This window comes from Drosophila miranda, chromosome XL, assembly GCF_003369915.1.
Source record: "Drosophila miranda strain MSH22 chromosome XL, D.miranda_PacBio2.1, whole genome shotgun sequence".
In the NCBI taxonomy this organism is placed as follows: Eukaryota; Metazoa; Arthropoda; class Insecta; order Diptera; family Drosophilidae; genus Drosophila; species Drosophila miranda.
Window position 1 is genome coordinate 3,294,754 of NC_046673.1, and position 144,179 is coordinate 3,438,932.

The window sequence follows — 144,179 nt, forward strand, 5'->3', positions numbered from 1 at the left end:
AGTCTTCACGCGTCTTCAAAGCTTACTTTAGTATAGAAAGCTCTACGTATACGCTTTGTCTCCTTTTATTTTTAATCACGACCTCTGGCACAGGAAACCCCGTAATTTTGTTAGTGAAAAAAAGGAATTATGGCTTTATGCCATGCCCGGAGTCCAGCGACCGACAGTCTCCAAGGCGACGCTGCCAATTACTAGACTAATCTGATAATCTTCTCATGTTTAAAAGAGATTTCGCGGACTTACTTCCATTTTCCACGTCTGATTAAAATAATGGAATTTCTGTGGAAGTGTCAAACGAGGCCAACAAATTAAAAGTGAATAATAACACATTCCCATATACTTTTTCCCACATAATATTTATAATAAGTAATATTAATATTTATTTATTTAATGTAATATACATATATTAAATATTATGTATGTATATTTAATTTAACCAATTTTCATATAATTTCATTAGCTTTGATCCGAAAACTGAAAATATTAATGATCTGGAAATAAGCGAAAGTTCACTTTTTTGGTATTTTTCGGTATATTTATGGTAATGTTTACCTTTACTATTTTCTCCTATAAAAATATGATTCTTGATAAAAGTTTTTCCTCAAAGCCTCTCCTAAAAACCAACTTAGTTGTTTTTACGGAAATATGAAGGGATTTTTAAGAGAACGTAAGGTGATAAAGTAAAAAAAAAAACACTTGGAAAAATCGTACGTTCGCGACCGGTACTGAATTCCATTTAAAAAACACCAAAAGAGATAACTTAACTTAACATACAAACCTATACTAACCCTCCTTTAAAATAAATGAACTGCTTTAGAAGCTTCTGTTCCATTTCGCAGAATTTTCAATTTTACTAGATTAAGCCAAAGTCCATTTCTATTTCGCGTACGTTCGCAACCACATGTTTATTGCCATCATTAAGACCATCAAATTGGAGCTAATCGCAAAAAAAAACATGGAGTACATTTTGGTTTGCTATCTTTTCTGAATGTCAGAAGCGATCGTTGGCGATCCGCGGAAATGCGCATATATTGTATAATGGAAGAACGATTAGTGCGAGTATTGCAGCTTGTTAGATATTCTTCGATTCTTAGAAGAGGGATTCTTTAAGAGTGTCCTCTATTTAACAAGTTAATAAGTCAAAATTTTGTTCCATTTGTCCATGACGTGGACTGTAACTCTCTGGCCTGCATTAAGCAGAGAAAGCGTCATCGTGGCCCTAGGGATCATCTTCCGACTCGTCTCCTGGTTTCCCTATCTCGCGGTTCTAAGCAACAGTGTTCTCTGAATATAAATAATAATTCAAGGGCTAAAGTCCCATGAGCACACGCCTCGATCCAGTCAAATACGACACAAACAGAGCCAATCCTCTAAAAACTGGTATGACCTGCAGCGACAGGGTATCCATCGATGGTTCAAGGCTGTGTTGCCGTGCACACATACATACACGTATCTCTGACATGGTTCCTCGTCTTCACCGTCTTCTTCTTTTCCTTCATTTTCATCTTTGTTCAGTCATTTTATTTGCCGTTTTCTTTATTTCCCATTTCTGCTGCTGCTGTTGCTGTTGCTTTTTGTTTTATTACTATTATTTTTCTTTTTACAGCTGCTATTTGTTGCTTTTTGAGATGGGGTCGGTCGGTGTCGCTGAATTTTGTTGGCCAGTTGCTGGGCGCATTCACCGGCCGCTTAGTGGCCACAAATTTGGCTGACTTGCCAGTCGCCACAGGAATGAACTAGGCATGGAGATGCCCCAGTCTCAGGGGACAGGGATCGGGCGGGGGAAGCCAGAACCTCTAAATAACAGTTTTGACCCGCTAATTCAGGACCGCAATATGCATTGTTTGTGGCAGACACTGGGTGGCAGTCAGGCAGTAGAGAGACAATCCGACAAGTGGATTGCTGTGTGAGATGGTTCCGGATAAACACACGGACGTAAGATGATTGCTGTAGGGACTTTAAATGGGGGGAGAGCGGCTTACCTGGATCTCCCAGTGGGCTCTCAAACTGGCAGAGATTGCCTCAGAGTACCGCCCTTTGGTGCACACTGTACAGGTGATGCTAGATTGGGTAGTCCCGATGGGTAATGGATAACGGACAAATCAAAGATAGCCAAAAGCTGGCATATTCTGCGGGGGGTGGCTGGAAATATTTATTTTATCTCTTGCATAAGGCAGACTGCCAGACGGCTATGTCTGAAATAGACAAAAGCTTCAATCACTTGCGGTTTTCAACGGGACACACAGATGCGACTCGTACAAGCTGATGGCCATACAACCAGGCATTTGTGGTAGCAAAGATGGAACCATTACGACCCCGATAACCATTAAAGAAGGAAAATGAAATGGAAAACCTTTTATGTTACATTAAATTTGACTGCGTGGTGGCGAGTGGCAGAGTGGGGCAGAAGAGGTCTCTAACTCCGACTCCGTTTGAGTACGTTGCGTTGCGTCCTTGTCAGGGCCGTGTCGTGGCTGGGGCTTGTCAAAGTTGTCGCAACATTGTGGCGCTGTCAGTGTCATTGTCGCTGCAAATTATGGCGGCCTGAATGCGTAAATGATGCTTAATTAACATTTACCCGGGCTCCAGCCAAGCGAGAGCCCTGGCATGTCTACAATGTGGCCAGGCCCCCTTTCCCTTGCCCTTTCCCATTCCCATTCCCTTTCCCTTTTCCCTTGCCTGTTAGCGCCTCCAGTGGCTTCCACAGCTGAAATTGCAAGTTATGCGCGTTTACAAGCCGAAAATAGGGGGTAACAACAAGGGGAAATGGAAACAGCCCGCCAGTGAAGAAGGATGAAGCACAGCAGAGCGGGGCCAACGGGAATGTACGGTGATGTACGGGGGGTCACATGCCACTCAAAGGACATTCAGGTGATGCGGAGCGCATCGTGAACAGAAAGACGGAAAGCGACAGCCGCAGAGGTAGAGGCATGTACGAATAACAAAGCCTGCAAACGGACCGAAGCGACCTGGAGACAAAGGCGGGCGCAAATGAAGAAGTTTCTGGCATCGGAACTAATTGCAGCATGCGGCATGTTGACAAAAACCCCTTTTCCCGACCCCAATTAAACCATTAGGCAAAAAACCAAAAAGAAACTCGCAGAAAGTAAGCAGCACTGAAAACAGGAAATCTGCCATCGCACGCATCTGCCATGGAAAGGCGGCCAATGAAAATCACTTTGCTGAATTAGCCCCAGAGCACCACATCAGACCAAAGCGAACCAAAGTAGAGCGGATCTCACGAAGCCCGACCAAGACAGAGCAGGCCAAAGCAGACCAAAGCAGACCAAAGCAGACCAAAGCTGGGCCGGCTGAGCAGGCTGAGCAGGCTGGGCAGACTGGGACATGGTGCCAATGTCAACGTCAACTATGTGGCAAGCCCGACCGATGCTCGTGCTGTAGATGGCCGGACTGCCCGGGGTGTAGGTGTAGGTGGGAGAGGACACGCTTTTAATACAATTAGAGCGCTTAAGTTAAGTGCTCCCAGACTGCGCAGATGGCCAGATGCTGCGAGAGTTCTCTCCGACCCCACGCTCTCAGCCTCCTCGTCGGGGCCAACGGCACTTTAAGTTAATGGCGTAAGCACAAATAATGAGCAGAGAGGAACGTGGAACGAGGGCGGGAACAACAAAGGATTGAACTTTGTTTGGGACTGGCGACAATGGATGTGAACTACAGGTGGGCCATGGAACGGGAACGGGAACGGGAAAGGGAACGAGATGTATTAGTTGCCGTTGGCTTAGGTCACGTTAGGTTACGGTTAGGGTTAGGGTTAGCGTTGGGTGTTCGGGTGTGGTTATGTGAGGTTAAGTTGGGTGCAAATGAGGATACTGGCGGTGCGATTAATAACAAGTAAAGTGAAGGCAATTCAGGGTACCATTAGTGGATACCTTTGAGTACTTTAAACGTTTCGGTGGGTGGTGCTGGTGCGCCCAAAAAAGTATGCTATAGATTCCTCATATCGAGCGTGTTCATCGCGAGGTAAACTGGTCTAGAAAAATGCCAATTCAGAAAAAATGTATCCCTTAAACATTTTTTCTGAAGAATGAGATTTTCGTTTAATGTTGCCAATTACGTTTAAACCTAAGCAAACAACCCAAACATGCATATTTAACTGTTCAACTTCATTTCAACTTCATTCAACTTTTTATTCTTTAATCAATCTGACTACACCTCACTGATTCCAATGGCTTACAGGGTAGCACGCACACCTACTCAAACTCTTTTGTAGCTTTGCATGACATTTACACTGTAACGAGGGGCGGGCATTGTCATCGCCATCGCCCAGCCCTTCTCCATGGGCTCCCCCCAATCCACCAACACCACCATCATCGCCGTCGACGACGCTTTCGTTGTCGTCGGCGTCTGCTCCTGGCATAGTGTTAATTGAAAATTAATGGCGCGATGGCGAAAAAACTAAACATGAACATTTTCGCTGACTCGTAACGCCTTGGAATGGCCGGCAGTTGGCGCGCGTCCCGTCCTCCAGTTAACAACATAACAGTAGAAAGAGATGGGAAGGCGATGGGAAGGGTGTAGTGGAGTGCCCGTGCCCGTGTCCCCCGCCTGAAGTGCTAAGCAAATCAATATTTCCATAATTAAATGCGGATGACGCGGGCTAAAGAGTCGTGGCTGAGAAAGTTGTGTGAGGGGCGGAAATAGCAGGCAAAATGGAATAAATATATTGTATATATTGGTATAGTATATGGGTAAGGGATATATACATACATATATACTCGTATATATATTAAATGGAGCAAAAAGAATTTTCAGACCAGCTTTTAATTGTGATTAATTGCGAATTTCTGTACCCTCATCACCATCTGTGCCCCGTCCCTTTCGTCCCATTGCTCCCGATCCGACTCTGCTCCTCTCCACCCGTCCATTACCCCGTCCTTTCCATGTATATAAGTACATAAATACGTACATATGTGTGTGCCATATTTCAGTACAAAGTGTACCATTCCGAACTATATGAAGTGTTAAATATGCTTACGGATCCATACATGCAGAGCATCAATATCTTAGAGAAGAAAGGAAAAAAACATATGGAGAGATGAAAATCCTGATCACGAAAGTATCGTGTGCGTCGGGTTTCTATTCAAATTCCGATCTGATATTTAGGCCAACTACACGGTAAGAAAAGAAGGAAAAAGAGGGGCAAAACGGCGCAGAAAATGCAACGAATGCCAGGGAAAGTCCACCCCTTCGCCCAATATACCTTGTAACAAAAAGCCGATTTTTTCTTCAATGTATATTGTCCACACACGAGATGAGGTCTGGTTCGTACACACACCCTCAACTTTTGATCTTCTCTGAGCCAGTCGTCGCTCCCCTACGAACTCTCTCACTAACACCTACACAGCAATGGGACAGGCAGTGGACTACAAGAAGCGGTTTATCGTAAAGAAGGCAATGGAAGATAACACTGCAAACAATTTCGTAGTGTACAGCTCAGAATATACTGAAAATAATATTAGGATCGGACATATGTATATATTTTTAGGTCCAAATATGCTTCTCTGCATTGAAAACGTCTGGTAACGCCACACTATGGTCCGAACGACCACTTTTGTTGGCCAAAACCTAATTTTTAAAAGTCACAACTAAAACTTGGTTTTGATCACTCTGCATTAGAAAAAGATGGACCATTAAAGCTGCGTACCAGAATTTTCCATAGATGGCGCCACATTCGCAAAATCAGCTGTGCAACCCAACTGTTTTTATAATAAAGCACGTGAAGGGAAAAAGTGCCAAATTAATAACCATTTTAGATCTCTCAAAAATTGAAAAACGGCAAGAAGTGATTACATTTTTTTGATGAATCTTAATCTGTCGGGTTCTTACTACGTGTTTTGAGTTTTTAACTGTCTCTGGTAGTTGTGATGTCTTCGTAATTGAAGGTTAAAGTGAGGCCTTCAACATGTGCCAACTTGCAATGAAAACTAATTTTTGAAAAGGTGTACAAAGTGAGTCCTACCTAGTCCCACCCTGAAACCTTTTGTGTCTCGTAGATTAATAAATTCTTTTTGAAATGTATATAGTAAGAAATGCCACTTTTCACCACAGTTCTTAGAATTTGCATTAATAGAGCATAACCTCAAATTCGAAAATGCAGAGTTGTTTGCCGTAAGGATTTCAAAAAGGGTAAAATTATCAATTAATTGAAAACGGATCTTAAGGCGACATATCATATGAAATTAATAAAGCTTTTGAAGATACCAGCAAGAAAATTTGTTATCGCTTGGCAACATACCGGAACAAATGCTAGTAAAATTCACAGATGTTTGAACGAAAATATGTGGATTGGCCACAAGCCTTTATTTCACTACTATTATCTTTATGCCCAGAGAATGCTAACTAAGTTCGTAAGGCTGTACAGGACCCAGTCGGAAAGCCGGCACATATCTCTCCTAACGAGGCGTTAACCTTGCTTCTAGACAAGGATCTTATTTTTATTTAAATCAAAATTTTGTTTAGGCGTGCAACGCCGTTTTCTTAAATAAAATAAGCTTAATACTTTTTTTCACTATAACTAATAATTTAAATATGCATTATTAAAAAAAGGGGCGGTGCCACACCCATTTTTTTCTTAAATCCACTTCTTATTGATTATATATATCCAATACAAAAAACTAAATGAAAAAATCTTGTTCTGTTCGGGAGTTATTAATTTTGGCCAACAAAAGTGGTCGTTCGGACCATAGTGCGCCAGTGTGGCGCCTTGAGGGAGGAGCACAAGAAAAGGTTAAACTAAAATAATCATGCTCGAAAATAGCTGGGATGGAGGCAGTATAAAACAAGAGAGAGAATTGGGAAACTATAGGGAATTAATAAATGGTATGAACATCTACAAAAATAAGGAAATAAACTATAAAGGAACGGAAAACCTCTTGAAAGTTAGCAGAAGGTCACGAAAAGCAAATCAAAACCGAAAATCAAGCAAGAAAGGATCGTGAAGAGACGCAGAGAGAGCAGAGCCCATGGAGCAGTCCGAAGCTGACCACCAGAAAGTCAGTCAAAGTCAAGTCGTAAAGCTGAAGCCGCAGCCGTAGCCAAGGAAAATACACCAACAGCAAAAGCAAACACAAATTCTAGCAAACTTTGCTCCCTTGCCTTGGCTGCCTTGGCTGCCTCGACTGCCTTGGCTGGTGTACATATATGTGTGTGTATGTGTATGTGCATGTACATATGTGCTAGCCTACTTAACACAATATTTGTCCTGGCAATTACACGCGCCTCGTCCTGCGATGTACAAAATTTGCTGCCAAGCCGAATTTGATTGTCAAATGAGTGGGGCACGGGAGACGGCTGCAAGAGGTGCTAAGGATCTGGTGGGGTACAACTTTGAGTCAGATGGACCGTCCTACTGGTGCACTTGAGAGCATACAAATAATTCCATTACTTAACATTTGAGTCGCAAATACGAGTAAACCACGCAACAGCAGGACAGGCGTAGAAGCCTGTACGCAAGGGCTGTACATGGGGGTTAGTGCAAAGCCAAGGACAAGTTTATCTGCCCCTGAGTGGGGGGTCTGGGGTTGAGTGTGTTTGGCTATAAATGTCTCCTGTGACCACTGGCGCAACAATGGAAAAGCTGCTGCTTAAGTGATACAAAATGCAAATACTTTGGATACATCATCAACGTAGCTTTTCACGGGGGTTGGATGTGGATGTGGATGCGGATGCGGATGGCCTGGGCTTAAGCTTTAGCTTCGGCTTGCGCTTGGGCTTGGGCTGTTAGACAGTCCGTCCCATCAGTATCAGCAAAGTCACTTGACGAGTTTCCGGCTTAAGGTTATTTGCACAAGCTCCCGCTCCCGCTTCCACTCCCGCTTCCGCTCCCACATCTCCGCGCGTCTGTTGCCTCATGTGCTTCTCTGGTGGCTGATATCCACACGTCGATTGTTGTCACTGCTCCTCCATCCAGCACCACTCCTCGCCACCCCTCCGGCCATCCCCACTTCAGTTGAATGTAAAAATGGCGTCCATGTGACAAATATATGGCGGCATCTTGTCGCAGCTTAAGACGAACTGTAAACACAAACAGGGCCAGGACGAAATTTGCTTCCAGCCATGGGAGGGTGCTGCTGCTCCCCCACAACAGGGGTGGTTGTTGCCTTCCTGAAATGTTAAATTATGCGTGGCAGGAGCCGGGAGCACCATCAACAGACAGGAGGGGCTCTCCTCTCTTCTCCTTTCCCCTCCATTCTATCTGTCTGTCTTTCTCTGGTTGTTATTGCCGCGGCGCGTCTCGTTCACTATTTTCCTGTTGTTTCACTTGTCGTTCGTCAGTTTGTGAACTCGTAAAAAACAAAAAATAATAAAAAAAAATATATATACACGACTATAAGCTGAACCAGCAGCCAAAAGCAAGCAAAACAAACAAAAAACTGGAAAATAGAAAATCAAAAACTCATCTGCATGCCGGATCGTTTAAATCAACTGGCAGCTCGAGACCCCAAATGCTTTGCCCAGTCACGTCCATGTCCACCCATCGAGGCTTTCGAGGGGTGTGATGTGCTTCTTTTTTGTCCGACTATAAACGGAACGAGGTGACGAACGATCGTGACCATAATAAATTGCCAAAACTGCCTTTGTCCTCGCCGATTTCAATGCCGGGGAGCAGTTACGTACTGGCCCAAAACCGTGATTTGCCAGTGAATGATATGATGGTTTAAAGTGGCCGACTATGTTGGGTCTCGCACTATTTTTCGACTCAATTTTTGATGTGACGGCTTGGAGACTCACAGTTCACAGTTTCACACGTTTACCGTGGAATATAATTAGATTCGATTTTAGATCGCAAGCTTTACCCAGAGCACGGGCGGGCACACTCTGAAGAGTCATGTCAAAATTCTAGGTATTACTTCCAGATTCTGCCATCTTGAAATGCGGTGCGAAGAGGCTGCAGGTCGTAATCTTTATAATAGTTCTCAATTCAATTAGCTAAGGGACTCGCTTTTCTCAACTCCAATTGGTTTTCCCTCAGATGATTTTCATTTCTTTCCTCAGACTTATTTCTTATGAATGTCTGTTCATTTATCTTTTTGTTCTATTCTATTTTGGTCTGCTCCTTTGGTCGAGTATTGCACAGCAGCCATCACTCGTGTGCCTACATATTTAGAGAGTAGACACTGTGTCGGGCAGTCTAGGCCTGCCATTAATGATGCTCCAGCACCCCTTCTTTTAAGGGAAGCTTCGTTCCCCTCTTCCTTTTGGTGTGGATGCCCGCGGCTCTTTTGACGCCTCGTTCTTGGTCCTGCCCAACGTCAATTCAATACGTTTAAAAGTTCATTTGCTGTTTAGCTTGGTCATTATGTGCCTAGACCCATAACCATCTTCTCCAGCTACGTCCCAACCTCCTGCCGCTTCTGTTCTCCCTCCTGCCTCCTGCCTCCTGCCTTCTGCCTCATGTCCAGTCATTCGTTCTGGACTCGTCTTGCCCTCATCTAGTCCGGAGTTGAGTTGGGTTCGGGCCTGATTCGGGTCGGGGCCTAGGCCTGGGCCTGGGCTTGGGTAGGGCCATAAATGGGCACTCAATGTGTTTGTCTAACTTGCCATTTGCGATGATAATAATGTTGTATGGCCGTTACATTGCTGTTATGGCCGGACGACGTCCATTGTTGTTCGGTAGGCCTATTGTTGTTGCTTCCGTCGATTCTTCGTTGTTGCTGTTGCTGTTGCTGTTGCTGTGGCTGCTGCTGTCGAAGTATTTCCAAATCGTTTGGCTCGACGTTTTGATTTCGTTATCAGTTTTTATGTTTATAAGTATTGGACATACACTCCCAACTCCCTTGCTTCCGCTGCTGTTGTTACGAATATCATCCGTATACCCTTTAAGAGGGTATTAAGGGTACTGCCTAGTGATCAGCTCAGAGAAGGAAGGAATCATTTCCGACCTGACAGAGCCCCAATCCTACTCACACTCCTACTCCTACTCCTGCAGTATTTAATAGCTTTCACAGACAAATCCATAATATCCCTGTCCGTCAGTCTGTTTCAGCGCAAACATTAATATTTAGATATACATATGTACTCGTATGTACTTACCGCTGACTTTGAGTAATCCCTCAGTGCATCACTTTGTTGCCGTAGGAACGATTGATCGAAAATCGAATCCTGTGTCAGAAATGGCATACTTACATTATTTGAGATAGTTGAAAGAAGGTTATTCGAATCGGATCATATGTAGTATATACGTATCATAGGGCGATGTGGTGCGAGGGTGTGTGAAACTTCGGTCCTCAAAATCTTGCGCTTTTTTCTGGATTTGGTGGAAATGTTGCTGTCTCTGTCGCTTGTTGTTGCTGGCTTTTATTTTTGCGTTGTTTGGTCAATTGGAAAACATTTCGTTGCAGACTTTTGGTCTCCGTCTTGCTCGCCAAACTGGCGACGAACACGGACCTGGACCCCCCTCGACCTTCAAGGAATGGCAGCGACGGGGACGGTGCTGGAAACAGGGGGTGGCTGCTGCTGCTGATGGCATTGCCCGGCATAATGGCGTCGTTATTATTTTGGCATTAAAAAGAATTAATACGCTTCAATAGTTCTCGTTGTCGTCGCAAAGAGTCTCGAGACGCCTCTCAACGTGAATAGATCGTTAGGCAGCGTGCCAGGCATTCCACAAGTCACTCCCCCCCTCAATCACCCTCAACGTCCTTTATCGAGGCTTCTGGTAGTTTTCCATTCTACTTTGGGCTTTTCACTTTGCTTTGTCACGCATTGGAGAGCAATTTTTGGCATCTCGAAGCATGCAAATGAAAAAGAAGCAGAACAGAACAAGTACAAGTGCTATAGTCGACCTTTCGCTACTCAGGAACTACATACATGTATGTATCTGAGGAAGCTTTCAAGAAGAGTGGTGTAAGTTTGCGTCCCAAGTAGTAGTATTGCTTTCATCTGTCTAGCTGCAAGGTATTTTCCAGATAAATTGATATATATTGGGCTAGATCCAGGTACGGATCTTCTCAAGGCCTTCCTTCTGCCGTTGAAAATAGAATATGCCCACAATGTACTCTATGATTGTCGGGTAAGAAAACCAGACGAAGGATTGGCAAAGGGCAAGGGACTTGCCAAAGGGATAGAAAAAGGTCGAAAGCGGGGACCTTCCAATACGAGTTTTGGAGCAACCGTGCGTGGCCCCAACGAGATTCCCTATTTTCCTATCCTTCACCAGGCGAAGGCTGCACTTATTCCTCTGGATAAATACATTGACTAATGTTTTTATATCTTTATTTACTCCTTATTGCTCTTCAAAAACGAATCTTTCTCTGGTCAATGTCACAGATAGTTTGACTAAACAATTTCATAGTATTTTTGATTGATATTTCATAATAATTAAATAATATTAAAAGGCTCTCAGAACATACTATACTCACTATACATTCCCAGGTAGTAGTAGTATTCCCATACCAAAATCTTATTAAAACGCCATTCAAACTCAGAGTATATAAAATGTTCGCCATACTGAAATGTTATGTTTTGTTTACAAACGGACTACTTTTTTAAGGAAATCGAAAAGGATAACTCTTTCTACACAAAACACAAAAAATATGGCAATTCCAGTGTCAAAATACAATTTTATGACGCGAAATCCCCTATTATTTCTTCCTCATTCAAAAATACTGGGATCAACAACAAACTGATGCTGCTATGAGTCTCGCCTGTCCCATTAATGATCGTAAGTGGTTCTTAATTAACTTTAATTTGCCAAATGAACGCTCTGCTGAAGCCAAGGCAAAATTATGAATGAATTGCAGAACTCCAAAATGATTATTTTTTCCAAAGTTTTTGCATAGAGCGGGAAATATGCAAATATGCTTCAAGTCTCCATTTCAGTAGCTGAATGATGTTTTGAACAATGTAGGTCATTGTTTATAGTTTGGAAGTAGATTAATGGCAATGATTATTCTAATACTGACTGCGTCAACTTCTGATTATGCAGACTGCATATCAAGTGCAAATTTTGTATCTGTTCGAATAAGTTCTTCCTTGCCACCATGGTATGTATGTTAGGTTTATTTTTTCATATTTTTCATCTGAGGTTTTGCTTCTTTTTTTCATATAACATAATTATCTTACATCGTGAAACTCAGGAAAAGTCGTAAAAAGGTATTTTTGTTCTTTCTTTTAGGAACATTAGGCCCCATATCTATCAGAAAAAGTCGTTTGGGTTCGAAGCGTAAATATGGTGTTGTATAGTTTATCAAACTTTTATACAATAGTTCCGTCAATCCGTTTCAGAGAAAAGTCGCTAGTCACATTGATTAACTCTTGGTTCTTAGAGATTTATGCAATGAAAAAGGAGATTAATGTCAGATGATATACATATATGTATGTATGTATGTAAGCACATAGATACATAGATATATGGATTCGCATACTCGTATATGGAATGTGTAATGGCATCGGTGGGGCTATAAAACGAACGTTATGATGTTGTCCGACATTTGCACAAATTGCAATTAGAAATGATATAGTATCTGGTGCTGCTGCTGGAACTGCTGCTGGTAATTATGAGGCAGCAGAGGTGGAGTGGGCTGCTGCTACTGCGAATGAGTTGAATTGGAATTTGCATCAATGCAAATTCGATTTGGAATCGGTGAGGGCCAGGCAGGCAGCGGCAGCCAGCCAGGCACCAGTCAGAGAGCGAGGGAGAGGCAGAGAGGCAGAGCCAGAATTCCGATTCCAATTTAGTTGCACGCAAATATTTATTTAATTTCTATGCAAACTCATGCACAGATACAGATGCAGATACTGATTGGAATGTAGATACAAATACAGATACATATGTAAAGTGGCAGATAGAGATACATGCATAAATACAGGTGCTGTCACTGCAAATCTATTAGGTTCAGATGCAGGTTTGGCTACAGCCGAAACTACACCAGAGATACAAACGAATATTTCCATTTTGGCATTGCATCGGTTTGCATTTCTTTTGGCTTCCTCCGATTCCTCTCTGGCAACGACTCCTTTTTCCCTGCCTTTATGCGTTTTATATTTGCTTTCAATTTTCTTCAATAAAGCCTTAAAAAATAAATGCATACGTCTACTCCCTACTCCCGTCTATGTTCAACAGAAGTTGTTTTGCATACTTTCAACATTCTTTGAGCCAGAAATTCATATGCTTATGAAAGACAATCTCGCATTACAGCCACTTTCACCAAAGGCATAATTGACTCTGCTTTGGAGTCATTGAGTCTAGCTGAAAAGCCATTAGTTTGAAAGCCTTGACTCCCGTCCCGCAGACGGAGACCAACAAAGATCTGGGTTAAGTCAACAGAAAAACAGAGCCCTCTTCCACCTGTGCATGAAAGAGTAATGCAACGATTGAGCTTTTTTTATGAATTGGAAATATATGCAAAAGTTGAACACATTTCTGAGAAAACCAATCCACCAATCAGTTGCATTGTGTTTTCCACTAATGGTTTGTTAATTGTTTTAATTAATGGCTTCCAAGTTGAACTGTGTATTTTTAATACTTCAAAAATAATGCATTTTAAACGACTCCAAAATCCTTTGGCCACTTGCGTTATGCATCAACGCTCAACGATTTGCTGTTTACCCATTAGACCAACTTCCAGCTCAATCCCCGCACAATCCGAACACAAATGACGTTGACTGAAGTTCTCTCTGTGTTTTTCTTGTTTCCTTTTTTCTTTTTTGCTTATTTTTGGTTGCACTTTTTTTCCCCCGAAAATCATAAATTTCCCAGCAAGCGGAAGGAGGAGCAGGAGCTTTGTGCATTTTGTTGCGGTTTCTGGAAAATTTTGTCGCAAAAAAACTTCGGCACACGAAAGAGTGAAAGAGAAGGACAGCAAGAAAAGGAGAGAAAAAGAAAGATGTACGTACATAGCAAGAGATAGCCAGAGAATCGCTGGCTAATGAACACGACATTGACATCGACGGGGAAAGAAGAGGGAATTTTTAGTGGTAAAGGGAGTTCAGTGAATTTTGCAATTATGAAATGCAGAACGAGAGAGCGAGAGAAAGAGAAGTTTTTGGTTTTGGTTTGGGTTTAGTTGTGTTGTGTTGGTGTACAGATATCTCTGTGCGTTCTCTCTTGTTTCTTTTAGCTTAATTTGGTGGGTTTACATACAATACATACATACGAGTGTGTGTGTATGTAAGTACGTATGGCTGAGTTTGCTGTGTGTGTAGAATACCAAATTTAGAACAAGCGTAACATTTGCAATTAAATCTAGGAGTACAGAAGCAGCGTACGCCACGCCCCAAAACCACCATGGCTATATGCATAATAAATGAGGTCAGTCATCTCCGCCCTCTCCACTGTTTTTCTTTCGCATTTTGGGCATGCTATGACATTTTATGCTGCATTAAAGCAACAAAAACCAGAGCAACAAGAGACAGTCAGGTGGACGTGGACAGCGGAAGAGCTGTCCGCATATTGCGTATACGCCACTCAATGCTCAACATTGACATTAAAAACAAAGCTGAACATAAACAAAATATTACAAAAATTGCACAAGAAAGGTCAAAATGGATGCTGTGAATACCCTATAAAATCCAATCGACAAAAGGCAACTAACGAAAGAAGTTGGAGAATGAATTACACTGCTGGAATTATCGTATCATAAATATTTATATACAAATTTAGGGAGGAAAATTCAAATAAATCTTTTGAAGCGAAAGAAATATGAAGATTATACTGGGGCGGATGATAGATGAAGAGTACGAGAGTGTGCACAGAAAGCTGTGCGTAAAACGTAGTAGGAAATTTCACAAAAACCTCGCTTACACAAGTCTCATACCACTCCTAGTACGCCCATTGCAACAACAAGAACAACCAGAGACAAACAAACAGAGGAACAAGAAAATGACAGAAGGTTTCGATTATACAACACTGTCATGGGGGGACGGGATCAGGGTGGTGGGTCCGTGTGTGTGCGTTGGGCACTGGCTCGGTCCGTCACTGCAGCTGGAGGCGTGGTCAGTGCAGTGACACTGCGCCCATTCCGTTGACCCGCATTCATGACGTGAGCCATGAATGGGATGCTGGGGATGTGAAAAAAGGACTCACGTCGCAGGACCATGGCAAATGGAAAATGACAAAAGACATACGCAGCGTAATGCATTCCCATTCTTTTAGACTTTAGACTAAAGATCCCAGAACCTCCTCCTGTCAGCCCATCCACCCATGTCATGGTCCATGGCAAGGATTCACTGTTCTTGTTACTGCAGTTGTTGCCACTGTGTGTCTGGCTGTGTGACTAGTGGCTCCAGTTCTGCTGCTGTAACTGTCAATCATTTGTTTAATTTCTTTACGATCCATTGTCCTCCATTCCATGGAATTTCAGGCAGTTGCTACATTCTTTGGCCACACAAATTCCGCATTCGTCTCTTATAGTTAATTCATCCCATATTCTGTTCATTATACCCGATACTCAAACAGAATAGGGATATACACGTTGTGTGTAGATTTGTGTGACACCCAGATGAAAGCGTTTCCGAATCCATAGGGGAGCGAGGCTGGTGTTGGTGTGAGAGAACAGATAAAAGATATTTTAAAATGGCAATCAAATAAAACAGGCAAGTAGTAACATTAGAACACAACTAGTGGTCGGAGCTCCTCTCTTTCTCTCTAAGTTTTTCGCATCTCTTATGAAAAGTTCGAGAACACATGAAACTGTTTGCAGTCTGAGTTGGCTGTCCTACCAAAACTCCCCCGCAATAACCAATAAATCCTTTCGTCCCTTCTGAGAAATTGAGAGAAAAAGCATGTGGGAGTCAAGGGCTGCGATACCAATTCCAGCGCTTACGTGTAATTACTTATTGAATACATTTTATAATTTACATAAATCATAAGCTAAGTATGAGTATTTCTTTCTCTCTGGTCCTAAGATTCTGGTCCACCAGGTGTCGGTGGGTCCAAAGAATCAAAGACTATTGGTGCTCTGGCCGCATCGACCTTCACCAAGCAAAGAGGTGGATCAACCAATAGAAGAATCTTTTATACAAAAATACTGTGTGCAGCAAGAGGCTAATACTTGATACGAATTTTTCTATTTCAGTCTTTCAGTAGGTGCGCAAATATTAGCTGCATTATTCAGACTCGCTGAGAGTGTATCCTTGAAGTAAAAAATTATGGGGGCATATATGTGTAGTAGTTTAAGTTGCTTGATGGCAACGAGTAACATTTATTTAATAAGTATGTTGGACTTAAAATTATAACAGCTCCAAGTTTTACAAGTATGTTTGTGACTAATTATATGCGTGTACGTCTGATGCGTGGCTGAACTGACAACTGACTGATCTCTCTCTCTTGCTATCGGCTCTCTCAGAGCCGATTACTGCTCTATCCCGACGACACGACGAAAACACGACCGCTTCGTGTCTCTCTCTTTCCTTCGTTTCCTACATTCGGCTGTCCTGACGGACCATTCGCCTCGGATGGGTCTAGCCAAGGTTTCATATATTCTGAAACTGTAGAGGTATTATAGGGACCCTCAGTATCCCCAATCTTCTCGACTTCGTACCTTCCATGATTCTTTACCCTAACCACCTTATACGGCCCTAGATACTTTCCTTTTAGCTTTAATCCAGTACCATACTGAGTACGCTTGATAGCTACTAGCTCATTAACCTCATACTGTCTATCTAGTTTCCTTTTTAAGTCAAAACTCTTCTTGTTTTCCTGCTGTAACCGTGCAATGTTTTCAACTACTTCCTTTCTAATTTTTTCGCGGTCCTTGTTCAACTCTTCGATAAGTGATTTTTCCAATATTTCTTTTATTTTTGGATCCATTCCTATACGCATGTCTAGCCCAGTCAATATCTTGAAAGGTGTTACCTTGGTACTTCGCGGCTCAACACTGTTGATCATTTGCTGTACTTTTCCTAGATGCTTATACCAACTACCGGAATTACCCTGACACAATTTCGACAACATAGGCACCACTATCTTGTGCATCCTTTCGACTTGACCATTCCCACGTGGAACGCCTGTGGCAATCATTAAATGCTGTATTTTCTCCCTCTCACAATATTCACGAAACAAATTGGACATAAACGCTGCACCCCTATCCGTCACTATTCTGTTCGGATTACCAAAACTAGTCCCCTGAATTTCAAAACACTTAACGACCTCTTCAACGCCTGTACTACGAGTAGAATATAACCAAACAAACTTAGAAAATCCATCAACGACAACCAGTATATAATTGTACTGTTTTTTAGTCATTTCCATTGGTCCAACGTGATCAATGTAATACGTTTGTAACGGCCTATCACCCTTGTCTATTGGTTGCAAATAACCCTCACGTTTATCTGTCTTTTCATTGACAATGATACACTCGACACAACTATTTATTACGCGCCATACTTTTTCTTTTAACTTCGGAATATAATACGACTTTTCAATGATATCTTGTGTCTTTTTAACTGAAAAATGTCCTTGCTTATGTGCTATTGATATAATCTCATTTTCCAACTGAGCTGGTACTACGAAGAGCTCCTTATCCGGATCCTTAAACAAAATCTGATTCTGAATATAATAATCCTCATATTCCTAGTCCTCCACAATACTTTTAACAGCCTTAACCCAATCGTCGGTTAGCTGAGCTTCTTTCAAACGATGAGCTATACTTTTGGTCACCATAAAACAAGATACACGACTCAACGCGTCAACGTGCCTCATCTTCGTTCCTGAGCGATGTTCTATAACATAATTAAAATCTTGTAGGTACATGGCCCAACGTGCTACTCTCAAAGGAACGTCTTTCTTTTTAATCGTCATTGTAAATGCATTACAATCTGTGACAATTTTGAACTTTATACCCAAAACGTATACACGCCATTTCGCTAAAGCTTCGATAATTGCCAGAACCTCAAGGTCATAAGCAGGATATTTCTCTTCACATGGCTTAGTCCTACGGCTCATATATTGAACTGGATGGAATTGGCTGTCTTCCAAACTCTTTTGCAGTAACACGGCTCCATACCCCCATTTTGATGCATCAGTATGGATTTCTGTCTCCAACTTCGGGTTGTACATTTCTAAAACAGGTCTACTAATCAATGCTACCTTTAGTTGTTCAAACGCAACCTGATGTATCTCCTTAAATTAAAATTTAACATCCTTCCGCAGCAGATCTGTCAATGGTTTTGCAATAACAGCATAACCCTCAATAAACTTTCGGAAATAAGAAGTCAATCCTATGAAACGCTGCACTGTTTTTTTATCAACTGGCACTGGGAACTTTTCGACTGCCCTCGTCTTCTCATCACTTGGTCTTATCGTATTCTTTTCTATTATATACCCCAGAAAATTAACCTTTTGTCGTAACAGCTGACACTTTCTCCAATTTATACGTAGCCCATTCATTTCCGCTATCTTCAGTACTTTTCTCAACTTTAACAAACTCTCTTCTATATCTTGACTACAAATAATAACGTCATCCATATAGACTGCTGCTTCATTATTCTTTACCAAATCTCTTTACCACAGCCATTATAAATCTGGTAAACACCGCTGGAGAATTTGAAATTCCAAATGGTACATATAAAAATTCGAACTGACCATTCTGAGTCACAAAAGACGTATATTTTTGAGACTCGACTTCTACAGGCACATGGAAAAAACCATTCGTTAAATCCAACGTGGTGAAATACTTTGCACCCTGCAGTTTCTCCAACACTGTATCCATATGTGACATTGGAAAGTTATCGCGAACTATTTTCTCATTCAGCTTTCGGTAATCACAGCATAGTCTCTTGCTACCGTTCTTTTTGGGTACCAACACTACTGGTGATGCATACTCCGATGTACTTGGCTTTATAATCTTCTGAGCCAGCCACTCTTTCACTTGCTTGTCCACGATTTCCTGTTCACACAACGGTAATCGTCTCGGATGCTGGAAAACTGGTATCTCATCCACTAATACAATTTTCATTTTTATCGGCGCTTCTACATTTCTCTGAGGTTGGTACTTTCCTACCATACCCCTAACCTCTCTAGCATGTGCTTCACTGAGATGACCAACATCAATTGAAAACTCCTTCTCAACTTCGTCAATACTTGACATGCAAATGCCTTTATATTCATTAAACAATTCCACGCATGAGGACGATGCTACCTGATCAAGTTTCTTATCTTTATCCTCGCCACAAACTCTACGAACAAATCTTGTTCCTGTCTTAGAAACTTGCATGTCCACATGATCCAGAATAGTCCTTCCTAAAATGGCTTCAAAACCAATATCCTCGTCTGGAATGACATGAAATTCTACCTCCATTTCAATCTCATCGATTTTCACTGGTATCGAAAAGCTACCAAAAGTTACAACTTGACTATCTCCAATACCTGTTAAACATTTCTCCTGGCCGATCAGTTCAAGATTTCCAAATTTCAAAAATACCCTCCTGCGAATTAAACACAAATCTGCTCCAGTATCAATCAAACCTTGGAATACCAAATTCGCGTACTTAATATCCTTTAATTCCAAACCTGATGGAGTGAAAATACCTGACGGCTAATCAACGACTTCCTTATCTCGAATAATGTTTGTATTCGATATCTTTTCTTGTCTGGTTTCGACCTTGACATTACAGCTTGCAGCACGGTGTCCTGGTTGGCCACATTTGAAACAACAAAAATCATTTTTGGGACAATCTTTCCTCAAATGCGATTTGTCTCCACACTTAAAACATTTCCTAAAATTCTCTGCCATCGACCCTTTCACCGAACTCTCACTTTTATTACTCATCGGCCAATTCTTACTCATCGGCTTGGATCCGTCTCTAGCTTTCTGGTAAACATCGATCTGAAATTTAAGCTCCTTTAAGTTTCTAGCTTGGTACAACATTGCCTTACTTGCCCTAGCGTCTGGTATACCATCCACAAAATATTCGATTAAACTCTCATCATCTAGTTTAATTGGCTTGGCTATCTCCATTAACGCATACAAAAACTCATGCAACGACTCTCCTTTTTTCTGCTGGCGCTTTTGCAACATTCTATGTACTTCTACGGACGACAGTTTAACACTAAACTTATCCAACAGAGCTGCCTTCAACGAATTCCAGTTACGAATATCACGCAAACTACGAGCGAAAGATTTTGCTGCACCAACTAACAACTGCTTGGCATAAATGAATAATTGTAATTGACTCAATTGAACAGTAGCTGCGCATTCTTCTAATTCCTCTATCCATTGATTGATGTCGGGGTTATTAGAACCAGAAAATTGTGACACACTACCTTCCACGTCTTTTAGCGTAAACCAAGTACCTGGTTGAACTGCTACGGTATCATCGACTGCTGTTACTACGGACTCATTCTCTGACTCTTCTTCATCCTCAACTGGAAAGCCGTGATGTATTAATAGTCTATATTGCAAATCGCGCTTTCGTCCCGTCGTCTGCAACGCAAGCTCTCTTAACTTCTCTCGCAAATCTGCGACTCTCAGTGTCATTATCTCTTCAACTTGCATCGTGACGATTTAAATACAAAATAATTGATATTAGCTTATATCTAAGAAAATGTAATTAAATCAACTTAAACAACCTTATTACTCCTTATTAACATCGACTCCCAAAACGCCTTTAAAGTCGTCACTGTTAACGATCGCTTCTCTGTTAACGCTCACCTTACTATGGGTTTACCCTTGTTAACTCTCGCTTCTGCGCAGAACTTTCCAGACTCCAAATTTGACGCACACACACCACCACATCCAGATCTCGCTTGCCTGTCGATGTCGCTCTTGCCGTCCTCTCTTTGTTGCCTTGCCTTGCTCTCGCTGTTCGCCGTTAACTCGTTGTCGCTTCCCGAATCGTCGCTGCTTCTGCAGTTACAAAATGGTCGTCTCCTTGCTGCTTGTCTCTCCTTGTAGTTGTAGTCTCCGTCCGACGCAGTGCAACACAACAACAATCAATGTTCTTTGATTCTTGCTGTTTGCTGCCGTCGTTTTGTCGCTTCTGCTTCCTTTGGAACGAACGCACTCAGATTGTCGTCTCTGTGCCGCTTGTCTCCTTGTAGCTCTAGCCTCTCAGACGCAATGCACAACAACAACAACGACGATTTTGATTCTTGCTGTGTTTGCTGCCGTCTGCCGTCGTTTTGTCGCTTCTGCTCTCTTTGGAACGAGCGCGCTCAGATTGTCGTCTCTGTGCCGCTTGTCTCCTTGTAGCTCTAGCCTCTCAGACGCAATGCACAACAACAACAACGCAGGTTTTGATTCTTGCTGTGTTTGCTGCCGTCTGCCGTCGTTTTGTCGCTTCTGCTCTCTTTGGAACGAACGCGCTCAGATTGTCGTCTCTGTGCCGCTTGTCTCCTTGTAGCTCTAGCCTCTCAGACGCAATGCACAACAACAACAACGAAGGTTTTGATTCTTGCTGTGTTTGCTGCCGTCTGCCGTCGTTTTGTCGCTCCAGCTCTCTTGAATGTCTGCTCACACTAATGCGCCTTCTTCGACAAGTGTCTCTCTCGCACTTATAGGCCAAACTGCAATTCAATTTCGCACCGCGACCGATCTCTTGTGTCACCAGTCTCGTCCCTCTAGTACCAGGCAACTAGTTCCGCACTAGCTACCATTCTCACCTCCCTGGTTCCAGATCGATTACCCGCAATGTATTTCAGCGGAGAATTTAACACATGCATGTCCTAGGGCGGAACCACCCCTGGTTCCCGCTCGATTACCCTTCGATTACCTGTAGCTAGCTCTGACCTAGTTACCAGTAACTAGTTCCTAACTGACTACTGGTAGTAGTCAATCTGGCAGTCTGGAATAATACAAAAATAAAAACACAATGTCTTTCAATATAACGAATAATTTTTAATTATATGATGCTTAGCCTACTCCTGGTTTTTGGCAAGATACTTCTTTTTAAACACCCTTTTCTTCATCCTTTGCATTGCCTTCCGTACAGTGTTTTCGGGGGGCTCATCGCCAGGAGGACCCCATCGACGTTATATGCCAGAACAATGTCCTCACTCAAAATAAAGTTCAAGCCGCTCAAAACGCCAGCTGGCTGGAGAATTGATTTCATTGCTGTTATCTGCAAGTGAAACATTAAAATATAAAGATAAGACAGAGAAAAAAGTTGTACAATTTACAGTTTAGATTTACTTACATAAATATCCCTATTTAATTTTATTTTTTCCTCCAGTTCATTCCACGAGCGCAACTACAGTAAAATATCACGATTAACTTACCATTTCGGTGCTTATTGCATGGCGTGGCTCGGTAAAAACTAGCTGAGTGGGCACTGTAACTCCAGGGAATTGCGGTTATTTGCCGACTTCGAAAACAAAACGAAGGCGGCTTCGTTTTTCGGTTCTTTTTCGACTGGTCCGCGTTCGCTTCCCGCGTAACTAGATGCAGAACTAGTACATTGTAGTCGACGAAGACCTGGTCCGCGTTCACTTCCCGCGTAACTAGTTACAGAACTAGTACATTGTAGTCGACGAAGACCTGGTCCGCGTTCGCTTCCCGCGTAACTATTTGCGTAGCTAGTTGCGCGGTAAACAGCGAGAATTAGTTCGAGAGGGGTCAATTGACCCCTTTGGTTCTACAGGGGTGTTCGCCAAAATTTCCAAATACACGCACAAATCTCACTTGCAAATGTTGTTGTCTTGGGCTTATCCCGGACGAGCCCCCAATTTGTAGTAGTTTAAGTTGCTTGATGGCAACGAGTAACATTTATTTAATAAGTATGTTGGACTTAAAATTATAACAGCTCCAAGTTTTACAAGTATGTTTGTGACTAATTATATGCGTGTACGTCTGATGCGTGGCTGAACTGACAACTGGCTGATCTCTCTCTCTTGCTATCGGCTCTCTCAGAGCCGATTACTGCTCTATCCCGACGACACGACGAAAACACGACCGCTTCGTGTCTCTCTCTTTCCTTCGTTTCCTACATATGTCCTTCCTAAAATCAAGAACAACGTTATCACCATCAACGCTCATTTAAGCTTTTACAAGGGTCTTCCCGGATAGCGAAGGTACTGTGGAGGATTCGTGTGGGATTCAGTGCACTCAGAATGCTCAGAAGCTGATCCGTTTCGGACATGAACTCCATGGAATTGATGACCCCAAAGGCAGCCTTCTGCAGGTGCGGTAAGAAGCTCTTGTAGTAGTTGTGGGCATCGCCATATTTGCGGCCAGAGAGCTTCGGTTGGCCCGAGTCGTTGGGGAACTTGATTCGACGTTCCGCCTCTATGTCTTTCTTGGCATCGAGATAACCTTGTTCAGAACGCTTGGTGCTGACCATGCATGCGGGAGAACTTGTCCACGTCGGTACAGCGAGAATCCTTTTTTTGTTCGACTTCCCGTAACGCTTGATGGAGGCCACCGAGCAGCAGGAACAGAGTTCGAGGACTTATAGGGTGTCGTTCTGCTGCACAATCTCGATGATGGGCAACGACACCTCATGGCGAAGGCAGAAGTTGCACAGCTCCTTAGCGTTTGACGGGTGCTCACTGAGGTCCGACATTATGGGCTGTAGCATGTCACCTGCAACGGTAGTTTTGTGGCAATACTACTCGAGCTGGTCGTGGCTGAATACGAGGCGCACCCTACGCCCTGGCTCCGGCTGTATTATCGGTAGTAGGAGTGGAGAGTCTACATCTTTTCACCGTTACGTGCTCGCCTTTGACCGTTGGACCAAAAAAGAAGAGGAGGCGGAGAAAATTACCACCAACCGCAATGTCTAGCAGACCATATTGTCAGCCGAGACAGGGTATATTTTTCGGATGATCAATTGATTTCGTATGAGTCAATTCGTATTCCCCCACAGTGATCTCTGCATGGCTCATAAATAAAATTATTGAAATTACAAATTTTATATTTGTTTAAATTAGTAAGTCACAATCTAACTCCGACATTTGCCCTAATTATTTTCTCCAAAATCTCACGAGCTTCTCGTTGGGCTTAGGGCCTCTCCAATCCATCAAAAATAAAAAAAATAATGAATCATTGTCTAACAATTTGTATGTATTATATCGCTCGTTTAGGCTTTCATGTTTGCGACTAAAAGGTTTCGTTCACTTAGGTACTTAATTCGTTTCATTCATGTCCAAAAGACCTTTCGGCGATGGGAAAGCGAACCGAAAGGCTTTAAGAGAGAGCACACACTAATGGTCATACATGAGCACACATAAAACATAGGACCGTCTTTTCTTCTTTTTGGGAATATTTTTGAGTTGACCCCCATAAAATATATTTTAATTTAGGTACTCCAGCTTTCGTTATCAATAGCTTTTCATTTACTTTGGAAACAAAATGTTCAGACCTGGGTTTTAATGTTTTTCTCTGGATGTGCCGCTCTCTATAGGGGCTGGTGTTGAGATACAAAGACGTCAAAGCTTTCCAGCCTTATGGTGGTCAATAGTGGGGTTGGTTCCAGGCCGATCTTTGGGAAATTGGCACCCTTCTCAGCACAGTGGATACGTCACCGAAGAATCTGTATTCCTGGTCTTCCATCCCCACTGGTCCAACTTTTGCGGCTTATTTGTGATCTTCCCTACGATGGATCACTACGTTCTTACTCTTCTAACATTGACTTCTAGCTATTTTGAGTGATACGTCTGTACGGTTTCCAGAGAGAGATCTGTTTGCCCCAGAAATCAAGGCTTGCCGGAATAATCATTGTTTTCTTCATGTGCCAAAATGGCAGTGGGAGAAAAAGAGCGATTGGAACGTCAGCCAAGACAAACTAGAAACTAAATCGGCTGCCCACGATAGAACTGCCACGAACTGCATCCAGTCGATGTCGTGCAAAAAGCTCAGCTTGGGAAATACTCGCGTAGCATCCTTTTAGGCTGAGTTTCTTTATTTTACTTGTTTTTTTTGTTTAAAAAATCGCACTACAGGGCAAATGCGAAACAAGAGACTTTATAAAATATTTCTGCGGGAAATGGATATGTGTAACGCCCAGAAGGAAGCATCTTCTTGATCAGCAACAATAGACGAGTCGATAAAGCCATGTCTGTCTGTTTTCTTAAGGCTCTTAAGGCTCTGTCGCTGAGTACAAAAAACATTTGCGGCCTCAACACACACACAAATATATTACCGACGAAATAGATGATGGCGGATCTTTACCGCTCTAAGGCCTTATTCTTATTCCGCCATGTCTTCGCACTTTTCTTTACCGCTCACCCTCCCGTTTAGGCCATTTTTATTGAACCTCGCTTTCAAAACCGCTATCATTTTCGATGATGAACTGACCTGTCTCTGCTTTATCTGCGCCTCATTCTACTCTTTGCTTGGGCGCCTCCGCCAACGCTTAACCCATTAAGGGCCGAATCTAAATACCCATGAAAGAATTGAAGAATTTTAGCGGAAATTATGACCAAAGGAAAGATATCCCGATATCAGAAAGGATTGGAATTTTCAAACAGCATAATTTTTCGGTATTTAACTAAAAAATACACCTGTGAAATTGTAGGTTGTTTAGTGGTCCGAAAAATTAAAACCGTACACCCGTTAGACAGAAAATTACCAACAACGATTTGTTAACACTCCTGTCTGCAAATTAAATCTAAATAAAATTGGTGTTTAAATACCAAAGTTTTTGTTTGTACCGAAAATGCTGTTATATTGGTACTATATGGCAAGACACTGTACTCTCACTGGTCTCTCACAGGTCATAAATGGGTTCCTAAAGAAAAAGATGCATTTAACGAGGTGTACAATTGATTTTTCGCTTATAACATCGATGTTCATGACTCCATGTATGTATTTCTACTCTGTCAGCAGATTCTAGTGCTTCTTTGAATAATCGTCCTTCTCCGTGATTCCCTTATTCTGTTATTCTGGGACTGTTTTACTTGTTTAAAAAGTCTTAGAGCTATGCCCCCCCTCAGTGTATTGTCTGTCATCCAGACGTGTTCTGCGAATTGGCGTGATGATCCCAGCAGAACGGGCTCATTCGATGAAAGCATCTATTCTGTTTAACTCAGTTCCAATCAGACCTGATTCATTTTATAATTCAAGTCTGAGGGCACCTTAACGGTAGAAGTAAGTCGACCATTATGTTATTCAAATACCAAATGTTTAAATGTATATTCGTATCTATTAAATGTACATACATACATATTTATGTACTTGTGACTGTATATTTGTATGTATGACTTCTCAAGTTTCCACTTCAGCGAGCCATTTTAATTAGGAAAATCAACACGATGAAGGCTGTCAAGATGCAAAAGAGGAATCGGCGTCAGAAGTTGAAATGGAGATTTCAATTGAAATGAGGACCGATTGCCGGAAGTGGCCACTCAGTACAATTCAACGATTTTGTGTACTTGTGTCGGATGTCGGCCCGATGGCTTTAAGGATTGCATTTCCCCCTTATGGGAGCAGAGGGCCAGCGGCATGCTTTTCAGTTTCACTGGGCGGCACTTAAAGTGGGGCGAAGATGCGGTTGCCATTCGTTATATCCGAAAACATATACATATGAGGGTACCCCACATTCCACATCCGGCTTGTTCAATTTGCGGCAACATGAAAAAGGCAAGGCTCCAACTGGAGATCTCTTCCACCCTGTACCCTCCATCCGGTCCGGTCCCAATAGTCGGTCAATTTGATTTCTCGCTCGGCGAGAGCGTGGCTGGCGATGAAATTAGCAACGCTCCCCGTTTTGCATAATAACTCTTGGTCAGCACGGATGAACGGGGAGCGGATGGGCGGGAGATGGAGGCAGGAGACTCGGGCTGGAGATGGGGACCGTGATTCAATTAAATCGTTCGACGTTTTCAAACCAAATAAAAATCAAAATTAAATTCATGCCGAGAGTTGTGCGGACACATTCAAGAGAACATTGGAATGGCTGGCAGTGGCTGCAAATGGGCGGGCGAAACAAGTGATATTGGACAGGGATTCGGATGCGGATGTGGATATGGACGGAACATTCGATTGGCATTTCAATTTGATTTGACGGCCATGGTCCGCACGGATATCGGCGTTTTAATGTGCAAATCGTTTGAATTCTTTGAATCAATTAATTTTCTGGTAGCGCTTTAGTGAGTTATTTTGATTTATTGTTTTTTTTTATACATATATATATTTTTGTATTTTCTGTTAGGCTATGCTATGGCCATGGCTTAAACTTTTATGAAAGCTCTGCACATTAATACAAATTCATTCAACGAAAAAGCGCCAAAGATTGAATCGCAAATCGACAAGAGTCCTATCTCAGTCCAGTTAAATTCCCAGAAGGGCATTGGCACAATGGCTTATTCAATTAGGGGTAGATATGGGATATACTGCAGACTCGTACAGTATGATAGTATGATTGTATGGTTATGGACCTGCTCCACATATCATCATGGTGGGTTCCCAGTGGGCCAAAGCAAATTGATTTCAATTATGGTCCCCATTCATATTCATGCGTCCATAAATTCAGCAACATTTTGTTGCACTCTCGCGTCCATCCATCAATCAGTTAGTTCATCAAGCAATCAATCAACGGTGCAACGTGCCAAGTCTATCGCACTAATTTCATCAATTCAAACTGCAGGTGCAAGGCACATATTTGGTTCTATGCCACTCTGTCGATTCTGTTGCTCTAAGAGTAAATGGGAGACGTTATACATATGTACATACATATGTGCGAGTATATACTAGGATGGTCCCTTTTCCACTTTAAGTATTATTTATTGAAATACCTATTTAAAACAATTTGGGCACGTTCCTCATTCAACGTATTGATATTCAGATTTTATTGTTTGGCCATTTTAAAATACAATGACTGAGCTCGAAAACTGTAAACTTATTCGCTCCTCCCCATCACGTATCGATGTATTCCATTATTGCGCTTACCCCTTCTCCCCATTCAACCTAGAAACTCAGATTCGATACGGATCCATCGCAGTCCCTACCACGAGTAGTGGTACGAATGTCTGCCACGAATCTGTCAATGTTAATGCAGTTTTTTGTTTGCTAAATGATCTATATCCCAACTCGGATTGAAGCTTACAGCCCTTTCGACCATCTCCTTTCTGTTCGCGTCCCTGTCCCTGTCTCCGTCCCTGTCCTTGCCCACATTCCATTCCCTTCAACCATCCATCTGGAGTGGCAATGACTGAATGGCATGTTAAGCCTGGCCAAATGTCAATTTCGTTTTAGTCCGCCTTGGGGCCTGCATAAATTGTATCCATTCCGCCGATTTCACTGATTTGTGGTTCGGTATAGAAAGAGCTTTGGAAGTGGAAATCGAAATTATGGGAAAAAGCCAAAATTGGATAATACTGACCGAAATGTACATATGTAAAATTATAGCGATAGTTGGGCTCGTTTTGGTTTTGTAGCCACAAACCCATTGGAGGGTACCATTGGTGGGCTACCGCTGATGGAGCTCCTGGTGTCTGTGTGTGTGTCTGACGTAATTTGATTTTAATAATGAAAGAGGAGGCGACCGACAAGAGTTCGTTTGCCTGTTTGCGGTTAATCAACTGTCCATCGCATAAATATTTTGATTGCCACAAAATGCCACTGGCCAAAACCAGCGTCAGGTTAGAGCCATTATGCCTTTGACAGGCATGCCCCCGTAGTATGGGAAGGCCAAAATGGGAAGAGCCACCATTTGCCGCAAAAATGACAATTAAAAATAATTTGAAATGCAGACACCCCAAAGCGCCAGGAGCCAGCCAGAGGCTGGAGGCGCCCAGAGCCCATCAGAATCATAGACATGGACAGGACCACAGATGAGGATGGAGCTCGAGAGCAGCAGCACCAGCAGCAGCGCATTTCATTAAAATTTCAAGTCGACTCAACTTTCGAGCCCACAGGAGGACAGCACTTGACAACAAGAGCCACAAGCACCACCACCACCACCAGATCCAGAACCAGCTACAGCACCATCACCAGCAACACCATGTCCTTCACTTACCTACCATACCCCAGGCGTCTCCTCCACACACCACTCTATTCCACTCCACTCCACTCCACTCCACTCCTATCCGCTTCACTCTATTCCCGTCCACGCCCGAAGCCTCAACGAAAGCGCCATTTAAAATTAGTAAAAAGTTAAAGCCACAGCTGAACGAGAAGACAACATGAGCTGCCCTGCAATTAAATGGAAGCAAGCCGGGTTGAACACTCCCGTGTGAAGCAAATTGTGGGTACGCTCTCCCAGCTAAGCTCACCGAATCACAACTAAATTGAACAGAACACAAGTCTTTCTATTAATATCAGTATATGTATACTCGTATATATATACATATACATACATATGTAATAAATGTAATATTTTGTTCAATGATTTCAATTAAATAAAAAGTCGCGGTTTTGGAAAATAAACACCCAACTCCCAAACTTTTATCGCAAAAGAGCCATGAATGGGAAATATAGCCTTTTTGATTAAACATTAGTGGATCAGTAGATCTCTTTTTAATTTATTTTCTCGCAAGCAAATGCTATCGAGAGTATCGCAGTGCATCGCTATAAATACTCGCAAATATTAAATATGACTTACCGAATAGCAGATTAAAATAAAATCTTTCATCTCCCCGTAGATGGCAACTGCAGCAATTTCAGGACTTGTTCCAAATTCGAATCGCTAATCTAAGACAAATATCTACAGGGTAGCTCTCCATGCTGGGTGTAGATGATTGTAGCCGTTTTCCTCAGTTGAAATTCAAAACCTCCAGCCAAGAGCTGGGTGCATTTCCGCCACCTTCCCTTGCCCACATCTCAGGCTCTGGACCGTCCAATCCTGTCTCGCCGTCTCCAAAGCCGTTCCTCCATTCACATCGTAGTCATAAGGATACTTTGGCGGTTGTATACTCCGCTGTGCCCACTGCCCAGCAGGGGTGTTTATGTTCTGGTCTGCGATGAGGCTTGTTCGCCTTTATCGCTGCCAGCAAATCGATTGGGTATCGATGCGGAGGGGCTGGGAAACCGGAAAGAGATAGAAGCTGCCTGGGGAAGACTGTACAACATGAAATATTTCAAATTTCTACAAAAAGCCACTCCCCCAAAGAGAAAACGCATTCGCTTTACTTTTCTTTTGTGTGTATTTTCCTTTTTTTGGTTGCAATTTTTCTTAATATTGAATTTCATTTATATCGGTATATTGCATCTATGGGTAGCATGCATGCTCTCTCGGTTAGTTGCCTTACATACTTAGTTGCCAGCTGTCATTTACCGTTAGCTATTTCTTCAAGGAGCGTTCCCTTGCCATTCGATCCGATCCGATTAGATCCGTTTTACTTAATTTATTTTCCTTCGTTTGGTTTAGTTTCGATCCTTTTGGCCTTTCAGCTGGTTTCTTGTTCTTGTTCTTCTTCTTGTCGTTTTCTATCTGCTTAAACACACATATCAGTTTAAGTTAGGTTTTAATAATAACTTAAGGTTAAATAACAATCACATTTACTTATTTTTTTTTTGTTTTTTCGACCAAAAAAAAATTCTGCCCTGTCCTAACGTTTATATTTGATTTACGAGTAGGTAATCTTATTCATTTATAATATTCATAATATTTTTCTCATTGGCATTCTCTCACATCTTCTACTTTTCATATATTTGTAATCTTTTTGTAATATATTTTTTTTATTTTGTAATTGTCAATAAAACAATTTGAACAAACTTAAACAACGAAAGTGGTTAATCTTTAGTCAGGGATTATGTTCCACCTAAAAAGTGCCATCCGAATGGAATCTGGTCTACTGTATCGGATCCGCTGCATTCGGGGCACACATGCATATTCTCTTATAATTCTCACTACTTACAAAGTACGTGCCACTTGCAGTGCACGGATTTTGTTTCATTCTCCCGTCCCAGCTCGGATACGAGTAGATGTCTCCGCTTGGTATATATATTTTTAAGAAGTTGAGTTTCGATCTATAATTCATCCATAGTACACTCGTAAATGTATATACTAAAGTTTATAGGGTTTATATTATTTATATTGGGCAAATAGTATATTGAAAAGTTTCTCCTTTTACTACGATAATTTACCAATTGCTTAGGTCTATGTCGTTAGCCATTCAATTTGCATTAGCTGCGAGTCGAAGTCCTCTTTTACACACCCACACACGGACTAAAAAATATACATACACATACATATTTTGACTATACGTATTTCTAAGACTAACTTGGCTTTTCTTGTGTTGTTTGTTAAAAGGTTACATACATGAGTATTCTGCCGCAATCATCGGATCGGATGGGCATTGTATAAATGGTTCGTTTCTCTTTGTAAATTGTGTCGGTTGGCCACAAAAGTTCGGCACATTTGATTTCTATCAAGTGGATTGAGATGGGAAACGCAAAAAAAAACCTTATATCTAAATAGCCATAGTCGCGATATACGACTATTCTAGAGTGCTCTGTGTCTAGCCGTTTTGAGACACAGTGTCCAACTCATAGTCGATATTATTTTGGAATACTGCAAAAGCGTTGGAATCGAATTCATCTAGCATGCCTTTCTACCAATACACTGATCACCAGAGATATTGAACCATTATAGCCCTTGACATTCGTGATTCAATTGGTTCAGATTCCGGGAAATATTCCGTGAGTTTTGGGGAAACCGTCTAGTAGGCTGCTTTACGAGTTCTAAGGAACTCTCTCTACGGAATATTCGCTGAAATTTGTAGATTGAAATTGTTCTTCTTGTTAGAAACGAGTCCAATTTCAGCACATGGCTCAATTCAAGACTAAAGCTTTAACCAGGAGGCTACATTTGCAAAGCATGAAAGGCATTGGCATTGGAGGTCTATGTCATGTACTTTCTACTGATAGGCTATGGTACTTCCATAGCGAATTAAAGAGATCTAGCTCTTAGGAAATCTAAGTTCACTTGGAAATGTCAAGTGAGCCCAATTGAAACCAATTCATTATGAGAGCTATTGCTCAGACTAGGCTACCTAACGGATTTTTCAACCGCAAGCTTACACAACGCCGAGCCAACATAGGCTTCTCGTTTACTACGTCAATCCAGGAAAATGAACGAGCATTAACAATGAACAGATTAAAATAGAGGAAAATTAAAAGCACTACTCTATTGAAACTTCTGACCAAACTGATCCCTCTCTTAGTTGTTGGCCCGACACAGAGCACCTTTTGAAGTATGGCAATAGACATACAAATCAAAACTAATTCTGCTACAATTGTGTTTCCTTCATTACTATTTGGCATTTCTGTGTGTAAATGATTAAAACTAATTAATTATGCATTATTACATACATACGAGTACGAGTATCTGTAATTATTCTGTTTCGTTTCGTGCTGTTTTGCTTTGCATATTTATTAGATTCATGCCTTATCGGTTTCCATTTGGATCTGCTGTTTTCATTACATTTTCCGCCACGTTTTTATCGTTTGCTTATATCATAGATCGAATGGATACTTCTGTTTATGTTCTATTTTTCTCTCTTTAGCTATGGTAAGGATAAACATTTAAGTACGCGTTAGCCCTTCCCCTCCCCCCAAAAGGTGAGAAGAGTGGGCTTGGTGTGTTTTTGGGTTTGGGGGCGGGGGAGGGAGAGGGTGGCTCGGCCCAGTGTTTGGCCCAGACGCAAAAAGACAAACAATTAATTATGATTTATTTATATTATTCGCGTGTTATTGTTATTCGTAATATTTGAAAATCAACAAACTTTAAAGTGGAAACTTTCTATTATTTTTTTTGTTTTCTTGTGTATTTTAATTTAAATATTTCACTTTCCCCATTTGGAGCTCGGTTTCACTTTGGTTTTTCTTTGCCACCGTTTGGGATATTATCTTAAGTATTTCTAGTATTCCTTACACCCTAGAGGGAACTATTCGCGCTTTGAGATCTCTAGGAGGCCCGATGCAAAAAAAACGCTCCTCCCTTCTTCTGTTGCTGCTTCTCTCTCACAGGATCTTCGGGAATATTCTCTTCTATCTCTGATCTTACCTGGCCTTTCTTAACTGCCGTTAACATCGACCACAGCCAGGCTATGGAGGCCATTGGTGAGGCCGTTGGAGCCATAGATTACGCCCGTGGTCGGTGACTGTGGCGACGGTGGTGAAGCGGGCGGCGTTAGGGTGGCCGGCTCCTCTGCACCACTATTGTCGGAGGAGACTTTAACCATTCCGTTCCCGTTCCCGTTGCTGATGATAGCCTGGGACTTAAATGCTGTCCCATCTTTCTCCTTCTCAGCTTCTTTCTTTGGCTTTCCATTGGTGGTGTCGGCTTCGGCTAGCGGCGGTGGTGGCGGTGGGGGCAAAGAGTCCAGTTGGTTCGACTCGATGAGAGAGAAATCGTTCAGCTCTTTGATCTCCTCGGTGGATGGTGGGGCCGGCAGACTCATGAGACTGTCGTAAGTGTTCTCGGGCTCGAGATCCATTTCGGTTACGATTTCCGGTTCCTGTTCCGGCTTGGCTTCTTCATTTAGCTCAAACTGGGGCTCCGACGGTTTCTCCGGCTCTGGTTTAGTCTTCATCTCTAGATCAGGTTTGCCCTGCATATCCGATTCGGGTATTTGCCCAGGACTTAGCTTGATCTCCGCATCTATCTTAGGCTCTGTTGTTAGGTCCGGGTCTGTCTTCTGCTCTGGATCTGTCGCTTTCTCTGGTTGATTTTGCTCGTTCGCGTGCTGCTCCTCACTGTCGTACTTAGTCTCAGGCTTTTGGCTATCCAAAACTACAGTCGGGTCATTCTGCTCCCCTCCGATGGGGCCTTGGTCATCCTCGACATGCTCCTTTGGCTTGATAGATGGCAATATTGGCTGGGCTGTGGGTGAACTGGTGGCATATCCAGACTGTTCGATGACATATAGCTCCTGGTTGCCGTAGGAGTAACGCTTGTTGGAATCGGTCGATGAGGTGGAACTGAGATCGGACTGGGAGAGTCCAGTTTGGGCGATAGCCCCCTCTTGGTGTGGCCTGGCAGCATCCTCCAACATCTGCTCCTCCGCCTCTTCGATGAGATGGAGGACCCCGACTCCAACAGTGGGATTGGAAGGGGGTTGTATAGGATTGGCGAAATCGCTGGGTGGGGCATGGATCTGGACCTGCTCGTGGCTAGGCGGAAGGGTCTGCTCGTCCACTATTTGCAGACCGTTGGCCTGCTGAAGTTTGGTGTCGAAGGGCAGCTCGGTTGTCTCGGGAACGGCTCCGGGGATGTCAGCCGCCTGCTTGGAGTCGATGCCGCGCGCCACTTCTACCACAAATACTCCGTCCTTGTCCGTGTGCATCTTCGTCTCTCGCGCGTTTCTCGAGATGTCCTGCGAACGATAGTGGGGATTGAATGGGTGGTGAAATGATAGATGGTGAGCTGGATACCAAAAGCAAGTGCATTAACAACATGCAGTCAGCTACAACAACAACAAGGAAGAGATATGGTGGCGAGAAGCGGTGGGAAACACTGGGAGGTGGAAGACAGAGAGTGAGAGAGAGAGCGACAGAGGTCGGTGAGGTGACAGAGCAGACAAATCGGGTGGCTGCCATGCGGAAAGTGTCGAAAATTGCATTTGCATACGCTTGTGGCATGCTCACAGACACCTTACCAACCACTCAAGGAAACAAGAATACCATAACATCGATTCACACACAGATACTCGTAGATGGATATTTTTGGGGTCCCGGGTTTTGGAGCCTCCCGTGACAAAGGGACGACACTTGCCTGGTGCTTCGGAATCAAAGCTGTCCGGCGTATGACGGCCCGTAGGTCCCCACGATGAGCTGGTACACACGACCAGGACAACACCAGGACTTTGATGGCAAGGACAAACCAGTTTAGATGGAATAAAGAGTACAAGAACACCACATATTTAGGGATAGATACGATTGCTAAATTGGGAAACAGGATAACACTGATCAATTTAAGATAACTGAAGGTCAGGGCTTACAGCAACAAGAATAACCAAACAGGAGGAGACAGGACAGGAGAACAGCAAGTATTCAAGGAATACTAAATGAGAAGAATATTAATACGTTAAAGAAGGAAAGCGTGACACACGGATTTTAAGGTACTCTGAAGAAGGAATAAATATGAACCGAAATAGAGACAAACGGAAAATGGAAAGAACGCCGAAAGATTCCGAGACGAAGGGAAAAGAGGGAAAGACATCCAAGACCTTGTTGAAGGTAAAATATTAAATATTAAATTAAAAGAAATTGGAACAGACAGGCAGAGATAGGGAAGAGCAACTCACACACAACACGGAAGGAAGAGCAGGCAGGAAGGCAATACGCATCGACACACAGCAATCAAAGTACATCGACAAGAGAGCGAGACAACCGGAGTGTATTTGGAAAAGAGACAGCAACACTTAGACACTTAACAGGAGAATGAAACGAACAAACAACACAGACAACAACGACAACCAAAACAATTACAAAGTGCAGACAATACAATATGGACAAAGAGAAAGAGAAAGAAATAGAAAGAGAGTATTGCTAGCTAATGGCGCTATCGGAACTGGAGCTTCGTTGTGATCAATCAATGGTTGAAAAGTGGATATAGACCTGCACTCGGGGTTTCCCTTGATAACTATTTGCAGTTCTACGTACAAGCTAATGACCAATATACTAGCTATAGGTCCACCTCATCCGAATCGTGTAATAGATGGTGTTACATTTATACTATATGTCTACTATATTACCTGAGTACCCTACCCCAACCGATACTCTATCTTCCTTATCGATACTCTTGTGCAATACCCGCTTTTATCGATGTTGAAGTGCGATAACAGCGAGGTAGACGCCAACGCTCTCTCTGTGATTAAAGAAAAAAGTTATTTAAGAGTGTTAAGAAAGTTGTTTAGTCCGCTCCATATATAATACTTTGGTCCACTAACTTCTGTATAACTAAGTTCGTCTCGCAGAAATGCATCCGATGAATATCTTATGTTTTGGGTGTTTTTTTAATATACAACATACCATATATGTATACTATATACCATAAACCAAATCGAACTCTAATCTCGATCTTATAAGAGCTTAATGTAAAATATCTGTATGAAATGAACTAATTAAATCCCATTCACTTAAAATACTCTTCTTCATGTATTCTATTTTGTACTCCACTCCAGTCCACAGAAGACACCATAAACTATTCCAGCTCTTTCATAACTGTGTGCTATCTGTCAATCCTAGACAAGGAAAAGCACAGTGACAGAACAGGCGCAACAGAGACGACAACGACAACGACAACATCTACAACATAGACTGTGAGAAACAGAGACGGAACGCTTGACAGCTGATCAGCGGCTAACGAACTGAACGGACTTACGTGTCGCTCTTCGGTGACAACAATGAGATGATTATCTTTGAGCGTCATCTTGGTGACGGAGCCACTGGGTGCAATGACATTACTCCAGTCACCACCTTCATCGCTGCCCATCGTTCCCCAGATGTCTGGCGTCTCAAATCGAAACTCGAGGTTCTCTAGACCAGAGCCCAGCTGATGGCCCAGACTGGACTTCTCACTGGTCGATGGCCTGGGATACGAACAGGAGGATGTGGTGGCGGTGTTCGATATGGATGCGAAGGCGGATGCGGAGCCAGACGATGCTGAAGATGTGGCAGAGAGTGTTGACTGCAAAAGGCGGAGGCAAGGCACGCTCTCAGTACGGGAGGGTATATGTATACCCATGTACATATGTAAGTACATACGTATTGCAATGAAGATATACAAGAATTTTGTTGCCTCCTCTATTTACAGAGTTTATCAAAGAACGTTGTTAAAAGTTTTCACCTAATATTGAAACTAATTGAAACATTCCACATATATGATCGCTATTTAGCCCTATGAATATCAACGATGATATATTCATGTTCTCAATAGTTATATCGATATAGACGTATAATTTCTTTATATTATTTGCCATTTAAATACATATGTACATACATCTGAATAGACCAAAGTGAAATGCATACACCTGCTCCCTGCACCTGCTCCTCCACAATTATAAACGTACATATGGCGCTTCTCTATCGCACACATAGGAGAGTACACACAGAAAACTCTCTCCCACACAAGCATCAAGTGAAGACATTTTATTTAATTTCGGGATCAGTTTCAGGATTGAGAGCCAGCCCACCATTAACTGCAGTTTAAGTTTTAATTTCGCTGGGCTCCGCTTCGGTTTCAGCGGGAGGAGCCATAAAATAACTAGCGGAAATTTCTGCCATTGTTTAATTTTGTTGAGAGTTTTTGAAAAGTGCAAGGCTGGGACAGTGGCTGGGACCGTGGCTGGGACTGTGGCTGGGACTGGGACTGGTGGAGGGACCGGGGCTATGAGAGCGGCAGTGCATCCATGGGAGCTTGGGACTGGACTAAGTTTAAGGCACTCGCTGATGGCATTTGCTTTAAAATTTCAACTTTCAGCTCCCGAAAGAGACGTGCGGATAGGAAGGGGCACAGGAGCACAGCTCATTCAACTTTCCTCTCGATGAAAGACTTACCTCATTCTTGGAGTCCTTGCCCTGCTCGCTGTCATCGCTACGGGCGCCGCACAGCCCCTTTCCAGCGGGTTTGTTCAGCATATAACTGCAAGGAAGAGAGAGCGAGAGACAGTCAGTGTGTGGGTGAGTGAGATGGATTGAGTGTGAGGTGGCGCGCGGGTGCGGAGGCGCGAAAGCTGTTAAGCAGCTATCAGCTTTCCCGCAGATTTTTGGCCAGACTTTCTAAAATCCAATGCATTTCTAATGATGCCGCGACTCGAATTAACATTTTGTTGCCTACTTTGCGGCGGCGCCTGCAATTACCCAAGCAATACACACAATATATGAATACCCTTACTAAAAGAAAGGCATGCAAGATGCGGAAGGCGGAAGGCCCCCCCTAGTGGAAAGTGGAAAATGCATTATTAAATGAATCGCATCCAGTCCCATTCCGTTTCCCACGTTATTTTCTGCATTCGTTAATCAGAAAAAAGTTTCAAAGAAACATGAATCGGTTGAAGTATTTCCGATGAATTTGTGGTAATTGAATTTCTACATTCTACATAGGACAAAGATATCGTTTTAAAAATTTAACTGTGTTCTGTTACCCAAGAGACTCTCTGTGAGAGTCCCCCATAAAAAGTTATAAGTTTGTAAATAAAATGTTTATAGAGAGAGAGCCGTTAGAGAGCCACCCCTCTTTGATTTCCCATTCGCTTCCATTTAATTATTATTAAATTCTGTCTTTAAATAATAATATTCGTAGAGTACTCGCCATTGTACCTTCCATCGCCGTTGCCTGGCTGCCGCGTAATGCTATTGCCACTCAACGAACTTTAAGTTGCCACACGCACAACTAATTTCTCGTCTCGAGAGTTTATTGTGCAATTTCCTACCACACACACACACACACACACACACACACACTTACACATGCACGCGAAGTATCCTGCCCGCCGTGTCCTGCTCAACAAGAAAGAAATAAGGGAAATAAATTGTGTATTTCCTTTTTATTTAGACTGTGGCTTTTCGTCGCTGGCACCTTTTTTGAGGGATGGGCGTGGTGTAAGGTCATTGACGGTTGGGTGGCGGTTGGCGGATAACAAACTGGCAACGTTTGCGGCTACCATTTGCCGTTTTATACGTTTTTCGTGTAGCTTCAGTGGATGGGAATCAGGAGCAGGAGCAGAAGCTGAGGCTGAGGCTGAAGCACCTCTCTCAAACAGCCTGCCTTGTTAGCTCCTGGCGTCTACATCATCTGTGGATGTGTCTGCTTCAAGTGTGTTTTCGTGTGCGTGCGGCGACTTCCGCTTCCGGCCTTGCCGATTCCGCCGCGTTGATTTGTTGCTCCTTCATTTTTGGGGATGCGCTTACTGACTCGACTCGACTCGACTCCCTCTCTAATCCTAAACTCCCTCAGTTATTCCCATTCTTCTGCTCCCATTTTTGCTTCACATTTAGTGCCCAGCATGTTTATATGTACACACATATATATTTTCCGTCCTCATCCACATCCACAGAAGTAGCTTCTTTCAAACCAATTCGCATTTAGGTGGTGTGCTCAAGATTTATACGAGTATGTATGTGGATACTGAAGGGCACCGGCACCGGCACCGGCACCATGAAGAAGGCTGGGGGTGATAAAGGATGTGCGTTCCTGGCATTGCGTCAGTCACTCTCCTACTCAGCCCTTGCCCCCAGAAGTGCCATCCAACGCCACCATCCCCAGTCGCCGTCACAGATTTGTCAATGTTTTGTTGCTGCCCTCGCCTTCTGCTGTCTGTCGCTGGCAATGCGAGAAATAAAATGCCACGGGTGAAGCTGATAAATGCGATTTGCCACGCCTTTGCTGCAGCATACGGCACCGGGTGGTTTGTGTGGTTGGGCGGTTACCTTAAGGGTTAGGACTGGGGTCAGGTGGCGGCAAATTGCTTTAAATTGAGTGCATTCTCTTGGCCTCACAAGTAGGCAACAAATTTGAGCAAAAACTCCGTCGGAACAGAATCCTTTCAACCGAACAGGAAAGAAGATGGATGGGGGTTAAGGAATTTCTCAAGGCTAAGACCCACACCACACCCGTCTAAGCTGGCTCTCGTTGCCTCTGGCATTTTATGGTGGATTTGGCTGAGCTTTTCATACGCTCCTTGGTGCCTGTTCCCTGCTCTCTGGCACTTTGACGGCAATTCCTTGCAATTATTTTTGATTTGTGGACGACATCGCTGTCTAAGCTGATTAGACGCCACACAATTAGCCCGAGACCAGGAAAGGCCAGCCGTGGAAGAGTACAGTCGGAATGATAGTCGTCTGTTCGATGATAGTTTCTGCAAGCCAAATTACTACTAAGTCCTCTTCATTCAAAAACCACACAATGCTAAAATTTGCATTTTTAATTTCTTCCAATAATAAATCAAATTTAAGAAAAAATTAAAATGAAAATACACAATTTATGACACTATTCATTTTAATTACTCAACAAATCAGATTTCATTCTAACAACAGCCACGATTTAAATATAAATTTTAATTAATATTAAAACAGACCAGTAAATAAACTAAAAGCCGTACATAAACATTCTAGTCAAGTTTTTAGCTTATAATACATACATATGTACATATATACATACATACTAGGGTGGAAACCCCCTGCACACTCGCTTCGCTCGCTCGCGCCGATATGAGTGAAATATCTGACGGCGACCCACAACTTTTTTATATATGTACACCTAATTCTGCTTTTACACAGTGTTTTTTTAAACGATTTTGATTTTACACGGTTTAAAATTTTTAAATTTTTTACACTATTTTACTCCATTTAGTACAATTCAAAATAACATAATCCAAATAAATAAAAACCATACGAAAAAAAGAGCGTAAAGAGAATATGTACAGATTTGTTTGTCTCTCGTTTTATATGTATAACCATACAAGCACATTTACTGGTCAGAGCAATTGTAAATATCAATACTTTAGGGGAATTCCCTTTTTGTGGAAATTTAAGGAATATCCCTTTTTGCAATAAAAATGTGTTAGTATTTTTTGAACTATCAATGCAATCAGACGTGTTCGGTAAAGACATTTTTTATACGCAAATTTGTTGTTTGCCAACGTTCCCTAATTTTTTCCCTAATGTCAATAGGTTTTAGAGACAAGGAACCAATCACCTATTTTTGCCTACGATGAATGTCTGTGTAAAAACAGAATTAGGTGTAATCGTAATAAAGATGTACAGGAATCAAAGGTGGAATCAACTATAGTCCCAAATGCTTACCGAATGGCACAGTACATGGAGATCAGCAGGGCCGAGGGTAGAATGACAATGACGAGACCCATGGAGACGGCGAAAAGATTGAGAAAACCTGCAATTCAAGAAAAAATAAACAAAACCAAATGTTAGATGATCTTCTATACTTAGAGTCCGGAGTCCCGGAGAGTCCCTCTCCCCAAGGGGTACTTACCGTCAAAGTCGTCCAAATGGTCCTCGGACAGGGCTGTGACATTGCTCATCGCCTGCCCACTGCCAGCACCGCTGGAGAGGAGAGGGGCCATGGCCGAGACGGACCCAGACCCAGCCTCTCCCCCAACCGAAACGTTCTCGTTGTGCTGCAGCAGAGTGGCGTTTACAAGCTCCGCCATGGGGAGTTGCTCGCGGTGCAGATGACTCACAGCCGAATGGCGGGGCTGATGATCCTGTCCGCGACCCGGATGGTCCCCATCCTGTAACTGGCGATGGGATGGACTCTCGAAGGGATAGGAACCCTCAACGCCATCGAAGCCGCCGCCTGCCCCATCATCGATGAGATCTCCTCCATACTGGATCGAGCTCTCAATCACATCCGGATCACTGTCGATGCCTATGCCCATGCCGATGCTGTTGCTCTGGATGTCATTCTCGTAAATGCCCATCCCACCCAACTCTCCGGGCATATAGTCGATCTCCTTTAGTTCGATCTGTGGTGGCAGCTCCCCGATCACGGGCACTCCAATGGCCAGATCGGGCAGCACGGCCGGCTGAATGATGATGTCTGACTGGGGTGAGCTGCCGCTACCTCCTCCCAAGGGTGCCTGGGTGGTGCTTGCACTCTGCGGCTGCTGCTCTACTTCGATAACCGACTCTCCCACGTAGGTGACATCCAGAGGTGGTGCTCCATCGCCGCTGCTCGGACCCGTACTGCGGAAGATTTTCAAAGCATCGGCGGTGTTGTGCACAGGCGAGAGAATAATGTCCTCCTCGTATCGAGGCGTGGCTAGGGAGGATTGCTGCTGTTGCAGTTGCTGTTGCTCCATCACGTAGCTGGCCGGGAAGAACTGGTTCTCTAGCTGGAACTTGCGCTGCTGCTGGAGCTGATCACTTCCAGGACTGCCCGTGGGCAGGGATTCGCCCACCTTCACCTCCGTGTTGGAAATGTAGAAGATCGTGTCAGAGTCGCGATCGATGCTGGGCTTCCGTGGGGGCGGTGGGGGGGGCGGAGGTGGTGGTCGAGGCACACCTTCACCTTCTTTGAGGTCTGCCATAAATAGCTCATCCGCATCCTGAAGCTGGGGCGGACGCACCGCAGGAGGAGGATTGGCTGCCGTATCCGAGCGGAAGCTGAATATTGGATTAATGTGCTCGCCACTCGACGAGCTCTCTGTGCTGCTGTTGTCCCCGTTGCCGCTATCGATGATCTCCACCACGAGAATCTCGTCGCTGGGCTTGCTCGACTTCAGCTGCTGCTGCGGCTGGCGGTAAGAAAACTCCAGATCCTCGCTCTCACTGCCAAAGGCCTCGGACACGTTGATGTGGATCTCAATGGCCGCCGGCTCGGGTTTACCCAGAAGCGATCCACCCGAGGCGGGCTGAGTGGAGACATCGGCGCGGTCGATCACATATTGGGTGAACCGCTCCTGGGGCGGTCCCACTGGTGGTCGAGGTGGTCTGGTGGTGCCCGACTCCGCTTCCACTGGCAGCGGATAGTAGCCCTCGTTGTCGCGGAAGTTGGTCGATGCCACAATGGAGTCCACCGTGGAGTCATACACCTCTATCTGTATGTCTGAGATCTTGGACTCTATGCGCGGTGGCGCCGGGCCGGAAAGCTCTAGGCCACTGCTCATGGGCATGGGTAAGCGAGTGGTGCTGGTCTGTATCTCAGGCACCTGGAAGACCGTGGTAGACAGCACCGAAATCGAAGATATAGAAGCTGTATCGAGTGTGGGTGTGGCTGTTTCTGTAGTGCTGCTGGGGCCAATGTTGGCTGGCTCCGTATTCTTCTCGAGCAATGACGTCGGCGCCAGGATCTCCACAATACGTCCGTCGCGCAGCTGGGACTCGATTGAGGCAACGTGCAGGTGGTTGGGTGGATGTGGTTTCTTCAGCGGGTGCACCACACTAAACGTTTTCTCACCCATGAAAATCGGACCCAAGTACCCATTATGCACGGGCACCAGGTCTGGCTCATGTCCCGTTCCGGAACTGGAATCATCACCGGAGCTGGAGATGGGAGTTGGTGGTTGCGGGGTGGTGATGCTGCTCGCACTACTGCTGGTGGTGGTTGGGATCCTTTCCATTTCCGATTCAATGGCGGTTGTTGCCGTTGTCGTTGTTATGGTGGTTCTGGTCGTTCTGGTGGTTCTGGTGGCTCTGGTGGTTTTGCTTGCTCTGGTCTTGCTATCCACGGTGGGTGAAGTGGTTGCGGTGGCTGGTGTGGGGAAATGCTGCTGCTGCAGCTGCTTCTTTCTGGTCAGCTTGAGGCCGTCGTGTCCACTGTTCATGGGTGGGGCCTCTGTGTGCTCCAAGTCCATCAACTGCACCACCGCCGGTGGCTGCGGCAAGTGGTCATCGCTGTCTATTTTTGTTGTTGGTGTTTTTCCAGTCGTATCATTGCCCATAAGTGTGGTCTTGGTGGTTCTGCTGCTGGTGGTGCCAGTCTCGCTGGGAAAAACGGCTGGAGGTTTTATGTTTGTCTTTGGCACTTTTTTGTCCAACTCTGGTCTTCCCGTGACATCTGGCAGCTCGGTGGGAGTGCTCTCAGGTGTGCTGCTGCTGCTGCTGCTGCTGCTACTGCCTTCCTTCGGTGTTGCGTTGGCGGTGGTTGCCTTCACAACCAGGGCGGGCATGTCGCCTTGCACCCCAACCCGCAAGTGGGGCTGCTCCACCGCTACCTCTGATGTGGGCGCTGCTCTGCTACTGAGTGCAGCTGTGGCCAGCAGGAGGAGCACCCACAGGGTGCTTCCCTGGCTGCCACGCCCTCTGCTGCCGCCCAATGCAGATGGCATGCTGCTGCGGTTGCCGCGAACGATTCTGCTGCGGTTGCTGCTGTTGTTGGCGTCTCTTGATTGCGTTTTCGGGAGACTTGAGGAGGCTCGCTTCTCACGCTACTCGTACACTGCACTCTACTGCTTGTTCTTGTTCTTGTTTTTGTCTTGTTTTGTTATGTAAATTTAGTTTTGAGTTTTCTGCGCTCGTGAAAATCTGTTGGCTGTTCTTGGCTGGTTTTCCCTTTGGCACTTAATTTTCCCTTTTGCACTGCTTGCTGTAGCTGCTGCTGCTGCTGTTGTTCTTGCTGTTGTTGGCACTTGGCATTGTGTTGTGGCTCTTGAGGCTGACTGGCATCATCATCTTCTTCAGCATCTTCTCCGCCATCAGTGAGCAGTGAGCAGTGAGCAGTGAGCAGTGAGCGTGCGCGTGCCCCTCCCGAAAGCGTTGCTGCAGCTGTTGCTGGTTTCACTCGATTGCTCAGTCGCCGCTGCAGCGCCGCGACTCTGTCGGTTGAACAGTTGCTGGTGGTGGTGCTGCTGCTGCCACTTCTGCCCGGGGTCAGCGCCGGCCTCGTTGTCTTTTTTGGCTCACAAATATGTTGTTGTAAAGAAACAGAGAAACCTTCCTTCCTTCTTTCGGGGCTCGCCTTCTTTCTCCTTCTGTTTCCCTATCGCTTTTGGCACTTAATGGATGGCGAATGTCGACGTCGAAGCTTTAACTGCTTGCACTCGCAGTCTCTGCTTCTTATGTCCCTTTTCTAGTGGATCTGATCTGCTTCGCGCTTGGCTTCTTCTGCCTTGTCTCTCGCTGTCTCTTGTTCAGCTTCTGCCGGAGTTCCTCCCTAGGGTGAAACCGAGATTTAATACAACGGAACACGCTCCAAACCAAACAAAGTTTTATAAAAACGATACAAAAACCACAACAGAAAGCTAGCTTCGGAGTCCGAAGTAGACCTGGAAAATATCGATATTTTAGACATTCGATACTATCGATAGTATTGTTTTTATTCAACATTTTATTTCCATGTATTAAATGAACTAAAAACGATTGATTTGAAAACCTCGCTTAAATAATTACGATAAAGAAATAGAATACAATCAACAAAAACATTACTGTAAAATACACTTCAAAAGTCACTTAAATATAAGGTTCTTTGGATATCCGAATGACCTATTTATTTGGCGATCCATATGTATTTGTTTGGGAATGTCAGCACTTCGACATTTTTTGGTTCAAATGATGCTTTTCGATCGCTGAACAATCGCTCCGACTTAGTCAAATGGTTTGGACTGCATAAAATCCGTTTTGCTCACCATTTTAATGATGAATCTGTTGCAACTCACTAAAATATATATAAATAAAAGTTGCATAAGTATCCACTTGTAGTCTTATATAAAATATATGTATAAATATAAATACTTACCTTGTAAAATTCCAAAGGATTTGCTCCTTGCGGAGAATGTGCCGCTTACATATGTATGTACTTATATAGGCTTAATTCACTTAAAGAATCGACCCGATCTATTTTACCCCTATCGGACTCTGAAGACCCCTCAAAACTCAGTTCTTTTGCAGCTACGTAGAGATAAAGTAGTCCGATCTCGATGGCTCTCACCTCTATACAGCGTGAATCAAAAATAGGGGTCTGTAACAAATCAGTTGTCAGTTTAAAAACTTAGCGTTTCAGCCTAGTACATATCTGTGTACATCATGTTTTGAGAGCTGGCTGTCTCTGGATTCGCAGTCAGTCAACTAGCAAAGTCTAATGTCATAAGGCTATTAGTATCCCGCAGTCGTAAATATTGTAGGATCAGGACCTGTCGCAATTTCTTCGCAATTAAGGTTCCAATCGATATGTCAGCTATCGATATAAGCCAACAGCAACGCATCACGCATCATGAAAATGGATCGTACTAATTTAACGCTCCATTTCTGAAAATCTGATGCATGATGCACGGCAAAGCATGTAAAGGTCTGTTGTATTTTTACAATACTAAAAACAAGGGTCAAATAGGTCGAAAATGAAACAGAGTCGGAGATACTTCCATTGTGCATTGCATAAATATCTGGTCCAACTCATAATACCATCTGCAAGAGCTTAATAACATAAAAAAAGAGACAAATTTTAACTTTTTTCTGCTGCGCAGCTCGACGTGTAATTTAATAAGGATAGTCGAATAGGAAAACAAAACAGAAGAGCAGAAAAATACAGAACATAAAGTAACAACAGATGAATTCAGAATAAATCATTTGAAATGGTGGATTACAAAATAAGCATAGAAAATGGGAAACAAAAATAATAAGGAGACAAAACACGCCGGAAAGGTAATTCGCCGAGAATTCTTTTTCAATGAAACTACCCCGAACAAAGGATAGCTATCCTTGCAGGAAAAAGTTTGAGCTTTTCTCCCCTGACTAGAAGACATCTCCCACAACTAAAAAAGTGAGTGTCCGACTAAAATAACTAAAAGTGGAACAAATACTGACGTGCACGTCTCTAGACAGGACAATGATTTAACCTTAGATGGACGTGTTCCATTTCTTTCCTTTCTCAGAGACCAATAACAACTTGCATTGGAAAAATATGGATAGGATGTTCATGGTTTAGCTTGCACACTTGATTTGTGGATGCCATCCCCGCGATAAGAATTCTCCATTAACCGCTCTTTTTGCCAGAAATTACCGTGGCTACCGTGGTCCGGCTGTCTTTCACTGTATATTTCCCTCGACGCTGCTAGAGGCTGGAAGGCTGACGTTCCTCTCGGGACTACTCGCAACTAGCCAATAATTTAATGATATGTTTTTGATAAAAGTGTCGTACTGTTAAGGCTGCTGGCCAGTCGGACAAATGGATCCTTTTAGCCTTCCTCAGGACGCCATCTCCCCCTCCAACTTCCTTGTCCCGTAAAGTATGCAACGCTTGCCGACGGCACTGAAAGAAGGGAGGCGAAGCATTCCTCTGGACAGCTGGACGGCTCGTCATCCTTTGAACCACATTTTAGGTTGCGGCCAGGCCATGCAAATTAAATTTAAAGCCTACAAAATGATTCGATTTCACAGCCCCGAACCGGAGCCCGAACCTGACCCTAAACCCCAAGCCAAGGAAAAGGTTGGCAAAGAAAAATTGGGGAAAACCGCAAGCAGGCGCAGGCACAGGCACAAAGGCTTTCCATTCTCTCATCATCACGGTCATCGTCGACATCAACATCAACGGCAACATAACAACTTGCTTATCACTCACTCTGCCCCAAGACCCAACCGCACAATCCGCACCCCCACCACACCGTTTCCATTCCTAGGCCCCTTCTTCTGAGCCAACTATTGAAAACTGAACATCAAAGGGAAGCAGTGAGAGGATAGGGGAAAATATATGAATAAAAGGAAAAAATCCCAAACAATAATAAAGATTATGATAATATGGGACATACATACGTAATGATACGATAAAGAATTGATATATATGTACACATATGCCAATATATGTGTGTAGGCATCTACATACATAACTAAGCCATATAACTATATCTTCATAAGGAAACGACAAGCCCTGTCGTTATCCCTTCTTTTGGTATTCCCGTTAAAAATACTCCGTACTTGTAAGATTTCACGGTATAAATTAGTCTTAATATACATATGCACATATGTACATATGTACATATGTACATCGTTAAATGGGCTTAAAGGTTCTGAAAACATGACGGAATCTTGTTGCACGAATTTATATACAGACGGACTGACATTTTGGAACCGCAACTGTTCTCTCTAGAGAGCGGTAATAATTTTTGCAGGTAAATCAGTTGACCTCCCCGCGTCACACGGCACTTGCATACATTAATCTCTCATTAATATATATCCCCTTTTAATAGTACATAAATTATATAGTACACTTTATATGGCGGACAAAATGGCCGTTGTCCCAATCTATTTATCCTTGAAATGGAATATCAAAAAAATATCTATTGTGTGCCACTTACCGGCGGCGAATTCGCTGGCTGATTCCGCTTGCCCCGCAAGGTAATCCAAGGGTCCTTGCAGAGCTCAAGAGCCCCCTCACCTTCCCGTTTTTGCACCTTCTCACAGGCTTTAATTTTCTTATTCTTGATGGAGCACTTTTTCAACACGCGTTTCTATCTCGCACAAAAGATTGTTTTCAATTGTTTCTCACACGCCACACTGCAAAAAACTGGGCAAAAAAACAATCAGCGACACCGCGAACAAAAAAATACTAAAAGAAGCCGAGCCCAAATCGCGGACATGGAGCATAACGGTAATTGTTGTGATGCGGCAACAATAACAGGAGCAACGGCCACGCCAAAAAGAGAAGGACAGCAGAGCCCCAAGTCGTGGCAAGGCAAACACTCTGCGAGGGCGACAGAAGTCGCGCGAGAAACGCGCCAAATTTAAGCAAATTAATCCTCAGATGGGGCTCGTTCTGCTATTGTCGTAGGCCTGCCTTGCCCCACCTCCGGGCGTGTTGCGGGATAAGATGTGAGAAGGAGATGGACTGACCACAACTCCTTTGCTATCCTTTATCGCGCTGCCTCTTCGGTTGCTTTTTCTGCTCCTGCTGCTGTTGCTACCGCTGCTGCGTCCTTTAGCTCCGAAAACCGCACGAAAACTGCGCAAAAATCATAGCATCCTTTGGCTAAAAGGACTCACGAACCTCACGACGAACTTAACTCGACGAGCATTCAAAATTTGCGCGCTCTTTTCCGAACAAGAATTTGTATGGCATGTACCATATACACACGCGGGAATGTTGCGCATGTTGCTTGCACGCCATCGGCCTGCAGGGTGTGTTGGCACAACGAGGTGGGGTAGTATTCACAAAATGAACTATGGTCTGAATGTCGATTTTTTATGACATAATTTCTATTTCAGCATGGTCTTAGATTTTAAAACTTATTTTTAATGTAATAGTATACAATTTAAGGGACGAAATTTGGCACGGTATGCTAAAAATATTTTCAATACAATTTTTTTTGTTATATTTTGTATTTTTCTTGTGGCACTACCTTGTTGTTAAATGTGCTCCGTGGTGAATTCCTTCTTAGTAAGCCCCAAAATCTATCAGAATACGTATTTTTCAAATCCATGCCATTAAAATTGGTCTTCAGACCATAGTCCATTGACGTACAACTGGTATGTTGCTGCCGTGTTGCAAATCACCACCTCGTTGTCGAAAACCTCATTGACGCACTGCGCAGCATGCTGAACAACATTTTGTGCCGAACGACGGCATAACCTCAGCCGAGAGTGACCGAGAAAACCCGAGAGAGCAGAGCCGACCATGAGTGCAAAGAGAGCGCAGGACTGAATTTAATTGATGAGCAACATGCGTGTTGCAAGTGAACGCATGGTATAACTATATAAGGCAAGGAGAACTCAACGAAATCCTTCTTTTTCGCGGCTTATGTATAATATATGTATATGTTGGATATGTCCCTAGGATCTGACGAGACTCGATCACCGAATACATATATGCACATAGTAATTAAAATATGTAAGCAAATGCTTGCTGCTTTTTTAATTATCTAATGTGTGTAAGAAAATTTTGATTAAGGTACAATATTAAATAATTTCTTACACTTTTAAACTTTATTTTATTGTTTTCAATTACATGCGACGAATTTTCCATTAATATTTCTTGTTCCGAACTTGTCATTAGACAGAACTGCAGATAATTGTAAAATGTACCTGAAAATATAATAGAAAACCCATCCCATACGATTGTACCTTGGATGTACCTTAGATATTATTCTGCTATGGGGTGGCCGTCGTTCTACACGGGTTAAGTGTTCAACGCTGGAGTAGAATCTCCCCTCATTTGGAGACTTCTTCGCGGTTTGTGTCTTGGCTGAGCGCCAATATAACCAGGCTACATCTACATACATACATATGTGAAAGCTAACGGGCTCTGAAAGCTCCACTGGCTTCCAGTCTCCAACAAAGCTGGCTCTTAGAGAGTTTTAAAATATAGCTTTTCGTGCGCCTCTTTGTTGACTATGTTTTTATCGGAAGCTTAGGGTAGCATAGGCATAACCGCCTTGCATGCTCTATTACAAAGTATCCATGGGATTATTTGGCGCTTGAATGGGGCTAAAGATATAAAGATACATAGATTTAGTTATTCAATAAATAAACTTAAAATGATATTAATAAAAAATAAAACATAATAGGTGACGCGTCAAACAATGCTCTTCCTTTCTTATGTCAAGAAGAGAATAATTCAAACCATAATTAAATCATCAGAAATCACAAACTTGTTGGATTTCTTAAAAATAAGACTAGAAATTTGTCCGCTACTATCTGCCTGGTTGCCTCTATCTAACTAATGCACAGCTTATGAGAAACTAAAATTTCTCATAAGGCAAATTTCACCCAACCCCAATCCAGTCAATAACAATATTACTGTTCAACAAAGAAAAAGTACACATGATCCTTCAAGGGATTGACAGCCAGCCAAAAGTTATTGTATCCTGTAGCTTAAGCTTAAGTCGGCTTAGGTCAAGAAAATCAAAAATAAACCATAGCTATGAAATTTCTGCAGCCCACTCTTACCTACAAATGTCTTTTAGTGTACTCCTCTAAGATACAAACCAAATATTATGGTGAAAGCTTCCTGAACAAAAGAGACAATCAGAGTGTTCATTGCGTCTTTTTCATTGATCGGGGGTGTTCATACTCGTAGCTTCCTCTCCGTGGGCTGAAAAATACTACTGAAACTGCTTTCCAAAAATGGATTTTCAGTTCTGTTATGTTTTTATTAGATCTCCCTATTTTTTATGTCTTGCCTCTATCTGCCATGGTAACCCACCCATATCAGATTTTCCTTAAAGCAAGATCTTTGTCTTAATTTCCATCATACTTCCGCCGCTCCCATTCCAGCGCACACCCATCAGTAACATCTATTCCGAACGTTCTGCCTGCCAAAAAATGTGTCTTACATTTATTTTGATCATGCAACACGCACGATAATTCCCATAAATAATTTGCCATTTGATTATGTAAAACTGGTGGTTCGCCTGCCCGGTTGACTGTCTCCTCCTCGTCCTCCCGTTTTTCCAGTCACCACACTCTCCGGGTCCGCGTCCGCGTCTGCCTCCGTCCCCGCCAAGCCATGCTCACTTATTTGTCTACGCTGTGGAATTCGAGGCAGGTCCCCTTGGGCGACACTCCCAAATGTCTCCGTCCACGTCTCGTCTCCGTTTGATGCGTTGTTGGAAATCGAACGTCTCAAGACGGCTGCCAGGCACCGTTTGGTTTTGGTTTTGGTTTGGTTTAAGCTTCGCATTGGGCATCTGTCAATTCTTTCCATCGGCTGTCTCTTCGACCTCTTCGACGTCTCTCTGTCTCTATGTCTCCGCAAGGCTCCAACTTTCTGTATCTCTACGAGTAAATACATATGTATGTACTTGTGAGCCTTTATTCATATACATTTTTACATATGAATGGACGTATGTCTTCTGCTGTCTGTAGGGGACGAGGGACAGCAGTGACAGCAATTTGGCAAAGGCATTTGCATTTTAACAAATTAACAATGCACAAAGTCCGCCCACGGATACCGTAGCGGGATAATATCGGAAACGAAAACGGACAAAGTAAATTTCTTTAAACGTGTCCAGAAATGTGTGTATGTATATATTCGACACAAAAATGATGACGACGAAATGAAGATGGACTCAGGCTTCCATCCTCTCCTTGCCTCTAAGCATATGGATTTGGGACTCTTCTGAGCGTTTCCAAAAAATACCCGAAATCTATCCGAATCACATACATACACTCTCAGATGTCGATCGGACTGTATCATGGTGTTGCCAGTGTATCCACTTCTTCGGCCCCAGAGGCTAGCCCTCAAAATGTTTGTTTTTTATTTTGACCCCTTTGTAGTGGCAGCAATTTGAACAACAGCATTTGAATTTTGACAAGTTAACAATGCGCATACCTGTGGCACCACCCACCCACACCCATACACACACACACACCAGCATCACCTGCTCCCACTCGCAGTCGCACTCGCACTCGCACAAAGCCACAGACACAATCGCATGGAGATAGAAAACTTAATTGAATCCCCCTTTGGGTGCCTGACCATTGAACACATTTCAATTGCTGACCTCAAAGAGTTTCATTCGGCTCTTTGTGAGTTTATTGCTGGGCTGTTTGCTCAGCTCGGACTCACCTCCGTGCTGTGGTGCTGTGAGGCATTTTTTGGCGGAACGCTTTCTTCTCGGCGGCGGCCGTTACACGTCCGAAGCGGCTCGAGGCCGGCCGCATTTATCGAGCGTAATGAGCACGCAGATCAGCTCGGCTCGGGTCGGTCCGGGCCCATTAACATACAAATGCATGGCGTTTCAATTACCCCCCAAACTCGATGTCGATGTTGAAGTTTGGGTTTGAGTTGGGCTTCTGGCCCATGGACTGTCCGCTCTACCCTTATACATCCCCATGGGGGTGTGGGGATGGGGACTTTTAACAGAGACTTATCTGGAATCTTGCTTTCATATCGACTATCTGAACACGTATACTATATACGGTCAATACTCCCGATAGTTGGGTATAAAGCACACTTTTCGTAACTGAGTTTATTTTACAATTGTGGCATTTTATAATCGATGCCACTATCGATAATACAGATGGTTCTAGAATTTTGCAGAGAAAAATAAGAATTTCGATGTCTAGAAAAAGATTAAACGCACTTCAAAAGGATGTGGAAACACAATCTCCTAACGAGAAACCCCGTCTACCACAAAATCAGAGACAAACAAAATACAAATTTTTACAATTTTTTCGATGAGCAATCCTTGGAGAAGCGAAATACGTTCATTGAAAAGTTTTCGATGGAAAAGTCGATCGATATATCGACGGATTTGTAGCCCTTGCACCTTGTTGGTTTTACTGTTCTCTAATATCCATGAAGATGAATACCCATTAAAAGTTTTCAACCCATTTTCGCAGCAAATTTGGCACAAAGAGGGAAGTGCCTCCAAAATAAAGCTTTATCGCTTAAGCACTTATTTATTGATATACATATGTATATCCCATGTCCGCGAGGTAGACGAGCCTCTTTTGGACTTTTTGGGGTTAATGCGGCATCAATCGATGGCACGACCATTGTCGATTTGATCGGTTCACCTTGGCCGCTTCTCATGGCATCTTAACGGATCGCTTTAATTTTAGCAGCGCGTACATGACGCGGATCGACACCAGCGTCAGACTCGACAGGCTCTGTCTCGGGCTCTGGCTCTGCCCATGGCCATGGCAACAGATACGAGTACATTGGCGACGACATCTTGACAACTGGCGTCGATTTATATGCGCAGCTTTTCCATGATGTGTTTTCCATGCGACGCCAGTTTTCCATGCCAGGCAACGGCAACGTGCCGCGCATGCCGAGCCGAATCCGTTTGGCTAAATTTGCCAGTCGATTACAATTTGCGATGCCAATTGAAACTGAAACGGTAAACATTGCCCGCTGTCCAGCCCCAGCGTACCCACTCCTCCAGCTGCAGTCGGGCTCCAAGCCATAGTCCAGTCCAGCCATCGATCTATCACCAGTGGCGTACACTTCCCAGGTGACACGGCTCCAGGGCGGGGACTGAGACTGGGAGCGGGACCGCGACCGGGACCGGGACCTGGACCGGGACTGGTGTAGAAGGAATTCTCAATTTGAGTTTGGAGAGAATTGAAATAAGACAGTTACGATGGGCTTTGCATAGTTTGGGACGGACCTTCTAAGAGTTACGATGGGTTGGCATGTGTTCCCATCACAGACAATTCTATATGTGTTTTCTTTGGTATTATGTACATTCGTATGTATGTACGTATTGTAGTTCGCAGAGACAGGTCCCGACAGAGATGAGTTTTGATGGTTTGAGAGGGCTTTGATTTGGGGCAGTATCTGGGCTGAAACGAAGAGATTGAAAAGGCATTGGCTTGGAATAGCTTTGGGAAGGACAAAACTGGTGGGGTAGCTTAGACAATGATTCACAAAGACCAGGACAAGCCTAATATTTGAGCACTATTTGGCGCACACCAGCTGCCGGTTACGCAGGTCTCAGGCATGCACCCCCAACACCCGATAGCGCTGCAGACAATCGGATCTCGTTTATCCCAAATCGCTGCCCGTCTTCATCTCAGATCTTATGCAACAGATGCTTATCGCCTCATCTGAATTGTAAAGTGTCTTGTACTCAAGTGTCTCCCCAGACGCAGCCCCGCCACTGTTCGCGCCCTGCTCTTAGATTTTATGATGGTTTTATGTATGAGAAATATTTGGGCTTGGGTTCGGGTTCGGGTTGGGATTTTGGCTTTTGGCTTGGGTTTGGGATTGATAACAAAACTTTCGCATTTTTGGGATGCAGGTTTCTGTTAACTGATTCACATTGCTCGAAGATGGTCCGGCCGCGGGGCGTGGCCGATTGAATCATCAATGACTGCGAAAGCATTTCACTTTCGCTGTTCGCTGCTCGTTGCTCGATGCTCGATGCTCGCTGCTCGGTTTCTCTCCCCCCTGATTCGCTTTCTTTTGAGTCATCCTCTGCATGGATGGACCCGGGCCAAGTCGCTTCTTTATGACTCCATTTATGTGGGTGACGATTGCAACATCATCGCTCGACTCGCCCCGGCTCTGCCCTCCTCCACCCATCGCTGAGACAAAGGCCCGGCTCTGTTTCGGTTTCAGTTTCGATTTCGGTTTGGGTTTCATCATCATCAACCCCCTGTCCCCTGTTGCCTGTAGCCTGTCCCATGTTCCGAGTCCCCAGTCCCCAGTCCGTCCCCCCAATTCCGAGTGACATCCATCACAACAATTAATGTGCATTATGCTGGAGAAAGAGGGAAAAAGAGCCAGTTTACTTATTTGTTACAGTAGAAATTGTTAAGCAAATATTTTGCCTGTTGCCGAAATACTTGTACGAGTACAACAGCCACAAAAGGAAAAACAAACCTGTCGAGAAATTGAGAAAATTGTTTGCGCAGTTGTTGCTGTTTTTTGTCCGCTCTTTTCGTTTTCGTTTTCATGATGAAGGGTCAGGGTGAGAGGGAGCTGGGGCTTTGGCTGCGGCTGCGGCTGGAGCCATGCCAAGGGAAGGCGTGAGTCAAAACCCGAAAGAAGGAAAGGCCGCACATGGCAGGTCGGCGATCGAGATACCCTTGCAGGTCGATCATTTCCATTGTACCTATTGAATTGATTCAGTTTTGGTCAAATTTCGAATCAAAATAACCTACTAAAGCCGACAAAAGAATCTTTGACAGACTTTTGTGTGCACACATATGGTGTAGGAAATACTTTCTGCCTGCTTTGCGATGCCAATTGCCCATCCGAATCGTACTACCCTCGGCAAGGGTATCAGAACAAACTGAGACTTTCTTTCATCCGTTTCTCGATTCTGCCTCAGTCACGTTCCTTTGCCTTTACCTTTGCCGTTGCCCCTGCCTGCCCTGAATTGCTCCGAGTTCGTTTGAAGCAATTGTTGCTGTTGGCCCTTTTTTGGGCTGCTTGGCAAGTGGTCAACAGACTGGCCAGGTCTGTCTTGGGGTCTGGCTGGTCTTTGGTCAGTGCTGGCCTGTGCCCAGAAATCATAATTTGCTAATAAATTTTCATTTCCATGTCGCGTCGCGTCGCGTCGCGTCGCTTCGAGTCGGGTTGGAGTGGCAGGTTGGGCATTTGTAAGGTGAAAGTTTTGCCAAATCCTCCTCCGAAAAGTCTCCTCCACTCTTCCCATACTTTTAGCTGTGAATGGGGACCCACTAAATCTGTTTTCTCCGGTCTTATCCTGCCCTTAAGTTCGTGTTCTAAGTCGTTTGTTTGCACCTTCGACACAGAGACCTCGCTGGAGACTTCGCTGAAGACTTCTCTGTAGGGGATGACGAGTCCGCGCTACTTGGAGGAGTGACAATTTTAAGGTTTGACCACAAATTTCACTCTCGTTTTCTGTTTAGAAAAACAGACATCAACTTCAACTCCAGCTCCAACTTCAATAAATGTTGAGGCTCACAAACTTGTTTCTTCAGAGAAACAGAGGAAGAAACGACTAGAGAAGAGTAAGCGAGAGGGAAAGAGAGAAAGAGAGAGAGGGGAGAGATAATTTCACTTTTATTAAGTAATTTCAGTGTACAATAGCTGCTTGTATGAGCCACAGCAAGTGACACTTGTCATTGGCAGATACCTAGATACTTAGATACATTCAGACAACAGATAGCGTACCTGGAGATACAGATACTCCGACGAAAGCACGCGGCAAATGAAACAATTAAGAAAGTCAACTTTAGGCACTGGGTACTGGGTAATGGGGAATGGGAATGGAAATGGAAATGGGAAGGCTACGATACATTCCGTACGCGATTTATGTGTGCTGATAGCAAAACTCTCCAACTTCCAAGTTCCCTTTCCAAGCGAGAACGAAACTTTCTTGACTGCACATTTGGCACAGAGTGGAAGCCAAGTGGAAGCGTTCAATCAAACTGATGAGATGAGAGTGGAGCATGGGCTATGCGTTATGGGTTATGGGGTAAGCGCTTTGTAGTACTGCCATTAAACATTCGACGGGGAGGAGGATGATACCAATCTGCCGACGCAGCTGCATAAATGAGACAATTTCAGGCCAGACTAGATTTCTGTGTCTCATATAATCCGCTTCTCAGCAGAACGTAGACGGCCTCGGAGGCTCGGCTCTGATCAAAGTCTCGGAGTTTGTCAACTCTCGATTTTCCAGCATACTTTCCCTTCATTCAACTACATCTGGGTTGGATCTTGCAGCCAAAATCAAAATTCTTTCGAATGAAACTGAGAATGGGGATTGGGAAAGGGGATGCCTCTTGGCGGACTGCTGCCTGGCTTCTCTTGTGTCATAATTTACAGGGTGCCAGGCCAATGGCAAGAGATACCTCTGTCTACCTCTTTCCCTTCTGCATGTGCTTTTGGCTTTTCCCAGCAGCTCACTTCTCACACATTTGTCACGAGGTTTTTCATCTCTTTTTCAGTTTTCCCTCCCCATCCCAGTCTCCTTCCCTCTCTCTCTCTCTTGCTATATCTTTTAATGAGCGGGTCATCAACGCTGACGGTTTGCCCAGGCTGTAAATTATATTAACTGCATTTCGCACACACTCACAAGATCGCACGGCAGCAGCAACAACAGCAACAACAGCAACAACAGCAACAACAACAGCCCTGGCAATTGTCGCTCTTGCACAATTTTCATTTTCGTTTTCACAGATTTCTGTCCGCAGCTCTCAATTGTTTTTCCTTTGCTCTTCTTTTCAGCAGAGGGTCTCCATTCACATCTTGCTTTGCTTTCCTTTTGCTGGGAATGGTCATGCCTCGATTGCGGGATGGTGACCGGAGGAGACTGCTCATACGAATATACCCGGTTCTGTCTCAATGTCTCAAAACCAATCAGAAAATTGCTCAATCCCCATCAGCACAAAGCCGACGCAAACCGATTTAGAGCCAATATACTCGGATAAAATGCGAAAATGTTGACAACCAATTTCCTAGGGCTCAGGAATGATTGAAAGATGATCCCACGATCAGTATCTGAGAAACGAGCTCAACCCAGCCTGGGCCCGAAGATCCCCCAGTAAACGGCCGATCTGTTGTTAGGTGCCTGATCTGATGCACCTGCTCCTTTTGGGGCTCTTACTCTACCCAGGCCTGGGCCAACTTTCCCCTTGGAAAGCATTGCAACTGGCTGTAAGGGCAAGCCCAGTTCGTCTTTGCCAGTTGACTTATATTTTCCAGGCTTTTATTGATTTCTTGAATGATAAGTTTTGCAGTTGCGGCCATTGTTGCCGCTGTTTGTGTCGCTCTTTCTGTCGCTGCTGCTGCTGCTGCTGCTGCTGGTGCTGTCATTGTTATTTGGTTTTTTTCCCGCTCCCAGCCACGGTCTTTTGGCCAGGCGTCTCAATTGACACATCTCCAATTGTCAGCTGGCTGACCTTGTGGCAGATCTCCATCGCTTTCACGTTGCTGCTCTTTCTGCTACTGCTGCTGCTGGTGCCGCCGCTTTTGTTGCGTTGCGATGCGGAAATGTGCGGCTGCTGCACTTGCCTCGGCAGCCAAAGTTAAAGCCAAATCCAAGCCAAGTCGAGCCCCGATTTCGGCTGCACTGACTGCACTTTCAGGCCAATCGTCACACGTCTCGATTCGCTGACAACCTGCAATCCTCGCAGCAGCAGTCCAAGTCGGGGCCGTAGCCGCAGCAGCAGCAGCAGCAGCAGCCGCAGCAGCAGCAACTAATCATAATTTCAGTCAATTTAGCAAGCAGCGACAAGTGTTTTTTTTTTCGACTTTTTTTCTTGCTGTTGCTATTGCCGCCGCTGCAGTGACTTTCTCCCGACCTCGTTTAGTTCGATTCCCATTCCGATTCCAACTCCTAAAATAAATGATTGACACAGAAATTGCTGGACTTGGCCTGCCCTGCCTTGGACTGTCGTCTATTGACCTCCCAAAGAAGCCAGAGCCGGAGCCGGAGCCGAAGCCAAAGCAGTCTCAAAAATTGAATATGGTTTTTAGAAACTTTTCGGCACAGCCATAATCAGAATTCGGGAAGCCCAGGCCACAGAAATGTATTTGCATATTTCTCGCGCTCTCTTCAGGCAGCCATGAAGGCAGGGAAGAGAGGGCCGAGGGCCGGGGGAAACTCGACTTGGAATGCGTTAATTGGCCGGGCAGGCAGCCAGCCAACTGAGCAAACAGTTAGTCTCTGATTCGGGTTCTTTTCGGGCCCTCCTCAGGTGTTGTCAGCCAATATTTCACCTGCCGCTGCCGCTGCCGCTGCCACTGCCACGGCCGCTGATGGGCAACGCTTAGCAGCCTAACGAGGCGTTACTTCTGCCCCAAACAACAACATAAACAGCAGAAACAGCAGAAACAACAGAAACAACAGCAACAAAGGCCACAACAGGGCGATACAGGCAGCCGCTGATCGAAAGTGAAGCTCATTGGAGACCCACATAGCCATTCAATAAAAGGCCAGGCCATAAAAGAATTTTCGGAAGAATTTCTAAATGAAATTGATATCCACTTCTGTCTAAAGAGTGGGTGAGTGGGGGTCTGCCCCATATGGGGCATGAGTGTGCTCCGTACTCGGTAAATTGAGCGCAGAGTGGTGATATCACTTTGATTGAAAGGCAACTAGAGGGTTCTTATAGCAAATGCTATGTGCCCTATCTTTCATCTTGAAAATGCCCATTTCCCTCAAAAAAAAGTATCAAAAATTCGTTGGACGCGTCTCATCTCATCTCATCTCGTCTCGTCTCGTCTCGTCTCTCGACTCGATCCGGCACTTCTCTTCATTAAATTATCATTATCAAAATGAAAGTTTGAGGTTGGTTTTCTTCGGAGCCGATGCGATGAACATTGTGCGTGCAATGGCCAATGGGCACGTAACGTGTGGCCATCAATAAAATTGTCAAATTGGCAAACTGAACGGCGATGGCGTGCTTAGAATACTCAAATGGAAAATGGGAAATTTGAACTTTTATTTTGCGTGGGCGTGACTCTGTACGAGTATGTGCGGCAAATATCTCTCCTTCTGATCACTCTCTGTCCCTCTCTCTCTTTCTCTCTCTCTCTCTTTGAGAGAAACAAAAAACTCTGGCAACGAACTTGCCTTCCTATGGAATGATTAGGGCCATGCCATGCCACAGGTCAGCCACAGGGCGAACCAGATCAGACCAAGCCGCTCTCCGAGTGCGCCACAAGTGCTACAAATTATTTTTTTCCCGCGTCAGATATAACACGCCATCTCTCTAGCATTTGCATACCTTGTAGTCCCGAAACCCAAGGCTAAATACTACGATGAACAAGCTTTTCCGATCGTACATTGCGGCTGTTGAAAATACCTTTTTATGCAGCTTTTTAGGGACATGCAGATCCCATTTTGAAAAGTTGCAAAGATTAACAGACAAAGATCAGATCTCTAGTTCTTTAGCAGGTATCTTCTAGTCGGAGTCTCGATCGGAGCGTTCGTTCTTTCTCGTGGGGTCTCTGGTCCAAATGAGCCGTGCGGTTGCTCCATTAGGGTGACACAATCAACGCCGGCGACTTGTCCAGCGGAGACGGAGACGGAGTCAGAGTCAGAGTCGGAGGCGACCTGATCTACTTGAGGCTGCAACTGAGGCAGAGGCTAAGGCAGAAGCAGTGGCTGCCCTCTCTGGCTGCCTCAATTGCTTTATTTTTTCTCCTCTTTTTTCTCTTTGTTTCTGCAATGTTTATGGTGGTTGCTGTCACACAGTCGTTGACGGTGGTGGCGGTGGCGGTGGCGGTGGCTTATGTAAGCTCTGAATTCTCTCTGCTCCACTCTGGACATACAATTCCAGTCGGCTGTTGTTGCATTCATCATCGTCATTAGTGTCCAAAAATGAAATGATTGCAAATATCAAAAACGCAACAAAAGAGCTCTCCACTTTTCAGAGGAGCAGCCGGCAGCCAGCAGCCATCAGCCATCAGCCAGTAGCCAGTAGCCAGTAGCCAGTAGCCAGGGGGTATAGCCCATAAGTACGGCGGATATGTGTACCTATGTACTAGGTATATTGAAAACGTTGCTCATGTTGGCACAGACAAAAGACAAGATTTTTACTTTCGTTTCATGTAAGCCCTGGCGCACACACATTTCACTTTGCCCCATCTAGAGTCTGCCCCTTTTTGCAATCAGTTTGCAAACAGCAGACGCGGTGCAGTGGGGGATGGGGATTGGGATAGCAATCCCTGCACCGGGGCTGTGGGCCGTGGGCTGTGGGCCAGTGGTGGGCCCTGCCCCCAACCTGTGCCGCTCCAACTCCAACTCCAAGTGCAGTCAGTCACTTTCTGTGGGCGCCCATTGCGCAATCATAACTACACCTGCCTCGCCGCCCCCTCCCAACGCTTACCTCTTTCCACTTGGTTCGGAAACGGTCGGTTTGGCAACCCACTAACTATCCAAAAACCACCAAAGGAGGGAAGGAAAGGAAAGGAAAAGAAAGAAAGGAAACTACTAGAGGAAAGTTATCTAATTTTTTGGGAGAGATTAGCAACTATTTAATGGATCATCGAGACTTTTGCTGGCGTGCAAGCATTACGAAATTATTTGGTAGACACCAGAACGTAATTTAGAATTGGATACGATGGAGATATGTGGAATATATGGAAGCTAGTACTCTTTCGAGTGCATTGAATGTGCCACTGATTCACCCTCACTTCCTCACTCATGTCCCCGGAAGCCTCAGAACGTCTCTGTGTACAATCATTGTGATAATTCAGTCCTATACTAATGAATATTTATATTTGTCATCATCCTCATCAAAATCGCATCAGCAGATCAGAAATAGATCAACTCTTCCAGCGCACAAAAAGGCGAGTCAATCTATCAACGTTTCGCCTGGAACAATCGATTTCGGTCCAAAGAATACTTAGATGAGCATTTCCTTCGAACTGGAGCATTTCTTTGGGCCTTGCCCCAAGCTGGGGATGGATGAAGGGAGCCCAACGGCAGCAGCGACTCAGAACATTAATCTCGGGAGGCATGAGCTGGAAATTAAAAATAATAAAGCACTAAATGGAAAATGAAGCGAGGCTAAAACGGGATGGGTTGTGAATGGATAGGATGGGCTGGGATAGAATGGGATGAGAAAGAGTGGAGTAAAATGGGTTGGGTTGGTTGGGTTAGATGGAATTTGATGGGTTGGTCCGCGATTGGCAGAGGGGGGTGGGGGGGCTCTGTTAGAACAGCAGCAGCAGCAACAACAGCAACAGAAAAAGCAGCGCCAGATGCAGCAATTCGCTTTGCTTGGCTGCGTCCCCAATTCTCCGAGCTCCCCCTCTCTCTCTCTCTCTCTCTCTCTCTCTCTATCCACGTTGCGGGGCCCCTCTCTGGTGGGCTGAGTTGATTTCCTTGTTGTGGTCACTCCACACTGGTCAGTGGTGGGCGTCGTTGGCGGAGGAGTCCGCACGTGGCCGTTGTGGCCAGTTGTACGAGTACTTGCTGCCGATCTGCCGATCTGGCGATATGCCGCCTGTCTGCCCAACAAAGCGGAACAATGGGCGCGACCGGCATGGAGCAGCTTCAAGAGCAAGCCCAGCCATCAGCCATCAGCCACCGGGCATCGGGCATCGGGCATCAGCCACCCATCCTAACCACCAGCACCAGCACTGGAACTGGCACTGGCACCAGGCAGAGGCAGAGGCAGTGGCAGCCACTTGCACCAGCGATTTTCCAATTAAATGTTGCCACAAAGCAACCTGTTGTTGTTAGCTAACCGTTTGAGTGGGGCACAGAGGGGAAGTGGGGGAGGAAGCAAAAGAGCGAGAAAGATTGAGATTCGCCAAGCGAATATCGAACATTGATCGATCAATCCATGAACTCGAAATCTTATGACATGACTGAACATTTTAGAGGCCCGCGGGGCCATCAAGGCAACAATGTCGCCCCTTGGCGATCCCCCTCAAGAGGCAATTGGTTTGGCCTACAGGCTCCAGAGATCAGCAAATGAACAACAAATATGATGGCATGGAAATCAAATTGATCCGAAGTTAGCTGATTATGTATTTCGTTGTTGATTTGTTCGGCAATTCGATGCGGTACATATTCATTGTTTTAGAGTTGATGAACCCCCCAAAAAGGGAACATAAGAGGTAGAGAATTGTATACATTAATCGGGAACCGATTTTCATCGAGTAACCCTCAGGATATGTCTTATATTTGTATTTCCTACAGGAATTCTGCCACAAAATAGAACCAAAAACTTCACCTTTGCTGCAATCTTCCTCCTTTTTAGTTCTTCATTGGCTGATCATGGCCAGAGAAAATATCTCACTGGCATACGTCTGGGCCATTTTGCATGTACGAGTACCCCACATGTGTCACACACACACACACACACACACACACACACACACACAAATAGAAAGAGACACAAGAATAGCGGGGTATGGAATGCGCTGGCTGGATGGACTGGACTCCCCGCCAGCATTGATGCTGCTCCAATTTGCTGACCATTTGGCTTACTTCTCCCATTTCCCATTTTCCCCCATTCGTTTGGCATGCAAATGCTGCAACATTGTGCAACGTTGTGCTCGTGGCTGATGCTGGTCGTAGTTTTTGCACTGTCCAAGTCCCAGGTTCCAGGTCCCTGGTCGCAAGTCCCGTCCCTGTCCAGCAGAAGCAGGTAATCCAGTCGCAGTCGAACGAGAGGAATTCTTCTAAATTGCTCCAATCGGAAAGAGACGGGGGATAGTGAGAGAGCGAGAGAGCGAGCTGCAGAGACGCACAAAGTTACAGTTGCATAACCTGTATTAGTTGTTAATACCGTTTTAGAGAAGATGAAGATGATGATGGCCCAAGCCGAGGCCCCTCTCCGCCAAAGCCCGGCCATTGATCAGCACGCCCTGCCAGTCTGCCGGAGGGGCAGAGCGGAGCGCACAGAGGCTAAGCAGAGGCAGAGGCAGCGACTCAGCAGAACTTGGCACTTGCCAAAAGTGCAGCGGCAGCAGCAGCAGCAGCAGCAGCAGCAGCAGCAGCAAGTGCTGCTCGGCCGACACGCATGCAGGTCCCCTACCACCCCACTTATGAATGTACATACCATACCTGCCTCAGCAAGCGGCAACAGCAAGAGCGACTACAACAGCAGCAACAGCAACGACGGCAACGACGGCAGCAGCAGCAGCAGCTGCGGCAGCGACAGAGACAGCAGGCAAGCAGCTTACAGGCGGCTTACAAGACGCACAGCGCGACGTCGCAAACTTTCAGTTGCTTTCGAGCTGCACAAGGCGACAGACGGTTTGACTTCTTCGACTCAAGCCCCCAAAAAAAAGAGTAAGCGAGACTTGCAGAGAAACAGAGAGAGAGAGAGAGAGCGATCTAGCTGGCAAGAGAGAGCGGGCGAGAGAGCGCACGACCAATGTGAAAAGTGAAAGAAACGCCAAGCCAAACGAAACGAAACGAAACGAAAGACTCTTGAGTTCTTCTGCAGAGCTTCCAGCGAACGGTTCATGCAGCGGCTAAGCGTGGCGCGTAATCCAACAAAAATATTCAGCTATTTTTTTACGTTATTTTGTTAAGTTTTTGACCGAGTGCCTCTCCTCTAACGGTTCTGCTATCGGTGTGTGCTCAAACTTTCGGCGTCCATCTCGCTCTTCCGTGTGTCCGTGTGTGTGTGTGGATTTTTTTTTTGTTTTTGTGCATTTTGGTTGTTGCTCGCTGTGGCACAATCGGAAGAAGGCGAAGGATAGAACCAGTTGCCACCAGTTGGGTGGCTGACACACATTTTGACCAGGCCAAAAGCACCTGTTGGCATGTGGAGCCCAAAACAACAGTCAACAACTCGCAGCAAGTGCTAGAAAACAAAAGAAGAAGAAAAGAGTGCAAAATATAGAGTAGCAACACCAGCAACATCAACAACCAGAAGAATAATCAACCGAAGAAGAGAGGAACGAGATCGATCCCCCGCAGCAGGTGTGAGCGAGAGAGAGCAAACCATGCAACGAACGCAGTGGCAGCTGCTTCTGCCGCTGGCTCTGGCGGTGGCGGTGGCGATGGCGTCGGCTTTGGCGCAGGCGCAGAATATAGGTGAGTGTGTCAAGCGAAAGACTAAGAAAACAAGAGAGAAATTCTGTGGGAATAGGAATACCGAAGGGTGTATACCCTGCCCTCGCCAGGGGTGACTCTGATTATCTGTGGCGGGAGTTCTCGGGGATGAGATTTTGTATACCCATGAGGCATCCTATCTAAATACACTCGCTAAATGACGTTAAGTGAAACCTCTATGTCTTTTGTCTTAAGGCGGCTCTTCGGAAAGTCTCATGGTGCTTAGGCTCCGATGACCTTTCGATTCGTTGGTTGTTCCTCACCGTCACTCGACTCGGACTCTATGCACAGCCTTGACATGTGGGAACATTTTTTCGGATACCCACACAACTTGTGAGAGAGGCTCTAGTGTATTGTTAGCAAAATATCTTCGGACTTTTCGGTCATTTCGGATTCCAAATCTTCAAAATCCCACAATGCTTTGCATAGATCAGTTATCGGATAAGCCCACCCAAAGATCCCATGGCACATGGCACCTAAAATGTTGTGCATGCCCTGTTTTCAGGGTATCCAACGGCACACAGAGCAAGAGCAAACAGAAATTGTTTCTCTCGTTCTTGTTTGCTGCTGGTGATCCGATCCCACTTGCTGTCGCTCTTGTGCCTCCCTCCTTCCTCTTGTTGCTGGCGCTGGGGTGCCGCCGGTCCCCATTTTCATCACTCACCCATTTTCGTGTGCGTTTGCGTGTGTGTGTGTGTGTGTGTGGGGCACACCTAAAAGAGAATTCATTTGTTTCTTCGCATTTAATTTTTATTATTTTTGCATACACATTTTTTGTTGGTTTTTTGATTTCCGGTTCTGGTTCGAAACAAAAGCAACCAACGACTTTTGAATTATATTTCTTGTCCAGTGACTTTGGCATTTTTCCCACGCCAATAAACCAAAAAAAAAAAACAAAAAAAAAACCCAGAAAGAGCATTCAATGTTCAACTGTCCTCAGTCCAGAGCTCAGTCCCAGTCCCAGTCCCAGTCCCCAGTCCGAGTTCCACTTTGAGTTCCAGTTTCAGCGAAAAGTCAAGTGCTTGGGCGCTGGTTAATTGTTTCGTGGGATATGCGGCAGAAATCAGGTGAAGAGAATGCTGGGGGGAGCAGGGTGTGGCATTTGCCAGGAAACGGATGTTTGTTTGGGTCACCACACACACACACACACACACACACAGAGGAGTGACGGGTACCCAAATGTGGCACACGAAAGACTTAGGCAACAAACTTGTCCCTGCACGTGGCGGTGGCAGCCAGCAGTCAGCAGAAGGAGACCTGCAACTTGTTCTGGCATTCAATTACGAGTGTCGCCTGCACGTGGCCGAGTATCCGATTGCGCAGACTCCACAGGTGGCTCCTCCTCCGCATTGGGGCTTCTTCCAGAAACCAGTGGGACACCAAAAAAGGAAGCAACAGACGGGGCAACAATATGGCCAAAAAATATTACAACTTTTACTCGGGGAAAAATCTTGTAAATTAATTAAAAAATTAATCCCATAAGGGAGGCAAGAGCAACATAAAAAGCAACCGCTAAAGCGGCAGAAACTGAAGAACAGAAACCGAAATTAAAAGAAAATTTATGATCTGTAGCAGCCATTCAACAGAAACAACAATAAAAGCGACAACAATTGCGACTTGTTGGCTTGTTGCAAGAAGCAGGGAGAGAGAGAGAGAGAGAGAGAGAGAGAGAGAGAGGGAGAAGAGACAAATCTGTAATGTTGGGAAAGTTGTATTTCTTTCTGTATTGCTTTCCTCCGAGGCAGAGGCAATTGTTGACAATAAGAAAAGTAAAAGTGCCACAAAGAGAGTGGGAGAGACTACAGCGACAGCGGATAGCAGATAGCAGATAGCAGCAGCAGCCCTGTGCTTGCCTCATCAAGAGTGATGATCAGGCCCACATCCAGGCCCTGGCCAATGTAATACCTCTATCTACGAGTACGAGTACCAGTGCTGGTATATGTACGAGTCTATGCGGATAGGCATGCATGACCAGCTCATCATAATCATCATCAGTGGCAGAGACAGAGGCAGAGGCAGAGGCAGTCAGAGATGCGGAAACTCTGGGCTTAATTGCAATGCGAAACTCCGTGGCACAAGATACTCGTTGTGCGAGGAGTATCTGCTAGATACGCCAGCCAACTATTGCTGCACAATGAACCACAGCAGCCACAGCAATTTGTTGCCTTATGGATGGTGGATGGTGGATGGTGGAAAAGGGCGGCACCGGGCGTGGCACTGTGCACGCATGCATGCCACCAGTAAAATCATTTTTCCCTGCTGCTGTGGCTGCTGCGGCTGCTGTGGCTGCTGCGGTCGGGACTTACATAAGACCTACGAGTATCTATGCCTGCCACAAGGAAGTAGGAAGCCTGAGCCACCACCATCAGCACCTCCACCTCCACCTCCATCCAAGAAAATTCAATTTTCCATCCCCAGCGAGTGCGTGGGCAGCAGGCAGGGCAACCTTCAACTTGTTGGGGTCGTCAGTTTTCACTTGCAAGTGCATCCACTTGGCAAAAGCACCTCCGCCTTTGCGCAACACACCACACCTCCCCCTCCCTCACAGGCACACACGAAAACTCCTCTCCTGACCAAATCGGTCACTGCAAACGAGTATGTTTGACTTGACAATTTTACGCAACATTTTGTTAAATGAGTTTCGTTTTTGTCTCTTGTTGCTTGTTTGTTTTGCTGCAATTGTCACCTTGGCACGTATGAGTGGGAGTGGGAGTGGGAGTAGGAGTAGGTCTGCGCATGAGTGGGGAGGGGGGCGTGGGGCTCACTGCAGGTGGGGGTGGGGTAAGCATTGCGCAAATCACTGTCAATGGCCTTGTCCAATACGAGCACCGGCTTGCTCCATATGAAGCTGACATAAATGACAGTATCATTTTGATTGGGGAACAATTTTCCTTAGATACGAGAAGCTTCCAGCGATTTGCACAGCGTGGATCGCTGTGGAAATATCTGGAAGCTCCAGATATTGTAGGGATCCACCCCACGATCCCAATGATCCATTTATTCCCTTAGTTTCCCCATGAAATGGATCCACAACGTGCAGGCACCACATTAGAGTGCGAGTATCCCACGGAAGGGTGTTTTTCTCGTTGTGGTTACATCTGCCGATCTGCACCATGGGTGCGGAGGTGTCCGTCTGGTTGGAAGAGAATTCTAAATGCAAGGGAGTGCCATACAACTGATCTCATCTCATCGCGACTCATCCAAAGCCAGGCCATACGTCAGTGTCGTATCATCTGGATTGCCGCATAAATTTCAATCACTTGCATTAAGCATTCAGCATTCAGCATTCAGAGTTTCAGTGGGCTCTGCCCCAGCCACAGCCACTGCCACATATTTCCATTTCCATTTGATTCTCAGGCGTGAGCGTTGTCTTTGTGCGAGTATCTCTTTAATTGCCATAAACATAAATGGCTCTGGCTGCAGTTAAAAGTTAAATATTTCCACACACACACACACGCACACACACTGCGAGGCAGCAGCAGCAGCAACAGCAACAGCAACAACATCGTGGGGCAACTTTCGCGTTTTGTTTGCTGTTTGGCGTCGTGTGTGAAATTTTAATGTCGCAGTGAAATGCTCGAAAAGTGAAACTAACGTCTAATAAATAAATGAAATTGTTTGCTATTAGCAACGCATTTAGATGCCAACTGGCAGCGCTGGACACCAAGAAAGCTGCTGGCTGCCACAGCCACAGCCACAGCCACTGCCACTGCCAGTGCCCCGGCAACCAGCTGGTCCTAATGAAAGAGAAAGAAAAGTTGAATATACGTACTCCTCGATGGATGGAAAAATGTTGGACAGAATTTATGCCCCTTTTTCTATTCATTCGTTTTTAATTTAATTAATTGTCAAACGACAACGCGCATATGTATGTACATATGTTTTATGCCCCAGTGTCGCTGCTGTTGGTGTTGCTGTTGCCATTGTGATTGTGATTGTGATTGGGATTGGGATTGGGATTGTGGCCGCCGTGTGGCAAATTGGACGCCGCGGCGTGATTCACGACGACTCGTTTTCACAGCCAATGCCATCAATGCCACCAGAGCAGCGGCAGACAATTGAAATTGTTATTAATAATTGCTTTGTTAATAACTCGAAGTGTTTTTGAGTCGGTGCTGTTGCGTTTCGTTACAAATTGCCACCGACTGGAAAATACACAAGTATCGTGAAATATTCGCTTGCTATTGATTGATGGCTTGCCACAGCTATCGATAATTATCGATAGATGGCAGTCGGCCGAGGTCAAGTAAGCGAAGCTCTCGAATCAAGTTGAAACTCCCATCTGAGGGCCCAAACTTGAAGCAAACTTGAGGGCCCACATTCCGAATGGGAATGCACACATTCATCAAATGATGTGCAAACTTCCCATTCCGATTCGGGCATCTGTGACGATCAAATCATAGGAATATCCTACGACTTTCTGCTAGTAAAAGCCGCAACTGCATCGCAACTGAAACATCATCAAGTCGGCTTGCCCCACATCTAAGCACACACAAAATTGATGGCTTGACTTACCTATATAAGTAATATATCTATAAGTAAGAGACAAGATAGTATAACCGCTCCCATCGCTCGCTTGAGGCTCGATGTTCGCGACGCACATGCGAATGCCCGAGAATTACAAAAGCAACAGACATATACGACAATCCACAATGTATGTACATTGTGTACACTCATTGCCGAGCTTAGATTTATTCAGATAAGGGCTTTATTTTTGTTGCTGCTGGACTGCTTCCAAATGCAAAAGGCCTGCCCGCCGTTTGAATAGATAGACTTATCTGGAATCCTCTAAAAGTTGCATCGTTTTAGCCACTGAACGCCGCTGAATTGAAAAGTCCGAATAGTGCTCTGTCTGGCAAACACTCTCCAGTCGTACAATTAGCTCGGGTGCTGGTCCTCCTTGGATTCATTGAATCTGGTTGAATCGACAGGCACGGCACCCTGGCACCGCCTGTATCCCCCCCTCCCCCCCGGCCGACCAAACGCAGTCAAACCAAAAAGGAAAACCCCCTGAATCTGTTTTTTGTTCAGTTTTCTTTTTTTTTTTTGTGGCTCTTTCAATATTTTAGCCATGGCCATAACGATAACGATAACACTTATAATAGCCATAACCATAGATATCGGTGCGGCAAGGGACGGGGTGGGGGTCGATGGATAGATACCTAATTGCGGACATGGACGCGGACATGGGCATGGATATGGATATGGACATGGGTTGTGGCAGTGGCTGTGGCTGTGGCTGTGGCTGTTGCAAGCAACGCATGGAAATTGCAATTTGCTTAGCTCAGTTTTTGTTGCAGCTTTGGTTCCGCTTGCACGCTGAGTGGCACAAGAGATATATACATAGAGAGAGGGAGAGAGAGAGAGAGAGAGAGAGAGAGAGAGAGAGAGAGGGGGGGAAACGATGGCGCCATCTTCATGATGATGATGGCGATGATGAGAGCGCAAGTTCAATGACTGCTGGCTGGCTGCCTGATGAGTGGCTTATCCCGCTCCGAATACGCTTTCGTATCGTTTCGCTTCGCTCTGGGGGCAATCGGAAGTGCAGTCTCAGGATGAGTTGGCAGCTCTTGCAGCTGCGGCCGCCAATCAATAACAGAGCGGCCAGAGGCAGTGGCAGGGGCAGCTACAGTTACTTCTTGCACACACATGCAGCAAACAAGTTGCAGCAAGTTGCTCCAGCTCCAGCTCCAGCTCTGGCTCTAGCTCCACCACCACCTGATCGCTGATCCCAATCTTTTGATGTCGTAATGCCCCGCAACTAGCGGTAAAACTATTCAAATGGAATGCCATCCCATACAAATATCGATTTTATAACTCCCCCTCCCCCTCCCCATCCCCATCCCCATCCCGATTCCCAGTCTCCACTCGCTGGAAGCAAATAAAATGTCCAAAGTGAAAATATTTATAACAAAAGCAAAGCCCCAGCATCTCTGTCTCCGTCTCGTCTCCGTCTCCCCCTCCTCTATCACAGTTTTTGATTTCCTTTCTTATTGGGGGCAAGCTCTTGATTTGTGGCTGCCCATTTGCATAGTGGAAGAGAGTTGACAAAGTCCACCGCCACGAGAATTTTACCCAAAAACCAAAAAAAGAAAAAATAGCTAGAGGTAGCGGGAGAGAGGGGGGGGGGAAAGGCACAGACACGACTTGGAATCGAAATTGAAGAAGAACCACGACCAACCCACGAAATTCTCGACTTGTTCCAATGCGTATCGTTCTATGTGTTGGTTCCATTCTTATGCAAATCGCCTTGTGAGCGAATAGACTTTTTACTATTTCTATTTCTATTTTTTGTTGTACCCAGTACCCAGTACCCAGTCGATGGTCCCTCCCGTAGTTACTTTTACGAATATGTGTTCCACAAAATATTGATTAGACCTATTCCATATGATTTTGAGATCTGCTTTCCACTCTTTCCGTTCCATTCCATCATTCCCAATGGATAATACTGATGTTTTAATAGGTATCCCCCAGTCGGAGCTCCTTCCTTTTTGTGTGATTTTTGAATTTGCTTTTGGAAGCGGTCTGACCAAATGATTAGCCTCACAATTTGTCCACTTTTGGTCGGTTCTCCCCGAAGCATTGTAACGCACAGCGAGAACAGAGAACAGAGAACCGAAAACAGAGAACTGAAAACTGAAAACTGAAAGCCAAAGAAAAACAAACAAGCCATAAAATTAAAGTGGGAACGATCTTCGCATAGCATTGAAAATGTTCACAGCCCAAAGAAAATTAGGCACGAAACCAAAAGCAAATGCAAAAGCCGCAGCCGCAGCCACAGCCACAGCCACAGCCACAGCCACAGCCGAGAATTAGCAACTGCAATTAGAACGCATCAACAGTCCAGCACAGTGAGCACTGGCACATGGCAGACGGCAGTGGGCCCCAGTGCCGCGGCTGCTGCAGGTGTTTCGCAGCAGCTGCCTCAGCCTCAGACTGAGACACAGACACAGACACATACACATTCACGGGCACACATAGCACAGATTCTATCTGCGACTGCATTTGGGGCTGAGCACTGACCCAGTTTGTGGCAGTGGCAAGAGAAGGACAACAGCAATGTGCTGCCTCTGCCGCTGCCTCTGCCGCTGCTGCCACTGCTGCCAACACTATTCTACGCTTGCGCATTGATTTGTCGGACCGGGCCCGGAATGCGGTCAGCTGGCAAACGGCAAACGGCAAACGGCAACAGCATCCAGCATCCAACAGCCAGCTTCCAGCAATATCGTCGGTCAATGTCGTCGATCGTCTTCACACCCTATGGAGTAGGGTATTACGATTTCTATGACGCGTTTATCAGCCTCGTCGTAAGGCCATCTGAGATCTGATCGAAGAATCGTTCCACTTCAATCGTTCAACTCCCATCGATCCATTCCGCTAATTCGGCTGACCAAGAAGTTCCAAGAGCGAACTAGTTCACGGAGTTGCTTCAAGAGAACCAATTGTGCAAGCGATGAAAGAACCAGAACATCTTGGAATTAGTTGTGTCCACAGATGCCACAGACGGCCAGGGTATCCATTCAGTCGTCGCCCGATGCTGGTGTAATTCTTTCTTGTTTTTGGCTTGTGTCTGTTGTTGCAGCTGTCTGCTGTCTGCTGTCGATTGCCGTTGCTTGGCCTTGCTTTAGAAGCGGCAATCAAGCGTTTCCTTTGCCGCAAAAGTGCCGCAAAATCATATCGAACCTGTTATGAGGCTTAGCGAGGGGCAGAGCAGGCCCAGAGAAAGATGACGCGGCAGGGGCAGATACAAAGGGGGATTGTCATCAGGTGAAAGATGTTGCCACCAGTTGGAAGTGGAATGAGACGCTCTGGCACTGGCACTGGCACTGACACTGCCACTGCCACTGCCACTGCCCCTGGCTCAGCTCTTTCCCCCTGGGTTCAGCTGGCTCTTCTGCCTCTGCTCTTGGTTCTAGCCATTCTTGCTGTTGCTTTACGTAACTGTTTAAGCCTGAAATTTATTGTTGCTGCTGCCGCTTTAGCCGCTGTGCGTACCGTTACATAAAAGAGAGCCAAGTCGCGTCGCGTCGCCTCTGATGGGGGATGGGGGATGGGGGATGGGGCCGCATGGGACGCAGCGCATGTTTATTTAATACGCTTAGCAGCTTTTAGCCAGGCCAACTAGCTCACAGATACACTACCCATACATGCACTCGTACATATGTACATGCGAGTATTGCTGTGTGTTGGTGGCAGACGTTCTTTGATGTCTCATTTAATGCGCATGATGGGCAATTTTTATGCGCAATTAATTCCAAAAGGCACGCCAAGAACCAACCGACAGCAGACAACAGCCATCAGCCAAGAATGGACAGCAGACCAGAGGAGCAGGCAGCCATCGACTACGGAGATACCCTGTTAGTGCCAACCACAAAGGGTGGACTGTTGGCCGGTGGACTCATATACAGGTGCATTTACAGACACAGATACAAATACTGTAGCTGATCAGCGGAAGTTCAAATCAAAAGACTTGGGCAACGAACTTTTGTGCAGTCCGGTGCTCCGGCGCGACGGCTTGCACAAGCCACGGGCGCATCCAACTCCAAACGGCTCCAACAACAACAGCAGCAGCAGCGGCAGCGGCAGCGGCAGAGGCAGAGGCAGAGGCAGAAGCAGATTGCGCAAACCGAAGCACTTGCGAAATGTTTCTGCTGCTGCTGCTGCTTCTGTCAGGTTTCTCCATGTGTGCTTTTAACGAGGTTCTACTAATTTGGCCGACAAGCACAGCCTCAAAACAAAAACCCCTCACAACTGGGTCAAGAGAATCGGAGAAGCGTTGCGGGAGCAGGCGCTGGAGAAGCTGCGTGAGAGCAGATGGAGCACTCTCCTCCCCCCAAAAGAGTGAGAGAACTGGTCGCCAATTTATGTAAATCCAAAACCAATCAGCCTCAAACGGCATCTCCAGCAACAGCAACAGCCGCAGAGGCAGCCACAGAGCTCCTCCATCATCATAATGGTCATATAATGGTCGACCGATAGGCTAACGGTTTCAACCGTTTTCTATTTTGTCGTTATTCGTTTTTCGTTTTTCGTTTTTGTTTTTCGGATGGGGAATAGGGAAACTGCTGGCCTCTCTGAGGTTCGGGCCTCTCGTCTGGGGAGTTTTCACTTGTAGAAATAATGATTAAGATCGGCCCTATCGCAATGGGGCCATCTGGGAGGCGGCCCAGCACTTGCACTTTTCTCCAATTTCGTAATTGAAGCGGAGAATGCTTCTTCGGAAGCAGCAGCAGAGGCAGCAGCAGAGGCAGAGGCAGCAGCAGCAGCAGCCGACGAAGCGTGGGCCTCTGGCAGGAATCAGCGCATGACGTCCCAGAACTGCACTCAATGCAGAAATACCACAGAAATCGTACGTACCCTTTTCCTCGCTCCCATGCCCCCCGCCATAGACGCGGCTCTAATTAGCGTTCGGGTCAAGCCAGACCCCGAAATGAGAAGCCCACATAGAGATTGAGCGATTGAGAGACGGAGAGATGGAGAGATGGAGATTGGGACAATGGGAAGCGAATTAAGCAAGCGGCGGACTAATTGCATGGCCAAGCCATTTGCGCCTCATTTGGATGCACTGCAGCACAGCCCTGGCTCGGGCACTCCTCGGGAGAGTTGCCGCCGCGCATTTAAAATCAAATTAGCCGACATACGCAAATTGCGGACTCGACTCGACTCCGACTCCGGTGCATGCCCCAAGGAATGTGGAATGAGGGGGCTGGGCTTGGGCTCTTGCTTGGGGTTGGGGTTGGGGTTGGGGTTGGGGTCACCATTAGCTCGGTAGAAAGTTGCGTTGCAGCGCGGTGGTGATGATACTGAAGAGCAGTGGTTGAGATCTAAGATCTCTCTTTCGATTCCTCCAGAAACTGAAGTTCTTTTCCCGTGGAATTTTGATGGCAGTTGCCTCTGCTCTTACCTCTGCGTTTCGTGTTGTTTTTGGCAGAAAAAAAAACCGCGAAAAATGAAACCGCAAATTGATTGCAACCTTTGCGGCTGGCCAGCGCTGGCTTTCGCTTTTTCTATTCATTTCCTCCAATCGAATTGAAATTTTTCTCTTGAAATTTCAATTCGTACCCGAAGTATTTTGCTTTTGTCTCCGCTCTCGAAATGCTAATTGTGGCAGCAACAGCCACAGCAACAGCAATCAAAGAAAAGGCCTGGCCGAGGCGTTGATGGGTAATTTGTTACAGCAACAAAACCAACAAAACCAACAAAACCAACAAAACCAACAAAGGCGGTAACAGTAACAACGATCTAGGAGTCCGGTCCGATCCATGTCCGAAACAAGTTTGAAATTATAACTGCTATTATGATTATAATGATTATTATTACTAGACTTGAGATTTGGATCCGCGGCAAGCACACAATGAATATTCAGAGACGAGACCACCCTCCCCATCACCCGTAATGCTGTACGAATACCGAAAAACGAATACGAATACCGAATACGAATACGAATGCAAGTAGTGGTGCTGTTGTACAAATTGCTACTGTTGTTTTGTCAATGGTAGCGTGCCGCACATATTCGTACTCGTACTGGCTGTGGTACTCGTGTGTCTGTCTGTCTGTCTGTATGCGGGATATCACTTTCACTGGGTTCGCGCCGCATAGAAAGTAATGCCCAGCAACACTGGTAACAGCAACAACAACAACAACAACAACTACAACAACAACTGCAGCCTTAAGCTGCAGGTACTACTCGTAGTACGAGTAACTACTGCCTTTGCACTTTAAGGTATTGGTCCCCCACTCGAGCCCCCCTCCCCTCACTGGCCCCGCCAGAGAGACTCTTACCCATACCCATTCCATGCCCCCAAGTCAGAGACACCGCCGCCACCACCGCCACCACCGCCACCACCGCCACCGCCGCCGCATTGTCATGCATGGCCGACTGGGCAACGGCAACCTTTCGGTCGGTCCTACGATCTTCATACGGGTAGTGTTGCTCTTTCGGTTTCTTTTGACGCACTCACATCGTGGGAGTCTTCTGCTGATTCTTCCCCTGCTGCTGCTTCGATTCGTATTCGTATTCGCATTTGGGATACCCTTGCCATTGAATGTCTCAGTATACTTGCTGTACTTGCCTTGGTGAGAGGGAGAGGGAGAGAGAGGCTCAGACACGATCAAAATAATGCGAGTCTTGATGTTGGTGAGTGCGAGCGAGAGGGAAGTATCTGCCCCGAACTGCGTCGAAGGGAATATTTTGCAGAGGATAAAAGCTTGGCAAGACTTGGATTTTTGAAGCATAAGCGACTGAAGATTCAAATTTTAAAAAATTGCTAAAAACTCGATAAAAATTGCCAAAATATTTATGTTTAATTTACTCGAATCTCATGAAATCTAGACTTGAAAAAGTATATAAAAACACAACGATAAGATGGAGTTGAAAGCCGTTGCTGAAATTTCACACTGCCATCAGTCGACCACTATTTATCTCCATTTGGTCCAAAAGCAATATTCACCAAAGCCACCACCAGTCCAGCCAAGTTTCTCCCCCTCGAACTGCCTGATTTTCCCATGGGGTTCGTATATCTCTGGTCTATGGATCGACTCAAGTCTAGTGGCACGCGACCATAGTCCCAAGAAGAAGCCTTCTTTTAATAATACATAATTATTGGCTAGGCTACCCTACAAATCTCTCGAATAGAGACTAGATATATCCTTGGATAAGAGTCTCTCCTCCACACATTCATATGTATGTAGGACACACTCTTTTTTAAAGGGTATCTCCCGCGTCGAGCTCTCCGACGGCTGGCTGGCCCTTCGCTCCGGCTGCCTATTTATTCGGTGGAACTGTAACTGTAACTGAAACCGAAATTGAAACCGAAACCGAATGTAAATTGTTTCATGAACTTGATTTCTTAATTTGCGTTTGGCCCCCATGACAAATGACTGGCCTAAACTTGCCTTTTGCTTTTTGCCTTTGCTTTTGTTAATTTCAATTTGCCCGAACTAATTTCTGCATTTGTTTTTGCCTCCGCGGGGGGCGGGCGGAGTGGGCACAGAAGTGTAGTCGAGTGGAGTGGAGTGGCTTTTGAAAACCGTTATGATGAAATTGCATTGGCATTGGGATTGGGATTGGTATTGGGATTGAAATTGTTGTATAAGCAGCCAAGCAGCGAAGCAGCCAAGCAGCCAGATGAGGCCACAAGAAGAAGAAGCTGCTGTGGCCTGGAGAGGCATCTGAAAATGTGTAGCAACAGCATGTTGCCGCTGCGGCGCTGGCAGCTGGATAGCTGCACTGCTGCTGGTCAAATGATGTTGCAGTTAATCGACCATTTATGAAATGCCTCCTTGCCTGACTGACTGGCTGGCTGTCTGTCCAGCATTCCCCCAGTGCCAGTGCCAGTGCCAGTTCCAGCTCCAGCATCAGCATCAGGTCCGATTATCCAAATTCGTATTTAACAGCTCTGAGCGGGACAAGAACGATCGCCAGCCTCCAGCCTCTAGACCCGGGAACAGAGGACTGTGGACTGCGGACTGGGGACTGGGGACTGGGGACTGGGCACTGAGGATGAATCAAACCCATGACACTGGCCAAGTCTGGGCCTGGGAACTGCTCAATTGAATAACTAATCATACTCGTACAAGCAGCAGCAGTAGCAGCAACACATTTGATTGTTGCACACGGCTCGCATTTTTGCATACATAGATACATAGATACATAGATACATAGATACAAGCAGCAACGACTAAATTGATGGCTTTTTTCCACTGCCACTGCTACTGCTGCTGCTATGGCAATTTTCTCACGCTTTGCATTGACAACAACTGCAACTGCAACTGCAACAAACAACAAACTGCCAAGTCGAGTCGAGTCGAGTCGAGAACGTTTTGCAATCTTTGAATGCCAGAGATATTTGCCAGGCGTCGTCGCGACGACTCGTCGAGTGGCCAAACTGGAACGGAACTTGCTTAATTGTCAATCACACCACGACGAATCCCCCGACGGATCGGACGGGTCGGACGGGTCGGTAGAGATCTAGAGGGGGATGGTCCATGTCCACCTTGGAATGTGTGCATCTGAGATCAATGATTAGGCGGTCAAGAGTCGTTGCATCTCGAGAAGAATTTCCATCTTGGAATCTGCTATATTTCTTAGAAATGAATCAAGATGCCAGCGGCATTCTGCCGATTACGAAGGAGTTCGCACCGCATAGAATGCCCAATAATACCAAAAACAACATGAATGTCGTGTGCATGCTTGACTCTTCTTGTTGGTCTGCTACCAAACTCGACCCTAGAGGTGTCATAAGCCGAATGAGGCTCTCAAAGTATGAATATACATAATGACTATTCTATCTCAGAATAGTCTTCGCACAGAAGGGATTTGAGCATAACTTTTATTAATTAACAGAACAAAAGCTAAATCAATATTTAATGGATAATTTCACGAAAGTAACTTTGATAAACGACCTGAAAGGCAACTCAATTCGAAGATTCGTCGAAGCGAATCTGTGATTCCCCGATTCCGTAATTGGGATATCAATCAAATTGATTGTGTCTGCCGCCTGATTGGGGGTACGGCACTGCAACAATGGGCGGGATGTGGCGCGAGAGAAAGAGAATTCCCCCCACTTCCAGCCCCCCACTTCCAGCCCCCCAATTCGAAGCGGCAATCAAACAATCAAAGAATCTGAGAATCAGAGAATATTTCTCCATAATTTATTACCATATAATTTAATCGTCTCTTTCTGTTTCTGTTTCTGTTTCTGTTTTAGATGCCGATTGCAGTTTTCCCGGGTCGCCAGCCCACAGCAGCGTGGTCTTCTCGAATGCAAATCTCACCCAGGGCACGGTGGCCTCCTACAGCTGCGAGCGTGGCTTCGAGCTCCTGGGGCCGGCCAGGCGGGTCTGCGACAAGGGGCAGTGGGTGCCCGAGGGCATCCCCTTCTGCGGTGAGTAGGCGAAGCTTCTTTCGTCCGTTTAGGCCAGCCTCTAAGCCAAACAAAAGACTCTGGACACGAACATGCTGTTCGTCAACTCAATTAGCGCCTTCGGACTCGACTTTGATTCAGACTTGGACTTGGACGTCGACTGGGACTGGGACTGGGACTGGGAATGGGACTGGGGAGCAACTTTCACCGTTAACCAAAGCAAACACAAAATTTGAAGCGTTCTCAACATCTCTCTCTCTCTCTCTCTCTCTCTCTCTCTCCGTCCCTCTCCGGCTCTCTCCATCTCTCTCGCTCTCTCTCGCTGGTTGTCCGTATAAAGAGAGGCAAACAAATGGCATTCCAATTCCATTTCCAATGCAAAGTTGTCGTGAACCAAAGCAAACGACAGGCTAACCAAAAGTGAAACATGATTAACAAAATGCGCGAAATTGGGCTAAAGCCGAATGCGTGTGTAGGCCAGAAGAGGGGGAGAGAAGCGAAGCGGGAATGGGAATGGGAATGGTAGGCGAAGAGGCGATGAGGCGATGAGAAGCCGCGCTCGACCAGCAGATTGACCCACTTTTTCGGACTCGCGTGTGGGGACTGTGTGGCAACAGAAACAAAAACAGAAACAGAAAAAAGACTTACAAAAAAATACCCAATACACGAGAATTCTAAATGGATTTCTATGTGGACATGGACTTCCGCAAAACTGGTATTGATTGACATAAACAGAGCAAACTGTATGCTCGATCAACAGTCAACAAATGAATGAATGAATGAATGAGTGAGTGAATGAACTTATGGACTGGAGCAGCCTTGACCCATTCAGAGAAAATCATTCTGGCATTCAGTCGAACGATCGATCTATCACTCCAGAGGCGTTTCTTATGGATTACTATTACTATTCGAATGTGAAATGTGGAATTGGAATATGGACCTATTGAAGGTGTCGAAAACCAATCGAAATCGATTCAGAAAATCTATTCTTTCTGGCTGTAATTGTTTCTTTAATGCCTCCAAAACTAGCTCCACTTCGAATCATTAATTTTTCGAAGAAATTCCAAGAGATTGCTGCTGCTGCTGCTGCTGCTGCTGCTGCTTCTGTTCAACAGTTGCCCTTTGGCATGCCCCTGCCCCCTGCTGCCTTGGCTGATTGCAACTTGATGGGGCACAAGCAAAGCAAAAGCAAAGATTTCCGACTTGAAAATTGCTGCAGCCGTCTGCTGCTGGAATGCTGCTGGGAAGCTGGTGAGCTGGGAGCGGCTTCGGCATCGGCTTCGTATTTGGATTCCAATTCGAATTGGACACGACACAGCAGGAAGACACTGCTGTGGCATTGGGAGCAATAGGAAATTAATTAAATGCAATGTCACACCAGCAACACCTGCTGCTGCCCCACAGAGCTACAGAAAAGAGAGAAAGACAGACAGAGAGATAGAGATAGAGAGAGAGAGAGAGAGAGAGAGATGCGGGTTAGAAAGCAGCAGCAAAGAGTTTCAACAACTGAGATCTCTTGAATAGTGCGTCATGAGCCGCTGATCGCGGCTACTCCTACTCCTACTCCAGCTCCAGCTCCAGCTCCAGCCAGACTCAGACTCAGACTCAGACTCAGTCGCGCTCAGTGGCCGACCAGTCTTATCCGACAGATGCATCTGATTAATGAATCCCAATGCCGCAGAAGTGCGTAGCGAGCGCTGTAATTAGGCCCGGGACAAGTAAAAGTTGGATGTGGGCCCACATTAAATTTCACTTTTGCTTTTGCTTTTTGCCAGCAAAGGCAGAGGCCGAGGCAGCGGCAGCCTCTGTGGGCAATGGCTCTCGATCTGGCTGTTGGCCACAACAGCCCATCGGCCCATCGGCCCATCGGCCCATACAATGGCCAGAACTTCGGCGAAGGTCCAATCGCGGGCTCTTGACAAACATTGCTAGGCAGAACATTGTTTGGTTTTCGTTTCGTTTCGTTTTGCTTTGTTTTGTTTTTGCCACAAACCGTGTCACGGCCCCCTGTCCCTGGCCAATTAGGCGGGCCTTGAGCCCCCCTGGGAACCATTCGGATGGACGCAGACGCAGAGACAGACACAGACACAGCAGAAACGACAATTCATGACGGCCCCACCATCATCCATGAATCTTGAATTCCCAAATAATTCTATTATTTTTATTTACATTCTATATTTATATTTATTCTTCTCTGTTCTCTCTCTCTCTTCTTCGCTCTCCCTGGCTGTTATACAGTTCTCAATGTGGCCGCCGGCAAGGCTCCCATGCAGATATCGACAGAGGGCGCAGGCGCACCCCAGAAGGCCATCGACGGCTCCACATCGGCCTTCTTCACCCCCGAGACCTGCTCGCTGACCAAGTCGGAGCGCTCGCCCTGGTGGTATGTGAACCTACTGGAACCCTACATGGTGCAGCTGGTGCGTCTGGACTTTGGCAAATCCTGTTGCGGTAAGTAGTCACACTCTAGTCTCTGTACTTTCTCCAGTTGCCCGTTCTGGCGAGTATTTCGGGCCTGTGGAGGGGATGTATGCCCATTAATGGCGATGGATAAGCGAGAGATGGCGATACTGATTGGGTGTGGCAGGATCTCATCTCATCTGCATCGATCCGCCCGTTGTCTGCTACAAATTGATTAAATTCAGCCGTTTCGCTTTTATTAAACTGCAACCGAGCGAACATTATCTGTGGTACGGTATGGCGGTACCCGCAAACCTGTCCCGCCATAGCCATAGCCACAGCCACAGCCACTGCCAAAGCCGTAAAGATAAAAAGCTCACTCTGTAATATAGTTGCTTGGACCGCATTCTGTTTGGGACTCTCTCGCCCAGTGGACAGTTCAATGCCCCGTTTTCCCAGGCCTGCCAATCCGTCGCTCTGTCGGTCTGTCTATCTGAAAATGGCAAACGCTGCACGCTGCACGCTGCACGCTGCACGCTGCACGCTGCCCGCTGCCACGGAGGAGCTCTCAACAGCTCTCAACAGTCGTTGGGAGAGTGAGTGGAGTCGACTGGCTGCAAAGGGTTGCCGTTGCCGTTGCCGTTGCCATTGCCGCGGCCGAAAGCGGCTAAGCAAACAACTGCCAGCCAGCCAGTGCCAGTGCCAGTTTTCCCTAATGCTTTCACTTGCCAGCCAGCAACCTGAGGTCGAAACTTCGTCTGCTTGTTATGTGATTTTCGTGTGGCTGGGGACGAAGACGAAAACGAAGACGAAGACGAAGACCCAGTGAGTCAGAGCGGGCCGAAATTTATGATTACTTTCACTTGGCTGAACCCGCCTGACCTGCTGACAGACAAAAGCCATCGCCATCGCTATCGCCATAGCAATACAATGCGTACGACAATGCGGCAGGGCAGGGCAAGGCAAGGCAGGGCGGGGCAGGGGCTGGGGAAATACTCGTACTTAGTGGCTTTGAGATCTGTCTGTCTGTGATGTCTCTGAGAAGTAATAACAGTACTTTAATTCGATATTCGGGCTCCGTTGCCATTGCAGGCAACAAGCCGGCCACCATTGTGGTGCGTGTGGGCAACAACCGGCCGGATCTGGGGACGAACCCGATCTGTAATCGGTTCACGGGCCTGCTGGAGGCCGGCCAGCCGCTGTTCCTGCCCTGCAATCCGCCCATGCCGGGGGCCTTTGTCAGCGTGCATCTGGAGAACAACACGCCCAATCCGCTGTCCATCTGCGAGGCATTCGTCTACACGGACCAGGCCCTGCCCATCGAGCGGTGTCCCACGTTCCGGGACCAGCCGCCCGGCGCCCTGGCCTCCTACAACGGCAAGTGCTACATCTTCTACAACCGCCAGCCGCTGAACTTCCTGGACGCGCTCTCCTTCTGCCGCTCGCGCGGCGGCACCCTGATCAGCGAGAGCAACCCGGCTCTCCAGGGCTTCATCAGCTGGGAGCTCTGGCGGCGCCATCGCAGCGACGTCAGCTCCCAGTACTGGATGGGGGCGGTACGCGACGGCAGCGACCGCAGCAGCTGGAAGTGGGTCAACGGCGACGAGCTGACCGTCTCCTTCTGGAGCCACCCTGGCGGCGATGAGGACTGCGCCCGCTTCGACGGCTCCAAGGGCTGGCTCTGGAGCGACACCAACTGCAACACGCTGCTGAACTTCATCTGCCAGCACCAGCCCAAGACCTGCGGCCGCCCCGAGCAGCCACCCAACTCCACGATGGTGGCCCTCAACGGCTTCGAGGTGGGCGCCCAGATCAAGTACAGCTGCGACTCGAACCACCTGCTGGTGGGACCGGCCACCCGCACCTGCCTGGAGACTGGCTTCTACAACGAGTTCCCGCCAGTGTGCAAGTGTAAGTGCAGCCGCCATCATCCTGGGAGGACGACTAACATTCCATTCCCCCTCTCCATTTCTCTTAGATATCGAATGTGGGCTGCCGGCCAGCATTGCCCACGGCTCATATGGCCTTCTGAACAGCACCGTGGGCTACCTGAGTCTGGTCAAGTACTCCTGCGAGGAGGGATATGAGATGATTGGGAGAGCGCTGCTCACATGCGACTTTGATGAGCGCTGGAACGGACCACCGCCCCGCTGCGAGAGTAAGTCCTTCTCCCTATGCCACGCCTATGCCCATCTCTAGCCCCATCCCGGTGCCTTTCCCCGTCCAGCACCTCTTATGCTCTCTATGCTCTCTGTTCTCTACCCTATTCAGTTGTGGAGTGCGATACGCTGCCAGGAAACTACTACAACACCATCATCCACGCACCGAATGGCACCTACTTCGGCTCCAAGGCGGAAATCAGCTGTCCGCAGGGGTACCGCATGGAGGGACCGCGCCAGCTTAGCTGCCTGGCCAGTGGCCAATGGAGCAGCGCCCTGCCCCGCTGCATCAAGCTGGAGCCCTCGACACAGCCCACGGCGGCCCCCACTTCTCCCTCTTCGGCGGCCACTCCACCACCTTTCAGGCCCAAGATCAGCTCCACCACCAGCCGGACGCCCTACCGCCCTGCGTCCACATCCAGCACGAACGGAGGCAGCAGCTCCAGCTCCAGCACAGTGGGCACCTACCCGAGCATCAGCCCCACCCAAGTGGAGATCAACGGAGAATGTGAGTGATTGATATAACCCATGTCTGTCTCTGTCCCATAATTAATCCATATACGCATTGTCTTCTACAGCCGATTCCGAGGAGGATGTCAATGTGCCTGTTCCAGGAACTGTGCGCGAGGAGTTCCCACCGCGACGCACCGTTCGACCCGTGCTCATTCCCAAGAAGCCGAACAGCACGCCTGCCTATGCGGCACCACCAGCAGCACCCACCACCCAACATGCGCTGCCGTTGCCACCCTCCACCTACGCCCCCACACCGCCGCGTAGCCGACCCAGTGCAGCCAGTGTGCCCGCCCAGGTGGAGACGACCACGCGGAACACGCAGCAGATCATCCAGAACTCGCATCCGCAGGACAACGAGATCCCCGACAGCGTCAACATCCAGCAAAACCAGTCGCCCAATGTCAACGTGCCCTTCGCCGTCGACAACCCCGACCGCAAGGAGACCAAGGAGGCGAAGCTCAATCTGGGGGCCATTGTGGCTCTGGGTGCTTTTGGTGGCTTCGTCTTCTTGGCCGCCGTCATCACGACGATTGTGATTCTCGTGCGAAGGTGAGTCCCGTCCCTTTCTGGTCCCTGCAAATTAATTTTTAATCAATTCGAAATCAAAAAGAAAAGAAGTCGATCGTTGTCGGGGTCACCACTTGTTCACCACCCGTAACCCTCTACCCAACCCCTTCTCTCTATCTCTCTCTCTGTCTCTCTCTCTATTTTTCTGTACTTTTTTCTCTTTTTATATCTCTCTCTCTCTCTCTGTGTCTGTGTGTGTATCCATGATTGTTTGCCTTTTCAGCTGTCGTTGGTGTCCTTGTCCTCCCTCCGTTTATTACTCCGCTGCCACATCCCTCTCTTCCTCTCTCTCTATCTCTCTCTCTCTCTCTCTCTCTCACTGGGATCCCACACACACACACACATGTGCGCGCTTTGCGAGAGCGTCTCTCACGCACACCACCACAAAACAAACACACACACGCTCCAGCACACACGGACACACACATGAACATCGAACGCTTTCTCTTTCTCGTTGTACAACTCTCTTTTTTCGTTTTTGCTTCTCCCTCTCTGTCTTTGGGCAACCCATTCGCCAGCACCCCGAACAGCAAACGGCGGCACCTTGCCAAACACTTAACCGCTTACCATCATCATGCTCATCATCATCACCAGCAGAAGCACCACCACAGCCACAGCCACCACCAGCAGCAGCAGCAGCAGCAGCAACAGCAGCAGCAACAACTGCAGAAGTACTCGTCGCAGGGAGCCAGGCAGCTGCCCCACCAGCGAACAGCTACCGTTGGCGGTATACCGCGACCCAGCCGCCTGCCCAGCTATGCCACGGCGACGGCCACCAGCGCCACCAGCTACGCGTCCACCGCCCAACTGACCCGCTGCAGCGGGAAGGGGATGCGCCTGTTCGGCGACGGGTACGGCTTCGGCTACGGCAGCATCAGTTCGAGCACCCGCTGCGACCCCATCAGGGAGCCCTCGCTGTGGTACAGCGTCCTGGCGCTGCCCTTCGACGACCAGAAGCTGGGCAGGCGGGAGTTCAGCAGCTATGGGCGTGGCTATCGGGCCCGGGCGGGTCTCTTCAGCAATTCCCACATGTGATTGGAGTACGGAGTGCTGGATGTGGAAGCTGGATAACGATGCCAAAGAGAATCGACGAAGACCAAAACGGACCAAAAATGAAATGAAACGAAACGAAATGAAATGAAATTAAATGATATGAAACGAACTACCTGCTCAACAATGATGGGGAACGGAGCGGAGCGGAACCCATACGCAATGTGTGCCAAAGATGAACAGCCAAACCAACTAAAATCGATGCAAACGAAACGAAACTAAACGATCAGTCAGTCAGTCAGTCAGTCAGTCAGTCAATCATACAGTCAGTCATACAATCAAAGCAAAGCTAAGCTAAACCAGATCAGATCGAAGCTGATCAATCAACGGCCATATGTATACACAAATGTAAGCAGCCAAAAGTACCAAACCAACAACAATATACGTATACACCACACAAAACATCAACAGACAACATCAATCCAAACAGTCAACCAGTCAATCAACCAATCAATCAATCGAAACAAAAAACACTGATCCACACTGGTCCACACTGATCCACACCAACCAACGGATGCTGTGGGCTGCCGTCGCCTCTCTCCCTGTGCTGTTGCATTGCCATCAATCTGACAGTCAATCAACTCATCAATCACACCCACAAGCACTAAACATTCATACACACACATACACAGATACACAGACACAGGACACTCGACTCTCTCTCTCTCTCTCTCATACACTGCACGAGTCGCTCTCTCTATCTGCCTGTCTTTCTCTTTTAGTTTTCTCTCTCACTCTCTTGTCTTTTTCCAACACCCTCAATACACTGCTCTCCACGGACCTCTTTCCTTCACTGTTTGTGTGCGTAGTTTTGTGTTTAACCCTGTCTTTGAACTTTGAACTCTTGTAACTAACCCCCAACACAAATTCGTCCTGGAGGAGTCCTATAGTCTGCCATATGTACGCTAGATATACATACTCTTATTACTTTAAGATGTAACCGTAACCGTAACCCCCTCCCCCATTGAAGAGCGCCTACTGATCAATCTCCCGTTATTTTCCTCTTTCCCTCCGCCGTCGATTCATAAACAGAAATAGAACCACGCAACACTATCGCCATCGCGCCTCGCCCGACTGCAACACGGTTGCCAGCTTCGACAGCTCCACCTCCGGCTCCCGCAACGGACTCAACAGGTGAGATTGCTCAACGGATAGACTAAATTACCAAAATCTTGAAACTGTTTGTAACATCTGGATCTGGATTGTTGTATTGCAGGTACTACCGCCAGGCCTGGGAGAACCTGCACGAGTCCGCCTCTAAGAACAGCTCGCACAATGCTCTGCGGCGCAAGGAGACCCTCGACCCGCCCAGCATGACCCGATCCCGTGACAATCTGCGCGACAATATGCAACGATCCCGCGAGAATCTCGACAGGTAAGTCTCCATAAATCCATGAACAAGACGAATCCAGATTCTGATTAAGTATTTGCATTAGCAGATGCGGCCGCGACAACTACGGAATGCGCGACGACTCCGAGATGGTTGTGTCGGACGTGTGCCTGAAGGGGGAGAAGAAGCGCCACCACCACCACCACCACAAGAGCAGCTCTCGCAATGGTGACTATCGCGACCGGGATCAGTCGTCCGGCAGGCGCGACCACCACAGGCACAGCGGCGCTGGTGGCGGCGGTGCCGGCGGTGCCGGCGCAGGAGGCGGAGGCGGTGGTGGCGGCCACTATTGACCAACCATGGTCATCACCATAAATGTGGAGCGGCAATTGCAATCGATCGAAGATGAATCTGAATCAGAACTAGATTCTGGAGCTGGATATGGAGCTGGAGCGAGCGCAACATCGAAACGTTTTTTTGTTTAATTTTAGCAAGTTTTTTTTCGCGCTTTAGTTTTGTAAGCGATCGGACGAGATCGGAGATCGAAGATGGGAGATGGTAGATCGGAGGAACCTTTCAGTTCATAGCGGAAACATGTTAGACAAGCAGAGAGAGCAAGAAACCCGTGATCTTGCAAGTCAATACTTATATGCATATATAGCTACAATATATCCGCATATGTATGTCTATATAGTATGTATTTACATATATGTGCACTCGTGCTTAGATTTTTCCGAGCAAACCGACCTTACTCGTATAATTTATTCGCAAAGCTTTCTTAAGGTTTTTAGTTAAATTTTCTCTATTAATTAGTTGTATGTCAAGAGCGTGAAGAGTGCCGGCGAGGCATAGGCGTAGGCGTGGTTTATCTGTTAGTAATTAGTTGAAATGCAAGCACCCGCACCCGCCTCAGCACCACCCCCAACCCACACAAAAAAACACTCCCCGCCATCAGGCGAGCACACTCCAACTCCTCCTCCTCCACCACACCCAGCAAGTGGCAGATCACAGCTGCAGCCAAATTATGAGCAACTTGGTTTAGCTTGAGGCGATCCCCAGTCCCCAGTCCGGCTGGCAGCTTCCCCAAGCCAAATCGACTTGCCCATAGTCGCATATTAGTTACGTAACCTTAAACTAGATAAAATGGACCCCCAGTACACGCGCAGACCACAAAACCCCAACCAAAATCGACAGTAGGTACGGCAGGCAGCATGCACGAGAGATGAATTAAGTTATACGAGTAGTGCGCGTGCCACCGAATTTACTGTGCGAATCTGCATAGATCTGACAGTAACTCCCTCACGGCTGCACCATTCCAGTTATTTTTCACTCATACTCACTATATATCACCCTGTATTTGTATCTCTAGAGTCGTATAATAATTGTAGATTTTGTTTTTGAGTGTGTAAAAGATCAAAGCAGAGAGAGTGCTTTTCAGTGCTAGCTGCCGCAACGTATGCAATATTATTTGAATTTCGTGCATTATTTCCAATGTAAATAATAATAATTTATTTCATAAATAAAACAATGATCATTTTACTAAACAATTGTCAGACTTCGTTTTCTTTAATCGATTCATGCCAGTGACAATTAATAGCTTTGGTTTTATCGGGAGAAAAAAATACTGTAATGGAATTGTATGCAATGTACTGAATTAGCCTTTTTACACTAACGCGCGTTTCCTTTCGACATCAAAATACGTACACGCGATGACGCAGATCTACATTGGCGTTTACATGGACAGACGCAGGTTGTTGCGTCTTGAGAACACCTGACTTGTGTTTTGATGAAACCAGGCCAAATTTGTTAAGTTAAGTAAACTAGGATAACCCGAGGTAAATATAAAACAAAGACTTTATTCTTCTGCGGTGGAGCAAAATGAAGTAGCGCTTTTGAAAATGCATGGCAATTAAAGCCTCTGCAAACTCCTTGAAGATATGCCATCGATGTTCTCTTCCCTTATTAAATAGTTTCACAAATTGTGTCATTAGATGATTGTTTGCATATATTCTTCTGTTTCTTAAAAGTCAAAATTAAAACCTGGTTTTGATCACTCTGCATTTGAAAAAGAGTGACCATCAAAGCTGCGTACCCGAAATTTCCATAGATGGCGCCACATTTGGAAAAAACAGCTGTGCAACCCAACTGTTGTTATCGTAAAGCACGTGAAGTGAAAAAGTGCCATATTAATAACCATTTTAAATCTCTCAAAAATTAAAAAACGCTAAGACCTGATTACATTTTTTTGATGAATCTTAATCAGTCGGGTTTTTACCCGAGTTGTTGTGATGTCTTCGTAATTGAAGGTTAAAGTGAGGCCTTCAACATGTGCCGACTTGTAATGAAAACTAATTTTTGAAAAGGTGTACAAAGTGAGTCCTACCTAGTCCCACCCTGAAACCTTTTATGTGTCGTAGATTTATAAATTCTTGTACATATGTACATATACACACGTCGGCATAAGTATTTTGACAAACTCTACGCAACGTTTAGCGTTGAATTTAGACGAATTGCTACGTGTTACAGCTCTCTTATCTGATTTAACGCTAAGTACATGAATGCATATTCTCATTCGTAATCTGATCTTGGCTGGACAAAAGTATTTTGTCAGAACTTCAATTAATTTGCATTGCTCTGCTGGTGATCGAAAGCGAAACCATTGTTACCTATTATCTCAGTAGAGATTGTAAATGCTGATACAAATTTTTTTCGTTCAATAATTTGTGAAATATGAGTAACCGAAAGGAATTCAGTGAATATCTTCAAAATGAAATAATAGTGAAGTTCAACTCTGGTATTTTAGTGCAAAATATCAGTAGATTATAGTATATTTCACGTCAGACAATCTGCTATCAAAAAACAAATTTAAAACGAGGGGGAACGTTGTGAGCCATACCCGGTACTCAGTCAGTATACATATACATACGTGAGCTTATTATCTACATACATACATGTATGTAAGTTATAAAATATATTTTATACGTTAGCGCCGTTCGAATTAGCTCCCAATTTAATACATTAAATTGGTACCCAGGGATCACCACGGGGAGGCCATCACGATGCAATGGGGTCACTCTAGCCAAAATATAATCTTGGGGACCTCCGAGTCGACTTGAGCTGCTTTTAAAAGCATTTTTAAGCTCCATATTCCCCAAAAATTAAAAAAAAGGATTCCAATCCTTTATAAAAAATATCTAAACTAACAAGAATACCTATATACATACATAGAAATGATTAATAATAAACCTATTTCAACCTAAACTTAATTAACAAAATAATAAAACGGAAAAAAATAAAAAAAAGTTTAACAAAGGTAAAGATTAAAGAATTAATATAATTCAGAATACGGCTAAATAATAAAAAATATTAAATATTTACACTAATGCCTGATTACCAAAAAAATTTAGTCTTCTGCCTCTCTAACATTAACTAAAATTCCACTATGATAACTATAGATAGTCTCAAAAGTGCGCGCGGTGGCCCTGCTATCGGAAATGTTTGAAAACGCCCAGTCAATATGCGTATCGCAATTGGTTGTGGACGAGTTCAAATCTAACAATGACCTACAATTCCTTTCTGAAAGGAATTCATAAATTTTCTTACAGCAACCTGAAAGGGAACGAAGGCATAAATTAAAATCTCCTAACACTACGGAATTTCTATCTAAAAATGGATGCCGTTGAAATAAGACCTCAAATTCTGCTTCGAACTTTCGCAACGGATACGTGGGGGTTCTGTAAATAACAATAAAACCGACAGATTTGTACTTAAACAAAGCATACTCGAACACTGGAGATGCTAAGTTCCCGGAATCCGCATAACATCGATTACTTTCAATAATACTACAATGATTCAAAAGTTCATTCCTAACGAATATTAGAATGCCTCTTTTCGGTCTAGCTCCGCTGGCTACGGACTGGCAATCTAACCGCACTGCTGTGGAAAAGCCAGGAATATTATAAGCTTCATTTGAGTATGTGGAAGCCTCAACGAAGCACAAAATAGAAGATTTGAGCATTATCTGATCAGAACAGACATCGATAAAATGGCAGTGCAAGCTTTCCGTATTATGGAAGAAAATATTTAATTCGGACGGAATGAGTAAACAATCGAAGTGGGTGTGAAGTAACTTAGCGGAACGCAAGTTCTCCATCTCTTTCGCGACAGGACAGTCCCGCTTGGGTCTCGAAGGAATGAGTGGTCCAACGATATAAAGTCTGTTCGCACTGGTGGCCCTACTACAAGCTACATACAATGCTTCTCTTTGCATATTGGATGAAGTGTGGACGACCACTTTGCTGTATGTTGCTCCCTGACTCTTATGAATAGTTATAGCTTCTGCAGCTACAATCGGAAACTGTTTTCGATCAATAGTAACTTGTTCGTTTTGATGGTATTGAAAACTTTTTGTAGTTTTCTGAACTGGGGTCCAAGAAGATTCGTTACTATGGCTGCGCTTTGACCGTGCGTTAACTCCTACGCTTTCCTCGAGAAAATGTATCCAAAGAAGTTCGGGAGTATTGGATGAGCTGAGATCTATCTGCATTAAAACACCAGTGGCTCCGTTAACAAGACCATCTGATGTATCTACATTGACTGTCATCATATATTTAGCCGTGGTTTTGAGAACCAATGAAGTGCACAAGCCTTGTGTATTCGAAGTTTTGAAACTCTTAACAGAGTCCAGATATTTTGTTTTGATTTCTGGGTTAAGATGCTCGGCTTTGATGGAGTCTAAAGCTATTGAAGTATATTCTGCGTTCATAATCGATGATAGCTTCTCCTTATTGTACTTATCTGTCTCGCTATTGCTATAAAATAAGTGGATCGCATCTCTTGGTGCTTCACTGCCGTGAACTATTCGGTCCCTAAGCAACTGAATATCTTCTGACGTCATTACGGCCGATGCCATGTTATTTAGAGCGGTTGCAAAAGGTTGGTCATCTCGCTGTCGCATTATCTCTGTAAGTTCGAAAAACTTGAAGCCATCCCAGAGACTAGAGCCAACTATCGCACTGTATGGATTATGCGCTCCTGATGAGGATTTGAATATCCAACGATCACCTACTGGACATAACTGCCTTAGATCGCCAAACACGATAACAGAAATGCCACCGAAAGGACTCTCGGGCCTTGAAAATATTTGTTTTAGGCGCATATCCAAATATGAAAACATTTTTTCACCGACCATAGAAATTTCGTCAATTATAAGAGTTTTAAGATCAATAAATCTTGAACGCAAGGTAATTAAAAAATCTGGACCCAATTGTTTAAAAGCATGGTTGGATTGATTGAGAGGTAAAGAAAACATTGAGTGAAGTGTGGCACCTCCAATACCAAATGCAGCTTTTCCTGTGGGAGCACGCAGCAGAACTTTAACAGTTTCTGGGTTAGCTCCTGGTCTACGATTAAACTCCTGGGAAATGGTCTGCAAAATGGTAGATATGGTTCTACTCTTGCCGACGCCTGCGCCGCCACCTACAAACTCATAAAAAACTGCCTTATTTCTCACATTATGCAGAACATGGGTGAGATAGGTTTTTTGCTTCAAATTAAGCGATCTAATCAAATTAACTAAAATATTAAGGGAAACATTGGCGTGGTCATTCAAGTTCAAAACATTTATCTGGGAATTTATTTCTGGAATCGCTAGAGCCCTAAACTCCTCAGCAATTGCCTCATCAACTACCTCTTCACCTTCCTCCCTATTCTCTTCGGCTTCCATGGCCCTCCTAAGCGCATCTTCCAAATCTCCTAATGCATTGAATTTTTGGAAATTTGAATTTACCAAATCCTGATTATTATTATAAGGATCCTCGCAATTTACGCTCACTAAATCTTTCTCTTCATCTCTCCACGGATAAAACAGCATAGCTAATGCTCTAAAATAGTTTGACCTATCTGTATTTATATTAAACCTCATATATTTTAAAATGGACGGATTAGTTCTTTCCCTAATAAAATCACTATTATCGCGGAGAGGGATAAAAACTTCTACTTGTGCCTCATTTTCTTCGTCCTCTTCATCATCTCTATTTTGGATAGTTCTTTTCCCGCTTTTAGAAAATTCATAATTTGCTGCAAAATCGGCTAGACACAGGCCCTCAAGATCAGTTGGTCTTTGTTCATACCGCTCCAGCAATCCTTTGACGAATATGTCAGTGGACTCCTGATGCATATTTTGTAGGATGCTTGTGGATTTGAGCATTCGAACTCGTTGCTCTGGAGGGAAAGTATTTACTTGAACACATTTGTTGCTAGTTCCGGACAACGGAATGCCTAGACAACAATATACTGCTTCCTGAGCAGATATCTCAGTGCCAGATATTTGTGACCAATATGCTGTAGCTTTTGTCTTATCGTGTAATTGCCCCCTTGAACTTCTTTTGCCGCCTCGCGCATAAGCTTTGAAATATCCCTTTGGGTTTTATTTATATAATTTATTATATAGCTACAGCATGCATAAGGGTCCAAAATGTATTGGATATCCATATTGGCCCTTTGCATTGAAATGATGTGTTTATTATAAGCATTAACGCAAATTTCAGCAAATGACCTTTTTAGAAAAATGTGTGGTTTCTTTAAACCAGAAGAAATTGCATATTTGTAGTCCTCGTAATTGAGGCTCACTTGTTCGTGCGAAAGAAAGTTCTCAAATATGCTCAAGTGATCAATCATATCAGAGGATTGATCAGAATTTGGTAGGTCTTGAATTTTCTTAAAATTTCCTTGGTGAAAATCAAGGTTTGGAGTTTCCTCCGGCAGTGGACTCAATATCTCCTTTTGGGGCATTGGAGGGTATGGAATACCGAATCTACAAACTTTTTTTCCACTTTTATTGGCTTTTTTAAGACATGACATGTCCTTATGCCGATGCTTTTGGTATTCAACATACGGAGCTAATTCAGAGTCTGTGACATCTACTGTAATATGTTTGTTAATGAAGGCTATAACTGTTGAAATTGACTCTGTACTGGTTAAGTCCACTGCTGGGGCATCTTTCAGCCAAAACATGCCGTGAATATGGGGGGAACCTCTTTGTTGGAATTCAACACGCCAATAATATTTGATGACGAAGTTTTCCCCGAAAATGCCCTCCCGATTCCTCATAACTTTTAAAATCTCGCGATACCTATAATCGAAATACCTAGCACAAGTAACTGGATCTGCCCTGATAAGACGCTCCTTTTCGGTGTAGGGTAGATTCATTGCTTCTTCTTCGCTAATGATCTCCCTATCTACGTTTTTTTTGAGCAAAACAAGGAACTCTGGCCACCGCGTTTCAGCAGCAGACATTGTAATGAAAAAAATCGGCAGGCCGAACTGACGAATCATGGCCATAACCTTCTTCTTTTCATCCTCCCAGTGAGCCGGAGTCGATCGAATATCGCGAAGAACCCTATATCCCTCATCGTGGTTAATAAGCCCCCCTATGAAATTCTCATTAAGAGCGTTAGCTGCCGTTACTGCACTGGAAGTGCTCCGCTTACGTAAGCAGATTGAAATATTATTTCGAATCTTAATGAGTTCTAACTTCTTATAATTGAAGAATAGTTTGTCAGTTCTACAACCTCTCCTATCTACATTTCGAAGCTTTGATCTAACAATGGTTGTAAAACTTTGCGAAGATTGTCCTTTGAAGCCTGCATAAATTGTGGGAAGGGATAACTCTTCCGAGTCAATGTCTAGAATCATGTCGAGAGGTCGTTGGCCTTGACCTGGTGCGATTTTGATAATACTATCATCAAATGGTATGTTGTTTTCAAGCAGAGTTTCCTGACCTCCAGGGTTGAGCTCTTCGGCTTCTACTTCCTTGTCGGGATGGGCCGGCTCCGTATCTACATTCCTATCTCTATTCTGCATACTTTCTAAAAAGGCTGCGTCTGCTTGAGATGCTACGAAAGGAACAATATCGGATGTGAAACCAGAGATCCATTGCTCGTTAACTACAACATTATGCTTTTTATACAAATCTGTGGTAACTAAATAACGAAGTGCTTCAAAAATTTTGGAAGGTCTAATGGTTTCAGCCATGAAAGCATGAAGATACTCTTTTCTGCGTTTGAGGTGGAGCTGAATTACCTGGGCTTCATGGAAAGCTCGTGGAAGCTCCTTCACGATATCGCTTACCGAAATAGGGACGTTTACCACTGCCCCTTTAATGGCATTTTGACCTCGCCCCCCAGGCAATATAGGCTTAATTATCATAAATGGATGTCGAGGAGAAATCAGTCGTTCCTCTAATGGAGTAAGCCCCTTTAAGCAGTCGGGCAGCATGGGGAAATCTTATTCATTGAAGAAAAGCTTAGGCTTTATACGCTTCTTAATGTTGCTATGACATGTTCTGCAGAATTTTAATGTTGGGCAATCAGAAGGGAATTCTAAAAGGCTTTCAAGAGCGAAAATTTCACCACTAAACTCGCAATCACTTTCTAAAAGGACGCGAGGATTCTTACAAATTTGTTTGGGGAACCACAGGCCTTTGCAAGAAAGGCAAACCTGATCAGGACCCAGCTTTACATTCCTGTTATAAACTACTTTCAGAGCTTCTAGGCCACTAAGCCTGATTCTGGGTTCTATCTGAGCCCTATCTTCCTGGGAGATATTTGCTCGTTCCTGCTGCATTCGGGAGGCGTTTCTTAAATTTTGCTCAACTCTATTGCTGCTATCGCTCCTATATTGGCTAACTCTTTGACTAGCCGTTCTGGCAGCGTCAATTTCTAACTGTCGTGCTGCGGCACGAGCAGCTTGGCGTGCCAGAGTGTCTCGCGCTCGCGAGATACGCCTACGATCTACTAAGTTCCTTTCTTGTACCCTGCGATTTCTATCCTGCTCTCTTGCTAACATACGTCTCCTTTCATTATTTAAACGTATGCGTTGTCGCCTCTCTGTGTATTCCGTTCTTGCTCTCTTGTCCTATAGTCCAAGTCCTGTCGACGTCTGGACCGACGCACAGTATCGGCCAGTTGCTCCTCGTGTCTAATCTGTGCGTCTGTTCTTCTAACTATATGTTCTACAGTGTTCTGTTCCTGCTATCTTGTCCTATAGTCAGGGTCCTCTCTCCGTCTGGACCGACGCACAGTATCGGCCACTTTCTCCTCGTGTCTAATCTGTGCGTCTGTTCGCCTAACTATATGTTCTACAGTGTTCTGCTCCTGCTCTCTTGTCCTATAGTCAGGGTCCTCTCTCCGTCTGGACCGACGCACAGTATCGGCCACTTGCTCCTCGTGTCTAATCTGTGCGTCTGTTCGCCTAACTATATGTTCTACAGTGTTCTGTTCCTGCTATCTTGTCCTATAGTCAGGGTCCTCTCTCCGTCTGGACCGACGCACAGTATCGGCCACTTGCTCCTCGTGTCTAATCTGTGCGTCTGTTCTTCTAACTATATGTTCTCCTGTATTGTGTTCTTGCTCACGCGCCCTATAGCCCGAGTCCTGTCTTCGTCTAGACCGACGTCTATTGCTAGAGTCTGTTCGTCTCAGTACATGTTCTGCGGTATTTTGTGCCTGCTCTGTAGCCCTATACCTTTGGCTCCTTCTGCGTTTGAACCGACGCTCAGTGTTGACCACTTGCCCCTGTCGTGTTCTCAATTCTACTCTTTCTTCTATATTCTCTACATGTTGGTTCCGTAAACGTACGGACTGACGCACGGACACTTGTCGTTTATTCTGTTCATTTATGCCATCACTATTGCCTACAGTATTCTCTACCTGTTCACCAGGGATGGCTGCCTGCTCTTCCTGACCTACACCGGAAACCTGCCAAGCAGTCTCTTGATTTGGTCCCTCCGTCTCTAGCTCTTGGTTTCTAACTGGTTCAACGAACTCAGGGTCTGCATCTATTACATTTTCAACAATTTCTAAATTTTCTAAATTTTCTGAATTTTTATCTCTATTAGACCTGTATCTTAATTTGCGTCCCTGAGACAGCTGCAAAGCAGATATCTTATTCTTACGAGGCATGATAAAATGTATGCAAAATATAATTAAATAAAAAAAATAAGAAAAACTATATAGTAAATATATAATATATGTATTTATGTATATAATAATAATAATAATTATAATAATATATTATATAATATAACAATATATTATATTATATTAATATAATATAACAATATATTATATTGCATATTATATTATTATATTATATTATATTAATATAATATAACAATATATTATATTATATTATATATACAATAAAATAAATAATAATAATATAACTAATAATGAAATATAATATAATAATATATTATATTATTCAATATAATAAATAATATTAAATAATAATATTATAAAACTATAATTATATATATATAGTGACATATCTATAGTCCATGCTCCGCATACCCTTGTCTATGTCTATTACCCTGCACCCACAATACTATAAACAATACGACACCCTCAGCTTCGAACCCTCATAAACAATCTCACGCTCGAAATGGACCACGCGCAGCCGATTGCAGGCAATGTAAACAAACACCCTAAACTGGAAGTTGAACATAAAACAATAGATGCCGCCCTAGAATCCAGCCGCACTAGAATCCAGCCGCACCAGAATCACGCCACTCTTCAGAGATCAATTACGAATCGATTCTCAAGAATCACACCATCCTAGCTGACCAATCAGAGGCCCTATTCTCAGCCACCCCCAAGTAATGCAACACCGATCATACGCAGCGGAAGCCTTTCATCAAAAGCCGCCTTTCCCACATATCGATCGAGTCACGTACTCCATCTCCGAAGCCGAAGTCGAAGCCAACGCCTCCGAATCCAAATCCGAATCCCAAACCGAGCATCATAATATAAATAGTCTGCATCTAAGAAGCCAACTCAGTTCTGTTCAAGACAAACGTCAATCGCGACACCGTCGGAGAATTCAACCAAAGTTAATTCCGTTCAAGACTTCGGACCTCAGTCATCGTCGGGGAAATAACTAATCAATGTACGCTAAAGTTTAAGTGAAGAATAAAACCTTTTTTAAAACGTAAACTGAAGTGTCGCATATTTAATTATATATATATTATATATATATATTATATAATATTATATATTATATAATATTATATATAATTAATGTAAATTAACTTTTAACTTCCCAAAGCGCCAGCAATCGGTGGCAGCGACGATCCCCTGGCGAGAGCAGCAGCGACGTCCGTCTTCAGCCGCTATGCAGGCAGCGACGTCCGGCCTCAGCCTCCAGTGACGCCAGCAGAGGCACCGAAAAGCGCGCGAAGCAACGACGATAGTTAGAAACTGTTATTAGTTTCTAACTAACGATCGGCGCAGAAAAACTAAGGCCCTATACCTTTATAAGCAAGCACTACTTTTATTTAATAAGTTAAAAGCTAAACTAGTTTGAATGGGTTTAATTCGAAATAGGTAATCGGAAAGTCTCTATCGCTCTGCCTGGCTCGATATCAACTGGTCCCACCAAAACACAGCCTATTGAGATTTCGCGGTCTTTTTACGAGTGAGTCACTCAAGAAAGAGAGAACGGAGTCAAAGCATGCGGAAAGAGACTTACAAGGTGAATGCACGAATAAGGTGGCGTATGATAATCGCCGAAAGACAGCAAGTGTGGTGATGACGTCATCTTGTTAATAAAGGCACTTGCATCCATATGTAAATGTGTAAGGATGTGAACAGACAGTTGAGAGAACTCTTTTCTGAGTGGGGCAGAGAAGCATGCGGAACAAACGGACAATTCAATTCATGTTTTCCAAATAGACATAGAAGGTGAATTCACCAATAAGGTGCCGTATGATAATCGCTGAAAGAGAGGAGCTGTGGTGATAACGTCACCTTGTTAGACATTTTCAGCTTTTGTATGTATGGACATTTGCTCTATTGAGAGAACACTTGTCCGTGTAGGACAGAGAACTAAGAGAATAACTCAAATAACGCAAAAAAAAATGGAGCGGCTTTTTTCTCATTTCTTCCATACGCATATTTGGAGTGAAAACATTTTCGTGTCCCCCTCCCATACTGTAACGGCTAACAAATTGTTTACCAATTGCCTTGGCCTGGGTGATGCTCTCTCCCTCTTTTTGGCTTGAGGAAAGAGTGAGAGAGCCCCTGGTGCTTAGATTTCGCGGTTTTTTTTTACAGACAATTCTCATTCTTTCTATAGGCATTAATATCACTTTCACACTTGCATTCGGTACTCCCCCTTCCACTCCCTAATTTATGTTCATTGCTCTTGCTCTTGCTCTTGCTCTTGCTCTTTGGACAAGTGATATTGCTGGGCATGCTTGGTGTCTCTCTCTATTTAGTCTCTTTGTAGGCAAAGGGACAGATTGATTTGTTAATGTAATAGGGGGTGATTGAACTGAGACATGGATAAGCAGACAACGCGGTGCGCTTGTTTGAAGAGAGAGGGGCATCGGGGCAGCGGGTATCCCTCTTTTTTGGCTAAAGGGGTATTGGTCAGAATGTTGAGGGTAAAACTAAGAAAAAGACATCGCCTGCCAGCAGTTAGTGTAGGGCTTGCATTGCCGGCGATTGTTTTTATTTTTTGCAGGGCAGAGAGATAGAGGGAGATGGAGATAGAGAGGGCGAACGCTTAGCTGCGTAGCCACTGCCAATTGTTTTGCTCCTTTTGGCTATAAAAATAATCCGATCTGATCCAAATTCAGCAATCTCATAGATACGGTCATTCTCTATGATTGTGCCCTTTTAGTTTTCTCGTATCTTCAAAATTGTGGATGCCACAGATTTTCGTTCTTTGTGGGGGCGAAAGGGGGTGGGACGAAATTTCGAGATATACGTTTTATAGTGAGATCTAACAGAAGTGCGGATACCAAATTTGGTTACTCTAGCCTTAATAGTCTCTGAGATTTGTGAATATCCCCAGATTTTCGTCCTTTGCGGGGGCGGAAGGGGGTGTGGCGAAATTTTGAAACAAACTCGTCTCGGTCCGACATATAAGGAGTGTGGATACCAAATTTGGTTGCTCTAGCTTTTATAGTCTCTGAGATCTAGGCGCTAATGTTTTACTCTAAGCAAAGCCGGCTATGCTACGTGTGTGTTAGAGAGAGACAGGGCGAGAAAAAATGAAATTGTTTTCTTGATGCTGGCTATAATAATAATCCGATCCAATTCAGATTCTGCAGTCTAAAAGATATGGTCATTCTCTACGATTCTGCGTTTTTGGATTTCTCGTATCTTTAAAAAAGTAGATGCCACAGATTTTCGTCCTTTGTGGGGGCGGAAGTGGGCGGGGCGAAGTTTTGAAGTGTTTTTGTAGCAGTGACATATCACAGAAGTCCGAATACAAAATTTCGTTGCTCTAGCTCTTATAGTCTTTGAGCACTAGGCGCTAATAGGGACGGACAGACGGACAGACGGACGGACGGACAGACGGACAGACAGACAGGGCTCAATCGACTCCGCTATTGATGCTGATCAAGAATATATATACTTTATGGGGTCGGAAACGATTCCTTCTGGACGTTACACACATCCACTTTTACCACAAATCTAATATACCCCTATACTCTTCGAGTACCGGGTATAAAAACCAACACTGAAAAAAACGCTACACGTTGTGGCAGACCACGAAAGACAACTGCCAAGGTAGACACTTTTAATTTGCGGCAATTTAAGCAGGATTTCTTGAGAACTCCTCGATCGGTTGCCAATGACTTGAAGGAAACAGGAAATTTTGATGTCAGTGAACGGACAATACGTAGACGTCTTAAGGAAACTGATTTTGGAACATATATTATCAGAGCTATACTGCACATAACACAGCGCAATAAGTTAAAGCGCCTTGAGTTTGCCAAAAAATTTATCGGCGAACAATTTTAATTTTGGAAAAAAATTGTATGGAGCGAAAAGAACGTCGCAAAAAAGTGGCACCTATATGTGTAAGAGCGATCCATGGAGGTGGGACCATAATGTTTTAAGGATGCGTCGCCTACAATGGCTTGCGAAATTTAGAGATAATTTGGAGATAATTTTATTGGGGAGTCCTTTACCTTCCAACAGGACAACGCCCCGTGTCATAAAGCTAAAGTCGTTACCCAATTCTTGAAGGACATTGGGGTTAATACTTTGGATTAGCTGCCTCAGAGCCCAGACTTAAACATTATCGAGAATCTCTGGTCTTATATAAAAAGAAACCGGACTCCAAATTTGACAAGGAACCGTGAGAATAAAATCTAAAAGGTGAAACACTCTGGAGAGATATTCTGCTGGCTTATATATGGAGTCCGTTCCGGTACGTCTGCAAAAGGTGATAGAGGCAAAGGGAGGATATATGTATATTTTGCTGATTCATCATAAAAAAGGTAGTTCGTTCCATTCGTTTTTGTTTTTTTTTTAATTTTATAAAATGTCAAAATACTTATGCCACCGTCTGTTTGGGAATAATTAGTTTTCATTTCACAATAAACCCACTTATCATACTTTTTATACCCGATACTCAAAATGAGTATTGGGGTATATTAGATTTGTGGTAAAAGTGGATGAGTGTAACGTCCAGAAGGAATCGTTTCCGACCCCATAAAGTATATATATTCTTGATCAGCATCAATAGCCGAGTCGATTGGGCCCTGTCTGTCTGTCTGTCTGTCCGTCTCTCCGTCTTTCCGTCTGTCCGTCCGTCCGTCTGTCCGTCCCCTTCAGCGCCTAGTGCTCAAAGACTATAAGAGCTAGAGCAACGATGTTTTGGATCCAGACTTCTGTGATATGTCACTGCTACAAAAATATTTCAAAACTTCGCCCCGCCCACTTCCGCCCCCACAAAGGACGAAAATCTGTGGCATCCACAATTTTAAAGATATGAGAAAACAAAAAATTGTAGAGAATGACCATATCTTTAAGACTGCGGAATCTGAATTGGATCGTATTATTATTATAGCCAGCATCAAGAAAACAATTTCATTTTTTCTCGCCCTGTCTCTCTCTAACACACACGTAGCATAGGCGGCTTTGCTTAGAGTAAAACATTAGCGCCTAGATCTCAGAGACTATAAAAGCTAGAGCAACCAAATTTGGTATCCACCCTCCTAATATATCGGACCGAGACGAGTTTGTTTCAAAATTTCGCCACACCCCCTTCCGCCCCCGCAAAGGACGAAAATCTGGGGATATTCAAAAATCTCAGAGACTATTAAGGCTAGAGTAACCAAATTTGGTATCCGCACTTCTGTTAGATCTTACTATAAAACGTGTATCTCAAAATTTCGCCCCACCCCCTTTCGCCCACACAAAGGACGAAAATCTGTTGCATCCACAATATTGCACATTCGAGAAAACTAAAAACGCAGAATCATAGATAATGACCATATCTATCAGATTGCTGAATCTGGATCAGATCAGATCATTTTTATAGCCAATAGGAACAAATCAATTTGCAGTGGCTACGCAGGGCCCGACGTCACGCTCAGACTGATTTTCTGTCTCTCTCGCACGCACTCTTTGTCGTGTCGTTCAATATTAGCGGCGTCTGCCGGAGGAGAGCCAAACTGACTAAGTATCGGGTATAACTGTAGAGTTGCGGTGTCCGCAGCAACTCACAACGTTCCCCCTCGTTTTACATATTGTTAATAGCTTAATATAATACCTATCTACGATAAATAAATATAGTTTCTACTTTGAAAAAATAAGGAGTTACAACCGCATATGTTGTGCATAATTTTTGTCAAAATACTTATGCCGATGTGTGTATAGTACGAAATGCAACTTTTCGCCACATTTCTTGAAATTTGCATTAATAGATCATAACCTCAAATTCGAAAATGCAGAGTTGTTTGACGTATGGAATTCAGAGAATTTGCGGTAGTCAAATTTTTTAAAACGACGATATATCAAATTAAATTAATACAGCCTTTAATGATACCACCAACAAAATTGGTTATCGTTTGACAACAAAATGGAAAAAATGAAGGTCAAATATAAAGATTGTTATGGGCGGTTTTGTCAGGCCTGGAGAAGGAAAAGACAGCGGCATCTGTTGTGGATCCTGGGAGGCAGAGTTGCGTGGAAGGAAGCGGGACGAGGAAGAAAAAAAAGATCAGAGTTTCCGGTAGAAAATAGAGGAGGCCGCACGTGCCCTGAAAAAAATAAGAAAACATTGGTGATCGTGGAGTCGAAGATCCCTCCAAGACAGCAGGGACAGGCATCAACATCAGCGGTAGTGGCGGACATCGGCAGCAGCAGCCCGGTACTGGCCAGGCCGGAAACCTGGTGCGAGAGAGAATCCAGCGGAGCACCGACTGGAGACACGCTGTTGCCACTACCACACCGACACCCCCCGGGAAAGGAATCCCGATCGGAATAATTCCAAAACAAATAAACACGCACATACACGAATCCACATCACACACCTTCATCCATTTTGTTGTTGTTAGTATTTGTTTTCTTTATGTAAACCTAGATTATTAATTAATAATGTTCAAGATGATAAAGAAGAAAATATAATGGATATAAAATGAAAATTTAAAAAGAATAATGAGTGAGTATAGAGCTGTAGTTGGGTGGGACGAGAGCGAGAAGAAGAGCGGGACCCTGAAAATGACCCTGCTAGGGATAAGGATACCAACTATCCCCGCTGACGAGAGTGCCAACGAGACAAGCCTGGTCAAAAGGTTAGTTTTGTTTTTGTTGTATGTTTTTTTTCTTTTTGTTCATCCGTCCCCTGGTCTATCGGGTCGGAAACACCCCTGACTTCCCCGTGAGCTAGCTGGGAACGATAGGCCTGGGTGGCAAAGCGGCGGGTCGTAACAAGATGTTTCAACAGAAATATGTGGATTGGCTCGATAAACAAGCAAGTGTAGCCGTCCCAAATGCCTTAATGTCAGTGAGACGCCATGTACTTCTATATTCCAAAAAAAGTCGCAGAGCACGAAAAAGGCAGGCTGCCGATCTTTTTGTTTCAGAGGGAGGAAACATTAATTTGTTGATTCCAGCGGCAAGCATGGCCGCACGAAAACGAGGCAGATACGACCTCGCTTTTGTTCTAAAACTTCTATCTTTATGCCCAGAGAAGGCCAAATTAGTTCGCAAGGCTGTACAGGACCCAGTAGGAAGCCGACACCTATCTCACCATTCATAACACAAAATTTTGGACCAGAAGAAAGACTGTCGGCCGAATATAATTTTCACAGTGGAGACACGAGCAGAGGTCCCGCTTCAAAGTCTTTTAGCCCACACTGCAAGTAGAATTGTTTCCTTACAAGATGAAGTTATTTTAAATGTAATGGAAGAGCAAGGCGTGAAGTTTTTGACTGAAGATTTGACTTTGAGTTAAATATAAATTTAAATCTTTTATATTTCAACGCCCATTGATAAAAGCGTTCTCCTCTCTACGGCAACCTTTAAACAATTTTTTTTTGTACTTAAATCAACAAAATCTTTTAGGCGTGCAACATATCTATTTTTTAATAAAGATGTCGAAAATATGCTCAATACTTGTGTTTCACTATAATTAATAATTAAAATATACATTTTAAAAAAAGGGCATAGCGTCATATCTTCGACGACATATCTCCGCCCAGTACATTTTGCCGGCGGAATTATGTTGCTTTTTTTCTGGAGTACTTATGTCGTTTGAAAGCGTCATATCTCCGCTCGGAGATATGACGTTTTGAAACGACATATCTCCGCCGTGTTACAAACGACATATGTATCTCCGCGCGGAGCCATGACGCGTAGAAGCGACATATCGACATTGTCATAATTGAGCAAATATATGTATGTAGCTACTGCAAAATTTATGAATAGCGTTTTTATTAGGAAGTTAATTTCATTAAACAAATATTGTTAAAGGAGGCGGTGCTGTATTTAAAGTAATATAAACGTATTATTTAATATGTACATATGTAGATAATTTATTGTTATTAAACATGTGTATAAAATATAATGTTATAGATTATTTTTTTCGGTGCAATAGGCAAAGCGTACGAGGCGCGCGCCAAAAATATGCCGCATTATTCTGCTGCATTCATTCCGATTCGGTTTCTCAGAGAATAAGAACATGGACTACGAAAATGTTAAATTTTAATTTAGAGAAGGAAGCCAAGCGGGCTGCTCGTTACTGTTGTTAATTAATTGTGCAGAGCAACCTCTATGTGTGCGTAGTTAGTCAATCTTGGTAGTTTCGTTTCTGCCTGTCCAGTCCGATCGATCTTGTGTTAGGGATTAAAACAGCACGCAAATTTTAATATGGTTATAGGTATCCAACGCGAGCTGGTAGCAAGTGGTAAATTCTCATTTCAGTACATTTGCATACGACACTAACAATGAAAATTAGTTATACCCGATACTCAAAGAGCACAGGGGTATGTTCGATTTTTGGTGAAAGTGGTTGTGTGTAACGCCCAGAAGAAAGCGTTTCCAAAGCTATAAAGTATAATTATTCATGATCAGCATCAATATTCGAGTCGATAAAGCCATGTTTATATGTGCGTCCTGATGAGATCTCAGAGACTATAACAGCTATAACAGACCGGATTATTATAATAATTATTATAGTCAGAAGGAACCAATGAAATTTCAGTGACTACGATAGCGTAGCCACTGTTTTCCACTGTTGTTCTGTATCAAAGAAAACTATTAACAATGTTTTAAGTCGCGATGACAAACTATCAGACCTTATCAGCCAGCCTTATCATGCGGAAAATTAACCAAAATCCGCAAATATCGGTTAGGACTTTGGCCAATAAGCTTGACGAGGAACTTGACTTGGTTCTGTCAAACGACACAGTACGCCAGGCCATTCTACGTCATAAGTACTCTTCCAGAGTTGCAAGAAAGAAACTGCTTCTTTCGTCGGTAAATGTGCAAAAGCGCTTTCCTTTTGCTGGAAACAAGATCAGTAAGCCGGCAGAGTATTGGGATGACGTAATATTTTCCGACGAAACAAAAATTATGTTATGCAACAATGAAGGTCCACCCAGAGTATAGCGCAAGCCATTAACTGCTTTGGAAAACCGAAACATCATGCCGACTGAAAAGTTTGGAAAACTTTCGGCTATAATTTGGGAGTGTATCTCTAGCCGAAGAGTCGGAAATATAGTATTTTTTTACTTATCACTGAATTGTTATGAACTAACAAAAAATTTAATTATTGTGAATCAAACGCCATTATTTTCTAACCTAAAGTCAAACAATCTAATTTATTTTCAGTGCCTTAGGAGTTTTTTGACATACACAGTATGTCCGAAACAAAACAATTACCGCCCAAGTATGGACAAATGGACATACAAAAATAAATACCCTGCAGTCTGTACCAGCAGTGAGCGATGACGAATGTCATCTAGGCGTTGACGCCAGCCAAATCGAACCCTTTGATTTCTCTTTTGTTTCTTTCTTTTCCGCGCGTGCCGAAAGTAATTCGGTTCTGCAGACCGTGCGCAGTAGAAGAGAACTTCGTTTTTATACCCGATACTCAAAATGAGTATTGGGGTATATTAGATTTGCGGCAAAAGTGGATGTGTGTAACGTCCAGAAGGAATCGTTTCCGACCCCATAAAGTATATATATTCTTGATCAGCATCAATAGTCGAGTCGATTGAGCCCTGTCTGTCTGTCCGTCCGTCCGTCCGTCTGTTCGTCTGTTCGTCTGTTCGTCTGTTCGTCTGTCCGTCCCTATCAGTGTCTAGTGCTCAAAGACTATAAGAGCTAAAGCAACGACATTTTATATCCGGACTTCTGTGATATGTCACTGCTACAAGTATATTTCAAAACTTTGCCCCGCCCCCACAAAGCGCGAAAATCTATTGCATCCACACTATTGCAGATTCGAGAATCCGGTATCCGATATCCGGTTGATGAATCTGGATCAGATCGGATCATTTTTATAGCCGAAAGGAACAAATCAATTTGCAGTGGCTACGCAGCGCCCGACGACACGTTCTGACTGACTTTCTGTCTCTCTCGCACGCACTCTTTGTCGTGTCGTTTAATATTCGCGGCGTCTGCCGGAGGAGAGCCGCATTGACTAAATATCGGGTATAAATAAAGGAGTTGCGGTCTCCTCAGCAACTCACAACGTTCCCCCTCGTTCTTTCTTCGCTTTGCATTTGCTATTTGCAATCGTCAAATTGTGCGCAAACGAAGCGAAGTTAAGTGCTGTGATTATTATTATTATCAAGTAAGTGCAGTGTTTAAATAATTAATAATATGTTTCGCGGTAAATAAAGAAAATCTCAATTGTATAAAAAGTCAAATTTGTAAAAAAAACAACAAGTAACCCTTATTTGTGCGGCTTGGCTCAAGCAGGTACGTATTTTTACGCGTGTTTTGTTTTTGTTGTTGGAGTAAATGAACAGGCCACCGCTGACCTACAGTGAACGTTGTTTTTGTTGAAACAAACATCCGTTTTAAAAGCGAACGAATTCTTTCTGTTTATACAATTGAACCGAATTATTAGTAGCTTAGTAAAATATAAAAGAAAAATGGAAAAAGAAAATGGAGTAATTGTACATACACACAGTATGTCAAGAAACTCTTTACACACTGAAAATAAATTAAATTTTTTGACTTTGGATAAGAAAATAATGGCCTTTGGTTCAAATTTATCAAATTTTTTTAATTCATAACCATTCAGGGATTAATTATAAAGTAGTTAGTGAAAAAAAAATAACAAAACTATAAATAGGTAACTTACAAAACAACAAAAACAATGATTACTCATTTTTGACACTGTCAAGAAACTCTTTACACATTTCGTTTTCGAGCTCTGTTTTGATCTCGTTCTTAGAAAAAACGGGACTTTACCGTAATCTATGCTTTTGGCGTTGCTCAGTGATGCTCTATTTTTGCATTGACTTTGATTTGGTTGCGAAATTTTGACCGGTGCACATCTACAGACTAACTTTCTGAAATTTTTAAAATGCCTGGCAAAAGACTAAGCTTTGACGTTGTCCAGTTGATTTACTATAATCACCAGTTGGGCAAATCTGTTGCAGACATGGTAGACATGTTTTCAGTATCAAGGAAAACAATTTACAATGTCCTAAGTCGCGCGAAAAACGAAGGGAGACTGGAAACCAAATCTGGAGGTGGCCGTAAAAGGAAGATAGACAAACGGGAAGACCGCATAATCATGAGGAAAATTAATCAGAATCCGCAAATATCGGTCAGGACTCTGGCCAAGGAACTTGACGAAGAACTTGACTTGGTTGTTTCACACGAAACAGTACGCCAGGTTATTCTACGCCATAAATACTCTTCCAGAGTGGCACGAAAAAAGCCGCTGCTTTCGTCGGTCAATGTGGAAATGCGCTTCACTTTCGCTGTTAACATGATCAGTAAGCCGGCAGAGTATTGGGATGACGTCATATTTTGCGACGAAACAAAAATGATGCTATATTTCAATGATGGTTCACCCAGAGTATGGCGCAAGCCGTTAACAGCTTTAGATAACCGAAACATCATTCCGACTGTAAAGCTTTGAAAACTTTCGGCTATGATTTGGGGGTGCATCTCTAGCCGAGGAGTGGGAAATATTGAATTTATTGAGAACACAATGGATGCCAAACAGTACCTCCAAATTTTAAAAACAAATTTAAAAAGCAGTGCGGAGAAATTTGGTCTCATTACGGACAATAGGGCCAAATTTAAGTTTTATCAAGACAATGATCCCAAACATAAAGAGTCCAATGTGAGAGCTTGGCTGCTTTACAACTGTGAAAAAGTTATTGATACACCACCCCAGAGTCCCGCTCTTAACCCCATTGAAAATTTGTGGGCCTATTTGAAGAAGAAAGTGGGAAAAAGACGCCATGCTTCACTTCATTTCCGATGTGAACAAAAAAAAAAGATTGGAGTTCGCAAAACTTCACTTAAATAAGCCAGATTCTTTTTGGGAGAATGTTATATTTAGTGAGGAGTCTAAATATAATATATTCGGACATGATGGACCATCCAAAGTATGGAGAAAGGATAATCAAGCCATGAAAGAGAAAGACCTCATCCCAACAGTGAAGCATGGCGGTGGAAATGTAATGGTTTGGGGGTGTAAGCAGCAGCTGGACCTGGGCAAATGGTGTGTATTGAGACCAAGATGGACAAACACATCTACAAGAAAATTTTGACTGACAATTCAATGGCGAGTGTCAAAAAATTGGGTCTTGAAGCGATGAATTTCTTGTTTCAACAAGACGATGACCCCAAAAATACCTCGTTTTTGGTTCAAGAATGGCTGTTGTGTCAGTGCAAGCAGTTAAAAACGCCGCCGCAGTCACCAGATCTGAACCCCATAGAGCATGTTTGGGATTTGCTAGAAAAAAAAATTAGGAAACATAAAATTTCCTCCAAGGAAATCCTTAAAACGGCTCTGATGACGGAATGGGAGAAAATTAATCCCAATGAAACCAATCATTTGGTAAAAAGTATGCCCCGACGTCTAAAAGCTGTTATTGAAGCTAAGGGCGGCCCCACAAAATATTGAAATCAGAAAAAATTGGGGACAATAAGTTTTTTTCGTACAAAATAAAAAGTGTCCGAATAATTGTTGTGCGTAAAAAAGTAGCCTTTTTGATACTTTTAATTTTTTTTGATATGCCAAAGAAGGTTTTTTATGTTTTTAGATTTGAAATTAGTAGTAGTAATATCCATGTTCATAATGAAATAAAAATTTTTTTTCAAACTTAAATACTTTTCAAGTTATTTATAAAGAAAGTTGATATAGACGAGTGTCCGAATAAATGTTGTGCTGACTGTATATGCGATAATATATTGCGCTATGGCGAATTTTGGCAAAATGCGGAAAAGACAGCATGTGGCCTCCATTTTATAGTCCGTGGGCCACGTGAAATTGAAGCAGAGGCAGAGGTGATACTGAGCCGCTTCTGTCTCTTCCCTCTCGCTTTGGCACATGCACATCCGCATGGTTCTTTTGCTGCTCCTATGTATGTGTTTCGCTGTCGGCACTCTCTCTGCCCGCTTTCGGATTCCGACGCTTTGGTTGTGCCCGAAGTTCGGGCCTCTGCTTGCCGTTACTTTGTATATGTGTGTGTGTGTGTATGCCGTTCTTTTGTCTGGGCTGTGGAAATCTAGGGATGGCAGCTGCGCCTAGTGATGGAATGTTTTGTGACTATTTTTGAGCAGATTTTTTAAGCTGTTGATAGTCACCAAAGAAGTGGAATAAAATTAGTAAAAACTAATGTAGACATGAAGTCATTGCCGAATACAAATGTATTACAGTTTTGGAAAAAAGTAGTGTCCAGATAACGAGTCCGAGATAACGAATAACGAGATAAGTCCGTCCCAGACACATGGTTAAGAGTGCCTCCACCCGGACAAGCGTTGGCCTTCAGGGCATCAACGTTGTAAGCAGCGACGTTGCGTTCAATTCGAATAGCAAAAATAAAGAATATAATAAAAATAAAATACAAATTTAAGTTCGATGTACATATATTTATTATAATGTATTTATTAATTTTTATTAGCGCAAAATATTTTCAAGATTGCTTATTACTTAATCCATGCGATAATATTGCGACATAATATTGGAATTATGTTGCTTTTTTTCTGGAGGACTTACAAATGTCGTTTGAAAGCGTCATATCTCCGACATACATACATATGTATCTCCGCGCGGAGCCATGACGCGTAGAAGTGAAATATCTCCGCGCAGCGATTTTGAGCAAATTATGCCGATACACCATCGAAAAATACAAAAAAAAAGAAAACAAAAGGAACAAATAAATTTGCAGTGGCTACGCAGCGCCCGACGACATGTTCTGACTGATTTTCTGTCCCTCTCACACATACTCTTTATCTTCAGCTGTTTACTTAACTGTAAATGCACCGTAAAAAACATTGTCTTACTTGAGCAAATATATGTAGCTACTGCAAAATTTATGAATAGCGTTTTTATTAGGAAGCTAATTTCATCAAACAAAAATTGTTAAAGGAGGCCGTGCTGTATTTAAAGTAATATAAACGTATTATTTAATATGTAAATATGTAGATAATTTATTGTTATTAAACATGTGTATAAAATATAATGTTATAGATTATTTTTTTCGGTGCAATAGGCAAAGCGTACGAGGCGCGCGCCAAAAATATGCCGCATTATTCTGCTGCATTCATTCCGATTCGGTTTCTCAGAGAATAAGAACATGGACTACGAAAATGTTAAATTTTAATTTAGAGAAGGAAGCCAAGCGGGCTGCTCGTTACTGTTGTTAATTAATTGTGCAGAGCAACCTCTATGTGTGCGTAGTTAGTCAATCTTGGTAGTTTCGTTTCTGCCTGTCCAGTCCGATCGATCTTGTGTTAGGGATTAAAACAGCACGCAAATTTTAATATGGTTATAGGTATCCAACGCGAGCTGGTAGCACAGTGGTAAATTCTCATTTCAGTACATTTGCATACGACACTAACAATGAAAATTAGTTATACCCGATACTCAAAGAGCACAGGGGTATGTTCGATTTTTGGTGAAAGTGGTTGTGTGTAACGCCCAGAAGAAAGCGTTTCCAAAGCTATAAAGTATAATTATTCATGATCAGCATCAATATTCGAGTCGATAAAGCCATGTTTATATGTGCGTCCTGATGAGATCTCAGAGACTATAACAGCTATAACAGCTATAACAGACCGGATTATTATAATAATTATTATAGTCAGAAGGAACCAATTAAATTTCAGTGACTACGATAGCGTAGCTACTGTTTTCCACTGTTGTTCTGTATCAAAGAAAACTATTAACAATGTTTTAAGTCGCGATGACAAACGACCTTATCAGACCTTATCAGCCAGCCTTATCATGCGGAAAATTAACCAAAATCCGCAAATATCGGTTAGGACTTTGGCCAATAAGCTTGACGAGGAACTTGACTTGGTTCTGTCAAACGACACAGTACGCCAGGCCATTCTACGTCATAAGTACTCTTCCAGAGTTGCAAGAAAGAAACTGCTTCTTTCGTCGGTAAATGTGCAAAAGCGCTTACCTTTTGCTGTAAACAAGATCAGTAAGCCGGCAGAGTATTGGGATGACGTAATATTTTCCGACGAAACAAAAATTATGTTATGCAACAATGAAGGTCCACCCAGAGTATAGCGCAAGCCATTAACTGCTTTGGAAAACCGAAACATCATGCCGACTGAAAAGTTTGGAAAACTTTCGGCTATAATTTGGGAGTGTATCTCTAGCCGAAGAGTCGGAAATATAGTATTTTTTTACTTATCACTGAATTGTTATGAACTAACAAAAAATTTAATTATTGTGAATCAAACGCCATTATTTTCTAACCTAAAGTCAAACAATCTAATTTATTTTCAGTGCCTTAGGAGTTTTTTGACATACACAGTATGTCCGAAACAAAACAATTACCGCCCAAGTATGGACAAATGGACATACAAAAATAAATACCCTGCAGTCTGTACCAGCAGTGAGCGATGACGAATGTCATCTAGGCGTTGACGCCAGCCAAATCGAACCCTTTGATTTCTCTTTTGTTTCTTTCTTTTCCGCGCGTGCCGAAAGTAATTCGGTTCTGCAGACCGTGCGCAGTAGAAGAGAACTTCGTTTTTATACCCGATACTCAAAATGAGTATTGGGGTATATTAGATTTGCGGCAAAAGTGGATGTGTGTAACGTCCAGAAGGAATCGTTTCCGACCCCATAAAGTATATATATTCTTGATCAGCATCAATAGTCGAGTCGATTGAGCCCTGTCTGTCTGTCCGTCCGTCCGTCCGTCTGTTCGTCTGTTCGTCTGTCCGTCCCTATCAGTGTCTAGTGCTCAAAGACTATAAGAGCTAGAGCAACGACATTTTATATCCGGACTTCTGTGATATGTCACTGCTACAAGTATATTTCAAAACTTTGCCCCGCCCCCACAAAGCGCGAAAATCTATTGCATCCACAATATTGCAGATTCGAGAATCCGGTATCCGATATCCGGTTGATGAATCTGGATCAGATCGGATCATTTTTATAGCCGAAAGGAACAAATCAATTTGCAGTGGCTACGCAGCGCCCGACGACACGTTCTGACTGACTTGCTGTCTCTCTCGCACGCACTCTTTGTCGTGTAGTTTAATATTCGCGGCGTCTGCCGGAGGAGAGCCGCATTGACTAAATATCGGGTATAAATAAAGGAGTTGCGGTCTCCTCAGCAACTCACAACGTTCCCCCTCGTTCTTTCTTCGCTTTGCATTTGCTATTTGCAATCGTCAAATTGTGCGCAAACGAAGCGAAGTTAAGTGCTGTGATTATTATTATTATCAAGTAAGTGCAGTGTTTAAATAATTAATAATATGTTTCGCGGTAAATAAAGAAAATCTCAATTGTATAAAAAGTCAAATTTGTAAAAAAAACAACAAGTAACCCTTATTTGTGCGGCTTGGCTCAAGCAGGTACGTATTTTTACGCGTGTTTTGTTTTTGTTGTTGGAGTAAATGAACAGGCCACCGCTGACCTACAGTGAACGTTGTTTTTGTTGAAACAAACATCCGTTTTAAAAGCGAACGAATTCTTTCTGTTTATACAATTGAACCGAATTATTAGTAGCTTAGTAAAATATAAAAGAAAAATGGAAAAAGAAAATGGAGTAATTGTACATACACACAGTATGTCAAGAAACTCTTTACACACTGAAAATAAATTAAATTTTTTGACTTTGGATAAGAAAATAATGGCCTTTAGTTCAAATTTATCAAATTTTTTTAATTCATAACCATTCAGGGATTAATTATAAAGTAGTTAGTGAAAAAAAAATAACAAAACTATAAATAGGTAACTTACAAAACAACAAAAACAATGATTACTCATTTTTGACACTGTCAAGAAACTCTTTACACATTTCGTTTTTGTAATGTGCCAGAAATTCATATTCGTAGAGGTGTGAGATTGTATGTACGGATGGAGGTTGTACATACTTTTTTTGACGGTCAGACACCAATAGTATAGCAGGATTTCGGAACGTGTACCTCTAGCCATGCTCTAACTAGCTCGCCGGAATGTCGTGGGATCTTTCCTACTCTCCTATCTGCTATACGAACACATTCGCAAAGATGTTTTAGGTACACTTGATTTAATGTTCAAAAGGAACTCTACAAAAGAAATCAAAAAGAAAAGAATGTGAATTTTAACTAACTGTTTAACCGACTACCGACAAATAGTCAGGCTATATTCCGTCGCTCTTGGGGAACTCAGATGACTTTGACCCCCTCTCTACCCTCCCTACCTTTGTATGCCGTTTAATCGACAGCATAACCCTAATCGAGCGCATCTCTATTTGATCATCGGACTTCCTCAGGCTCTACTCAGGACAAACACGAAAGGTTTAATGTTCCATTATTATCTACTAATTATTATTTAATAATTCAAAATTTAAGGGTTTGGACTTCATGGTTTTCCAGATAAGTATAAACTTAGCATAAAGTAATTAAATAAAGAAGGAGGAAATAGTATCCAGTTATACCTAGTTATATGTGTATATGTATATAGGACTTATGTGTAGAGAATATGGCGTAAAAGAAATTAAATTGGAAAGAAGAGAAAAATATGATAATTATATAACTAGAAGGCAAACGTGAAAGAAAAATTAGTAGCCGATCCGCTTTAAATTATGGCACGGATATGGTTGTTTTATATACCAGAATAGAAGTTTTATCAGACAGATATATATTTCAAAAATAATCGAGAATTCCGTTTAAGGAAGTTTCGTAACTCACTCATACTTTATACGAATTATCCGGCGTGTCCGTTGAGCTCAAGGGGCGACGTAGGAACATATTCTGAGGAAGGGAGAAAAATTATGAATATACAGGTCTTCACTTCTAATTCGGATGAAACACCGATTTTCTTTCCATTTCCATACCCGTACGACGACGATTTGCCACTCAACGGCGGATCTTAAAAAAATGTGGTTTTCATTTGCGCTAATTTCTAATTATGGGTAATTATATACATTATTGGTTTTTTTTTTTTTTCTTTTTAAATCTAGACAATACAAAAATAGTTAGTGCGTAGCCTAATCTTTAATAAATGGAAAATCTCATGACGAGACTCAAAACTAATACTTTGGTACATTTTCACACGACGACTATTAAACGGCAGTGTGGATCGCCGCAGAATAATGTTTTATTTTCACAGTTTGAGAGCCACTCCACACATTGCGAAGAACTACATGCGAAAGCCTTAGCCGCGCGCTTAATTCATAAGCGAGAAGGGTGACGAGGGCGGCATATTAGTTTCTCCGAACTCGCAAGAAAACCATTCTTCTCGTCTTACTCCAAAATGTACTTCAGCTCAAGTATGCATCCACATAACTTCGGGTTTCACTCTGGTATATCTTTGAACGGCTCTTTCTGGTTTATTTGGTTGTAGTTATCGTTGGTTTATGTAGATGCTGGTTCCTGGGAAATCCGAGGTCTTTCCCAGATCTACTAAGAAATCGATGGACTTTGACGACCTCGTTCTTGGAGGGGGGTCAATTGGTTTTTCTTTCCCAGTGTCGAACGTAGTAAGATTTCCAGCCCTATGATACGAGACTGTTAAAGCTGTGTCACTATTGTAAGGTCCAAATACCTTTTATTTTTTTTTAATAAAAAAGGAATAATGTAGTCCACCAGAACTTCAATTTACTTGGCACGTGTTTGATTGCACAACGTTTTCAAATTCACTTGTATATATATATTTGTATAAAAAGACACATCCGAATTCGCGCAGCTTCACTATAGCAATGATCTAGCCAGAAGTTCTATTACTTGCATTAGCCCTTACGATCGGAACTTTACCTTCCACAACCAACGGGGTAATCGTACGATTTTAGACAAAGCTTACACCTTGCTTCCCTAGATAACGGAGTAATCGTACGATGCTAAGCAAAGCTTACACATAGCTTCCACGACTAACGGAATTATGATTTCTAGTAAAGCTTTAAAACATAACTCCCACAAATCCACGCTGCTTCTCTAAATTAGACATTAAGCTCTTCAATGGAAGCTTAAACTACTGCTCTCTTGTAATTGATCTCTTATCTTGTTTTTGTAAAGAGCAGAGTTAATGTTGAACGCGAGCGCCGTACTTCCCAAGCTGTTCTCTGGAGTTTTAGAGTCACAACTGGCCACTACATTTTCGAGCTCTGTTTTGATCTCGTTCTTAGAAAAAACGGGACTTTACTGTAATCTATGCTTTTGGCGTTGCTCAGTGATGCTCTATTTTTGCATTGACTTTGATTTGGTTGCGAAATTTTGACCGGTGCACATCTACAGACTAACTTTCTGAAATTTTTAAAATGCCTGGCAAAAGACTAAGCTTTGACGTTGTCCAGTTGATTTACTATAATCACCAGTTGGGCAAATCTGTTGCAGACATGGTAGACATGTTTTCAGTATCAAGGAAAACAATTTACAATGTCCTAAGTCGCGCGAAAAACGAAGGGAGACTGGAAACCAAATCTGGAGGTGGCCGTAAAAGGAAGATAGACAAACGGGAAGACCGCATAATCATGAGGAAAATTAATCAGAATCCGCAAATATCGGTCAGGACTCTGGCCAAGGAACTTGACGAAGAACTTGACTTGGTTGTTTCACACGAAACAGTACGCCAGGTTATTCTACGCCATAAATACTCTTCCAGAGTGGCACGAAAAAAACCGCTGCTTTCGTCGGTCAATGTGGAAAAGCGCTTCACTTTCGCTGTTAACATGATCAGTAAGCCGGCAGAGTATTGGGATGACGTCATATTTTGCGACGAAACAAAAATGATGCTATATTTCAATGATGGTTCACCCAGAGTATGGCGCAAGCCGTTAACAGCTTTAGATAACCGAAACATCATTCCGACTGTAAAGCTTTGAAAACTTTCGGCTATGATTTGGGGGTGCATCTCTAGCCGAGGAGTGGGAAATATTGAATTTATTGAGAACACAATGGATGCCAAACAGTACCTCCAAATTTTAAAAACAAATTTAAAAAGCAGTGCGGAGAAATTTGGTCTCATTACGGACAATAGGGCCAAATTTAAGTTTTATCAAGACAATGATCCCAAACATAAAGAGTCCAATGTGAGAGCTTGGCTGCTTTACAACTGTGAAAAAGTTATTGATACACCACCCCAGAGTCCCGATCTTAACCCCATTGAAAATTTGTGGGCCTATTTGAAGAAGAAAGTGGGAAAAAGACGCCATGCTTCACTTCATTTCCGATGTGAACAAAAAAAAAGATTGGAGTTCGCAAAACTTCACTTAAATAAGCCAGATTCTTTTTGGGAGAATGTTATATTTAGTGAGGAGTCTAAATATAATATATTCGGACATGATGGACCATCCAAAGTATGGAGAAAGGATAATCCAGCCATGAAAGAGAAAGACCTCATCCCAACAGTGAAGCATGGCGGTGGAAATGTAATGGTTTGGGGGTGTAAGAAGCAGCTGGACCTGGGCAAATGGTGTTTATTGAGACCAAGATGGACAAACACATCTACAAGAAAATTTTGACTGACAATTCAATGGCGAGTGTCGAAAAATTGGGTCTTGAAGCGATGAGTTTCTTGTTTCAACAAGACGATGACCCCAAAAATACCTCGTTTTTGGTTCAAGAATGGCTGTTGTATCAGTGCAAGCAGTTAAAAACGCCGCCGCAGTCACCAGATCTGAACCCCATAGAGCATGTTTGGGATTTGCTAGAAAAAAAAATTAGGAAACATAAAATTTCCTCCAAGGAAATCCTTAAAACGGCTCTGATGACGGAATGGGAGAAAATTAATCCCAATGAAACCAATCATTTGGTAAAAAGTATGCCCCGACGTCTAAAAGCTGTTATTGAAGCTAAGGGCGGCCCCACAAAATATTGAAATCAGAAAAAATTGGGGACAATAAGTTTTTTTCGTACAAAATAAAAAGTGTCCGAATAATTGTTGTGCGTAAAAAAGTGGCCTTTTTGATACTTTTAATTTTTTTGATATGCCAAAAAAGGTTTTTTATGTTTTTAGATTTGAAATTAGTAGTAGTAATATCCATGTTCATAATGAAATAAAAATTTTTTTTCAAACTTAAATACTTTTCAAGTTATTTATAAAGAAAGTTGATATAGACGAGTGTCCGAATAAATGTTGTGCTGACTGTATATGCGATAATATATTGCGCTATGGCGAATTTTGGCAAAATGCGGGAAAGACAGCATGTGGCCTCCATTTTATAGTCCGTGGGCCACGTGAAATTGAAGCAGAGGCAGAGGTGATACTGAGCCGCTTCTGTCTCTTCCCTCTCGCTTTGGCACATGCAGATCCGCATGGTTCTTTTGCTGCTCCTATGTATGTGTTTCGCTGTCGGCACTCTCTCTGCCCGCTTTCGGATTCCGACGCTTTGGTTGTGCCCGAAGTTCGGGCCTCTGCTTGCCGTTACTTTGTATATGTGTGTGTGTGTGTATGCCGTTCTTTTGTCTGGGCTGTGGAAATCTAGGGATGGCAGCTGCGCCTAGTGATGGAATGTTTTGTGACTATTTTTGAGCAGATTTTTTAAGCTGTTGATAGTCACCAAAGAAGTGGAATAAAATTAGTAAAAACTAATGTAGACATGAAGTCATTGCCGAATACAAATGTATTACAGTTTTGGAAAAAAGTAGTGTCCAGATAACGAGTCCGAGATAACGAATAACGAGATAAGTCCGTCCCAGACACATGGTTAAGAGTGCCTCCACCCGGACAAGCGTTGGCCTTCAGGGCATCAACGTTGTAAGCAGCGACGTTGCGTTCAATTCGAATAGCAAAAATAAAGAATATAATAAAAATAAAATACAAATTTAAGTTCGATGTACATATATTTATTATAATGTATTTATTAATTTTTATTAGCGCAAAATATTTTCAAGATTGCTTATTACTTAATCCATGCGATAATATTGCGACATAATATTGGAATTATGTTGCTTTTTTTCTGGAGGACTTACAAATGTCGTTTGAAAGCGTCATATCTCCGACATACATACATATGTATCTCCGCGCGGAGCCATGACGCGTAGAAGTGAAATATCTCCGCGCAGCGATTTTGAGCAAATTATGCCGATACACCATCGAAAAATACAAAAAAAAAGAAAACAAAAGGAACAAATAAATTTGCAGTGGCTACGCAGCGCCCGACGACATGTTCTGACTGATTTTCTGTCCCTCTCACACATACTCTTTATCTTCAGCTGTTTACTTAACTGTAAATGCACCGTAAAAAACATTGTCTTACTTGAGCAAATATATGTAGCTACTGCAAAATTTATGAATAGCGTTTTTATTAGGAAGCTAATTTCATTAAACAAAAATTGTTAAAGGAGGCCGTGCTGTATTTAAAGTAATATAAACGTATTATTTAATATGTAAATATGTAGATAATTTATTGTTATTAAACATGTGTATAAAATATAATGTTATAGATTATTTTTTTCAGTGCAATAGGCAAAGCGTACGAGGCGCGCGCCAAAAATATGCCGCATTATTCTGCTGCATTCATTCCGATTCGGTTTCTCAGAGAATAAGAACATGGACTACGAAAATGTTAAATTTTAATTTAGAGAAGGAAGCCAAGCGGGCTGCTCGTTACTGTTGTTAATTAATTGTGCAGAGCAACCTCTATGTGTGCGTAGTTAGTCAATCTTGGTAGTTTCGTTTCTGCCTGTCCAGTCCGATCGATCTTGTGTTAGGGATTAAAACAGCACGCAAATTTTAATATGGTTATAGGTATCCAACGCGAGCTGGTAGCACAGTGGTAAATTCTCATTTCAGTACATTTGCATACGACACTAACAATGAAAATTAGTTATACCCGATACTCAAAGAGCACAGGGGTATGCTCGATTTTTTGTGAAAGTGGTTGTGTGTAACGCCCAGAAGAAAGCGTTTCCAAAGCTATAAAGTATAATTATTCATGATCAGCATCAATATTCGAGTCGATAAAGCCATGTTTATATGTGCGTCCTGATGAGATCTCAGAGACTATAACAGCTATAACAGCTATAACAGACCGGATTATTATAATAATTATTATAGTCAGAAGGAACCAATGAAATTTCAGTGACTACGATAGCGTAGCCACTGTTTTCCACTGTTGTTCTGTATCAAAGAAAACTATTAACAATGTTTTAAGTCGCGATGACAAACGATCAGACCTTATCAGCCAGCCTTATCATGCGGAAAATTAACCAAAATCCGCAAATATCGGTTAGGACTTTGGCCAATAAGCTTGACGAGGAACTTGACTTGGTTCTGTCAAACGACACAGTACGCCAGGCCATTCTACGTCATAAGTACTCTTCCAGAGTTGCAAGAAAGAAACTGCTTCTTTCGTCGGTAAATGTGCAAAAGCGCTTTCCTTTTGCTGGAAACAAGATCAGTAAGCCGGCTGAGTATTGGGATGACGTAATATTTTCCGACGAAACAAAAATTATGTTATGCAACAATGAAGGTCCACCCAGAGTATAGCGCAAGCCATTAACTGCTTTGGAAAATCGAAACGTCATGCCTACTGAAAAGTTTGGAAAACTTTCGGCTATGATTTGGGGTCGTATCTCTAGCCGAGGAGTCGGAAATATAGTATTTTCATATAGTATATTTCAGATAGTATTATCAAACGCCATTATTTTCTTACCTAAAGTCAAAAAATTTAATTTATTTTCAGTGCCTTAAGAGTTTTTCGACATACTGTGTGTCCGAAACAAAACAATTACCGCCCAAGTATGGAAATATGGACATACAAACATAAATACCCTGCAGTCTGTACCAGCAGTGAGCGATGACGAATGTCATCTAGGCGTTGACGCCAGCCAAATCGAGCCCTTTGATTTCTCTTTTGTTTCCCCCACAAAGGGCGAAAATCTGTGGCATCCACAATTTCAAAGATACAAGAAAATTGCAGAATCGTAGAGGATGACTATATCTTCTAGAGTGTAAAATCTAAGCCAGATCGTATAATTATTATAGCCAGAATCAAGAATTAAGTTTCATGGTCAGTTTTGCCAATTGTAAAATATGAGTTCAAGGATCTCAGAACCTATAAGAGCTAGAGCAACCAAATTTGGTATCCACACTCCTGTGATATCGGAGCCACACCCCCTTTCGCCCCCGCAAAGGACGAAAATCTGGGGCATCCACAAATCTCAGAAACTATTAAGGCTGTTAGATCTCACTATAAAACGTATATCTCAAAATTTCGCCCCACCCCCTTCGGCCTCCACAAAGGACGAAAATTTATTGCATCCACAATATTGCAGATTCGACAATCCGGTATCCGATATCCGGTTGCTGAATCTGGATCAGATCGGATCATTTTTATAGCCGAAAGGAACAAATCAATTTACAGTGGCTACGCAGCGCCCGACGACACGTTCTGACTGACTTTCTGTCTCTCTCGCACGCACTCTTTGTCGTGTCGTTTAATATTCGCGGCGTCTGCCGGAGGAGAGCCGCATTGACTAAATATCGGGTATAAATAAAGGAGTTGTGGTCTCCTCAGCAACTCACAACGTTCCCCCTCGTTCTTTCTTCGCTTTGCATTTGCTAAGTGCTGTGATTATTATTATTATTATTATCAAGTAAGTGCAGTGTTTAAATAATTAATAATATGTTTCGCGGTAAATAAAGAAAATCTCAATTGTATGAAAAGTCAAATTTGTAAAAAATAACAACAAGTAACCCTTATTTGTGCGGCTTGGCTCGAGCAGGTACGTATTTTTACGCGTGTTTTGTTTTTGTTGTTGGAGTAAATGAACAGGCCACCGCTGACCTACAGTGAACGTTGTTTTTGTTGAAACAAACATCCGTTTTAAAAGCGAACGAATTCTTTCTGTTTATACAATTGAACCGAATTATTAGTAGCTTAGTAAAATATAAAAGAAAAATGGAAAAAGAAAATGGAGTAATTGTACATACACACAGTATGTCAAGAAACTCTTTACACACTGAAAATAAATTAAATTTTTTGACTTTGGATAAGAAAATAATGGCCTTTAGTTCAAATTTATCAAATTTTTTTAATTCATAACCATTCAGGGATTAATTATAAAGTAGTTAGTGAAAAAAAAATAACAAAACTATAAATAGGTAACTTACAAAACAACAAAAACAATGATTACTCATTTTTGACACTGTCAAGAAACTCTTTACACATTTCGTTTTTGTAATGTGCCAGAAATTCATATTCGTAGAGGTGTGAGATTGTATGTACGGATGGAGGTTGTACATACTTTTTTTGACGGTCAGACACCAATAGTATAGCAGGATTTCGGAACGTGTACCTCTAGCCATGCTCTAACTAGCTCGCCGGAATGTCGTGGGATCTTTCCTACTCTCCTATCTGCTATACGAACACATTCGCAAAGATGTTTTAGGTACACTTGATTTAATGTTCAAAAGGAACTCTACAAAAGAAATCAAAAAGAAAAGAATGTGAATTTTAACTAACTGTTTAACCGACTACCGACAAATAGTCAGGCTATATTCCGTCGCTCTTGGGGAACTCAGATGACTTTGACCCCCTCTCTACCCTCCCTACCTTTGTATGCCGTTTAATCGACAGCATAACCCTAATCGAGCGCATCTCTATTTGATCATCGGACTTCCTCAGGCTCTACTCAGGACAAACACGAAAGGTTTAATGTTCCATTATTATCTACTAATTATTATTTAATAATTCAAAATTTAAGGGTTTGGACTTCATGGTTTTCCAGATAAGTATAAACTTAGCATAAAGTAATTAAATAAAGAAGGAGGAAATAGTATCCAGTTATACCTAGTTATATGTGTATATGTATATAGGACTTATGTGTAGAGAATATGGCGTAAAAGAAATTAAATTGGAAAGAAGAGAAAAATATGATAATTATATAACTAGAAGGCAAACGTGAAAGAAAAATTAGTAGCCGATCCGCTTTAAATTATGGCACGGATATGGTTGTTTTATATACCAGAATAGAAGTTTTATCAGACAGATATATATTTCAAAAATAATCGAGAATTCCGTTTAAGGAAGTTTCGTAACTCACTCATACTTTATACGAATTATCCGGCGTGTCCGTTGAGCTCAAGGGGCGACGTAGGAACATATTCTGAGGAAGGGAGAAAAATTATGAATATACAGGTCTTCACTTCTAATTCGGATGAAACACCGATTTTCTTTCCATTTCCATACCCGTACGACGACGATTTGCCACTCAACGGCGGATCTTAAAAAAATGTGGTTTTCATTTGCGCTAATTTCTAATTATGGGTAATTATATACATTATTGGTTTTTTTTTTTTTCTTTTTAAATCTAGACAATACAAAAATAGTTAGTGCGTAGCCTAATCTTTAATAAATGGAAAATCTCATGACGAGACTCAAAACTAATACTTTGGTACATTTTCACACGACGACTATTAAACGGCAGTGTGGATCGCCGCAGAATAATGTTTTATTTTCACAGTTTGAGAGCCACTCCACACATTGCGAAGAACTACATGCGAAAGCCTTAGCCGCGCGCTTAATTCATAAGCGAGAAGGGTGACGAGGGCGGCATATTAGTTTCTCCGAACTCGCAAGAAAACCATTCTTCTCGTCTTACTCCAAAATGTACTTCAGCTCAAGTATGCATCCACATAACTTCGGGTTTCACTCTGGTATATCTTTGAACGGCTCTTTCTGGTTTATTTGGTTGTAGTTATCGTTGGTTTATGTAGATGCTGGTTCCTGGGAAATCCGAGGTCTTTCCCAGATCTACTAAGAAATCGATGGACTTTGACGACCTCGTTCTTGGAGGGGGGTCAATTGGTTTTTCTTTCCCAGTGTCGAACGTAGTAAGATTTCCAGCCCTATGATACGAGACTGTTAAAGCTGTGTCACTATTGTAAGGTCCAAATACCTTTTATTTTTTTTTAATAAAAAAGGAATAATGTAGTCCACCAGAACTTCAATTTACTTGGCACGTGTTTGATTGCACAACGTTTTCAAATTCACTTGTATATATATATTTGTATAAAAAGACACATCCGAATTCGCGCAGCTTCACTATAGCAATGATCTAGCCAGAAGTTCTATTACTTGCATTAGCCCTTACGATCGGAACTTTACCTTCCACAACCAACGGGGTAATCGTACGATTTTAGACAAAGCTTACACCTTGCTTCCCTAGATAACGGAGTAATCGTACGATGCTAAGCAAAGCTTACACATAGCTTCCACGACTAACGGAATTATGATTTCTAGTAAAGCTTTAAAACATAACTCCCACAAATCCACGCTGCTTCTCTAAATTAGACATTAAGCTCTTCAATGGAAGCTTAAACTACTGCTCTCTTGTAATTGATCTCTTATCTTGTTTTTGTAAAGAGCAGAGTTAATGTTGAACGCGAGCGCCGTACTTCCCAAGCTGTTCTCTGGAGTTTTAGAGTCACAACTGGCCACTACATTTTCGAGCTCTGTTTTGATCTCGTTCTTAGAAAAAACGGGACTTTACTGTAATCTATGCTTTTGGCGTTGCTCAGTGATGCTCTATTTTTGCATTGACTTTGATTTGGTTGCGAAATTTTGACCGGTGCACATCTACAGACTAACTTTCTGAAATTTTTAAAATGCCTGGCAAAAGACTAAGCTTTGACGTTGTCCAGTTGATTTACTATAATCACCAGTTGGGCAAATCTGTTGCAGACATGGTAGACATGTTTTCAGTATCAAGGAAAACAATTTACAATGTCCTAAGTCGCGCGAAAAACGAAGGGAGACTGGAAACCAAATCTGGAGGTGGCCGTAAAAGGAAGATAGACAAACGGGAAGACCGCATAATCATGAGGAAAATTAATCAGAATCCGCAAATATCGGTCAGGACTCTGGCCAAGGAACTTGACGAAGAACTTGACTTGGTTGTTTCACACGAAACAGTACGCCAGGTTATTCTACGCCATAAATACTCTTCCAGAGTGGCACGAAAAAAACCGCTGCTTTCGTCGGTCAATGTGGAAAAGCGCTTCACTTTCGCTGTTAACATGATCAGTAAGCCGGCAGAGTATTGGGATGACGTCATATTTTGCGACGAAACAAAAATGATGCTATATTTCAATGATGGTTCACCCAGAGTATGGCGCAAGCCGTTAACAGCTTTAGATAACCGAAACATCATTCCGACTGTAAAGCTTTGAAAACTTTCGGCTATGATTTGGGGGTGCATCTCTAGCCGAGGAGTGGGAAATATTGAATTTATTGAGAACACAATGGATGCCAAACAGTACCTCCAAATTTTAAAAACAAATTTAAAAAGCAGTGCGGAGAAATTTGGTCTCATTACGGACAATAGGGCCAAATTTAAGTTTTATCAAGACAATGATCCCAAACATAAAGAGTCCAATGTGAGAGCTTGGCTGCTTTACAACTGTGAAAAAGTTATTGATACACCACCCCAGAGTCCCGATCTTAACCCCATTGAAAATTTGTGGGCCTATTTGAAGAAGAAAGTGGGAAAAAGACGCCATGCTTCACTTCATTTCCGATGTGAACAAAAAAAAAGATTGGAGTTCGCAAAACTTCACTTAAATAAGCCAGATTCTTTTTGGGAGAATGTTATATTTAGTGAGGAGTCTAAATATAATATATTCGGACATGATGGACCATCCAAAGTATGGAGAAAGGATAATCCAGCCATGAAAGAGAAAGACCTCATCCCAACAGTGAAGCATGGCGGTGGAAATGTAATGGTTTGGGGGTGTAAGAAGCAGCTGGACCTGGGCAAATGGTGTTTATTGAGACCAAGATGGACAAACACATCTACAAGAAAATTTTGACTGACAATTCAATGGCGAGTGTCGAAAAATTGGGTCTTGAAGCGATGAGTTTCTTGTTTCAACAAGACGATGACCCCAAAAATACCTCGTTTTTGGTTCAAGAATGGCTGTTGTATCAGTGCAAGCAGTTAAAAACGCCGCCGCAGTCACCAGATCTGAACCCCATAGAGCATGTTTGGGATTTGCTAGAAAAAAAAATTAGGAAACATAAAATTTCCTCCAAGGAAATCCTTAAAACGGCTCTGATGACGGAATGGGAGAAAATTAATCCCAATGAAACCAATCATTTGGTAAAAAGTATGCCCCGACGTCTAAAAGCTGTTATTGAAGCTAAGGGCGGCCCCACAAAATATTGAAATCAGAAAAAATTGGGGACAATAAGTTTTTTTCGTACAAAATAAAAAGTGTCCGAATAATTGTTGTGCGTAAAAAAGTGGCCTTTTTGATACTTTTAATTTTTTTGATATGCCAAAAAAGGTTTTTTATGTTTTTAGATTTGAAATTAGTAGTAGTAATATCCATGTTCATAATGAAATAAAAATTTTTTTTCAAACTTAAATACTTTTCAAGTTATTTATAAAGAAAGTTGATATAGACGAGTGTCCGAATAAATGTTGTGCTGACTGTATATGCGATAATATATTGCGCTATGGCGAATTTTGGCAAAATGCGGGAAAGACAGCATGTGGCCTCCATTTTATAGTCCGTGGGCCACGTGAAATTGAAGCAGAGGCAGAGGTGATACTGAGCCGCTTCTGTCTCTTCCCTCTCGCTTTGGCACATGCAGATCCGCATGGTTCTTTTGCTGCTCCTATGTATGTGTTTCGCTGTCGGCACTCTCTCTGCCCGCTTTCGGATTCCGACGCTTTGGTTGTGCCCGAAGTTCGGGCCTCTGCTTGCCGTTACTTTGTATATGTGTGTGTGTGTGTATGCCGTTCTTTTGTCTGGGCTGTGGAAATCTAGGGATGGCAGCTGCGCCTAGTGATGGAATGTTTTGTGACTATTTTTGAGCAGATTTTTTAAGCTGTTGATAGTCACCAAAGAAGTGGAATAAAATTAGTAAAAACTAATGTAGACATGAAGTCATTGCCGAATACAAATGTATTACAGTTTTGGAAAAAAGTAGTGTCCAGATAACGAGTCCGAGATAACGAATAACGAGATAAGTCCGTCCCAGACACATGGTTAAGAGTGCCTCCACCCGGACAAGCGTTGGCCTTCAGGGCATCAACGTTGTAAGCAGCGACGTTGCGTTCAATTCGAATAGCAAAAATAAAGAATATAATAAAAATAAAATACAAATTTAAGTTCGATGTACATATATTTATTATAATGTATTTATTAATTTTTATTAGCGCAAAATATTTTCAAGATTGCTTATTACTTAATCCATGCGATAATATTGCGACATAATATTGGAATTATGTTGCTTTTTTTCTGGAGGACTTACAAATGTCGTTTGAAAGCGTCATATCTCCGACATACATACATATGTATCTCCGCGCGGAGCCATGACGCGTAGAAGTGAAATATCTCCGCGCAGCGATTTTGAGCAAATTATGCCGATACACCATCGAAAAATACAAAAAAAAAGAAAACAAAAGGAACAAATAAATTTGCAGTGGCTACGCAGCGCCCGACGACATGTTCTGACTGATTTTCTGTCCCTCTCACACATACTCTTTATCTTCAGCTGTTTACTTAACTGTAAATGCACCGTAAAAAACATTGTCTTACTTGAGCAAATATATGTAGCTACTGCAAAATTTATGAATAGCGTTTTTATTAGGAAGCTAATTTCATTAAACAAAAATTGTTAAAGGAGGCCGTGCTGTATTTAAAGTAATATAAACGTATTATTTAATATGTAAATATGTAGATAATTTATTGTTATTAAACATGTGTATAAAATATAATGTTATAGATTATTTTTTTCAGTGCAATAGGCAAAGCGTACGAGGCGCGCGCCAAAAATATGCCGCATTATTCTGCTGCATTCATTCCGATTCGGTTTCTCAGAGAATAAGAACATGGACTACGAAAATGTTAAATTTTAATTTAGAGAAGGAAGCCAAGCGGGCTGCTCGTTACTGTTGTTAATTAATTGTGCAGAGCAACCTCTATGTGTGCGTAGTTAGTCAATCTTGGTAGTTTCGTTTCTGCCTGTCCAGTCCGATCGATCTTGTGTTAGGGATTAAAACAGCACGCAAATTTTAATATGGTTATAGGTATCCAACGCGAGCTGGTAGCACAGTGGTAAATTCTCATTTCAGTACATTTGCATACGACACTAACAATGAAAATTAGTTATACCCGATACTCAAAGAGCACAGGGGTATGCTCGATTTTTTGTGAAAGTGGTTGTGTGTAACGCCCAGAAGAAAGCGTTTCCAAAGCTATAAAGTATAATTATTCATGATCAGCATCAATATTCGAGTCGATAAAGCCATGTTTATATGTGCGTCCTGATGAGATCTCAGAGACTATAACAGCTATAACAGCTATAACAGACCGGATTATTATAATAATTATTATAGTCAGAAGGAACCAATGAAATTTCAGTGACTACGATAGCGTAGCCACTGTTTTCCACTGTTGTTCTGTATCAAAGAAAACTATTAACAATGTTTTAAGTCGCGATGACAAACGATCAGACCTTATCAGCCAGCCTTATCATGCGGAAAATTAACCAAAATCCGCAAATATCGGTTAGGACTTTGGCCAATAAGCTTGACGAGGAACTTGACTTGGTTCTGTCAAACGACACAGTACGCCAGGCCATTCTACGTCATAAGTACTCTTCCAGAGTTGCAAGAAAGAAACTGCTTCTTTCGTCGGTAAATGTGCAAAAGCGCTTTCCTTTTGCTGGAAACAAGATCAGTAAGCCGGCTGAGTATTGGGATGACGTAATATTTTCCGACGAAACAAAAATTATGTTATGCAACAATGAAGGTCCACCCAGAGTATAGCGCAAGCCATTAACTGCTTTGGAAAATCGAAACGTCATGCCTACTGAAAAGTTTGGAAAACTTTCGGCTATGATTTGGGGTCGTATCTCTAGCCGAGGAGTCGGAAATATAGTATTTTCATATAGTATATTTCAGATAGTATTATCAAACGCCATTATTTTCTTACCTAAAGTCAAAAAATTTAATTTATTTTCAGTGCCTTAAGAGTTTTTCGACATACTGTGTGTCCGAAACAAAACAATTACCGCCCAAGTATGGAAATATGGACATACAAACATAAATACCCTGCAGTCTGTACCAGCAGTGAGCGATGACGAATGTCATCTAGGCGTTGACGCCAGCCAAATCGAGCCCTTTGATTTCTCTTTTGTTTCCCCCACAAAGGGCGAAAATCTGTGGCATCCACAATTTCAAAGATACAAGAAAATTGCAGAATCGTAGAGGATGACTATATCTTCTAGAGTGTAAAATCTAAGCCAGATCGTATAATTATTATAGCCAGAATCAAGAATTAAGTTTCATGGTCAGTTTTGCCAATTGTAAAATATGAGTTCAAGGATCTCAGAACCTATAAGAGCTAGAGCAACCAAATTTGGTATCCACACTCCTGTGATATCGGAGCCACACCCCCTTTCGCCCCCGCAAAGGACGAAAATCTGGGGCATCCACAAATCTCAGAAACTATTAAGGCTGTTAGATCTCACTATAAAACGTATATCTCAAAATTTCGCCCCACCCCCTTCGGCCTCCACAAAGGACGAAAATTTATTGCATCCACAATATTGCAGATTCGACAATCCGGTATCCGATATCCGGTTGCTGAATCTGGATCAGATCGGATCATTTTTATAGCCGAAAGGAACAAATCAATTTGCAGTGGCTACGCAGCGCCCGACGACACGTTCTGACTGACTTTCTGTCTCTCTCGCACGCACTCTTTGTCGTGTCGTTTAATATTCGCGGCGTCTGCCGGAGGAGAGCCGCATTGACTAAATATCGGGTATAAATAAAGGAGTTGTGGTCTCCTCAGCAACTCACAACGTTCCCCCTCGTTCTTTCTTCGCTTTGCATTTGCTAAGTGCTGTGATTATTATTATTATTATTATCAAGTAAGTGCAGTGTTTAAATAATTAATAATATGTTTCGCGGTAAATAAAGAAAATCTCAATTGTATGAAAAGTCAAATTTGTAAAAAATAACAACAAGTAACCCTTATTTGTGCGGCTTGGCTCGAGCAGGTACGTATTTTTACGCGTGTTTTGTTTTTGTTGTTGGAGTAAATGAACAGGCCACCGCTGACCTACAGTGAACGTTGTTTTTGTTGAAACAAACATCCGTTTTAAAAGCGAACGAATTCTTTCTGTTTATACAATTGAACCGAATTATTAGTAGCTTAGTAAAATATAAAAGAAAAATGGAAAAAGAAAATGGAGTAATTGTACATACACACAGTATGTCAAGAAACTCTTTACACACTGAAAATAAATTAAATTTTTTGACTTTGGATAAGAAAATAATGGCCTTTAGTTCAAATTTATCAAATTTTTTTAATTCATAACCATTCAGGGATTAATTATAAAGTAGTTAGTGAAAAAAAAATAACAAAACTATAAATAGGTAACTTACAAAACAACAAAAACAATGATTACTCATTTTTGACACTGTCAAGAAACTCTTTACACATTTCGTTTTTGTAATGTGCCAGAAATTCATATTCGTAGAGGTGTGAGATTGTATGTACGGATGGAGGTTGTACATACTTTTTTTGACGGTCAGACACCAATAGTATAGCAGGATTTCGGAACGTGTACCTCTAGCCATGCTCTAACTAGCTCGCCGGAATGTCGTGGGATCTTTCCTACTCTCCTATCTGCTATACGAACACATTCGCAAAGATGTTTTAGGTACACTTGATTTAATGTTCAAAAGGAACTCTACAAGAAAATCATACTCTGGGTGGACCATCATTGTAATATAGCATCATTTTTGTTTCGTCGCAAAATATGACGTCATCCCAATACTCTGCCAGCTTACTGATCATGTTAACAGCGAACGTGAAGCGCTTTTCCACATTGACCGACGAAAGCAGCGGTTTTTTTCGTGCCACTCTGGAAGAGTATTTATGGCGTAGAATAACCTGGCGTACTGTTTCGTGTGAAACAACCAAGTCAAGTTCTTCGTCAAGTTCCTTGGCCAGAGTCCTGACCGATATTTGCGGATTCTGATTAATTTTCCTCATGATTATGCGGTCTGCCCGTTTGTCTATCTTCCTTTTACGGCCACCTCCAGATTTGGTTTCCAGTCTCCCTTCGTTCTTCGCGCGACTTAGGACATTGTAAATTGTTTTCCTTGATACTGAAAACATGTCTACCATGTCTGCAACAGATTTGCCCAACTGGTGATTATAGTAAATCAACTGGACAACGTCAAAGCTTAGTCTTTTGCCAGGCATCTTAAAAATTTCAGAAAGTTAGTCTGTAGATGTGCACCGGTCAAAATTTCGCAACCAAATCAAAGTCAATGCAAAAATAGAGCATCACTGAGCAACGCCAAAAGCATAGATTACGGTAAAGTCCCGTTTTTTCTAAGAACGAGATCAAAACAGAGCTCGAAAACGAAATGTGTAAAGAGTTTCTTGACAGTGTCAAAAATGAGTAATCATTGTTTTTGTTGTTTTGTAAGTTACCTATTTATAGTTTTGTTATTTTTTTTTCACTAACTACTTTATAATTAATCCCTGAATGGTTATGAATTAAAAAAATTTGATAAATTTGAACCAAAGGCCATTATTTTCTTATCCAAAGTCAAAAAATTTAATTTATTTTCAGTGTGTAAAGAGTTTCTTGACATACTGTACATATATACAGTAGCGTACAACTAAATGTGGACAGTAAAAAAAATTATGATTTCGTTGCTTTAAAACGACAAAGAATGCGTGCGAGAGAGACAGAAAATCTGTCTGAACGTGTCGTCGGGCGCAGCGTAGCCACCGCAAATTTATTTGTTCCTTTTGGTTTTTTGAGTATCGGGTATAAAAATATATTATACATTGATCTATAAGATTTCGGATTATTTCGATGGTTAGGTCGTTTTACCGCAGTTTTTGGGTTATTTTATTCAGTTTTAGATTTCTGCTTTTGTGTGATGTTCATTATGTGCTAAAAATTCAGTTTCTCTATAGTCCAATATAATTCACTTCTTTGAGAAATATATTATCACAAATTTATATGAATAGAGCCACACTTAGCTGTCCACTAGTGTATATACATATATGCATGTTCATATATACATATATATTATTAAAACTTATATTTAGCTTATACTCACTCATTTATTAAATTTATTCATTTACAGATTTCGATAATTTCAAATTTTAAAGCTTTTTTCCTTATTTACTAATTGATAATAAAAAGTAATTCATATTACAAAACAAAAACCAAAATAAAATAAGTAAAGATAGCAAAATGGTTGGTAATCGACATTTGCGAAGATTAGTTAAGAAAGAAAGGGATGAGATAGCTAGAAAATTATAACTTCTCGAACGCCAAGGAGTAGAAAGGGAAAATCAGAGAGAATTAGATAGCGCAGAGCTAGTTATACATGAAAATAATGAAGTAGTGCAGGAAGATATTGAAATAGCTCAGGATGCAATTGATATAGTGCAGGTTGGCTCCAAAACTAGACGTTTAATCTTCGATTCAGTTAATTTTAATTTTACTTGAAGCGGACTAAAAAATCGAAATAAAAAAGCGAAAGATGACCGACACACGAGGATTCGTTTTGGACACAAAATCCATGTCAAATTCCGAGACGCCCACGACCTCCGGGGGGACCAATTGACATTGTTTTCACAGAACCTGTGCCAGAAGAACAGCCAATATCGCGTAAGTACATGAATTTTTATTTAGTTTGTGCACAATGCACAAAAGCTAAAAAAATATTGAATACAGTTTCGGCAGAGCAACGTATAAAGGCTGCATTTAAAAGTAAGTTATCGATTTGAAAGTTTAAAATCCATGTATACTTATATGTATTTTGTTGTTTATATTTCAAAAGAATTTTCTAATTTAGAAAAAAAAAGTTGATGTGTTATCAGAAACATTGGCGGAGGCGCTGGCTCTGCTCAAGCTACAGATTATAAAAGAGCCAGATCTATCACCAAATGCCATGAAGTTCCCGATAGAGTCGACAATGGAGTTGGAACATTTCAACTCTATCATAACTCCGGAGCTCACCGATTTCTATGTGAGTGGTAGCCTATCCTTCTTTGGCAGCTATTTGTTATTTTTTCATTATTTTCTTTTATTAGATCAACAAAATACGGAACTTAATGGGGACGAGCACATCGATGGCATGCAGCTTAAAAAATGTGCTGGACGAGAAGCTCATTTTGGAATACAACTTAGGCGGTACTTCGGGGAAGAGCTCGCTAAAAAATTGTAAAGAATTTTACAATGTCCGAGAATGTAGGTCTAAAAAAAACTTTACATTTTAAACTTTAATTAATTAATTTATCAATATTATTTCAGCGGCGGTGAAGATGGAAATACCCAACGAGCCAGCAGAAAAAGTGATTCGGAAGGCTATTCACAACATTAAGAATAGTCATTTTCAGAAGAGCTCAAGAGACAAAAAATACAAAGCTCTGGCCTCCTCTGCACCTCTGCTTTTGAGGACTTTCTAATAAAATGTATTTTGTAAGTTTGTGTCATGCTTGCATTGGACGCAATATGTTTTTTAGCGACAGCATGCTGCCGTTATTCGCACAACTTGGCCCCAATTGTTGCCTTACAAAAGCAGCAGTGCGCTTTTGTGGGGTCAGTTGGCACATTGCGTTGCAACCAGAAATTGTGGAAATTTTGTTTATAAGACACTTTTGGCATTTTTTGTACGTATGTGTGCAATCATGTATAATACTGTAGTGTGACTGAAATTTATCAACGAAAAATTACCATACATTTATACACAAATATTGATGATATACCAAAATACGAACAACAAATTTGATTGATTTCCGATATCTCGATAAAAATTAACAAATTTACAAATTAAATATATATTGTTTGTACCAAATTTTTTTAAGACAAAAATAAACAAAAAAGTTCAACCCTGGAGGTCAGGAAACTCTGTTTGAAATCAACATACCATTTGATGATAGGATTATCGAAATCGTACCAGGCCAAGGCCAACGACCTCTCTATATGATTCTAGATATTGACTCGGAAGAATTATCCTTTCCCACCATTTATGCAAGTGTTAAAAGACAATCTCAGCAAAGTTTTACAACCATTGTTAGATCAGAGCTTCGAAATGTAGGTAGGAGAGGTTGTAGAACTTATAAACAATAATAATTCAATCTGCTTACGTAAGCGGAGCACTTCTAGTGCTGTAACGGTACCTAGCGCTCTTAATGAGAATTTCATAGGGGGGTAAAACTACGATGGGGATATAGGGTTCTTCGAGATATTCGATCGTCCCCAACTCACCGGGAGGGCAAAAATGGGAGGAAAATTTAGTTGATGAGGAGTATAGAGTTTAGCTATTTAAGATATAAGCTCCCAAATAAATGCTCTGAACTTGAATGACCAGGAAGGGGTTCAAGTTAGGAGTATTCGCTTTGTCAGCGACAGCCACCTGATGGTCATCTGCGTGGACAAGTCCGAAAAAGACGAGGCAGAAGAGGAGAACAAGTAGCTTCCACTGGATGCCCCTTAAAATGTTAGCTAATTTAAATAGATCGCTTGATATTCACAATGTGAGAAGTAAGTCAGTTTTTATGAGCTTGTGGATGGCGTCGGCAAGAGTAGAAAAATATATTTTTAGACCATCTCCCATTTAATTTAATTTTAGCAAAGCAGAAAAATCGATTTTCTCATAGTTCTCTGACGGACAACACTCCTCTTTCTTCTCCAACTACAACCGAGGAAACTCCACCGAGCAAGTTCGCTGCCAATTTCGAAGCTTCCGACGCGGAAGAGGAGAGCCAGCACGAACAGCATGAATGACAATACACCTCTTCTTTCTCCAGCTATAACCGAGGAAAAGGGAAACACCAAAAAACAAAGCACGAAAAGGAGGACCCAAAATGAAGTAAAACTTAGATAGTCGTATTCTGAGTTATACTATTACTTTACTCTTTTTCTTTTAATTTTTATAAGCTTTATTCTATTAATTTTCTTTTTTTTTTTTTTTAATTTTTTGAGAATATGGAGCTTTAAATGTTCCCCCTCGTTTTATTATATTGATATATGCGATAATATATTGCGCTATGGCGAATTTTGGCAAAATGCGGGAAAGACAGCATGTGGCCTCCATTTTATAGTCCGTGGGCCACGTGAAATTGAAGCAGAGGCAGAGGTGATACTGAGCCGCTTCTGTCTCTTCCCTCTCGCTTTGGCACATGCAGATCCGCATGGTTCTTTTGCTGCTCCTATGTATGTGTTTCGCTGTCGGCACTCTCTCTGCCCGCTTTCGGATTCCGACGCTTTGGTTGTGCCCGAAGTTCGGGCCTCTGCTTGCCGTTACTTTGTATATGTGTGTGTGTGTGTATGCCGTTCTTTTGTCTGGGCTGTGGAAATCTAGGGATGGCAGCAGCGCCTAGTGATGGAATGTTTTGTGACTATTTTTGAGCAGATTTTTTAAGCTGTTGATAGTCACCAAAGAAGTGGAATAAAATTAGTAAAAACTAATGTAGACATGAAGTCATTGCCGAATACAAATGTATTACAGTTTTGGAAAAAAGTAGTGTCCAGATAACGAGTCCGAGATAACGAATAACGAGATAAGTCCGTCCCAGACACATGGTTAAGAGTGCCTCCACCCGGACAAGCGTTGGCCTTCAGGGCATCAACGTTGTAAGCAGCGACGTTGGGTTCAATTCGAATAGCAAAAATAAAGAATATAATAAAACGTATATATACAAATTTAAGTTCAATGTATATTTATTATTATTCATAATATATTTATTAATTTTTATTAGCGAAAAATATTTTCAAGATTGCTTATTACCACTAACCATACAGTATATATGTACATACATAGATGTGCCAGTTCATACCACGAAAGCGTCACACACTGGCTAGCGCGTAAAGTACCCCAGAGTACCCCAGAGTACTGACGCGTCATCATGAGAGAGAACGCAGAGAGAACATCTTTGCATGTGTTAGTACACACGCAATATGTTTCGACAAAAATATGTGATTGTGTGCTTTTTTCAGATTTTTTGAACTCTCTCAGGTCTGGTTCTGTTTTGCCACCAGCATGTTTTAGTGTATGGGTGCACATGCATTCTCACGTACTTTGCGTGTGTGTGTTTAGTATTGCTGGCCGCTAGAACTGAAATTTGAGTTTGGTTCTTGTTTTGGTCTTTTGATGAACTGACCTACCGCCACAAAATAAATGAAGAATGGGCAGGGGGTGGGGGTATGGTACACTAGGGCGCGGGAAATAAAATAAATGCTGTTATTTGTTTGATTTATACCACAAAATATAAAATATTACAATAATATAATTACACATTTATTTCCTTATTTTAAACAGGTTGATTATAAATTATAAAAATTATTCAAAAGCCGTCGGTTCACGACTATATACAATAATATAATTGCACATTTATTTCCTTATCTTAAGCAGGTTTATTGTAAATTATAAAAATTATGTAAACGCCGTCGGTTCTCGACTTTTTTGTTTATTATAACTCAAACAATAATTATAACTAAAATAAATATGCATAAATATAAATGGAATTGGTTTTACATAGATGTATTTCAAATAAATTGTCAATCGCGCGCTTTCCGACGGGAATGTGGAAAGAAAAAATTTAGATGCCGGTCGCACCTTGAATACTCTCATGGATAATTATTCTAATATAAAGTCAATTATGAAACATTTTATGAACATGCATATGTACATAAATATATCAGTTTATTACATTCGTATATTGCATGAGGGTATTCAAAATTACTGTTGTCTTGATGGCTTGGTGGCAAGCTGCTTAGAAAAGTGTTAGTACTCTTAAAGGGCACGCAAGTGTGTATGGGTATGAGTGCGTGGAATGATGGATAGACAAAAAGCGCGCGCGAATCTTGTGAGAAAGACAAGCGATTCGTTTTTCCGCTGGTACGTTGCGTTTATTCCCCATTAACTACATAAAATTTTATTAGATTGCTTGTTTTTTTTATATCTAAGTGGGTGTGAGTGTTTGTTAAGCAAGGCATTATAGTAGGACCAAGAGGCCTGCAGAGTAAAGCTCTACGTTTGGGTGGCTACCTCTTACCTCTCCCCCTTATCGGCAAGTGAATGCGTTGAGAGTGTGTGTAAAGTCAGTGCGCAGTGAAGTGCATTATATTAGCCATTATATTAAAATCAATAATCAAAAAGATAACCGAAAAACCGGTAGAAAATTCATTATTTCTTCCTGTCTCGGTGGGTATAGAAATAGTTCGTCCGATTTCCTTGTTAGATTATTTAAATTTCCACAGAATTTATTAATGTTTAATAAATGGTTTGAGGTTTGTGGTTTGGATAGCAATTTGCTGAAAAAAACTGCACGAATTTGTGACCGGCATTTTGATGTTAAGTGCAGTTCCAACATTAAACTTGTCTGAAAATACCTTATTAACTGCATTCAAAGCAGATCTTTGTAATGATTACGAATTTTCAGAAAATAAACAAGACAATGAACCAATAGGAAAATTTTTGCAGGCTAAGAGAATTAAACTGGCAGATGTGCATAATATAATGTCAATAACAGTTCAGTATCAAGTTCTGTGAAAATTGCTTAAAAAGAGAGCAAAACGAGAAAAATTATAGAAACCAAAAAAAAAGAGAGAATGGCTTTAAAAAATTGAAAGATCGATTTTTGGCCTTAAAAAGGGTTGTATATCGCAGGAATAGGCGTTACAGAATCAAAACAACTAACTTAAAACCAAATATTATTCCCATAATAGCCAAGATGTCTCATGTTTCTGCATTGACATTGTTTTCACAGAACCTGTGCCAGAAGAACAGCCAATATCGCGTAAGTACTTGAATTTTTATTTAGTTTGTGCACAATGCACAAAAGCTAAAAAAATATTGAATACAGTTTCGGCAGAGCAACGTATAAAGGCTGCATTTAAAAGTAAGTTATCGATTTCAAAGTTTAAAGTCCATGTATACTAATATGTATTTTGTTGTTTATATTTCAGAAGAATTTTCTAATTTAGAAAAAAAAGTTGATGTGTTATCAGAAACATTGTCGGAGGCGCTGGCTCTGCTCAAGCTACAGATTATAAAAGAGCCAGATCTATCACCAAATGCCATGAAGTTCCCGATAGAGTCGACAATGGAGTTGGAACATTTCAACTCTATCATAACTCCGGAGCTCACCGATTTCTATGTGAGTGGTAGCCTATCCTTCTTTGGCAGCTATTTGTTATTTTTTCATTATTTTCTTTTATTAGATCAACAAAATACGGAACTTAATGGGGACGAGCACATCGATGGCATGCAGCTTAAAAAATGTGCTGGACGAGAAGCTCATTTTGGAATACAACTTAGGCGGTACTTCGGGGAAGAGCTCGCTAAAAAATTGTAAAGAATTTTACAATGTCCTGGAATGTAGGTCTAAAAAAACTTTACATTTTAAACTTTAATTAATTAATTTATCAATATTATTTCAGCGGCGGTGAAGATGGAAATACCCAACGAGCCAGCAGAAAAAGTGATTCGGAAGGCTATTCACAACATTAAGAATAGTCATTTTCAGAAGAGCTCAAGAGACAAAAAATACAAAGCTCTGGCCTCCTCTGCACCTCTGCTTTTGAGGACTTTCTAATAAAATGTATTTTGTAAGTTTGTGTCATGCTTGCATTGGACGCAATATGTTTTTTAGCGACAGCATGCTGCCGTTATTCGCACAACTTGGCCCCAATTGTTGCCTTACAAAAGCAGCAGTGCGCTTTTGTGGGGTCAGTTGGCACATTGCGTTGCAACCAGAAATTGTGGAAATTTTGTTTATAAGACACTTTTGGCATTTTTTGTACGTATGTGTGCAATCATGTATAATACTGTAGTGTGACTGAAATTTATCAACGAAAAATTACCATACATTTATACACAAATATTGATGATATACCAAAATACGAACAACAAATTTGATTGATTTCCGATATCTCGATAAAAATTAACAAATTTACAAATTAAATATATATTGTTTGTACCAAATTTTTTTAAGACAAAAATAAGCAAAAAAGTTCAACCCTGGAGGTCAGGAAACTCTGTTTGAAATCAACATACCATTTGATGATAGGATTATCGAAATCGTACCAGGCCAAGGCCAACGACCTCTCTATATGATTCTAGATATTGACTCGGAAGAATTATCCTTTCCCACCATTTATGCAAGTGTTAAAAGACAATCTTAGCAAAGTTTTACAACCATTGTTAGATCAGAGCTTCGAAATGTAGGTAGGAGAGGTTGTAGAGCTTATAAACAATAATAATTCAATCTGCTTACGTAAGCGGAGCACTTCTAGTGCTGTAATGGTACCTAGCGCTCTTAATGAGAATTTCATAGGGGGGTAAAACTACGATGGGGATATAGGGTTCTTCGAGATATTCGATCGTCTCCGACTCACCGGAAGGGCAAAAATGGGAGGAAAATTTAGTTGATGAGGAGTATAGAGTTTAGCTATTTAAGATATAAGTTCCCAAATAAATGCTCTGAACTTGAATGACCAGGAAGGGGTTCAAGTTAGGAGTATTCGCTTTGTCAGCGACAGCCACCTGATGTCATCTGCGTGGACAAGTCCGAAAAAGACGAGGCAGAAGAGGAGAACAAGTAGCTTCCACTGGATGCCCCTTAATATTTTAGATAATTTAAATAGATCGCTTGATATTCACAATGTGAGAAGTAAGTCAGTTTTTATGAGCTTGTGGATGGCGTCGGCAAGAGTGGAAAAATATCTACAATTTTTTAGACCATCTCCCATTTAATTTAATTTTAGCAAAGCAGAAAAATCGATTTTCTTATAGTTCTCTGACGGACAACACTCCTCTTTCTTCTCCAACTACAACCGAGGAAACTCCACCGAGCAAGTTCGCTGCCAATTTCGAAGCTTCCGACGCGGAAGAGGAGAGCCAGCACGAACAGCATGAATGACAATACACCTCTTCTTTCTCCAGCTATAACCGAGGAAAAGGGAAACACCAAAAAACAAAGCACGAAAAGGAGGACCCAAAATGAAGTAAAACTTAGATAGTCGTATTCTGAGTTATACTATTACTTTACTCTTTTTCTTTTAATTTTTATAAGCTTTATTCTATTAAGTTTATCCTTTTTTTTATTTTTGGAGAATATGGAGCTTTAAATGTTCCCCTCGTTTTTATACCCGGTACTCGAAGAGTATAGGGGTATATTAGATTTGTGGTAAAAGTGGATGTGTGTAACGTCCAGAAGGAATCGTTTCCGACCCCATAAAGTATATATATTCTTGATCAGCATCAATAGCCGAGTCGATTGAGCCCTGTCTGTCTGTCCGTCTGTCCGTCCATCCGTCTATCCGTCTGTCCGTCCCTATTAGCGCCTAGTGCTCAAAGACTATAAGAGCTAGAGCAACGAAATTTTGTATTCGGACTTCTGTGATATGTCACTGCTACAAAAATACTTCAAAACTTCGCCCCGCCCTTTTCCGCCCCCACAAAGGACGAAAATCTGTGGCATCTACTTTTTTAAAGATACGAGAAATCCAAGGACGCAGAATCGTAGAGAAGGACCATATCTTTTAGACTGCAGAATCTGAATTGGATCGGATTATTATTATAGCCAGCATCAAGAAAACAATTTTATTTTTTCTCGCCCTGTCTCTCTCTAACACACACGTAGCATAGCCGGCTTTGCTTAGAGTAAAACATTAGCGCCTAGATCTCAGAGACTATAAAAGCTAGAGCAACCAAATTTGGTATCCACACTCCTTATATGTCGGACCGAGACGAGTTTGTTTCAAAATTTCGCCACACCCCCTTCCGCCCGCGCAAAGGACGAAAATCTGGGGATATTCACAAATCTCAGAGACTATTAAGGCTAGAGTAACCAAATTTGGTATCCGCACTTCTGTTAGATCTCACTATAAAACGTATATCTCGAAATTTCGTCCCACCCCCTTTCGCCCCCACAAAGAACGAAAATCTGTGGCATCCACAATTTTGAAGATACGAGAAAACTAAAAGGGCACAATCATAGAGAATGACCGTATCTATGAGATTGCTGAATTTGGATCAGATCGGATTATTTTTATAGCCAAAAGGAGCAAAACAATTGGCAGTGGCTACGCAGCTAAGCGTTCGCCCTCTCTATCTCCATCTCCCTCTATCTCTCTGCCCTGCAAAAAATAAAAACAATCGCCGGCAATGCAAGCCCTACACTAACTGCTGGCAGGCGATGTCTTTTTCTTAGTTTTACCCTCAACATTCTGACCAATACCCCTTTAGCCAAAAAAGAGGGATACCCGCTGCCCCGATGCCCCTCTCTCTTCAAACAAGCGCACCGCGTTGTCTGCTTATCCATGTCTCAGTTCAATCACCCCCTATTACATTAACAAATCAATCTGTCCCTTTGCCTACAAAGAGACTAAATAGAGAGAGACACCAAGCATGCCCAGCAATATCACTTGTCCAAAGAGCAAGAGCAAGAGCAAGAGCAAGAGCAATGAACATAAATTAGGGAGTGGAAGGGGGAGTACCGAATGCAAGTGTGAAAGTGATATTAATGCCTATAGAAAGAATGAGAATTGTCTGTAAAAAAAAACCGCGAAATCTAAGCACCAGGGGCTCTCTCACTCTTTCCTCAAGCCAAAAAGAGGGAGAGAGCATCACCCAGGCCAAGGCAATTGGTAAACAATTTGTTAGCCGTTACAGTATGGGAGGGGGACACGAAAATGTTTTCACTCCAAATATGCGTATGGAAGAAATGAGAAAAAAGCCGCTCCATTTTTTTTTGCGTTATTTGAGTTATTCTCTTAGTTCTCTGTCCTACACGGACAAGTGTTCTCTCAATAGAGCAAATGTCCATACATACAAAAGCTGAAAATGTCTAACAAGGTGACGTCATCACCACAGCTCCTCTCTTTCAGCGATTATCATACGGCACCTTATTGGTGAATTCACCTTCTATGTCTATTTGGAAAACATGAATTGAATTGTCCGTTTGTTCCGCATGCTTCTCTGCCCCACTCAGAAAAGAGTTCTCTCAACTGTCTGTTCACATCCTTACACATTTACATATGGATGCAAGTGCCTTTATTAACAAGATGACGTCATCACCACACTTGCTGTCTTTCGGCGATTATCATACGCCACCTTATTCGTGCATTCACCTTGTAAGTCTCTTTCCGCATGCTTTGACTCCGTTCTCTCTTTCTTGAGTGACTCACTCGTAAAAAGACCGCGAAATCTCAATAGGCTGTGTTTTGGTGGGACCAGTTGATATCGAGCCAGGCAGAGCGATAGAGACTTTCCGATTACCTATTTCGAACTAAACCCATTCAAACTAGTTTAGCTTTTAACTTATTAAATAAAAGTAGTGCTTGCTTATAAAGGTATAGGGCCTTAGTTTTTCTGCGCCGATCGTTAGTTAGAAACTAATAACAGTTTCTAACTATCGTCGTTGCTTCGCGCGCTTTTCGGTGCCTCTGCTGGCGTCACTGGAGGCTGAGGCCGGACGTCGCTGCCTGCATAGCGGCTGAAGACGGACGTCGCTGCTGCTCTCGCCAGGGGATCGTCGCTGCCACCGATTGCTGGCGCTTTGGGAAGTTAAAAGTTAATTTACATTAATTATATATAATATTATATAATATATAATATTATATAATATATATATATAATATATATATAATTAAATATGCGACACTTCAGTTTACGTTTTAAAAAAGGTTTTATTCTTCACTTAAACTTTAGCGTACATTGATTAGTTATTTCCCCGACGATGAATGAGGTCCGAAGTCTTGAACGGAATTAACTTTGGTTGAATTCTCCGACGGTGTCGCGATTGACGTTTGTCTTGAACAGAACTGAGTTGGCTTCTTAGATGCAGACTATTTATATTATGATGCTCGGTTTGGGATTCGGATTTGGATTCGGAGGCGTTGGCTTCGACTTCGGCTTCGGAGATGGAGTACGTGACTCGATCGATATGTGGGAAAGGCGGCTTTTGATGAAAGGCTTCCGCTGCGTATGATCGGTGTTGCATTACTTGGGGGTGGCTGAGAATAGGGCCTCTGATTGGTCAGCTAGGATGGTGTGATTCTTGAGAATCGATTCGTAATTGATCTCTGAAGAGTGGCGTGATTCTGGTGCGGCTGGATTCTAGTGCGGCTGGATTCTAGGGCGGCATCTATTGTTTTATGTTCAACTTCCAGTTTAGGGTGTTTGTTTACATTGCCTGCAATCGGCTGCGCGTGGTCCATTTCGAGCGTGAGATTGTTTATGAGGGTTCGAAGCTGAGGGTGTCGTATTGTTTATAGTATTGTGGGTGCAGGGTAATAGACATAGACAAGGGTATGCGGAGCATGGACTATAGATATGTCACTATATATATATAATTATAGTTTTATAATATTATTATTTAATATTATTTATTATATTGAATAATATAATATATTATTATATTATATTTCATTATTAGTTATATTATTATTATTTATTTTATTGTATATATAATATAATATAATATATTGTTATATTATATTAATATAATATAATATATTGTTATATTATATAATATATTATTATAATTATTATTATTATTATATACATAAATACATATATTATATATTTACTATATAGTTTTTCTTATTTTTTTTATTTAATTATATTTTGCATACATTTTATCATGCCTCGTAAGAATAAAATATCTGCTTTGCAGCTGTCTCAGAGACGCAAATTAAGATACAGGTCTAATAGAGATAGAAATTCAGAAAATTTAGAAATTGTTGAAAATGTAATAGATGCAGACCCTGAGTTCGTTGAACCAGTTAGAAACCAAGAGCTAGAGACGGAGGGACCAAATCAAGAGACTGCTTGGCAGGTTTCCGGTGTAGGTCAGGAAGAGCAGGCAGCCATCCCTGGTGAACAGGTAGAGAATACTGTAGGCAATAGTGATGGCATAAATAAACAGAATAAACGACAAGTGTCCGTGCGTCAGTCCGTACGTTTACGGAACCAACATGTAGAGAATATAGAAGAAAGAGTAGAATTGAGAACACGACAGGGGCAAGTGGTCAACACTGAGCGTCGGTTCAAACGCAGAAGGAGCCAAAGGTATAGGGCTACAGAGCAGGCACAAAATACCGCAGAACATGTACTGAGACGAACAGACTCTAGCAATAGACGTCGGTCTAGACGAAGACAGGACTCGGGCTATAGGGCGCGTGAGCAAGAACACAATACAGGAGAACATATAGTTAGAAGAACAGACGCACAGATTAGACACGAGGAGCAAGTGGCCGATACTGTGCGTCGGTCCAGACGGAGACAGGACCCTGACTATAGGACAAGAGAGCAGGAGCAGAATACTGTAGAACATATAGTTAGAAGAACAGACGCACAGATTAGACAAGAGGAGCAAGTGGCCGATACTGTGCGTCGGTCCAGACGGAGACAGGACCCTGACTATAGGACAAGAGAGCAGGAACAGAACACCGTAGAACATATAGTTAGGCGAACAGACGTACAGATTAGACATGAGGAGCAAGTGGCCAATACTGTGCGTCGGTCCAGACGTAGACAGGACTTGGACTATAGGACAAGAGAGCAGGAACAGAACACTGTAGAACATATAGTTAGGCGAACAGACGTACAGATTAGACATGAGGAGCAAGTGGCCAATACTGTGCGTCGGTCCAGACGGAGAGAGGACCCTGACTATAGGACAAGAGAGCAGGAGTAGAATACTGTAGAACATATAGTTAGAAGAACAGACGCACAGATTAGACAAGAGGAGCAAGTGGCCGATACTGTGCGTCGGTCCAGACGGAGACAGGACCCTGACTATAGGACAAGAGAGCAGGAACAGAACACCGTAGAACATATAGTTAGGCGAACAGACGTACAGATTAGACATGAGGAGCAAGTGGCCAATACTGTGCGTCGGTCCAGACGTAGACAGGACCCTGACTGAGCAGAACACTGTAGAACATATAGTTAGGCGAACAGACGCACAGATTAGACACGAGGAGCAAGTGGCCGATACTGTGCGTCGGTCCAGACGGAGAGAGGACCCTGACTATAGGACAAGAGAGCAGGAGCAGTACACTGTAGAACATATAGTTAGGCGAACAGACGCACAGATTAGACACGAGGAGCAAGTGGCCGATACTGTGCGTCGGTCCAGACGGAGAGAGGACCCTGACTATAGGACAAGAGAGCAGGAACAGAACACTGTAGAACATATAGTTAGAAGAACAGACGCACAGATTAGACACGAGGAGCAAGTGGCCGATACTGTGCGTCGGTCCAGACGTCGAC

The 144,179-nt window shown here is 43.0% G+C and overlaps 3 protein-coding genes and 3 long non-coding RNA genes across 9 annotated transcripts; 2 read left to right on the forward strand and 4 right to left on the reverse strand.

Annotated features, from left to right (window-relative positions):
- Positions 1-29,961: 29,961 nt before the first annotated feature.
- On the reverse strand, positions 29,962-48,196 carry LOC108164812. Of its 2 annotated transcripts, none has more exons than XM_017300731.2 (6): positions 48,063-48,179; positions 47,528-47,736; positions 40,774-44,394; positions 40,587-40,674; positions 37,341-37,425; positions 29,962-34,156 (listed from the first exon to the last, which is right to left on the reverse strand). In XM_017300731.2, the coding sequence occupies exons 3-6, from the start codon at positions 43,568-43,570 to the stop codon at positions 32,855-32,857; spliced, it is 4,272 nt and encodes a 1,423-aa protein (XP_017156220.1). In that variant the 5' UTR covers positions 43,571-44,394; positions 47,528-47,736; positions 48,063-48,179; the 3' UTR covers positions 29,962-32,854. The 2 variants fall into 2 exon arrangements, with proteins under 2 accessions (XP_017156220.1, XP_033248490.1); XM_033392599.1 differs by lacking the exon at positions 29,962-34,156 and adding an exon at positions 35,998-36,471 and having other exon boundaries at positions 48,063-48,196.
- Positions 48,197-63,290: 15,094 nt separating this feature from the next.
- LOC108164994 lies at positions 63,291-87,224 on the forward strand. 3 transcript variants are annotated; one of them, XM_017301021.2, is made up of 11 exons: positions 63,291-64,099; positions 77,827-78,003; positions 80,221-80,433; positions 81,475-82,293; positions 82,361-82,540; positions 82,654-83,049; positions 83,120-83,603; positions 84,140-84,652; positions 85,704-85,805; positions 85,888-86,046; positions 86,111-87,224. In XM_017301021.2, exons 1-11 carry the CDS (start codon positions 64,009-64,011, stop codon positions 86,352-86,354), a joined length of 3,378 nt encoding a protein of 1,125 aa, XP_017156510.1. In that variant the 5' UTR covers positions 63,291-64,008; the 3' UTR covers positions 86,355-87,224. The 3 variants fall into 3 exon arrangements, with proteins under 3 accessions (XP_017156510.1, XP_033250073.1, XP_017156508.1); XM_033394182.1 differs by lacking the exon at positions 84,140-84,652 and having other exon boundaries at positions 86,108-87,224; XM_017301019.2 differs by lacking the exon at positions 84,140-84,652.
- A 20,945-nt stretch (positions 87,225-108,169) lies between these two features.
- LOC108165142 lies at positions 108,170-109,643 on the reverse strand. The gene is made up of 3 exons (XR_004474744.1): positions 109,501-109,643; positions 109,159-109,267; positions 108,170-109,074 (listed from the first exon to the last, which is right to left on the reverse strand). It is a non-coding gene; the product is annotated as an uncharacterized LOC108165142 (long non-coding RNA).
- A 6,825-nt stretch (positions 109,644-116,468) lies between these two features.
- On the reverse strand, positions 116,469-118,006 carry LOC117193865. Its single transcript, XR_004474715.1, has 3 exons — positions 117,864-118,006; positions 117,522-117,630; positions 116,469-117,437 (listed from the first exon to the last, which is right to left on the reverse strand). It is a non-coding gene; the product is annotated as an uncharacterized LOC117193865 (long non-coding RNA).
- A 6,756-nt stretch (positions 118,007-124,762) lies between these two features.
- On the reverse strand, positions 124,763-126,300 carry LOC117193983. Its single transcript, XR_004474716.1, has 3 exons — positions 126,158-126,300; positions 125,816-125,924; positions 124,763-125,731 (listed from the first exon to the last, which is right to left on the reverse strand). It is a non-coding gene; the product is annotated as an uncharacterized LOC117193983 (long non-coding RNA).
- A 5,429-nt stretch (positions 126,301-131,729) lies between these two features.
- LOC108151289 lies at positions 131,730-132,708 on the forward strand. The gene is made up of 3 exons (XM_017279826.2): positions 131,730-131,921; positions 131,986-132,142; positions 132,206-132,708. The coding sequence occupies exons 1-3, from the start codon at positions 131,844-131,846 to the stop codon at positions 132,358-132,360; spliced, it is 390 nt and encodes a 129-aa protein (XP_017135315.2). The 5' UTR covers positions 131,730-131,843; the 3' UTR covers positions 132,361-132,708.
- The last annotated feature ends 11,471 nt before the right edge of the window (positions 132,709-144,179 follow it).

What these genes read in the sequence shown, in the direction of transcription:
- LOC108164812 (XM_017300731.2), bottom strand. Translation starts at nt 43,570, where the DNA reads ATGCCATCTGCATTGGGCGGCAGCAGAGGGCGTGGCAGCCAGGGAAGC. An exon ending in CCATTTGGACGACTTTGACG is followed by an intron (nt 40,675 to 40,773) that starts GTAAGTACCCCT and finishes CTTGAATTGCAG; the next exon opens with GTTTTCTCAATCTTTTCGCC. An exon ending in GCAAGGACTCCAAGAATGAG is followed by an intron (nt 34,157 to 37,340) that starts GTAAGTCTTTCA and finishes TATCGTTCGCAG; the next exon opens with GACATCTCGAGAAACGCGCG.
- LOC108164994 (XM_017301021.2), top strand. Translation starts at nt 64,009, where the DNA reads ATGCAACGAACGCAGTGGCAGCTGCTTCTGCCGCTGGCTCTGGCGGTG. An exon ending in GGCGCAGGCGCAGAATATAG is followed by an intron (nt 64,100 to 77,826) that starts GTGAGTGTGTCA and finishes TTTCTGTTTTAG; the next exon opens with ATGCCGATTGCAGTTTTCCC. An exon ending in CTCTTCAGCAATTCCCACAT is followed by an intron (nt 84,653 to 85,703) that starts GTGATTGGAGTA and finishes ATTCATAAACAG; the next exon opens with AAATAGAACCACGCAACACT.
- LOC108151289 (XM_017279826.2), top strand. Translation starts at nt 131,844, where the DNA reads ATGAAGTTCCCGATAGAGTCGACAATGGAGTTGGAACATTTCAACTCT. An exon ending in CGGAGCTCACCGATTTCTAT is followed by an intron (nt 131,922 to 131,985) that starts GTGAGTGGTAGC and finishes TTCTTTTATTAG; the next exon opens with ATCAACAAAATACGGAACTT. An exon ending in ATTTTACAATGTCCGAGAAT is followed by an intron (nt 132,143 to 132,205) that starts GTAGGTCTAAAA and finishes ATATTATTTCAG; the next exon opens with CGGCGGTGAAGATGGAAATA.